The sequence below is a fragment of the Acomys minous genome (assembly GCF_964271855.1).
Source record: "Acomys minous genome assembly, chromosome: 5".
Lineage (NCBI taxonomy): Eukaryota > Metazoa > Chordata > Mammalia > Rodentia > Muridae > Acomys > Acomys minous.
This window is the reverse complement of record NC_140494.1, coordinates 123,144,446-123,266,341: the sequence shown is the minus strand read 5'-3', so window position 1 is coordinate 123,266,341 and position 121,896 is coordinate 123,144,446. Positions and strand designations below refer to the sequence as shown.

The window sequence follows — 121,896 nt, the reverse complement described above, 5'->3', positions numbered from 1 at the left end:
AGAGAGAGAGAGAGAGAGAGAGAGAGACAGAGAGACAGAGAGACAGAGAGACAGAGAGACAGAGAGAGAGAGAGAGAGAGAGAGACAGAGACAGAGACAGAGACAGAGAGACAGAGACAGAGACAGAGACAGAAAGAAACGAATCTAATATGAGTAACCCAAGTTAGTGTGTGACTTTTTTTTTTCCTGTACAGGTCTCTCTGTGTAGCCCTGGTTGTCCTGGAATTCACTCTGTAGTCTATGCTTGTCTCAAACTCAGAGATCTGTCTGCCTCTGCCGCCTGAGTTCTGAGAGGCAGCGCTAAAGGGATGTGCTACCTCACCTGGCTCTAGTGTGTGACTTTCCAGATGAGGCCACTCACTTGGTTTCCTTCTCTTCTCTCCACTAGAGGTCAGCGAGGCAGCTGATCCTGTCAGGATGAGCAGAGACAGGGTTGCATATTCAGAACTGAATCCCTTGGGCCTGGTGCCATCATAAGCGCTTGGTGTGTGTTAGTGTAAGCATCGTCACCTTTCACAGAAGAGCGCAAAGCTTGGTATATTAAAATCGTCCAGGTAGGAGGAGGGCTGAGCTGGGGCCTAGATGTCTAACTTCATGTCCTGGACGCTTACCAACCGTAGCAGTTTGCATTCTATTGCTATGACAAATATAAGCAACTGGGGAGAAAAGGGGTCATTTGACTGGACTTGAGTGTCACCGTCCATCTTTGAGGTAAGTCAGGAGAGGAACTTGAGGCACAGAAGAATGCTGCTTACTGGCTTGCTCTCTGTGGGTTGCTCCACCTGCGTTCTTATCCCTGCTCAGCACCAGCACTGACCACATCAATCATTAATAAAAAAATATTTTTAAAATCCTCACAGACTTGCCTACGGGCCAGTCTGCTGGGGGCATTTTCGTACTTGAGGGTCCCTCTTCCTAGATGACCGAAGCTTATGTCAATTTGACAAAAAAACAAAAACAAAAACAAAGATACCCAGCCAGCACATCTGCCCTGCGGTAGCCCCTGGCAACGGGGACAGTGCTGTCCCGCTAGGGGAACCTCTGCGGAGGCAGGTGGAACAGGCCCCGGTTCAGGTTTGCTACTTCCTAACTGTGAGACTCTAGGCAAGCTGGTTCAGTTCTCAACATGGTAAAGGTTCAATAAGTTAAAAAACAAAACAAAAAAAGCAACTTCAGCTGGGCAGTGGTGGTGCCACACCTTTAATCCCAGCACTTGGAAGGCAGAGGCTGGCAGATCGCTGTGAGTTCAAGGCCAGCCTGGCCTACAAAGCAAGTCCAGGATAGTCAAGGCTACACAGAGGAACCCTGTCTCAAAAAACCACAAAAAAACAAAACAAAAAGCAACACCCAACTTCAACCCAAAATTCTGGCCCTGAGAGGCAGTCTTCCAAAGGATGGCTTCTTCCCTCCTCCTGCCTTCTCTCCTTCTCACTCTCTCCTCCAGGGAGTGAAAGAGTCCTCACAGGTATCAGCGGAAAGCAAGCCATGAGAGGAAGAGTGTACCCTCCCCCCGCCCCCAGTGCAGACACTGGCGTCCAGGAGAAGCATGCATGTGTCACCACATTTGCCGCCTGAGTGTCGCAATGACTGAACAAATAAATGAAGCCAAGAAGGGGCAACACAGCTGGGAAGATGGGCGCCTCACACATAGAGAAGAAAGTGGAAAAAGGGCTTTGTAAAACTCTTGTCCAGGGAGCAGGTAGCCCTCAGTCAGGACAGACAAGCCCTTCCCAAATCGCCATGACTCTCAACCACCATCAAACATTTTTATCTATCTATCTATCTATCTATCTATCTATCTATCTATCTATCTATCCATCTATTTTGGTTTTTCAAGACAGGGTTTCTCTGTAGCCTTGCCTGTCCTGGACTCACTTTGTAGACCAGGCTGGCCTCGAACTCACAGAGCTCCACATGCTTCTGCCTCCCAAGTGCTGGGATTAAAGGCGTGTGCCACCGCGCCTAGCTCACATGCATTTATTTTAATCTTATTTTTTACATGTTTATTTATGTATGTGTATGAGTGCTCAGCCTGCATGTACACCCGCAGGCCAGAAGAGGGCATCAGATCACATTATAGATGGTTGTGAGCCACCACATGGTTGCTGGGAATTGAACTCAGGACCTGTGGAAAAGCAGCCAGCGCCCTTAACCTCTGAGCCATCTGTCCAGCCCCTTAAGAACATTTAAAAACATTTTTTGCTTGTGTGTGTGTGTGCGCACATGTGCACGTGTGTGAAAGAGCACAAGGAATACCTAGCAGGCCGCAGTGGTTTGGTGACAAGCACCTTTACTGGCTGAGCCATCTTGACACTGAGTCTGATCTCCTCCCGAGTCCTGGGACCACGGGCCTTCATCGCCATGCCTGTTCATGGAGGTCACCAGTGTTTTCCAAGTTTCAATCAATCACAGACCCTGCTGGGGGAAGCGCCAGGCCTGCATGCTTCCTCAGTGACAGCAGCAAGGAAAGGAGATGGTGACAACCCCTCGTTGCTTCTACACGGCCTGCCCAGAAAGTGCTTAGTTAGCTTCATTCTGCTTATATCCCATTGGCCTGAGCTTCCAGCCCGCGGCTGAACTCAGAGGGTGTTTCAGACTGGGAGGACTGGGGCAGATGCAGCTCATAGGCCCAGCCGGTTTAGGTGACCTTCTCAACTTCAACTATTTTCATGGTTCCTAGACTTTCGGATACCAAGGAAAAATAACAGAGAGGCTGAAGGGATGGTTCAGTGGTTAAGAATCCCTGCTCTGGGCTGGAGAGATGGCTCAGCGGTTAAGAGCACTGACTGTTCTTCCAGAGGTCTTGAGTTCAATTCCCAGCAACCACATGGTGGCTCACAGCCATCCACAATGGGATCTGGTGCCCTCTTCTGGCATGCAGTACATGCAGGCATAATACTGTATACATAATAAATAAATAAATATTTAAAAAAAAGAAGAATACTGCTCTAAGGCACTCACGTTCAGTTCCCAGAGCCCATGTTGAGTGGCCCATGATTTCCTGTAACTGTAATTCTGGGGAAAGAAACCAAAGCCTGGCCTTATGGCCTCCACGAGCCGTATCACATAATCACATACATTTGGCTTTTGAGAGTGAAAGTTTGCTTATTTTGACAGAGTCCCATATAGCTTACAGCAGGCCTCAAACTGTCTATGTAACCCAGACTGGCCTTGAGCTCTGGATCCCCCTGCCTCTGCATCCTAAGTGTTGCAACCATGGGCGTGAGCCAGGATGCTTAGATCTGAAGTTTTCATCAACAGGTGTGAGAGATTTTTCTAGAAGAAAACTGGGTTTGGAGATAGACTGCAAACCACAGGATTGTTTTGATGGAGCCTCTGAAGTTCAGGGTCTTTTTTATTTTTATTTTTTGAGACAGGGTTTCCTCTGTAGCCTTGGTTGTCCTAGACTTGCTTTGTAGACCAGGCTGGCCTCAAACTCACAGCAATCTGCCTGCCTCTGCCTCCTGAGTGCTGGGATTAAAGGTGAGCGCCACCACGCCCAGCTGAAGTTCAAGGTCAAAAGCACTATCAGACTTGGTGTCTGTGCGGAGCTGCTTGTTCAGTTTGCAGCTGGCCATATGTCCGCTGCGTCAGCACAAAGCAGAAGGAAGGGAGCCCTCGGGCCCGCCTTCAGAAGGTGACATAATCATTCTCTGTCCTCTAACGTGCTGTTGACCGAGTTTCAACATGAGTAGGGACACATGCAATCTGTCCAGTGCAGTAATCCTAGCTAATTAAAATGGATTCGGTTGGATAGACTATAACGGGAAAACTGAAAATAACAGCAATTAAGTGAGATGTTTCCTACCCGTACGGGAACAGGCAGGAGACGGAGAGGCAATCCGAGCCTCGTGAAGTTGTTCCAGAAGTTCAGGACCCGAACTCCTTTCTCTTTGCGCTCCGCCATCTCTAGTGTGTATGACTTCCTGCTGCAGTGCTGCTTCATGTTCTGCAGCGGTTTCCAGAGACCCCGTTATCACAAACACACTCTAGGCCCTGGGGTGGGGTGGAGTGGGGGAGTTGAAGGCACTGACCCCCCCCAAAAAAAAACCCCACAAACAAACAAAAAACCCATGTGCAGTGGCCCAGCACCAGGGAAACAAAGACAGAAACAGCCCTGGAGGCAATAGCCAGCCTAGCTTAAGTGAAGTTAGTGAGAGACCCTGTCTCAAAAACTAAGGTGAAGGCCTGGAGAGATGGCTCAGAGGTTAAGAGCACTGACTGCTCTTCCAGAGGTCCTGAGTTCAATTCCCAGCAACCACATAGTGGCTCATAACCATCTTTCTATACTGGAATCTGATGTTGCCTTCTGGCCTGCAGGCATACATAATAGATAGAGCAGTCATACATACAATAAATGAATAAAATATTACAAAAAAACTGAGGTGAAGAGCAACTGAGGAAGGCGCTCTATGACAGCCTCTGGTCATGACACATGGCATGTGCATCTGCACACGTATTTATATGTGTGCACACACAGAGATTTTCTTTAAAAGCAAGCCTATTTGTGTGGAGAAGAGGACTATGTCCTCAGCTGTGTGACATGCAATCAAGGTGTGCTGGAAAATCCGTCTTCCCTAAGCATGCCCGGCAGCTGCCTTAGCGCTCACCGCACAGGTCCAGCCTGAGCCTTTCTCCCAGGAAGTCAGCGTCCTCAACCTGGCTGGCTATGCGCAGCCCAGCCCTCTTTCTGGGAGGAGGCTAGTTGGGGTCATCCCACCCCACTTTTCCCGTCTTTGGAAAGGTCTTGCCCTTCTTTGTATTTGGGGCTTAATTTGAACAAGTTCAAAACCGCCTTGCAGAGTTCAAGATCATTATGACGGGCAAAAAACACAGTGAAATAGCACACCACCGCCAGTTAATTATGAAAAATCCCTTAATAGCCAACATTATTATAAATTATATACCCATTATGACAGGAACAATTGAACTCTCTGTTTTTCTTGCCCAGCACTGGAGCCCCAAACAATACTGTCTTGTTGGGGAGAGTGACCTGGGTGTACTTGGAAGCAAGTTGGTGGTTTCCGCGGGCTACCTTTGCTGACCACAGGGACTGTGGACCTCTGAGGATACTCTGCTTCTGGGAGACCTGAGGCAGTGGACTGGCCAGGCTAAGAACCAAGCTTATGTCATTCCCACCTTCTCCCCCACTGCTGTGGCGGCAGCATCTTCCCCACAAGGCCTCCCACCTACCTAAGCAGCCTTCCTGATTTATCTTTCCTACACCTCAGACCTGCGGCTTATGAATCTCCTTCTGCTTTTAGTTACTGTCAGATAAAGTAGGGAAAACTTTTTTTTTTTAAACATGTATACTATGGAATTCTTTCCGGACTGAGATGTGAGGTAGAGAACACAGATCCTCCCTTAATTCAGAAATGCTGCTATGAGCTGGCCATGGAGGCACATTCCTGTCATCCCAACACTTGGGCAGCAGAGGCAGAAAGAATAAAGAAAGGGGCTGGAGAGATGGCCCAGTGGTTGAGAGCACTGGCTGCTCTTCCAGAGGACCAGGGTTCAAGTCCTAGCACCCATGTGGCAGCTCACAACTGTCTATAAGTCCAGTTCCAGCAGAGCTAATGCCCTAACACAGACATACATGCAGGCAAAACACAAATGAACACAATTTAAAAAATAAATACACTTTTAAAAATTAAAGAGCTGGGTGTGGTGGCACACACCTTTAATCCAAGCACTTGGGAAGAGGGAAGCAGAGGCAGAGGCAGGCGGATCTCTGTGAGTTCCAGGCCAGCCTGGTCTACAAAGAGAGTTCCAGGACAGCCAGGACTATTACACAGAGAAACCTTGTCTCAAAACACACAAACAAACAAACAAAAAGAAAAGAAAAAGAATACAAGGGCGGGGAAAGCTAGAGAGATGGTTTAGTGATTAAGAAGTGTGGCAGCTTTTCCAGAGGACCCAGGTTCAGTTCTCAGCACCCACATGGTAGCTAATAGCTGTTTGTTACTCAAGGGTCAGGGGATCTGACATCCTTTGGCCCCTGAGGGAACCAGACATGCATGTGGTACACAGACATACATGCAGGCAAAACACATATGTGCATAAATGACCTCATCAATGCCCAGTACGGCATGATAACCCTTAGGGTACAGTAGAGACATGAATACCTTGGCAGTGACCAACATCTCTCTAGACTTAGGGCTCTCTCAACAGGAGAGAAACCAAGTCTGGTACTGGAGACCTACCTAACTTCTCAGTGTTAGTGAAGTCAGAGTTTTTGGAGGAGAAGCTACAACTAGCAATTTGTTGACCCAGCACAATCCCTAACAATAGTCTATAAACACTTGTCCTTATACTCAGAGAGGAGTGTAGTCTTTGCCCCGCGTCAAAGAACCTTCTTGCTGGGCGGTGGTGGCACACACCTTTAATTCCAGCACTCTGGAGGAGGAGGCAGGTGGATCGGTGTGAGTTCGAGGCCAGCCTGGTCTACAAAGCAAGTCCAAGGCTACACAGAGAAACCCTGTCTCAAAAAACCAAAGCAAAAACTTCGTTGTTGTTGTTGTTTAAAGAAGGGAATATGGTGTTAAGCACAGGCCTGCAGCAGGGCCCTAGGCAAGACATGCAGGCTCAGCTCTGCCTCTGGCAGCCCTGAGAGGCCTTATGGTCACAGAGCTTGCCCCTACCCAAGTTTACTCCTTCCAGCTACAGCTAGGATTTTGTAGTGTGGGGGTGGGGGGCTTAGCCTGTGTGTTTGAATGAGGAATGTCTCTGGTAGGCCCCATGGCATTTGGACACTTGGTCCCTGTTGATGGATCTGTCTGAGGAGGTTTAGGTGGTGTAGCCTTGCTGCTGAAGGAAGTGTGTCACTGGAGCAGGCTCTGAGAGTAAAACAAAGGCCTGCTTCCTTCCTATTTGCCCATCGTGTTTCCTGCTTGTGTTTAAGATGTGAGCTTTCGCTGGGCGTGGTGGTGCAGGCCTTTAATCCCAGCAGAGGCAGGAGGATTGCTGCAATTTTCAGGCCAGCCTGGTCTACAAAACGAGTCTAGGACAGCCAAGGCTACACAGAGAGATCCTGTCTCAGAAAATAAAACAAAGCAAAATAAAACAAAACAAAAAAACCAGTGCTCTGCCTGTATTACACCTGCATGCCAGAAGAGGGCATCAGGTCGCATTGTACATGGTTGTGAACCACTGTGTGGTTGCTGGGAATTGAACTTAGTGCTCTTAACCTCTGACCTATCTCTCTTCTGCCTGTTTTTTTTGTTTTTTGTTTTTTGTTTTTTTTGGTTGTTGTTTGTTTTGTTTTGTTTTTCAAGACAGAGTTTCTCTGTGTGGCCTTAGCTGTCCTGGACTCCCTTTGTAGACCAGGCTGGCCTTGAAATCACAGTGATCCACCTGCCTTTGCCTCCCGACTGCTGAGATTACAGGCATGCACCACTACTGCCCGGCTTAGACAATGATATTTATTTATTTATTTATTATGTATACAGTGCTCTCCCTGCATGTACACCTGCCCACCAGAAGAGGGCACCAGATCTCATTACAGATGGTTATGAGCCATCTTGGGGCTGCTGGGAATTGAACTCAGGACCTTTGGAAGAGCAGCCAGTGCTCATTTTTTTTTTTCCTGAGACAGGGTTTCTCTGTGTAGTCTGGGATGTCCTGGACTCTCTTTGTAGACTAGGCTGGTCTCAAATTTTCAGAGATCCACCTGCCTCTGCCTACCAAGTGCTGGGATTAAAGGTGTGAGCTTCCATGCCTGGCTGCAGCCTGTGCTCTTAACCTCTGAGCCATCTCTCCAGCCTGCCAATGGTTTTTCTTTCTTTCTTTCTTCCTTCCTTCCTTTCTTTCTTTCTTTCTTTCTGTTTTTGTTTTCGAGACAAGGTTTCTCTGTGCAGCCTTGGCTGGTCTGGAATCACTTTGCAGACCAGGCTGGCCTCGAACTCACAGTGATCCACCTGCCTCTGCCTCCCATGTGCTGGGATTAAAGGTTTGCACCACCACACCTGGCTCTCTGCCAATGGTTTTTAAAACACCCAGGTGACAGGGATACACAGGCAAGGCCCAGAGCCTGAGCAGAGTGAGAACCAAATGGTATCTTTCTTGTGCCTCCCACCACTGCCTTTTTCCTCTTTTTCTCAGGGGATCTAGACTTCTGACCACTTGAGGAGCTGACCAGTAGAGCATTTCTTCTTTTGTGGAGACAGCCCAGTCACCAGCAAAAGACATGTTAGCAGGGACTACTGAACTATGTAGCCTTAGCGGTAGCCTGACTGTGGCCCAGGAGGTAAATGCTTGGGCTAGAATCCAGCCTGGATCTTCATGGATACAAAGCCAATGTGATTTTCTCACACTCCAGTTGGTTTTTAGTTTTTTTTGTTTTGTTTTGTTTTTTTTTTTTTTTGAGACAGGGTTTTTCTGTGTAGCCCTGGCTTGCCTAGACTTGCTTTGTAGACCAGGCTAGCCTCGAACTCACTGAGATCTACCTGTCTCTGCCTCTGCTGGGATTAAAGGCGTAAACCACCATGCCTGGTTAACCCAGCTGCTTTTAAGAAGCAATTACTGGGCTGGAGAGATGGCTCAGAGGTTAAGAGCATGACTGCTCCTCCAGAGGACCCAGGTTCAATTCCCAGCACCCACATGGCAGCTCACAACTGTAACTCCAAGGTCTGACACCCTCACACAGACATACATGCAAGCAAAACACCAATGTACATTTAAAAAGAAGGAGGAGGAGGAGGAGCAATTACTGAGCCAGGCGTGGTGGCACACGCCTTTAATCCTAGCATTTGGGAGGCAGAGGCAGGTGGATCTGAGTTCAAGGCCAGCCTCATCTACAAAAGGAGTTCAGGACAGCCAAGGCTACACAGAGAAACCCTGTCTTGGGGGGGGGGGTGGAAGCAATTACTGGTTAGTAAATACAAGCCATGCTTGGGACACAGGCCCAGGCCAGGGCCTACTTACCCATTAGGGACCATGTATACAGTGCCCAGCACCCACAATCCTCCATGAAGTATTTTAGTTTAGTTTAAAATCAAAAGAAACAAGGATTAGGGATGTAACTCAGCAGCTAGAGTGTCAGCCTAGAGTACCAGAGGACCTGGGTTGGATCCCTAGGCTCCTATAAGGTAGAGTTGGTGCCTTACAAGGCACACAGGGCTGTAATCCCAGGTACTCCCAAGGCCAGAGCTGGAGGACCAGGACTCATCAGGCTAGCTCCAGGCCCACTGGGGTTAAATGGTGATAAAATAATAGATGCTGTCATGCCAGCCCTCAGGAGGCAGAGGCAGGTGGATCTCCATGAGTTTGAGGCCAGCCTGCTCTACAGGGTGATTCCAGGACATCCAGGGCTACATAGAGAAACTCTGCTTCAAAAACAAAAGTGAAACAAAACAAACAAACAAACAAGAAAGGGAAAAAAATAAAGGCCAACAAATCTAGCCTGTGGAGCATGGGTCTTATGTCAATACGTTTGTCAAATACGCTTTAAATTATTTATGGGAGTATGGGAAAATGGAAGTGTCCAGGGTCTGCAGGAGTCATAGCCACAGCGTCATCTTGTGTACAGCACTCAGCCCTGTGCTCTGTCTCTTCCCTGAATGTGGCCTGTGCCAGAGGGAATGAGGGCAGGGAGCCTCTCGGATGGCCTTCTGCACACCAGGTTCTGGAGCAAACAAAAGCATGAAGCCAGCCCTGGCCTGGCTGGAAAGGAAGACACAGGAAGTCTCGAGCAAGGCGAGACAGGATGTGCTGCTGTCCCACTGTCGTCAGCTCTTACCTCTGTCTCTGCTTGGTCTTGTCATTTTGTTTGTCACTTGAGTCATGTCCTGCTTTGCAGGCCAATGGGCTGTTTCAGAGATTAGAATCCTTTAATAAACAATTCTTTTTGTTGATTTTTCCTCCTTTCTGCCACCAGTGTTTACAACTGGGATGGCAAATTTGTCATTTCTGAGTGTCTGGTTTAACTGTTTCTAAGGATTAACCTTAGGGATGGAGGGAACACTCAGAGGGGACTGACAGGTGTCCACCTGGGATTGCATGCTGGGGGCAGGAGACAGAGAGTGGGATGTGGCTTTTGTACCGAACAGAACTGTCTAGATTTTGCACTAAGTGCAAGTCTTAGTGATTTACTACGGCATGACAGGCTTGATGTCCTAAATTGGCCTCCACAAGGGAGAAGGGAGGAACCAACTCCTGCAAGTTGTACTCTGGCTTCCACACTTGCTCCAGGGCACACATGCCCTCCAAAGATAATTAATTAATTAGAGCTAAAACGTAAAAATAAAAAAGTTGGGAGTGGTGGAGGACACTGCCTGTAATCCCAGCCCTTGGCAGTCTGAGGCAGGAGGATGGACAGTTTGAGACCAGCCTGGGCTACATAGTGAGACTATGTCTCAAAATACAACAACACAACACAACACAACACAACCAAACCAACTCATCAAGCGAAACAAGCTTCTGTGGTTCTGTGTTGAAGAGTGGCCCCAGCTTCTATCGTGTAAAAATGCATTTCCTGGTGCTGGGGTGTTAGCACAGTTGGTAGAGTGTTTTCCTAGCAGGTGTGGAGTCCTGGGGTTGATTCCTGGCACCTTATAAACCTGCCAGGGTGCACTCCTGCAATCCAAATACTTGGAAGGCAGAGGCAGGAGGCTCAGGAGTTCAAGTTCATTCTTGGTTGTACAAGTTCAAGGCCAGCTTGGGCTCCATGAGACACTTTTAAAAGTAGGAAAAATATTTCCCCAACACCTATGAGTCAAGTCATCTGTTCAGGAAAAAAAACCCTTGACTTCCCAAGGCCCCAGCCTGGCCTCACTGTAGGTGCTTGAACCCCTTGATCAACTTTGAGGTCCCCCTCTACAGCAGGCATCCCAGTCTCCCCTGGAGGTGACAGTGGTATGGGCATTGCTCTCTCCTTGGTGTACCCTAGGGGCAGCACAGCCGCACTTCCAACTGTACCTGTGACCTGTGACCTGTGACCTGGGGGCAGGTCCTGGGCATTCTGAGGCTCACTTATTGGCTTGTTAAGTGGGCAAGTCCTTCCTCCAGTCCTTCTGTGACTCCCTTTGTGAGTCCTGACTCAAAACTCCCACCGTCACCAACTCAGCCACTTTACAGTGAGAGATGCGCTGTCACTAATTTAGTGGTCCCTCTTGGCAATGACTGGCTCTATTCTCACTTCATTGGTATGGTTCATGGAGCCCTTATTCCATGTCAGACACTGTTTATCTGTGTGCATGTATGTGCGTGTATGTTGAAGCCAGAGTTCAACCTTGAGAGCTTGAATGTCCTTCCTCAGGCACTGTCCGTCTTTGTTTGTTGTTTGTGTTGGTATAGGATCACTCACTGGCCTGGAATGTGCCAATTAAAGCTAGGCTGGCTGGCCAGGGAACCCTAGGGCTCCACCTGTCTCTGTTTCCCCATTGTTAGCATTACAAGTATGCATCACTATACCTATGTCTTAATTTTTTAATTAATTTTAATTATGTATATGTGTGTATGTCTTTTATGTGAGTATATGCACATGAGTGCGGGTTCCTGAGGAGGTCACAGACACGGGATCCCCTGGAGATGGAGTTACAAGTGATTGTGAGCTACCTGATGTGGGTACTAAGAACTGAACTCAGGTCCTCTGGAAGAGCAACGGTCACTTTTGACCATTGAACCATCTGGGCAGCAACCCCCCACCTTTTTTTTAAATATATATATATACAGGATTCTTTTATGTAGTCTTGTCTGTCCTGGACTCACTTTGTAGACCAGGCTGGCCTCGAACTCACAGAGATCCTCCTGCCTCTGCCCCCTGAGTGCTGGTATTAAAGGCGTGTGTCACCATGCCTAGCTTATGCCTGCTTTTGTGTGTGTGTGTGTGTGTGTGTGTGTGTGTGTGTGTGTGTGTGTGTGTGTGTTTGTTTTTTTAGTGTGCATCTTGGGAACTGAACTCAGGTCATCATGCTTGCAAGGTAAGTATTTTTCAGACTGAGCAGTCTCTGTCCTCTAGACACTGGACTTTGATCTTCCAAACAGCCTTCTAATGCCACAACCACTGACGTTTTTATAAACTAGACATGGTAGCACAAGCCTGTAACCCCAGTGCTGGGGAGATAGAGGCAGGAGGATTGCAAGTTTTAGGATAACCTGGGCTACATACTGAGTTCCAGGCCAATCTGGGCTTTGTATTGAGACCCTTTCTCAGGGAAGAAAAAAGAAAAAGAAATGGAGAAGGAAAAGAAAAGAAAAGAAAAGAGATTTACGAGGTGCTGAAGAAACATCAGGAGGTAGCTCAGCTGTGAAGTGTTCACCCCAGAAGTGTTGAGGCCCTAGATTCAATCTCCATCGTCATAACTATCAACCCATTACAAAGCACCCGCCTCCGCCCCCTGGGGAGAATTAAGATGATCTGTCTGAGCCTGGTTATCTGGAGGGCAAATGGGATTCCAGTATAAGTCAGCTGGATCTGTGGCCCAGGCCCTAAACCATTAGGCTATCCTGCTTGAGGCTGTCCTCTGTGCAGGTGACCTGGGGTGGCTCAGATAACACCAGCAGCTGGTTCAGAGTGCTATGGAAACAGTCCCCCCCCCCCATATTGAACGACACCATCAGCAGAAATCATCCTTTATGAGAGACAATCGAAAGAAATGAAGCAAAACCAAAGAGGGCAAAGTTAGAAAGTGATTAAACCAATGTGCCTGGTATCACATATCCAGTGGTGATCCTGGGGTCCTTTGGGGGTGATATACAGGTTAATAGCCTGACTTGACACACAAGTCAACGCGTGTGGTTTTTTTTTAAAGTGATACATGTGATTAACATATTCATGCCTTTGTAGATTTTATTAATTACAACTGAATAGAGAGCTGGAACCATGGTTCAGGGGTTAAGAGCCCTTGCTCCTCTTGTAGAAGACCTGGGTTTGGACCCAGCACCCACATGGAGCCTACAACCATTTGAAACTCCAGTTCCAAGATATCAGACACCCTTTTCTGGCCTTTAGGGTACCAGGTATGTACATGATATACAGACATATATGCAAACACTCAGTTGATTTAAAACATCAAGCAATAAATATCTTTATCCCTAACACTTCATAAACAGAGCATAGTGGTGTACACTTATTTGGTTTTTTGGGTTTTTTTTTGTTTTTTAAGATTTACTATGTATACAGTATTTTGTCTGCATGTATGCCTGCATGCCAGAAGAGGACACCAGATCTCATTATAGATGGTTGTGAGCCACCATGTGGTTGCTGGGAATTGAACTCAGGACCTTTGGAGGAGCAGGCAGTACTCTTACCCTCTGAGCCATCTCTCTAGCCCCCAGTGGTGATCACTTGTAAGCCTAGCACTTAAGAGGTGAGAGAGGAGAATCAGAAGCTCACAGTCACCCTTGACTATGGATCGAGTTAGAGGCCAGCCTGGGTTACATGAGACGCTATCTGAAAGTATATGAATAAATGCCAAGTAACATGGGCTTCATCTTCAAACTTTACTGCATGCTCTTAAACATGTGACATCAGAGGCTGGATATATGTGTCTCAATCTCACCCAATGCTCCTCTTCTTCTGCTGTTTCACCCTATCCCAAACCACCTCTGACACTCTCGCTCCCTGCAAGGCCTCCTGCTCTTGCCTGGTCAGCAGGCTATTCTCTACATACAGTTAGGGGGAGCCTACGAAAGTAGAAAGCCAACCGGGTGTGGTGGCTGCACACTCATCCCGCACTCGGGAGGCAGAGGCAGGCGGATCACTGTGAGTTTCGAGGCCAGCCTGGTCTACAAAGCGAGTCCAGGACAGCCAAGGTTACACAGAGAAACCCTGTCTCGAAAAAAAACCAAAACAACAACAACAACAACAACAAAAACCAAAACAAAACAAAAACCAGAAAGCCAGCCTAGCATGCACACAGCCCAGGGTTTGGTCCCCAACAATGCAAATGAACGATATATCCTAGAAAGCAGGTTCTGCTTCTCTCTTGCTCAGAACCTTCAGGGGCTTCTTCTAACTGACTTAGAATGCAAGCCAAAGTCCCAGCAATGGCCTGCGTGAGGCCCACACCTGCCCCCAGTATTTCTCTAACCTCTTTACCTCTGTGAAGCTCTGGAATGTTCTAAGCACATGCGTCCCAGGCATGCTCCTGCCTCAGGGCTGGTTGCTGGCCGTTTCCTGCAGCTGTTTGCAAGCGGTGTAATAGGAATCCCCCTGCCCCAACTACCACTGTGACTTCAACTTGACCACCAAGATCTCAATCCAATTACATCACTGAATAAAACCTCATTCCATCACTCCAATGTCATTTTTCTCAGGGATGCCTTCCCTGACAGACCTCCTCTCTCTCAACATCCCTCTTTCCTCTTTGTTCTCTCATTGTTGGTTGGTAGGGTATTTTTGAGACAGGGTTTCTCTGTGTAATAGCCTTTGGCTGTCCTGGACTTGCTTTGTAAGACCAGACTGGCCTTGAACTCACAAAAATCTGCCTGCCTCTGCCTCCAGAGTGCTGGGTTAAAGGCGTGCGCCACCACGGCCCAGCTTCCTCATCTTTGTTTTGCTTTGACCTTGGTGTGTCACCCTGATCATCCTGTTGTAATCTGTCTCCTTCCTTCTGTCTATCACTTTCAAGTGCACCCCAACTCTTCCACTTGAGGTCATGTAGTTTTGTCATTCAAAGGAGTAGACAATACCACCTAGGCAGCTGGCCGTGTGGTTGCTCTATAACATTTCAGTGTATGATTGTTCTCCATAGAGTTAATAGGCAGGGCTTGGGCCTTTGCCCCAGTTCGTCACGGGAAGAGGTGGCCAGGCTTCCTATGTGACTTACTCATTTGCGAACAGTGCTGTTCCCTGATCCCTTCCCAGCCCTCAGGAGCAAGATCTGGTTTTGGTGATTTCTGCTGTCTCATGTCTCCTTCTTTACCGGTTAGCGTGGAAACTTCTCAAGGACAAAAGACCACTGGTTTTTTGTTTTGTGTTTTGTTTTTTGTTTTTTGAAAACTAGGTGCTCTCTAAGGAGATGCTCACTCACCTGGTCTCAACTCTGCCACCTACTGGCCTTATGAGCAGAAACAAATAGCCTAACCTCTGTTTTGGGCACTTTAACAAAGGGTCTAGGAAGAAAGTACAAGACCCTCCTTGCATTGCTAGGAGGGTTGGAGAAGATGGTGGCTAGGAGGGTTGCCTGGGGATGATGGGAGGACCAGTGAAGTGGGATTTTTTTTTTTCAAGACAGGGTCTCTCTGTGTAGGCTTGGTTGTCCTGGACTTGCTTTGTAGACCAGGCCGGCCTTGAACTCACAACAACCCACCTGCCTCTGCCTCCCGAGTGCTGGGATTAAAGGTGTGCACCACCACCATCCAGCGTGAAGTGAGAATTTTAACTCAGCCACTCCACAGACACTGAGCATCCTGGGGACAGAAGAAGCGGGACAAGTACTACCTCAGACAGGAGGATGTCCAGTAGCCTGACTCTGATTCACACTGATGTGTGTGGCCTCGCCTGACTGATTCCCCGTCTCTGCCCTCGTAGGCCTTTGTTTCACAGAACTGTGCTGTTGCAGGTGGGGCAGTGCTGAAATGAAAAAGCTCGGAGTCCACCAGGGAGCAAGAGGAAGAATGGAGTGGGACAGGTCACTTCTTCCTAGGTGACTTCCTGTGGCTGTAGGACCTTGAGGATGGCCAACTGGGATCCTGCCTTCATCTTTCCCTCTCCTCCCTGCAAGCCAGGGAATCTGAGCTTGGCTCCACAGGCCTCCCCAGCTGGGCACTGCTGCACACACCCTCTAGTGGCTCAAGGTGTGCCAAGCACTAAGTTGGATGGGCCTGAGAAGGAGCGGTCCTTCAGCACAGAGGACAGGTTCTTGTCATTTAGTGCTGGCAGCTGCTCCTAGTGTGATTCCTATCCCCGTTTCACAGTGGATAACCCACACTTGCCAAGTTGGAGAAGTGCTGTACTCAGGCCTACCAGACTCTTGCTGTAGTGCAGGGGGCACTCTTCCTAGGCCACATCCTACCCCACCTTACATCTCCCAGGGAGAAAAGGGCCAAGAGGCTAAATTTTGCTTAAGTTAACAACCCTCTCTATTTATTCCTTTATTTAATTATTTATTTAGTATATGTTTACGGCCTATGTTTTGTGGATGTGTGTGTGTGTGTGTGTGTGTGTGTGTGTGTGTGTGTGTGTGTGTGGCCAGCCAGAGGTTGACTTTGAGCACCCACTTGATCACTTTCCACCTTATTTTTCTCGAGATAGGGTCTTTCACTGAACCTAGAGTGTATCCATTCAGCCAGGCTGGCTGGTCAGAGAGCTTCAGGGATCTGCCTCTCTCTGCTCCTATCTCCCCAGTTCTGGGGTTGCAGACCAGCACTGACCTACACGGACCAGTGGACACTCAATTCAGGATACCATGGCAAGCACTTTATGTTATTACAGACAGTTGTGAGCTGCCACATGGGTGCTGGGAATTGAACCCGGGTCTTTTGGAAGAACAGCCAGTGTTCTTAACCTCTGAGCCATCTCTCCAGCCCCCAATGGCAAACACTTTTGTGACAAGCCATCTCTCCAGCCCCTAGCTTAAGGTAGCAGGCTTCTCAGGGGCCTGCTTTAGTCTCGCGTGGCCCCATATATTTCAGGAGCTCTGCCAGAAGAGACGCTTGAACTTGGCTAACACACTTAACCAGGACTACGGTGTGGGAACGCTTCTATAGCTATCCATCCTTACCATGAGGGGCACGGTCTTTGTTTCCCACGGCACTCACTTCTTTCTTGACCAACCTGGCTGGGTTCAAGTCCTACCCCTGCCAGTAATGGCAAGCTTGTGTAGGCAATCTGGCTATTGTGTCCAAGGCCCTATGTAAAAGTAACTTTTCTTCATCTCTATAATTGTTGTCTCAGAGGTTTGTAGCCTCCTTCTGCTAACCTAGGCCTAGTCCTGCAAGTTTCTAGCCTCTGTAAATCTAATTTAGGCCTAAAATGTTTTCAGCCTCTGAGACTTACGGATGAATAAGCTCAACCTTTCTAGCTTTTTATGAACCATGGCTGGCTGATTCAACTCAGTAATTCTGGCTCAAACTCCTCTCCAAGCTGACTGATTCAAACTGGCATCTCTCAGCTTCTGTCTGAATTGCTCTGCTTGGCCTCAAACTAACTCTAACAATCCGATCTAATCTTCTGGCTTCTTCTTATACTCTGGCTCCTTCTGTTTCCACCTGTGTCTAACTTGCTCTCTCTTCAGTCTCTCTGTAAAACTCTCCCAGTAAAACTGCTCTGAATTCCACAAACTAAACTGCCACAAACTACACTGCACTGCACTGCCTCTCAACCCACTGACTCAACTGAACTGCCGGAACAGAACTCAGAGATCTGTGTGCCTCTGTCTCCTGAGTGCTGGGATTAAAGGCACGTACCACTACATCTGGGCCGAAACTTTTCTTTTTTTTTTTTTTTTTTTTTTTTTTTTTTGGTTTTTCGAGACAGGGTCTCTCTGTGTGTAGCCTTGGCTGTCCTGGACTCACTTTGTAGACCAGGCTGGCCTCGAACTCACAGCGATCCGCCTGCCTCTGCCTCCCGAGTGCTGGGATTAAAGGCGTGCGCCACCACGCCCGGCTGGGCCGAAACTTTTCTATACCTGGAACTTGCTCTGCATCGGGCTGGCCTTGAACTCAGAGATCTGCTTGCCTCTGTCTCCTGAGGTTAAAGGCATGTATACCAGCCAGAACACACAGACCTGGAAGCCCTTTGAATGTGAACTCTTCTTGCCAGAGCAGCTATATATTCTGAATTTAAATTCCTCTACAGCCTTGTGCCTTAGTATCCCATATATAATGGTGGTTATTAGCCACGCTCAGCCCCAGAGCATTGTAATGGGGAACTGTGGCCTCTTTCTACCCCATGTTGAAGGAGGGCTAATAGAGGTAGTACCTGTATCACATTTTGGAAACTACTCCCCTAAAAAATATGTTGTGACAACACAAGGTATACACCTCTTTCAGCTGTTGGAGGTAAGAACATGGTTAGTACATGCCTCACTGGTTTTGGTGTCTCAAGTGCTTCCAATAGGTAAAAAAAAATTTTTTTTAAAGAGATTTATGTATTAGTTATACAGCATGTGTGCCTGCAGGCCAGAAGAGGGCACCAGATCTCACTATAAATGGTTGTGAGCCACCATGTGGTTGCTGGGAATTGAACTCCGGACCTTTGGAAGAACACCCAGTGCTCCTAACCTCTGAGCCGTCTCTCCACCCCCATCTACTAGGTTTCAATGTCAAATTAAACGGACAAGTTTCTGTGCCTCAGTTTCCTCATCTGTACACAGAGAAGAATAAAGCTGATTATGGTGAGAGACTTAAGTGAATACATGTTGTATAGGCTTGAAACTTCTACCGTGGTAAAGAGCTCAAAGCATCTGCTCTTATTATTGTAATGCAGAGGAAAGGCAACAGATATCTTCATAAACAACAATAACAATAACAACAACAACAACCCACAATTGGCTTCTCTTTGCATTTATTATTTTATTTTGGGAGAACTTTTGGAGATAGGATCTTTTGCAGCCCCAGGCTAGTGTAGCCAGGGAGAGCCTTGAACTGACCCCTCCTTCCTCCACCTCCCAAAGGCTGCAGTTAACAGGTGTGCACAACCCTGTAGAGCTCTCTTTGTATTTTAGGATCATCAACTTCTTTAGGGGTGAAGGCAGGGGCTAAAAAACTAGTTTATGTGGGTGCTGTTTGCCTACTTTCAATGTGAACATTTACTAGTAAGCACTATTTTTTTTTTAAAATATTCGTTCTGTGAGGTAGCCATCATCCCAGCATTTTTTTTTTTTGTTTTTCTTTCTTTCTTCCTTTTTGTTTTTGTTTGTTTTTCGAGACATGGTTTCTCAGTATAGCCTTGGCTGTTCTAGACTCGCTTTGTTGACCAGGCTGGCCTCAAACTCATAGCGATATGCCTGCCTCTGCCTCCTGAGTGCTGGGATTAAAGGTGTGCACCACTAAACCTGGCTCATCCCAGCATTTTAAAAGGAGAAACCGCGACCAAGACAGCTATTCATATTTCACCTTGGCCAAAATAGTAAGGGGTGGGTGTGACAATCGGTCCTAGCAGCACTGGAGTACCTGACTCCAGGTAAGGCTTAGGAAAGGGTTCTGGGTCTTTCCTGCACACACGGCCCTTCCCCCAGTGCACATGGAGCTTGCACTCCGCCTTCGCGACACAGCCGCACAGAGCACGGGTATCCTAACCGGGGAAGGGGGGCATCACAAGTCCGCGCCCCACCCTTCGCACTCCGCCTCTCGCGGGGGAGCGGCGTCCAGCCCCAGGCCAATGAGAGTAGCGGAATTTCTTTCATTGAGCTCGGGGCCCCGCTCCTGCCCGGAAGGGGGCGTGGCGCAGCGCCGGGGGTGGGGCTGCGGCGCGCCAGGGATGGGCGGGGCCGGCCCTGCGGCTGGGCCAATCGGCGCCACGCCCGGGAGGGGGAGGGGGAACCAGGCCTTTTTTCCTCTGCGAGTGGGACCAATCCCGACTTTACAAGCTTGAACTTTTGCCACCCTCGGACTAGCAAGCACGCCCGAGGAGGTACCCCGCCGCGCCGGCTCCAGGGCAGGAGCGGCCTTAACCCTTTCCGTGCCGGGTCCCCAAGTCTGTCCCCAATTTGCCCCGCTTTCACAGTGAAGCATAGTTGGGGAAATCACTCCCCTCCATCCTCATACCTCTCGGAGAGGCAGAAAGTAAATCCACGAAAGGAAAAGGAAAAGCCTGGCCTTGAGGGGGTCCCGGACGTCAGACAGCCTGGCGGGAGAGCCCACGCGTCCAAGAGGAGCCATCCAATAGTACTCCCGCCTCTACTCCACACGGTCCAAGTCCCCACCTCGGGCTATCCTGGAGCTCCCTTGACTGAAGTGTCTCACGCGCCCCCCCCCCCTCCCGGTAGCCCAGGCAGAGCGACCCCTAATTCTGGACAGGGGGTGCGTGGAGCCTTCGAGGGTCACGGAAGATCCCGCTACCCTAACTTCTCGACCGCCCTGTAATTCCCCAGAGACGCAAGGCAGGAAGGCGCGCACACACGCCCATTTTTATTAGCCCGCTCTGAGGCAAGGGGTTTGGACAGACTCTAAGTGCAATGCGCGTTTGCAAGTTTGTGCACAAGCCAGAGAGAGGCAAAGGGCTGCCTTGAAGTCCGGGTCGCGGTGGGTTCACCAAACAGAGCTGGGTAGCAGTGTGTGTGTGTGTGTGTGTGTAGCAGTGTGTGTAGCAGTGTGTATGTGTGTAGCAGTGTGTGTGTGTGTTCGCGCGTGTGCGGGATCGCTCTTATCCGTGTCCACGGCGCGACGTGAGTTAGAGAGTGAGTCTCGGGTGCTGTCAGCCTCGGGGCGGGGGTGCCGGGGCGGGCGAGGGGCGGGGGTTTGGGTTCGGTCCGCCCCAGGAACCAGCCCCCTTAGAGCTTCGGGCTCAGCAATGGGACGTGTTCTCCTTTAAGAGTTAAGAAACTTGAAACCTTGTTTGCGCAACAATCAGCGCCGCGGAGCCGCCAAAGTGTCTAGACTGGCATATGATGGGAGGCAGCCAATGACTCCGCGGCGCTCCTCCGGGGGCCCTCAGTGTGCGTTTGAGGAGAACAAAAAAGAGAGAGAGCGCCGAGCGGGGGAGCGAGCGAGGGAGCGGAGCCCAGAGAAAGAGCCGCCGGGCGCTGCCTCGCCAAACCTCGCTGGGACCGCGGGGCCACCGGGAGGCACTTTGGTGGAGGGGGGAGGGGGGGCGACCTCGGCAGCAGCGGCGCTCGAAGCGACCCAGCGTGGCGTGAGGCGGGCTGCGACCTCTGCCTCGGTGGATTGCATTTTTAATTAAGGATTCCCAGCAGCTCTTTGGGATTTTCTTTACGGCTTCCACTCATGTGTTGACACCCGCGTTCAGGAGAGACTTGCCCCAAATGCACCGAGCGCCCAGGACCTGAGACGGAGTTGCTTTTCGTGCGTGCAAATCCAAGCATTTTGGGTTTTGTTTGGGACCTTTTTCTTGCTTTGCTTTTATTTTTATTTTATTTTATTGCAGGGATCTGGGAGTTATCCACAAGCCTGAGTTTCGGATCCTGCAGAGAGAACTCCTGTAGCGTTAGCACTTGGCTTTTGAAGGCAGAGCTGTGCAGACATTTGGGGGTACGACGCAAGCGCTTTGTGCTGGTATACCAGCCGCGCAACTTTTGAAGGCTCGCCGGCCCATGCAGGGTGTTTCTAGCATCGCTTCGCCCGCGAGTCCCTCAAGGCTCCAGGGCAGCTGGAGTTGAGCAGTCCCGGCCTACCGTGGTCCATGTAGCCCGCTGGTCCCGCGCGGACTGCGACTCGGCGCGCTCGTGTTCCCGGCCCTGCCCGGCGCGAGCTCCCTCATGTTGCAGTCCTGCGGTGCCCCTTCGACGACAGGCTGTGCGCGGTCTGCACGGCGCCCCGTGGCAGAGCTTCATGTAGGGCTGCGGCCCGCGCAGCCGGCGCCTCGTTGAGGGAACGGACCCCCGGTAATCGGAGACCGCCTCCCCTCCCACCACCCCAGGCGCCAAAGGATATCGTATGTTCAGGTCTAAACGCTCGGGGCTGGTGCGGCGACTTTGGCGAAGTCGTGTGGTCCCTGATCGGGAGGAAGGTAGCGGTGGAGGCGGTGGTGGCGACGAGGATGGGAGCCTGGGCAGCCGAGCTGAGCCTGCCCCGCGGGCACGAGAAGGCGGAGGCTGCAGCCGCTCCGAAGTCCGCTCGGTAGCCCCGCGGCGGCCCCGGGACGGAGTAGGACCGCGAGGCGCCCCGATCGCAGGCAGGCGCCGGCGCACGGGGGGCCCCCCGAGCCTGGTGTCGGAGGCGGGGGCCGGAGCCGGGGGCTCCTCGCTGGATGTGGCGGAACCTGGAGGCCCGGGCTGGCTGCCTGAGAGTGACTGCGAGACGGTGACCTGCTGTCTCTTCTCTGAGCGGGACGCTACAGGCGCGCCCCGGGACTCAGGCGACCCCTCAGTGGGGCAGTCCCTGGAGCCGGAGGAGGGCAGCGGGCCTCGGAGTCGCGAAGCCCGTTCCCGGCTGCTGCTTCTGGAGCAGGAGCTCAAGACGGTCACGTACTCGCTGCTCAAGCGGCTCAAGGAGCGTTCGCTGGACACGCTGTTGGAGGCGGTGGAGTCCCGCGGCGGTGTGCCGGGAGGCTGCGTGCTGGTGCCGCGCGCCGACCTCCGCCTAGGCGGCCAGCCCGCGCCACCGCAGCTGCTGCTCGGCCGACTCTTCCGCTGGCCAGACCTGCAGCACGCAGTGGAGCTGAAACCCCTGTGCGGCTGCCACAGCTTCGCCGCCGCCGCCGACGGACCCACAGTGTGTTGCAACCCCTACCACTTCAGCCGACTCTGCGGGCCAGGTGAGTGCTCGCGGGGTCGCCTCGACTTCCGCCTACGTCTTCTGGTCCCCCTTCTGTGGCCACCTCTTTGTGGATGCTCTAGGGATGCTACTCGGCACTGGGAGCCTGCAGGGGGTTGAGGAAAGCTGAGGGGTAGGTGTCTGCAACTTCAAATGTTAACTTCATTTTGTGGGCGCCAGCGAATTTAGAAAGGGGCACGTCTGAGTTTTCTATATGCAGCTTCTGGGACTTAAAGTAGATTGCAGCGTTGTGGAACCCCCTAGTAAGCCAAGGAGTAAGTGTCACTTCTCCTTTGGGAATTCACTCCAGTTGGTACCCAGCTTGTAGCATTTGAGTGTGTATCCCTGTACCTCAGCTGTGCTCTTCTGCACCCAGGTAGGTAATGGCTGTGAAACTGTCTGTAGGCAAATGATGCCTGGCATCAAGCATGTTTGCAAGCGTTCCACGTGTTCCTATCTATGGTTTGAACCTAGTTTCTGCACGGCAATCCCTCTTGTTTGCAACACCCTTTGGAGTGGAACACCAGGCACCTCCGTCAGGCTCTTAATTCTGGCCTTCAGCTTACCTCTGAGGGACCTGAGGCATCTGGGAGTCAGAGGCTGCTGGCTCTTTTGTTACCCCAGAACTGGCCCCTTTGTTCTCCTGGGATCTTCTGCACACACCCTTACCTTGGCCTTGCTTACCTAGGCAGGCTCAGGTGCAGGAGTAGGGGTGAGGACAGATGAAGGCCTCTGGCAGGCATACAGGTGATACACAGACTGGCACACACACACACACACACACACACACACACACACACTTTCTGTACCACAAGGAACACTATAGGTGTAGGTGAATATGTCTGAGGCACTGGGGGCTTTGCAGGAAAGAATGGAACAGGCAGTTGGCTCTGGTCAGCTCTCAGTCAGGTCAAGTCAGTTTAGGAAGCCCGACTTCTCCCTGTGTGATGGATGAGGGCCTAGTGATATGAAGAGACAGAAAGTTTCTCTCTATTTAGTGTGGTTCCCACTGTGCTTTCCTCATGGTCCCTCTAGGCTCAATGGCAAGAGACTTTGGGTAGTCCCTGACCTGTGCCCACACTGGACTTTCTTTGCCTGGAGGCTGACAGCTTCCCCTGGAGGAAACGGTCTGTTCCCTGTCTCTGGGGAGGACTCTGTTTGTGGTTGTATTGTCTCGTGTGTGTGTGTGTGTGTGTGTGTGTGTGTGTGTGTGTGTGTGTGTGTGTTTTCCTACTGGGAGATGGGTGGTGAGGCCCATTGCACTCTTCCATAAGGCCCTAGTGAATGCTTTTTTTTTTTTTTTTACTGTCACCAAGTCACAGTATTAACAAGTTTAGCATTACTCTGTACCAGGTACTGTGCTTGTGGTGGTGGTGGTGGGGGGGGGGGGAGCGGGGAAGAAATGAGTAGGATTCATTCTGCCAAGAAATCTTCCTGGGAGGTGGGAATAAGTGAGGAAGGAGGTAAGGGGTGGGGCTAGGCCAGTGGTCTGAGCTACCGGGAGGGCCGTGGGTGTGCTTGTAACTGGATCACCTTTGGGAGTGTCATGCCTTAACCCGGAGCAGCTTGGGGTGTTGGGGGCAGGGGGAGCGGGCGGGCGTGGACCTAAAGAGGGCTTGCTCAGGTTGGTGGACCAGAAAAGGAGGGTGAAGAGCTGGAAGCTTTGGGACTCACTCAATTCCTACTCTTTGCACTCGGAATTGGCCCTCCTTGACTAGGGAGAAGTTGAGAGACCCGCTGAACTGTAGATTCTGGACCTAGGCTTAGTGACCTTGGAAGGCTGTGTGTGTGTGGGAGGGCCCTAAAAACATTTTCAACTGAACCAAGTATTGGAAGCTAATTCCCCTCATGAATCTATTCCCTGCCTCTGCTAGCGACAAACCTAGGGGGGCAGCCAACTGGGGACATCTCTGAGGACTGTAGTTGTGGGAAAGAAGCAAGACTTGCCAGTATGCCAGGTTGACACTCTTGCCTTCTCTGGGACTGGGGACCTGGGGAAACCCTTTGCTGCCGCCCCCCTCCCTGTTCCCTCCCCCCCCAGGGCTGGCCGTCAGCCTGGCTCCTCAAAATGGGCAGGCACATAGCTGGGGTTCAGCCGAGCGAGTCCTGATAAGGAGGCTGCCCCTCCCAACTTTCCAGCTCAGGGAAGAGGGCTGGGGTGGGCGAGCAGACAGACAGACAGACAGACAGACAGACAGACAGACTGACTGACTGGGCATACAACTACAGTAAAGTGCCTGGGAACACCCAGCACCAGTCATTTGTGCCTGGCCTCCACCCTCAAGGATTCCCAGTGTCAAGACATGAGGGAAGTGTGGTGCCCTTCTGTTCTGAGCCTGGCAAGTTGGTGGCCCTGGCCTCCTCCCATCTGTAAAGTTCTGGGTTGGCCTGAACGGCTGAGGTGAAGAGGTGACAGGCAGATTCCAGGCTCCATGGGCTTTGTCTTAGAATCTGGTATACTGCAAGGGCCTCACCCTAAGTAGCAGGCTCAGCGCATGACACAATCTGGGGGTCCCTGGGAGTTACCTTTCCTGGGCCTTTCTGTTTAGAACCATAGGCAACGCTGAGTTTGGTGGATGCCTATGTGGACGGAAACGTGGAGAAATACTTTAATCACAGCTCTGACCTGTTTATAGAGTTCCTTTCTCCTGCAAGTATCCATTAACTCTGGAACGAATCTCCTGCTCTTTGCTTCTCTACTTTTTTTTTCTGTAATTATATTCAGTAAATTACTATTATCCAAATTGTGCCCGGGAAAGAGAGAGAGAGAACGTCTAAAGGGCTGGAGGAGGCTGCCTAGGAAAACACAGGGTTCCCAGGCCAGGCCTGGAGGAATTAGAATGAGCTAGAAAGTTTTTCCTTTTATTTGGCCTGGCATTATCCCTTTGAAATGAGATCAATTTCAAGTTGGGCTTCCCGGGCCCGCCCCGCCCCCTCGCGGCCCCTCGGCCTGCTTGTCTGCTCTGCACTCCTCTCTTGGAGGTGAGGAAGCCGTGATAATGCCCAGTTTGCCTCTTGCTGGCGCCAGCCGGCTGCGCTGTTTATCTGGCTGCTGCGGGAATCTGGGCAGTTAGGCTCCTTTGGCCTTAAAGCGCCAGGAGCTCCTTTTCTGTCCACTGATCCTGGGACTTGGGGTTGGGAGCCGGTAGGTTCTGAGGGAAGAAGAAACAGGCACCCGGGAGGTCCCCTCCACTCCCAGCGGGCTGTCACCCACCGCGAGGATGAAAAGTCGGAGGCCCAGGTTAGCTCCTGTAGCAAAGAGCTGCCCCGCGAAGATGGGTGGAAAATGATGTCAGGTGGAAACTCCCACCAGGCTCAGAGAGTCTGTGAACTTTCTTTTGGCCTCAAATGTAGGTCTAGATCCCAGAAGGCTTAAGTAGCCCCTGAGGCCTGACCAGAGGGTTGGCTGGGATGGGCGGGTTGGGGGGGGGGATCAGGGAGGGCCAGTGCATGGGGGGGGGGGGAGCGCTGGGTTGACTCCTGATGCTTGGTGCTTCTGGTTGACTGCTCAGCTTCTGGAGGAAGATAGGGGAGAATGCTCTAGTTCATGGAGGTCTTGGAGTTTCTGATGCCGTTCTCTTTTTCTCGTGACCATGTCTAGTTCTCTCAGAGGGACCTGCAGAAACTGGGAGAGCTCTGTTAGAATTTAGAGTATGTAAATTGTTTCCAAATCGACATAGCTCTTAACAAGAAGTAGGACATCCTCTAGGCAGTGGACGGAGAGCTAGGGGTCAACTTGAAGATCGTCTTCTGATGCTGTGTCTCGCCTAGTGGAGGGCTCACCTAGCTTGCCTGAGTCAGGTGCCCTATGGCTCCCTTCTCCTAAATCCTGGAGGCTGTCTAGGAGGGGAGTGGGAACACAGGTAGAAAGAATTACTGGTATTGTTCGCGGCACATCATTCATAACAGCAAAATATGGAACCAGCCCAAATGTCCATTAGCTGACGAATGGATGAACAAAGCGTGATGTAGCCACACAATGGAATATCATCCAGCCATAAAAAAGGATGAAGTGCTCACACATGCCATGGCATGGACGAACCTGGAGATCACTGTGCTGAGTGAAAGAAACAGACACAAAAGGCCTGTATGATTTCATGCGCATCAAACTTTCAAAATAGGAAAATCCATAGAGACAAAAAGTAGATTAGTGGTTGCCTGGAGTTTGGGTTGGAATATAGGAAGTGACTGTTAGTAGGGACAGGGTTTCTTCTTGCGGTGATAAAAATGCCCTGTAATAAATCATTGTGATGGTCACACAATTCTTGAAATGTACCCCAAACCACTAAATTGTATACTTTAAGAGAGTGAATCCCACGACTCTGTGTGTGTGTGTGTGTGTGTGTGTGTGTGTGTTTTCTTGAGATAAGATTTCTCTGTTTAGCCTTGGCTGTCCTGGAACATGAATACACACACACACACACACACACACACACACACACACACACACACACGCTCTCTCTTTTTAAGATTTATTTATTTATTATGTATAGTGTTCTTGCCTGCATGTACACCTGCACACCAGAAGATGGCACCAGATTTCATTATAGATGGTTGTGAGCCACCACGTGGTTGCTGGGAATTGAACTCAGGATTGTTAGAAGAGCAGCCAGCGCTATTAACCTCTGAGCCATCTCTCCAGCCCCTGGAACTCTCTTTGTAGACCAGGCTGGCTTCCAGCTCAGAGATCTGCCTGCCTCTGCCATGCTGGAATTAAAGGTGTGTACCACCACCGCCACCTTTTTTTTTTTAATAGAAAAAGATTACCTGGTGTTGGTCTCCTACAGCAACAAGTTAACTTATACAGCAGTCTTCAAGCATGGCCTTAGGCAGGTCCTTTTCTGTTGGGATGTCAGATGCCCCATCAATAAAAAGGAGTTTGGAACCTTTGTTGGTGGTGCCTGCCAGCTTGAGCTATGCATTGAGATACTGTTTCAGAGCCAAAATAAACACAAATTAAGTAAAAAAGAGTTGAGTTTGGCGAAGCCCAGGTCTCTTTGATCTCTGATGTCCTAGAGCTCTGCATTCTGAGCTGCTGACTATAAGCTTTGTGATCTTTCTAGAAGGATCTGTGGTTAGATGAAGTCCCTCCCAGTCTCTGGCTGTGTGTCTACAATTCTCGCTTCTGGGTTTTCTTTCTGTCTCGTTGACGTGCTTAGGAACCGTGCCTCAGGTGTGACGTGGGTAGTGGGTGCTTCCGAGGGAGAATGTTGTGAACACTTTCTTTCCTCCATCTTTTCTGCTTTCAGGTAAAGTACCTATAAGAAGTACTAGGGATGGCCAGGGATATTCCTGGAATGTGTTCAGGAAGTGGAGACAGGAGGGTCAGTAGGTTGTATATTGAATTCAGGACCGGCCTGGGCTATAGGAAACACTGTTTCAAAAAACTGAAAGAAAGAGGGCTTGGATTGGGAAGGCTTGGATGCTTGCTACTCTCTAGCTACCGCCTCTTGCTGGAGACAGGTGTGGGGGCAGATGTCTAGCCATGCCCTGGGTTTCAGGGGTTGTAAAACAGGGTGTGCACACCAGACAGGGCTAGGTCCTGGCTCCACAGCCAGGCAGTTCCCTCGGAATCACTTCCACTCACCAGGCCTCAGTCTCCTCTCCACAGTCGGAACCCAGGCTCAGTCCTTTCTTCCTGAGAGCTCCAAGCCTTTGCATGCCTGGCGGCTGGACCTCTCTTAGGTCTGACCTCTGGGCTGGGCATGAAGGCAAGTAAAGTAGCTCTTACTGAAAGTAAGCACATAGTCTTCCTCCCTGGGTCTTGTTTGAGGTCACTAATGGGCCCCCTTTGGCTCCCAGGTCCTTCCTCTCACTTTTTTTTTTTTTTTGAGACTGGGTTTCTCTGTGTAGCCTTGGCTGTCCTGGACTCATTTTGTAGACCAGGCTAGCCTTGAACTCACAAGTCAGACCTGGGTGCAAATCCCACCTCTGCCATGATTGTCTTGGGTGGCAGAGCCAGGCAGTTTCTTCATATGCAAAATGAGAATGTGGATGGCATCTTACATGAAGATTACATTGAAACTGGTGCCTGATGCGTGTGATTAACCATCGTGTACTTGAGGTCCATAAGAATCAGAGACAACAGAGGTTAAGAGCACCTGAGGACCTGAGTTCAATTCCCAGTACGTACATGGCAGCACACAGCTGTCTGTAACCCCAGTCCCAAGAGATCTGACATGCTCACACGGACATGCATGTGCCAAACCCACATAAAACAACAAGTACATCATAAAAAAAAAATTTAAATTAAAAAAAAAAACACCTGCTGAAAGTACTTGGGAGGCAGAGGCAGGCAGATCTTTGTGAGTGTTTGGGAGGGGCGGGGGTAGGGCAGGGAGGAGGCAGAGTTCAAGGCCAGTCTGGTCTACAGAGCAAGTTCCAGGACAGCCAGGACTACACAGAGAAATCCTGGCTCAAAAATAAAATAAAGTATTAAAAAAAAAAAATAGAGACCATACATGAAGTGGAAGGGTCTGGCACAGACAGAGTGCATGTTCCTGTCTCTTCAGAGGCTTAGCTTTCTCCTCTCTGACCTCTGTCCACAGAGTCCCTGCTCTAGACCGAGAGCCTTGACTTTGAGGAAGCCACTTCTGGCTGCAGGGTTGGCAGGAGAGGGCAGCCTCCCTTGGGTGTATGGGGCACACATAACTAATGCTCCTGTACTAATGGTGCCTTATTATAATTGCGAAAACACTCATTACCCCTGTGTCATTCCTGATACCCCCCCTAATAATAGTTATTACCCCTTTATTACTGCCGAGTTTGCGCTAGCTTGTGATCTGATGGGGTTCAGTTTCATTTACAGAAAATGGAGGGTCATTTCATTCGCCCAGATTGTTACTTAGTTTAGCAAATTGTTGTTTCCCGGTAAAGCGAGAGCCTAAGAAATTCCTCTGGAGGCAAAGTATATGTTTTGAAGGAGGAGTATTTTAGGCAAATGAAAGGCATCCCGAAGGAAAACACCAGAGACAACCAGGAATCAGTCTGGGCTGGGGCCCGCCCCTGCCTGGCCTTTGCAAAATGAAAGATTGAGGCCAGAGGCTGAAAATGTAGAGGGTACCAGGGTCCCACCAGCCCTGCTCTCATCCCCACACCCAGGAGTGGTGGTTCTATCGTGGGTTAAAATAATTTTAAGAAATTACTCATTATTGTGTATGCAATGGGGGTCAGAGGACAACTTGAGACCGTCTGTTGTCCCCTTCCACCGTGTTCTGGGGATCGAACTCAGGTCCTTAATCTTGGCAGCAAGCTTCTTCACATGCTAAACCATCTCCCCGGCCCCCGCTTTTCCCCCCTCCCCCCTCTCTCCAACCACATTTCCACCTGTGGGCCTTCTGAACTCTGGTTTGACCTGTCGAGCTGTGCAAATAAGAATTTAGGACACCCCGTTCTGTTTTCATTTCACACAGGCAACATAAAATTTCAGCATAAGTGTATCCCACGTAGCGTAAGCCTGTGCTTATGCTAAGAGACTGTATGCCGTGTGTGGCCCAAACGCAAACAGAGCTGGGCTCCTGTATGTTATCTGGCAGCGCGAGCACTGACTTCTGCACTAGTGTTTTTCTAGTTGTAGTGATAATAAAGGAGCTGTTTATGGGAGTGTGACCAAAAGCTGTGCTAAGCATTTTGCATATGCTATCTTTTGCCCTTCTGGCAAAACCAAGAGGTCTATGATTAGCCCCCCCTGTTTTGTAGTTGAGGAAATCTACTTAGAGGAGTGAGGGAACTCCCTGGAGCTCTCAAAGCCTAGGTGGCACAGGTAGGGACTGAGCCCCCAGGCTGTCTGTGCCCATAGATTTGGGCAGCAGAGATGGTGGGAGACGTGGAAGACTTCCTGGGGTCAGAGGTTATTATTTGAGGAAACCGATAGTTAAAAAGCACATGGAACACCAGGTGTGACATGCTGTGTCCTGTCTTCTAGAATCACCGCCGCCCCCCTATTCTCGGCTGTCTCCTCGTGACCAGTACAAGCCACTGGGTAAGTGTGCCTTTCCCCAAGGGGTGGGCTGAGTTGGGTGCTTTCAAACAGGGTGAAGTTTTACAAACACTCCCACGGCTGGGCTGCTGCAGGGAGACTATTTACATCTTCAAATTCCAGGCTCCTCGTTAACCTCTGTGTGACCTTTAAACACGGGCCTGTGCGAGATGAATGGGTTCTGACTTAAGCCGTTCCTCGGAGGTGGGTTGGAAATTTGCTGGGTCTCTTTTCCTTCCTTCCTCCCTCAGCCTTGGGTTACTATCCACCAGTGTGTGAACGGAGAGTGTGACAGGAAGCCAGGGCATGGAGTCTTTATTGAGCTACATCTGTCCTTGAGCCTCACCTGGACAGTTGGACAGAAGGTTAGCTGTCTCCGAGGGAGGTTAGTGCAGACGGTATGCCATTTCAGGCAAACCCTGTGCAGTGGCAAGCTGTCTTCTCTGTATAACCTGGGAGCTAAGTGTCAGCTCACGTTTTGGGGTGCACACATACGCTTTTAAAAGCAGACGAGGGCCTGGAGAGATGGCTCATGGGTTGAGAACACTTTTTGCACACGCGGAGGATCTGGGTTCGGTTCCCAGCACCTACATCAGGTGGTTCCCAGTTGCCTGTAACCCCAGTTCCAGCAAATCCAGTGCCCTCTTCTGGCCTCCAAGGGCACTTGCAAGCACGTGGTGCACACACTCAGGTACACACATACTTATACATAATTAATTAAATACATATTTAAAAACAGAGATGCTATGGGCCTGGGCTCTCCTCTGTGGATTTAGAGCAGTGATGTTGTCTATGGAGTCTGAGTAGCAGGCGAGCTGGCCGTAAGAGTTCCAACCCAACAAGTGACCAGCAGACCCTAACCCTGAGTATATTAATTGGCCCAAACATTCCCAAGTGACCGCAAAGAATAAGTTTATGGTAGAAGCATCCTTTCTCAAAGTGCGTGAGCTCTAGCTGGAAGGTCACTTCCCCCGGTCATGGACTAATGGACTCACCCCAGGCTCCTTCCAGCCCTCCATCCCCAGTAAAGTCAGAGATACACTCACCCCAGAGTTGTTTGAGGAGTCTGATCCTCAGCAGATAGGGCAAAGGCTGTCCCTCTGGGGTGTGGGAGGCAGTGGCTGAGCTGTGGTGTTTGTTCCAGCTGTGTGCCTTGTACACAGGGAGATTTGTTTACTTCTCTGGCAACTAGGGGGGTCATGGTCTTATGGCAGATAAAGGGAGACAGCTGAGTGAGGACAGGGAAACCCCTAGTGAGGAGCTGCAGGGCTGAGAGACTAACGCAGAGCTGCCACAGCTCAGGCCATGGCTTCCCCATCTTCCTGCCAGAGGGCAGCCTCAGCATCTCCTGAGTCAACAAACACAAAGACATCCGTCCTATAGAAGATGCTTTGCTCCATTAGAAAAAGAAAAATTCAAAAGTTTGTAACCAATGGTGGCAGGCTCATTGCCAGAGGACCTGTCAATCAGCCTGGGGAAAAGCAGAAAAACCCTAGAGAGTGACCATTTAGAAACTAAGAGGATCAGGTGTGGTGGCGCACGCCTTTAATCCCAGCACTTGGGAGGCCGAGGCAGGCTGAGAGTTCAAGGCCAGCCTGGTCTACAAAGCGAGTCCAGGGCAGCCAGGGCTACACAGAGAAACCGTGTCTTAAAAAATAAAAATAAAAAAGCACAGAAGGTGTGGAAGGTTATGTTCTTTAAAATGTCAGCTATTGCTAGTACTGAGCCTTCTGTCACTCATCTTGAAGGAGCAACACCAAGTCACAGGTTGGGTCCTATTAATTTTAAAATTTTTTCACTTGTATTATTTTTAATTGTGTGTAAGTATGTCCCATAAACACTGGAGCTGGAGTTACAGACAGTTCTGAGTTCCCTGACTCTGAGTTCCCTGACGTGTGTGCTGGCAACCAAACTGCTACATCTATATAGGTAGCACCTGGAAGTTTCCAGAACGAGTAGGAAGGGCAAGCAGCTTCTACCTTTTGAAGCTCTGGAGCACCCCGTCACACCCTTGCCAAACCCACAGATCTAGACTTTCCACTGAGGCCCTCCAAGGCAGCCTTCCTGTGGAGGCTGCTGGGGAAAGAGCCCTCTCTCCCAGCTGCCATCACCATCTGAAGCCATGGAGGGATCCGGGACGGGCTCTGGATCCCGAGTTCAAGATGCACCCCCAGGAACGGCTGGAAGTATAGGGGTCACCACCTTTTTCTATAGAGTAAGCCCCCTCAACCGCAAGAGCCTGCCTCACAACCCGCCCTACCTGCTCAACTCAGCACCATAGGCAGAAGGAGCAGCCGTGGACACTGTGGAGGACACGGACCTCCTGGCACCTACATTCTGTTAGTTTTTCCTTTGCAGTTTGCAGGAGTGTCCTTTAAAAAAATAAAAATAGAGCAAGCCACAGTGGTGCATGTCTGTAATTCCAGCAAGTAGGACCCTGAGGCCAGAGGATAAAGAGTTTAAAGGGAACCCAGCCTAAACTACATAAGGAGATCCTGTCGCAATTAATCAAATAAGTAAAAATCATTCTTTTTTTTTTTCCCTTGAGACAAGGTTTCTCTGTGTAGCCTAGACTCACTTTGTAGACCAGGCTGGCCTTGAACTCACAGCAAATCTTCCTGCCTCTGCCTCCTGAGTGCTGGGATTAAAGGCGTGCACTACCACGCCAAAAAATCATTCTTCGTTCTTGTGTTAAGCTGAGGTTCTGTGAGCCACAGCAAGAATGTTTGCTTTCTGAGACTCAGTTGTCCCACCTGTGAAGTAATGGGGCACCTGTTAGTTTCTTTTCGTTTTTCAATTTTTGTTTTTTCGAGACAGGGTTTCTCTCGTAGCTCTGGCTGTCCTGGGCTTGCTTTGTAGACCAGGCTGGCCTCTAACTCACAGAGATCCACCTGCCTCTGTGTCCCGAGTGCTGGGATTAAAGGCGTGAGCTACCAGGCCCAGCTAGTTTCTTTTCTTTCCTTCCATGTATTTAATCTACTGACTTTTGACATGGAAGCTAGAGCTGGTGCACCAGCTTCCAGGCCGAGGCCCTCTCCGTCACCAAGGCTCCCTCACAGAGCCTCCATGAGGCTCCAGGCTGTCTGCACTGGGGACGTTAGCTGTTGATTTCAGACTCAAGGTGGGGGAGATAGCTCAGTCAGGAAACTGCTGGGACATAAGTTCAGTCCCCAGGTGTGGTGGTGTATGCCTGTCCATCACTGAAGAGGCCAAGACAGAGTTCCCCCTGGCACTCACTGGCCAGCCTAACCTGCTTAGTGGACTCTTAAACTCCAGGCTAGTGAGAGACCCTGCCTCAAAAAGCAAGGTGAGGAATGATATCCAAAGTTGGCCTCTGGTGTACAAACACACACACACACACACACACACACACACACACACACACACACACACCAAAATTCTAAATCTTCTACTTTAGCATTGAAGGGTTTTTTTTTTGTTGTTTGTTTGTTTGTTTTGTTTTTGAGACAACGTTTCTCTGTGTAGCCTTGGCTGTCCTGGACTCACTTTGTAGACCAGGCTGGCCTCGAACTCACAGCGATCCACCTGCCTCTGCCTTCCTGAGTGCTGGGATTAAAGGCGTGCGCCACCACCACCCAGCTTGTAAAGGGTTTTGTGTGTGTGTGAAGATTTTTTTCTTTCTTTTTAAAAAAAGGTTTATTTATTTATTTTGTATACAGTGTTCTGCCTGCATGTACATCTGCAGGCCAGAGGAGGGCATCAGATCACATTATAGATGGTTGTGAGTCACCATGTGGTTGCTGGAAATTGAACTTGGGACTTCTGGAAGAGCAGTTAGTGCTCTTAACCTCTGAACCATCTCTCCAGCCCTTTTGAAGATTTTCTTACATCTTATTTTCAATACTGTTACCAGCAGATAATTTTTTTTTGTGCCTTGAGATATAGTACAATATTTTTAAAAATAATTACTTTACTTTGCATTATTCCCTTTTTTCCTATATATGTGTATTTTTGTGTATAAATATATCTCTGCACACACACACACACACACACACACACAAAATCAGTTTACTTTTGCACCCCTCTGATTTCATGAGACCAGGAACCAAAGTAAAACTCAGCATCTGACAAGTGGGAAATGGGGGGGGGGGGGGAAATGCCAAATTGGTTAATGTTTCATCTTTCCTGCTCTTAAGCCATGCAGTGAAAGGAAGAAATTTTTGTAAGATGCAATGGAATCCTATCTAGTTAGAACCTACGCTGAGGGAATTGTCCCAGGAATCCATAGCCCCTCGAGGCTGCTGGGCCATCTGAGGCCAGCCTGAGCCAGATCTGTCTTGTGCTGGGTGAGCTGACGATGGAAAGGTTGTCGGCTTCCTGGTCCATGCCTCTCAACTCCTGGACAGGTCTGTCCCTTACAGGGGACAACCCCATACTGCTGGTAGCAGAGGCCCCAGACCTAGGGGCAAAAAATTCCCAAGTTCCCCAGAGCATCCGTTTATGAAACTTAGTGGGGCAGAAAAAGTTCTCTTCCATCTCAGCGCACTGCAGGCAGGGGATAGCCAGTGATGCCATATGAAGCGCTTAATTAATACTGTTTTAAAAAACACAACCATTAATGCAAAACCCGGCCCCAAAGCTCCACAGCCCGTTTGGCTGTTGGGGAGTGGGAGAGGTGAGAGAGCCGGCAAAAGTAAATCTTAATGAGAGGCATGTGGGAACAGAAGTGGCTGGCGACTAAGCTCCCCTCAGCTCCAGGAGGAAGAAAGGAAAGGGGAGAAGGAAGGAAGCAAGAACGAACAACTTCAAGAATTTTAATGGTTGTGATTAAGTTTAGCAGCTATGAATTGTTCAGGGACTTAATTTAATCTTGCCCAAACAGGCTTCAAGTTGGTGCTTGCTCAGTCCCCTGAATGCGGACTGTTTCTGTGGTCAGGGCCCCTGAGTGGCCTCCATGGGTCACAACCGGCTACATTTTTCCAGAAGGGTTCTGGGACTAGATGATGGGTCTGGTCTGGAGTGACATCAGAAACATGGGCGCTGGGGGTGTGGCTCGGCTGCTAGAGTGCTCGCCTAACGTGTGCAGAAAGCCCTGGGTTTGATTCCTGGCACTGCATGGTGGCTCAGGCCTGCAATCTCAGCATTTAAGGAGGTGTGAGCGAGAGGAACAGGAGTTCAGAGCCATCCTTCACTGGAGGTCAGCATGGGCTACAGGAATAAATAAATAAGAATTAAGTGGTCATTGGCCACATCTGCCCTTTGTGCTCGCACAGGTGACTTTCGGCTGACCGAGTTCTCTTTCTCCCCCTCCCTACCTCCCTTCCCAAACAGATCTGTCCGATTCCACATTGTCTTACACTGAAACCGAGGCCACCAACTCCCTCATCACTGCTCCGGGTGAATTCTCAGGTTAGCATATTTCTTTTCCTCACTTGTCACTGTGGGTGGCACCAATGGGCGTGCTGTGGGTGCACCGATGGAAGGAGTTTGCTTGCTTCTGATTTTTGTGCTCTTATCTGCCCACCCTGTGGATGGGAAGGTGGAACTGGATGTGGTGGCGTCGCATTGCTCGTCAGTCAGCCCAGGACTCAGGAGGCTGAGGCAAGAGGGGTTCAAGGACCACTTTGGCTCTAAAGCTGTGTGGTCTGTGTGGGTGGGAACTTCAACTAATAACTTGCCAGCTTTGCCATGGCTTACAAAGTCCCCTCTGTCAGCCAGGCGTGGTGGTCCATGCCTTTAATCCCAGTACATGGGAGGCAGAGGCAGGTGGATCTCTGTGAGTTCAAAGACAGCCTGGTCTACAAAGCGAGTCCAGGACAGCTAAGTCTATACAGAGAAACTTTGTCTCAAAAAACCAACAAAACACAAAAAACCACTATCATTGTAGCTTGGGATACTTCTCAGTAATAGGAGGCTCGCACGTAAGCCTTCTTCCCCCTGTGCTGAGGGGGAGGGTCCATGGGTAAGCAAAGGGGATAGTTGGGCAGACTGGCAAGGCAGCAGTTCGCTAAGAGCTAGCGGTGTCTGTGCACTGTACTTGGCAGTGGATGGCAGGCAGGAAGCAGGAGGAAGGAACCCTGGTTTTGGTGCTGTCTCCATAATTGGCTGAGATTCCCAGCTGCTGGACCTAAGGCTCCTCACGTTCAAGGGAATTCTTGTGAGAGGGTGGGTCTCTCACACTGGGACAGGAGGGCCAGAGAGGAGCCTTGAATGGTGAGGTCTGCGTGGCCTTGTGGGAGGGCTTTCGGTTATAGGGTGTGCTGTGTGGCACCTGGGCTTGTGGCCCAGGGGTTGGCTAGGTGGGCCTCTGCGTCTTTTCCTGATTCCACACCCAAGCCATAAAAGTGAGGTAGTGGGGAAAAAAACCCAAAACGATGGAGGTGAGTCAGGACCCGCCCCAGCACCTTAACATTGTCTCAGGGCGGCCAGTCTGTCTACCCATAGGTGGAGTGACTTCTTGTGTCCCTCAGGGCACACAGCAGCCTTCGTTGCCACAGGAACCTGAGCTCCTGGCTGCTACTGTGCTACTGTGCTGCCCGCTCCTCTGTTCTGTAACAGTTGAGTGTACACTGATGAATATATTCCCAGAGTTCCCTCTGTCATTCCTTGGGCTCCCGGTGACTCTAAAGCGACACAGTGCTGGCTGGCTACTCCCAGATGCTTGTCCATTTCCCTGTCCATTCGCTGGTCTCCCCAAAGCGCTGGGAAGAGACCACAGGGGCATGGGAATGGTGTGTACGTCTTTAAGTCCAGCACTCGAGGTGGAGGCAGGCAGGTGTCTGTGATATAGGCCAGCCGGTCTCTACTTCCAGCCAGCTGGGGGTACATAGACAGAAAGGATGCTGAAGATCCAGCCAGGCAGCACTGCGTTACACCACAGACCGGTTTCTCCACTGTCCATGCAGAAGCCACATGTGACTGGAGCAAGGGGCTGTGATAATTTTTGAATTTACAGACCTGGGTCCTTGCCAGCTCTCATGGCTGTTAAGTCAGGGGAATCACTGGGGTTGTCCTTGGATTGCAGGACAGGTGGGCGCTTTGACGTCTTCCTTCCTTGTTGATGAGCAGGCGTGTGTCTCTCACAGTGCGCTTGCATTTCTTGAGCTGCCTTGATTCCAGGGGAGCCTGCCACGTGGTTCCTGCTTGAAGGAATGGGCATCTGCACACTTGCAGGAGGTCTCCCCCCGACCTTGCTCCTGCAGAGAGCACCCCAACACATGTAGGGAATGTACTGGGCTGGGAATATCTGCCCAGACCTAAGAGCTGCATCTGTAGCACTAGGCAGTGAGGAGGCCACTGTTAGTCTTGATTGTCATGAAAATAAAATAAAATAGAATAAAATAAAATAAGTAGCTGGGTAGTTGTGGTTCACACCTTTAACCCCAGCACTCAGGGAAACAGAGGAAGGCGGGCATCTGAGTTCAAGGCCAGTCTGGTCTACAGAGTGAGTTCCAGAACAGCCAGAGCTGCACAGAGAAACCTCGTCGTCTTGGGGGGAAAAAATCTGGGTAAAAAGAAGAAAACTGTCTAGCAGTTGGCATTCTGAGAGGCTAAAAGACGTGGGAAGAAAGTTTGGGGTTTCCCATGTGGGAGGATGGAATGAGGTGGTAATGGGCTCCCGGCTGGGCTCTAGATGGGCCGAGGAGGCAAATGGAACATTTATGTGTCCTTCTGAGCTTTGGGCTGTGTTAGTATTGGCTAGAGGGGAGACTCAGGGAGGGGGTAGGGAAAGGGCCCAGGGGGCAACAGGCCTTGGTGGGTAGGAGAGTCATGACTACTTCATCCTGTGGGGGATAGAGTGATGTCACACAAGAGGGTACTGAGGGACCCCAAATCAGAAAGGCCAGGGGCGGAGTGGGCACAGTGTGTGGGTCAACTGGGACATTTGACGGACAAAGGAGCAATGAGTTAGTTGGTCGCTGGTTGAGGTACTGCAGATGATGTTGGTGGCTCTTTTTTGTTTTGTTTTTTGAGACAAGGGTTTCTCTGTGTAGCCTTGCCTATCCTGGACTCACTTTGTAGACCAGGCTGTCCTAGTACTCACAGAGATCCATCTGCCTCTGCCTCCCCAAGTACTGGGATTACAGGCGTCATCCTAGCTGGTGTCTCCTGACCCTCACTTTCAGATCAGTACTGGCTGTTTTTCATCTCCACCACACATCCACGGAGGCAGCTGGCATTCTCCCCACTGTACCCACAGGGTCCCTTCTGGACCATGATCCCCAAGACCACTCAGGTGGAAGAGGTAGATGTGGACCTTCAACCAGATCCCGTAGTCTCTCACATCCAATGTGTTCAGTGAAGTTAGGGTAAAATCATTGGCCTTGAGGTCTCTTTTGGGGTGTTCTTGGAGCTCTGGTGTTGAAGAGCCTTTGGTAGGCCTGTACCTATAAAAATGATGACACTAGACGTGGTGGCCTTTAATCCCAGCACTCAGGAGGCAGAGGCAAGTGGATTGCTGTGAGTTTGAGGCCAGCCTGGTTTGCAAAGCAAGTCTAGGTTAGCCAAGGCTACACAGAGACCCTGTCTTGAAAAAGAAAACAAAACAAAACAAAACAAAAAGGGGGTGGTGGTGGCTGGAGAGATGGCTCAGAGGTTAAGAGTACTGACTGCTCTTTCAGAGGTCATGAGTTCAATTCCCAGCAACCACATGGTGGCTCACAACCATCTATAATGTGATCTGATGCCGTCTTCTGGCCTGCAGGTGAGCATGCAGGCAGAGTACTGTATACATAAAAATAAATAATTCTTAAAAAAAAAAAAAAAGACACCAAAACCTTTTAATATTTCAAAGCTTAGCCCTTAGTTGGACAGATTCAACTAGCTCATCTAATTTAACCCATCCACCTAACTCCATCCAGCCTTGTGGCTAGTTATACCTTTCAGGACCGTAGTCATGTCTGTCTCCTTTCTTGTCTCCTGGACTAATAAAAACAAAAACAAACAAACAAAACCCCCAAACTTTCCTCTTCCCAGAATTCCTTTCTCTCTCCCAGGAAGTTGCACCTTCCCTTCTCTTTCTGCCCAACTATAGGCTGTTAGCAACTTTTATCATCCTATCAGGGATACTTTGGGAGGCTGACATGACGTCATCCTGAATACATGGGACCTGAATACAGGCCCCTAGGACAACAAGGATTCTGGGGGGGGAGGGGAACAGCAGCCAACACTTGAACACATAGTAGCCCCCGATCAACCCCAACACTTTGGGGCCATGGTTTTCTTGCTTCACTTGGGTCTGGGGTACTGTCTCCTGGCTACCCAAAGGCCCCTTGTCCCCTAGGGTGTCTTCTTTACAGCACTGACATTCCTCTCCTGTCCCTTTGACTTTATTAGCGTTTGAGGGTTAAGTATGTCAGCTAAAGAAGCTCACGCTAAGGTGTGAGTGGCTGCAGGTTATCCTCTTTTGGAAGGCAGACTATGTTCTAAGTCAAAGTACTGCAGAATGAGAAGGGCAAAAGGACCTGGTGGCTTGAGGGGAGCAGGAGAGATTCTCCCATGGCCCCCTACTCCAGCCTAGAAGAGGAGAGTACCCCGGGGTGGCTGAAAGAAAGGAAGGAGACTCTTGTCAGTCCAGGCTGGTGGCTGGTTGCCCTGTGAACTCTAGTCATTTAATGAGAACTCAAGGTGGTGGGCCTCTGAGCACTTAGACCTGCCCGATCTCATGCCGGGCACCCCCACAGTCACCCTTTAGTAAATAGGCAAGAGCCTATCAGATAACTGGCCAGGTGTTTATTTAGTCCAGCGTTGTCTGTATGCCATGAACGCTGCCTGTACCAAGGACTAGACAGTCCCTTCTGTTGGCCTTGGGTGTGTGTGTGTGATTGCCTCTCAGTCTGAGCTCTACCAGTTAGGGTGTACTTCCTCAGGAGAAGGCAGTGGGGGCATACCCTTCCTCAGGAGAAGGCAGTGGGGGCATACCCTTCCTCAGGAGAAGGAAGGCAGTGGAAGTGTACCCCTCCTCAGGAGAAGGAAGTGGGGGCAAGAGAAGGAAGGCAGTGGGGGATACCCCTCCTCAGGAGAAGGCAGTGGGGGGCGTGCCCCTTCTCAGGAGAAGGAAGGCAGTGGGGGATACCTCTCCTCAGGAGAAGGCAGTGGGGGCAAGAGAAGGAAGGCAGTGGGGGCGTGCCCCTTCTCAGGAGAAGGCAGTGCTGCTGTGGTGGTTGAGCTGAGCCAGACCTGTGTCTACCTAACCCAAAGCTCCTTAGTGACCCAAGCCTCCTATTCCTGCTTCCACTCTCCAGGCTAACAGTTCAGAGACAAGCTCAGAGAAATAGCGAGCCTGGCTGTGGGCCACACAGCAGGCACTGCTAGCTAGAGCTAAGTCAAGAAGTAGGTGGACAATGTCACCGTCGCTTTGATTGCCAGGATCACAGGTCTTGCCTAGCACAGGCTCTATGTTTCTGTGTCCCTCAGGGCAACATCAGCTTCAGCCAGCACATGGCTGGCCTTGCAGCAGAGGTTAAGTGACAGGCAGGGCCTTCATAATATTTAGCCTCCTGTTGAGAGGCAGCCAGGAGCCTCAGAAGAGTGAGCATCCAGGCACGGGTTTTAAAGGATGGCTACAAGTGTGCCATTGTTTGTTAGTTTAGATGTGAGCACACACGTGAGCTTGAGTGCCACAGCACGTGTAAGGATATTATATGACAACACGTGGCAGTTGGTTCTCTCCTTCCACTCATGTGGGTCCCGGGGATCCAACCCAGCTGTCAGGCTTGGCAGCAAGCACCTTTACCCAGAGAACCATCTCACCAGCCCTGGGTCAGATTTTAGCCAACGTCTTTACCAAATCTACAGCATGCATGGATACAGGGCCGGGTCAGTGAGTTCCAATAGCAGTCCCACCTGGTGGCCAGCGGGGCTGGATGCTACCATGACACTGAGTGATGTTCTTGGGATGAGCCAAGACACACTGGGTGGCTTGGAGAGAGGTGGAGACCTTGAGGATGACGTGCTAGCTGAGGAGATGGTTTTCCTTGGGTCTTGGAGTGAGGAGCAATGCGGGATATAATGGGGGGGGGCACTGCGGTCTCATACTTGTTCCTGGGGGCTCCCTCCATTAGAGAGGCACCTTGGAGGAGTGTGGGCCAGTGCTGTCCCCACATGAACACTGTCTGCTACTGGCAAGCCCCTTCCCTGTGTTCTTATTTTTAATCTCCATTTTCCCTCCTTTGTGCTCCTGGCACTTGACAAGAGGCTCCCCTCTTCCAGGCTGGTTGCTGGAGGTGCCGGGGCATGCCGAGTGACAGAAATGGCTGCAAGTGGCTGCTGTGTGGGCGTGGCGGGGGGTGGAGGGGGCGCACCTTCAGGCATATTCCGTGGAGCATCATGGGATAGGTTTGCCAGGGTAGGTTCTGAGTTAGCTTTGCACTTTCCTGCCAGGTGACCCCAAGCAAGCAAGATCCTTGCCTCCACCATCTGAGTTTGTGGTGCTGCACAGGAGCCCACTGGGTCAGAGATCGCAGGCTCCAATGGTGCTGGTGTGACCCTGGGTGTTGCTTCCGGCTCTTAGGCCTTCGAAGGTTGCAAAGCAGGCCTTCATGGCCTACACATCTAAGTGGCTCTTCCCTTTCTTGCCTTGCTCTAATGCACAGCAGTGGCTTGAGACAAAGCTATGACGCACAGGGAGAGGGCTGGTGTCCTGGATGCCAGGACTCTGTGGGGAATGTGGGTGTTAGGGAAAGCTTTACAGAGCGGGCCATTCTGGGTTGGGTCTTGTAGGCTGACTAAGCGCTTGCTAAGAACAGACTACAAGTGTTCTCCCAGCTAAAGGTAGACGTGGGAGGGATGGGAGAGTGTGGAAAGACGAATCCTGAGCCATTGTCCTGAATATTGGAGAGATGGTTAGAACGGAGGGATTATGGCCATTAGGGCCAGGAAAACCCTAGGACATCCTTGGTCCTAAAGGACATTGCCCGGCATTAGGCTAGCCCACAGCAGGGGGCTCCCTTCTGTGAGCAGAGAAATCCTGAGAGAGTTCATGGAGATCGAGACAGAGCAATCACCACACCGCATATTTAATGACCCTGGGAGCCCAGAGCTCTGTGCCAGGCGCTTTCTCAAGTGCCATACATCTGTGAGTTCATGGAATTTTCCAGCACCTCTATGAGGCAGCCACTTTATTAACCAAATTAAAGGAAGAGATGACGGAGGGAGGCTCGGAGAGGTTGAGTTGCTCAGCTAAGTTCACTGAGCTGGAAAGCTTGGCTGGCCCCTGTCGGGTCTCCCAGTTTCTCTGTCTGCCCCCTGGAAGGTTCAGGATTCGCATGTGGTCTTTGAGTTTCTGGGGTTTCTTTGCCCCAAGGGAACCAAGATTCATGTACACATGTCTGCTCACCCCAGGTAAGGCATGGGTGACTGACAGTAGGATTTTCATCAAAGTCCAGCTTGGAGAACTGGTGGGTTTGTTATCTTACTTAGAGAACACGGGTGAGGCATTACTCCTAGGAGCCTTGGTGGCTCCGGAGCACCCACACAACTGCCAAGTTCCACCCCATCATGAGTGGCGATGTCTCAGAAGCTGTCATGGAGTCCCCCTTTCTTTTTATACCCCAGCACCCTCCAAGAGCACTATGGCTAAGGAAAAGGTGGGTGGGGGAGTAATGGTTGGACTCCCAAGTGAAGACCTTAGCTTCCTCATTTCCTTCTCTCTAACTGGGGAGTGTCAACAGCTCCTGGACCATTACAATAGATCTAGCGGGCACTGTGTTGGTCTGCTGAATTAGTTGCCATGGCTACCAGGCCAAGGCGTATCTGCCCCAGGATGGCGATGGAGTGCTATCCCATGCAACAGGGCATCTCTGCTCCTTGGCTGGTGGTGAGTGAAGGAGTTGAGGAGTCAGAGAGGCAGTTGGGGAGCTGAGAGTCCGCTGCTGGGTGTCATTCTGAGGTGCTCTGACTCTGAGCCACATCCAGGACATCTTGGTGGTCCTGGTGGTCATCTCTGGCACTGTGAAAGCAACAGGTTTTCTGAGGAGCTTCCAGAAGGGGCCCTTAGCTACCTCCTGTCTACTTCCTGCCCTGGCCACCCTTGGCCCTCCCACACACTGTCCCTCTAGCCCAGTGTCTCCAGGCATCAGCAACACTCGGGAGCTGTACTCAAAAGCTTCTTTGGTTGGGTTGAATGGCATTTCTTCCATGCAGAAAAGATCTCCTTGACCAGACATTTTCATATGAAATATTTTTCCTCCCTGACCCTTGGCTACCTGTGGCCCCTTTGTGGAAAGACTACCTGAGATTCACGGCCTGTCCCCATGTCCCCCAGTCTGAGAGGGTAAAGCCTGAGGGACTGCCAAGCCACAGAATAGTCCATCACCCATCCTACCTTGAGCTTAATGTAGAAGGCCCCACTCACCTTATGGTAGAAGTTTCTGGATTTGGATAAACAGAGGTCTCATGTCTAGAGTTGGCCTCAAAGCCACCAGCTCAGATTGTGAGGCAAATCATTGCCAACACGTTAGTGACCTTTAGAAGAGGAGCAAGGGGCTGGTGATGTAGTTTAGTTAGCAGAGAGCTTGCTTAGCATGCACAAAGCCCTGGGTTCAATCCCCAGGACCACAGATACCAGGTATGGTGGCCATACTTGTAATGCCAGCACCTGAAAGGTGGAGGTGAGAGGATTGGATGTTCGAGATCATCGTCAGCTACATAGTGAGTTGGAGGCCAACCTGGGCTACATGAGACCCTGTCTTTAAAAACATGGCAGTGATTTCATTCTCTGAGTCATCTGGGATCAGGCTGAAGAAACCATACCACTGTCAGTGCCCGGTTGGGGTGGTGTCAGGTTGGTGAGGTGGTAGGGAAGTCACTCAGCATGGCATTGGGAAAGACTGGATTGGCTGGGCTATGTGCAAAGAGGACTGAAAAAAAAATCAGGGGCTGGAGAGATGGCTCAGAGGTTAAGAGCACTGACTGTTCTTCCACAGGTCATGAGTTCAATTCCCAGCAACCACATGGTGGCTCACAACTATCTATTAATGTGATCTGATGCCCTCCTCTGGCCTGCAGATGTACATGCAGGCAGAGCACTGTATACATAATAATAATAAATAAATATTTTTTTAAAAAATCAAAGACTTCCACTGGTGGACCCATTTTACAGAGCGAAAGGCCATGCGGTGGCAGCTTGAGATGACCAAAAAGTAGAAAGAAGGCTTGGGTCTCCTGGACCCCTGGCTGGGTGGTGCCACCTTTATGCTTCAGAAGCCGCCAGGGCTGTCTGTGTTCTCTGCTCAGTGAGGGAGAAGGTGGCAGCTAGCCCCAGATGGGCAGCCATGCAGATTTTGGGCAGAGCAGAGCCAGGCCCCTCTCCACTCTCCTCAGCATTTAAAAGCTCAGACTACAGTGGGGCCCAGTCCCCTGTCCCAGACCAGAGGCTACAGTTTCCTCAGCTAGACCAGAAGCTCCGGCAATCCTCCTGCCTCTATCCCACTCGGTCTGGGGTTACAGTCCTGTTCAGGGCCACACCCAGCTACTTATGTGGGTGCTGTGAACTTTGGTCCTCACGGCTGCAAGGCGATGGAGTTTTGTGGGGCCGGTGGAGGATCTGTGAGAACTGTGCTTCTAGATCATCTGTGTCACAGTCCCAAGGATCTGCATCCCCTAGTGTGGGACTCCTACCCATGATGCCACAGTAAACATTCCTGAGCTGGTCTTCTCATAGGCACAGGGACATATTTCTCTTGGGCACACATCCGTATCTGGGAGTGGAGATGCTGGCTAGCCATTGTTAGTCTGTCACCTTTTACTAAAGGATCTGGGAATTTTTCCTAAGGTCGTAGTTTTGGTGTATGTGTGTGTGCGCACAGGCGTATTTGAAGGCCAGAGGTCATTCCTTGAGGTGTCATCCACTTTGTGTTTTGAGACACTCTCTCCACTGGCCTGGAGCTCACCAGGTAGGCAAGGCTGGCCAGTCAGTGGCTAGCCGCCTGTCTCCCTCTCTGGTGCTGGGATTACAACATGTGCTACCATGTTTGGCTTCTCCCCCACCCCCTCCCCTCCCCACAGCGTTTCTTTCGGGGCAGTTGGAGGAGGTGTTGGTCATTCTAAGTGGCAGAGCTGGGCCTAGACCTGGGGGTCTCTTCCCTGGGTCCAGGACCCCTGTGCACATGGCATCAGTGCCCAACCTGTCACTCAAATAGACCTGAATCCTGGGCCTCAAGCCTCTCACCCAGAGCTCGGCCTCTGCTAGGGCCCTGGGCAGTGCACTCTGGGAAAAACAAAAAGGAGAGAGGAGTGGAAGGAAACTCAACCCTGGAAAAGAAGTGTGTCTCCAATAAGCCAGGCCTTTCACTGGTAGCCAAACATGACATTCCTGTACCCCAGGAACCGCAGCCAGCGGGGCCTCTGTGAGCTGTAAATCTTGCCAGGAGCTGGGTTGAGATCGTCCCTGGGACACAGAGGCAGGCAGTGTCCTCTGGCCTGGCTCTGGGGCTACCTCATCACCTTTTCAGTGTGTTTGCTGTGGCCCAGGTGCCAGGGGCTTCTTGTAGTCCCCAGGAGGGGTGGTGTGCTACTTACCCTAAGGGGCTTCTCTGCCTGCTCACCCTCCCTTTCTTGGGTGCTTTGATGGGTAAGAGGTGTTTATAGGCTTGATTCACGACCCAGTTACCAGGGTTTTCCACGGAAATAACTTATTAAAGGGGCCGTGCACACAGCAACACTCAAGTATAGAGGGTGGTGTGCATCAAAGGCAGTAGTGGGGCCAGCAGTCAGAGCTCCAAGGGGTCCAGGATTGGGGACAAGGGCCAGGCCTCTGAGGGACAGATAGGAGGTAGCTGGGCTGCAGAGAAAACAAAACAAAACAAAACAAAAACCAAAAACACTTAGGCTTAAGAAAACAACTCATGTAAACTGAAATTCAAGCTATTGGAAAGAACTAGTGGGTGGGGGTGGGGTGGGTAAGGCCCAAGGTCCCAGACTAACCCCACCCACCAGGAATGGGGACACACAGGCAGTGCCTAAACTCTGCTGTCATGCCCCTTGGCACAGGGCTGTTTGTGGAGGAAATACCAAAGATGCACAGTACTGGGCGCCAGCTCTGGGAGGGTGGGCAGAGCCATCTGGTGGAGAGGAGGGTCGTAGGGAAGGGATTTTTCAGGCTTTCCCTTCCCAGGCGATGGCTCCTTTGAGTCAATACTCTATATGGTTTTTCTTGTTTGTTTGTTTGTTTGTTTGAGACGGCCTCCTGTAGCCTAGGCTAGCTTTGAACTTGCTATGTAGCTGAGAGTGGCTTTGAACTTCTGATTCCCCTGCCCCTCTACATCCTGAGGACTAGGAATGTAGGTTTGTGCCTCTATGGCCAGTGCGTGCTAGGCCAGCACTCTGCTGACTGACCCATGCCCCAGACTCTATATTGTTTTATTATTATTATTTTTTAGCCTTTGTTATGTGCGCAGTGTTCGTGCCTGTGTGTGTGCACTGATGTACGTGGGGCCAGCCATGGGTGTTGGGTTGGGTGTCTTCCTCAGTTTCTTCACCGCCCATCTTAGCTTTTGAGACAGAGGCTCTCTGGAGCTCGCTGGTTTTGTTGGGCTGGCTCTCAGGCCTCTGGGATCTGCCTTCCCCTACTCCAGGTGGGGTTACAGACATGCACCACCCCCACATTGTACCCCAGTGTGAGGATTTGAACTGAGATCCTCACGCTTTCCTTGTACAGTCAGCACTTTACCTGCTGAGAGATTGCCACAGCCACTGATTTGTTTTTCAGGTCTACCAAAGCCTTCCTTTTCCAGGAAGCCTTCCGAGGCTGCAGCCCTCAGCGACTTCTCCTTTCTGTTCTTTTAGTGGCTGTTATCACGCTCCTCCTCCTCCCATGCAGGGGACTGACTTTGTATAGACCTTCTGTCCCCTGACAGACAATGCATGACTTGTGGGCAGGACCTGGGGCTGCTTCTGCCCTTTGGCAACACATGACAGCCTCAGCAGGTGTGTCACAGTGCCCAAGTACAGGACGAGGGGCGGACAGTGTGCCATGTTTCTTACTGCAGACACTTATTCCTTCATGATAAGGTAGGTCTGGTGGCTGCTTGTGCCCATTTTACAGATGAGAAAATGAAGGCTCGGGACGGAGAAGTAAAGTGCTCAAGGTTGACAATTGAGTAGGGTCTCTGGGCCCTGCACCCAGGTCAGCTTGACTCCAACCTGTAGCGCAGGAAAATTACCATACCTCTAGGCTGGCATGGCCGCAGGCTCTGTCAGTCAGCTCACCAGAAGCTAGAAAAATAAGACATACCCTCTAGGAGACAACAGAGTTTATTGTTTGGCCCAGATAAGATACAGTGTACCGCCAGGCATTGTGGCGCACGCCTTTAATCCCAGCACTTGGGAAGCAGAGGCTGACGGATTTCTGTGAGTTCAAGGCCAGCCTGGTCTACAAAGTGAGTTCAGGACAGCCAAGGCTACGCAGAGAAACCCTGTCTCAAACAAACAAACAAACAAACAAACAACAACAACAAAACCCAAAAAAAGATACAGTGTACCATCTTGAAACTTTGCTTTGAAATATCCTTTTGCATGAAGTTTGCCCCTTTGTAACTATTACCACACAGTTAGGATAGAAAATGTGGTGGGGGCAGCCCAGTGGTAGAGTGCTCCTATATATGCTTGCCTAGCATTTATGCTACCATGAGTTTGGTATCTAAGCATCTCAAAACACTGGGCATGCAAGGCCTGCCCGGAATCCCAGCTCTGGAGAGTCAGTTCCAGGTCAGCCTTTGTTGCCTCAAGTTTAGGCTAGCCTGGGCTGCCTGAGACTGTCTCACACAAGCAAAACAAACAATGTCTTTGGGTTTCCTCATGAATCCAGGCTTCATTTTGCTCGTGTAAGTGTCCAGTATGATTGCTGGGTGTTAATTCACATTTTCCTATTGCCAAAAGAAATTGAGCATTTTTCTGTCCAGCCTATTTCCTATCTGTGTTTCTTCTTGGGTGATGTATCTATTCAGATCTTTATAGGACTTTGTTGTTTTTCAAGACAGTGTGTAGCCCTGGCTGTCTTAGAACTCACTCTGTAGATCAGGCTGGTCTTGAACTCAGATATCTGCCTGCGTATGCCTCCCAAGCACTAGGATTAAACAGCATATGCCACCACTGCTGACTTTTATATTATGTTGAATGCTTATTGACTATAGGATTCTTTATATATTTGATCAGTCATGTAGAAGATATTTGCAAATATTTTCTCTCTGCTTATGTCTTGACTTTCCACTTTCTTCATGGAGTCTTTTGAAGAGCAGAAGGTTTTAATTTTGTTAAAGTTCACTTTATCAGTTGTTCCATTTCATGCTTTCCCTGCCTTCTGAAGGACTCTTCCAAACTCCAAGGTCACCAGATTTTCTTCTGGAAATGTTATTGCTTTAAGTTTAGGGTTTTTTAAAAAAATTGTTTAAATTTATTTCTATTTTACATGCATTGGTGCTTTGCCTGTATGCCTGTATAGTTACAGACGGTTGTGAGCTGCCATGTGGGTGCTGGGAATTGAACCCTGGGTCCTCTGGATGAGCAACCAGTGCTCTTAACCACTGAGCCATCTCTCCAGACCTGTGTTTAGGCTTATAATCTATGATGAATTACTTTTTGTAAACAATGAATATAAGCTGGGTGTGGTGGCACATGCCTTTAATCCTAGCACTTAGGAGGCAGAGGCAGGTGGATCAAGGCTAGCCTAGTCTACAAAGCGAGGCTAGGACAGCCAAGGCTATACTAGGACAGCCAAGGATATATAGAGAAAACCTGTCTTTAAAAAAAAAAAAAGAGTGAGTATATGTGTGTATGTGTGTGTGTGTGTGTGTGTGTAGCCCTGGCTGTCCTGGAACTCGCTCTGTAGACCTCAAACTTGGAGATTCGCCTGTCCCTGGCCCCTGAGTGCAGGCACCACCACCACTAGCTCTGATTTTTAAAATGGAGCTCTCCTACCATTGATTCAAAAGACACTCCCTTCTTGGGAATTACATTGGTTGGTCCTTTGTCAAAAGCCAGTTAATGAGACTGGGGATGTGGCTCAGTGCTTCCCTAGCCTACAGGAAGCCTTGGGTAAATCTGCAGCGCTGTATCCACCAGGTCTTCTCCCGTGTAGGTTTATGGATGGGGTTCATAGCATGTTAGGCCGGGAGGCAGGTGCCTTTTACCTGCTCAGGTCTGGAGGTTAGCTAAGGCCTTCTTTTGGGAGTTTTCTTCTTTTCTCATGGGTCAGAAACCGGCAGAGTCTTAGCTTAGGGTTGCATTGTGGCTGGTGGAAGGGGCCTGTCTCCTCCATCTCCCTCTGAACCCCTGCTTTGGACTTTTGTAGAGCCAGGAGGAGACTCCAAGGCCAGAGGCACCAGATGCAACCGTAGGCGCTGGCAGCCCAGGAGGCCTGAGGTTCTTCCAGGATTGCTGACACTCAGAGGCGGCCAGTTCATGTTTGACTGTTTTCAAAATCTAAAAGCCCCGGGCTTGGAAGAGCGGGTTTTGGCTGACCTCATCCTGAGGTGCCGAGTGTGGAGTTTTAAAGGCCTTTGTAACTCTTTGGTTTGGAATGGGGCTCTGGACAGGGCTGAGGAAAACACGGGAACCTGTTAGTACTGGCCTCAGTTGCTCCACCTCTGGAGAGGAGGTAACTGTCCCTTTCTTTGTTACCACAGAAGTCCCAGGGACCTGACAGACAGGATGCAGAGAGGGAGAGGGGGGCTAGAGGGGTCCTAGTAAAGCCTTCCACTCTAAGCACTTCCGCCCTGCCCATTTAGTCTTGATTTACATCGGAACCTCCGAGTTATCCCGTGTTACAGGTGAAGAAACAGAAACCTAGAAAGCTGTCAGTCACTCACCTGCCGATCACTCCCCAAGAGCAAATGAGGGAGCTGTGACTCAAACTCAGTTGTGTGTGTGTGTGTGTGTGTGTGTGTGTGTGTGTGTGTGTGTGTGTTCACATGTGTGTGGGAGGGCAAACGTGAGTGCACATGCATGTGGTGTTAGAGGCTAACGTCGCGGTTCCACTTTTTGTTCTAGGTTAGGTTGCTCCTTGGCCTGGAGCTTTGCCAAGTAGGTCAGGCCAGCTGGCTGGAGAGCTTCCTCGGATCCCCCTGCTTCCTTCTATCTCTGCCTGCCTCAGTCTCCCACCTTACACTGGGAATGCAAGCGTGTGCCATTGTCTTGGGCTTTTTGCATGGGTGCTAGAATCTTCACCCTTGCACAGCAAGCGTTTTACTCATGGACTGTCTCACAGTCCCCAGTTTTTTTTGTTTTTTTTTTTAATCAGATCTCCAGAACTATGCAATGTAGGGTGACTACTGCTTACAGGGCAGGGAGTTCTGGAGCCAGATAGTGGTGCTAGCTGTACAATTTTGTGACTATGCCTAGGGCCACAGGACCAAAACTCTAAAGTGGTATCAATGCTAAGCTTTGGCCCACGTGGATATTCTTTAGGTTACATTTATTAACTGTGTGTATGTGTGTGTGTGTGTGTGTGTGTGTGTGTGTGTGTGTGTGTGTGTGTGTGTGTGTGTTTATATATGTGTGTATACACGCCATGGCCTGTATGTGGGGGTCAGAAGACAGCTTTGAGGAGTCAGCTCTCCACCTTCTACCCTGTGGACCCCAGGGAGTGGCGTGGTGGCAAATGTCCTTACCCACTGAGTTAGTTATCTTGCCAGCTGCCTAGGGTGTGTTTTTCTTTTTCCAGATTTTTATGTTTCATGTGTGTGAGTGATGCCTGCATGCATGTGTACCGTGTGCATCCCTGGTGCTCACAGAGGTCAGAAGAAGGCGTCAGATCCTCTGGAACTGGAGTTACAGATGGTTGTGAGCTGCTGTGGGATGTGGGGAATCGAATCCTAGTCCTCTGCTAGAGCAACAAGTGTTCTTGACTTCAGAGCCATCTCTTCAGACCCTGGTGTGTGTGTGTGTGTGTGTGTGTGTGTGTGTGTGTGTGTGTGTGTGTGAGAGAGAGAGAGAGAGAGAGAAAGAGAGAGAGAGAGAGAGAGAGAGAGAGAGAGAGAGAGAGAGAGAGAGAGAGAGAGAATTGCCTGCCATGCCTCCTGATGTTTGAGGGTCACCGTGTGGCAGAAGGTAGATCCTCCTGCTTCGGGGTACAGGCTAAAGGCTACAGGCCACAAGGGGCTTTAACTAGTAGGCTAGCGTGCTGGTGCTACCACCCCAGAACAGAAAACTTGGGGAGAAAATCAGGACACTGCCCCAGAGCTCTTGATTCAATAAGAAAGGTGGGGCCTGGGGTGACTGCAGCCTGCTGGACAGCACAGCCGTGCTGTCATCCATGGACTGGAGCGAGAGTAGATGGCACGGAGCCTGCCTATTGACCCCTGCTATTTGTCCTTTGTCATTGCCGGGAGCTATGACCTCTTTCCCTGCTAGAGACAGGAGCAATATCAGGAAGGACAGCTAAACCTAATTCCCTCGGTGGGCTTGGTGTTCACACTGGTTAAACAAGCTCTTGGGGAGTTGAGGTGAGAGGATGTAAGTTCAAAGTCAGCCTCAGCTACAAGACACCCTGCCTCAAAACATGAAATTCTCTCCTGAAGCAAACTTCTAAGAGGAAGGAAGGAGGCCGTAGGGGAGCTCCACGGACCTTCCTTCCTCCTTCTTCCACTACAGGGAGCCTCAGATGACAGCCATGAAGTAACTATTCCTGGGCGTAGAATTAGCATAGCAGTACAGGCATTGTAGGTGTGTATTCACGTGTGGCGTGCTGGTGGGTGGGTGTGCTTGCACATTACAAAGTTGATAGCCAGGTATCAGCCTCAGTCGAACTCCAGTTTGTTTGATTATTTATTATAATTGAGTTTCTCACTGAACCTAAAGCTCACCACATTTGCCAGACTGGTCCTGCCAGCGCTGGCTGATCTGTGGTAGCCCAAGTCCCACGCTGGTGCCGTCTGGAGGCAGTACACAGAGCTTCCCCTTTGCCCTGCCTAAGCCCTGATCTTACTTAGATTATATCTCATTAGGGGCCTCTTAGAGCTCCAGGCCTCAGTTTCCCCATCTGTAGCATAAGGACGGAGGCCAGAACAGGAGGACCTGTTTTGGTCCTTGGGTTGTAAGGTTTCCTCCTGGCCAGGAAGCCCATGTTCCATGACGGTTTCCAGGCCCAGGCCTGTCAGAGCGTGCAGGTAGGGGCACTTTTAAAAACTAGCAGTTGGGCTAGAGAGATGGCTCAGCAGTTAAGAGCACTGACTGCTCTTCCAGAGGTCGTGAGTTCAATTCCCAGCAACCACATGGTGGCTCACAACCATCTATAATGTGATTTGATGGCCTCCTCTGGCCTGCAAATATATATGCAGGCAGAGCACTGTATACATAGTAATAAATAAATAAATCTTTAAAAAAATAAATAAAAGCTAGAAGTTAAGGGGTGGGCGAGACGGCTCCATGGGTTAAGTTCATCAGCGCAGGCCTGACAACTGGGTTCTATCCCAGGAACCCACATGAAGAGAGAAGAGAGCTGACTCCTCAGAGTCCTTCCGGTTCTGCAATTGATGCCTTCTGAACCAAGGCCTCTCTCCTCTGGGGACGTCTGTGTCCTTTTGGGGACCCCTGCGAGTGCCTCACTGTGAGATGCTGGGTACCAGGCCACTCTCCTAGTTGGATTCTCTTGCTGAGAAATCTGAATTTGAGAGTCCTCCTGAACAAAGATGACCTTGCAGGGCGGGGCCTGTGACTCAGTTGGCAGAATTCCTGCCTAACTTGACCTGGGTTCTGTCCCTTGCACTGCAGAAATGGGGTGTGTGGGTGTGTGCGTGCTATCTTGCACCTGTAATGGCAGCCCTTGAGAGGTGAAAGTAGAAGGCTACGCAGGAAGTTTGAGGCCAGTCTGGAAAAAAAAAAAGAAAAAAAAAAAGATAAACAATAAACAAACAAGTAACTTGCGTTCCTACCACTTTCTAGGGAGCTGGGGCCCCTAAGAGGTAAGTCTAACCCCAGCCTCCTCAGGCCCAAGCAGTTCACGGCAATGTCAGAGGCCATGGGAAAGCCCTTGTCCCCAAGCCGCCCCTCTCCCTTGCTGCGGGTCCCCACGTCAGTGTCTCCCTCACTGCCGTGACTAGGCATAAGGACCTAGGCTTTGCCTTCATAACCCCACCCATATCACAGCTCCTGAAACTGCCCCTCGGGACAGGACAGGGTGCCGAGTAGGTCCTATCTCCTCCACTCCACCCCCACCCCCACCCCTCTGCAGCCGGGCAGGGGTTGGGGGTGCTCCATGAAGATCACAGAATCTTGAAGTGGAGAAGACAAGTTAGTTACTTTGTTTTCTTTTTTTAAAAATATTTTTTATTAATTTATTCATATTACATCTCAATTGCTATCCCATCCCTTGTATCCTCCCATTCCTCCCTCCCTCCCTCCCTGCCATTTTCCCCTTTCTCCCCTCCCCTATGACTGTGACTGAGGGGGGACCTCCTCCCCCTGTATATGCTCATAGGGTATCAAGTCTCTTCTTGGACTTTGTTTTATTTTATGTGTTTGTTTTTCCAGATAGGATTTCTCTCTCTAGCCCTGACTAGAACTCTCTTTCTGTAGACCAGGCTGGCCTCGAACTCAGAGATTCACCTGCCTTTGCCTCCTGAGTGTAGCGCCACCACCACCCAGCTTTGTCAAGGAAAGGGACAAAGTCCTATCTAGTGCTCCCTCAACATCCAGCCAATGAAGCAGCCAGTCTTGTCCCATTTTAGGGTGTGTAGTGCTCTTGGCCAGGACAGTCCCTCTCAGGTCTCCTTGGTCCTCCTGAGCAGGGCCACCCACGTAAGGCTAGTAGTACTGTCATCCCTCTATAGCAAATGGCAGCTCCCAGAGTGGGATCTGGCTTGTTTTGCTCAATAGCCGACACTGCCTGTCCCAGGAGGGGCTGGAGGGTTGGCCTGGCCTCACAGCTCTGGGGTGCTCTTGGCGTCTCTTGCTCCCCCATCTGTAGTCAGACATTGCAGTGTTTTAGGGTGCTCTGTCAGCCTCTGGCTTCACCTGAATTCTATCCCCTGACTTCTGACCACAGCCTTGGTAAAGGCCTATACCTTGGGTGTGTGACCTTGTCCTATGTGGCTCTCAGTTGTCACAGCAGGATGGGCTGACAGGCTCTCTAGTTCACAGTATCTCCCACATCTTGAGAGTCCCCTCAACCTTCCGGAGGAGAATGGCAGCGGGCAGTTTTCATCCTAGAGCGTATTTTCTCCTAATATTCCCCTCCACCCCTATGACGTGCGCACACACACGAGCATGCACACACACACACACCATTGCCACAGGTCTCTTGTGCTGTGTTCTCTTGTGGCAACAGGTGTCAGGGCTCAGGTGGTGAACAGGTGGCCTCTGAGCCAGCAGTACCTAGTCAGGTGTTGCATCTGTTAAGTGGGTGTGCGAGTGGAAGGGCTTTAGAGAGTATAAAATGTGATGACGTAGGACAAGCCGCATGCAGGCGTTGCCTACTTGGCTGTCATCATCTCTGAGGCCCTTGTACTTCCAGTTAGCAAATGAACCAACAGAGTTCCCTTTTTTACTGTATGTGTGTATATGTATATTCACATACTTGGGTGCACACATGTGCGTACAGATGTATGTCCACGTGCATTCGTGTGTGTGGAGGCAGTTTGCTCCTGGGATCCCCTGTCTGTCTTCTGAGTCCCAGGAATATGGGCTACCCAGCTTTTAGGCCTCTTGTTGTTGCTGTTGGTCCTGGGGATCTGAACTCTCATCCTTATAGCAAGCATTTTTGAACACTGAGCCATCACCTTAACCCTATTTATTTTTACGGGTATGTTTGTGCATCCTAGGGTATATGTACCCTGTGCACACACTAACCCAAGGACGTCAGAAGAGGGCGTCTGATCCCCTCGAATTGGATTTACAGATGGTGGACGTGAATCCCCAGGTGGTTGCTGGGAATCCAATCTGAGTTCCCTGCCTGAGCAGGAAGCGCTCATAGCAGCTGAGCTCCCTGCAGCCTCTTTAACCCTTTATAAGAATATATAGGATATATGTGTGTGTGAGTATGTGTGTGACTGTATGTGTGTGACTGTATGTGTGAGTGTGTGTGTGTTCCTAAAAATAATATACATATATATGTATGTCTATTTAAAGGCAAGGTTACATGGAGCTCAGACTAGCTTCACATTAACTATGTAGCCGGATATGACCTTGAACTTTGCTCCTCTGGCCGCCTCCTAAGTGCTGGGGTTATGCATGTATGCCACCAAGCTCCATCCCTTGGTCCCCCCACCCCCCATCTTCTTTCTTTCTTTTCTTGTAACTCATGATTAATAGAGAACATTTAGAAAGCAAGAGAAGCCTAAGGGAAAAAACAAACCACCCCTCAGCTCCTGTTACTCTGGAAGCAAATAATCCTCTTGTTATGATAATCATTTGGAGTATTATTTTTTCTTGTCATCTTGTTTCTCAGTGAATAAAGGAGTTTTTTTGTTTGTTTTTGTTTTTAAAGGAAGTTAAGGCATGAGATGGGGAGGTATGTTATTTTCCATACATTGTTAACGCGGGAGAAGAAGCCCGTGCCGTCGATGCGCCTTTCCTTTCAGCCATATTGAGGATATTTCCTTAATTCAACACATATTCCCTGTGACCTTCAATGGCTGCTTAGTATTCTTATGGACACAGCATGTTTACTCAGCCAGTGCCCCCAGCTCTGGGCCTTTAGAGGTGGCAGAGATTTCTTCCTTCCTTCCTTCCTTCCTTCCTTCCTTCCTTCCTTCCTTCCTTTCTTTTTTCCTCCCTTCCTTCCCTTCTTTCTTCCTTCCCTTCTAACTTAACTTTTTTCCAGACCATGAACACAGCCGCTGGGGTGGCACTATTTTTTTTGCCCCAGCCACGAACACAGCCTCTGGTCAAGCATGCTTGCATGTAAGTCTAAATCACCAGCAATTCCTAGGAATGGGACTGCCCTGTCAAAGACCACGCACATTTAAGGTCAAAGTGCCCTCCCTCTGGAAAAGCCTCATCCTTTTTTTTTTTCCCTCCCAGCAGTGATGGAGGAGAGAACCCAGATCTCAATACCTTTGCGGTTTCCAAACCAGGAGCCCAGAAAGAGTTGGGGAAAAAAAATTAAAAAATAAAAACCAATGCTCTGGGAGCGACTTCCTGCCAGAGGAAGGGAGGCACTGGGTAGGTAGTCCAGTCTGCTCCCAGCTTTTGAGTGAATGCCCTGCAGCCTGCTTGGCCAGGCCCCTGGGGAGCATACCACAGGCTCAGGCCCAGCATCTGTCTTCAAGTGCCTTCCACCTGTCTGTAACAAGAGGGCCAAAGGCAGAGTGACAGACGTCCACCTTGCGACCAGCCTCCCGTCCCCAGCATCTGGCTAGGGCTGTACAGAGAGCCAGTGGCAAGCTCCTAGCCACAGAGGCTGTCTTGTTCATGGCTTCACCAAGCCAAAGTCCAGTCACCGGCCACAGTTGTTGGCTGAGTGAGTGAGCATCCGTAGTCCAAGCAAGGGGTGAACTGGTGTGGGCTGGGAAGGAACACAGGACGGACCACTGGTCGAGCTGCTTGCATGCTACAGTTTCCTGTCCTCATTTTAGGCCATCGTTGGGCCTGAGCACTGAGCCCAGGGCTAACTAAGCATTTGTTTGTTTGTTTGCTTGCTTGCTTGCTTTGTTTTTTAAGGGGATTATTCTTGCTTCTGGGGTAGGTAGAGGGGCTTTGCTTTTTGTTCTTATTTGCTTTTGGACCAAGAGTCTGGATGCCTGTGGTCAGGAGGTGGGAGGGAAGGAATTGATTTGGCAAGACTCCAGCTCCTCGGGTGACCTGGGTGCAGGTCGTTTGCTGTCCTGTCCTGGTTCCTTGCTGCCTCTACTCCCCACCTCCAGAGAGTGCGTGACAGCCAGCCCCTCCCCTGGCCCCTCGGTTTGGAATAAGATTGTGTGCTGTTTATTTTTGGGAAGAGAGGCCCCAGCCAAGCAGCCTGCTTTTGAAATCTAAGGCTTTAAACGGCTCTCTCCCCATCTCCCCCCTCCCCTTACACCACACACACACACACACACACACACACACACACACACACACACACACTCTGCAGCCTCCAGGCTGGTGTGCCTCAGCTCTTGACTCCACCAGATCTCCTGCACACCCACTTGGCCTCTCAGTGACTCCCTTCTCCCGGTGCCCTGCCCCCCTTTCCCCTAGGCATCACCCACCCTTACTCAGGTACTTGGCCCAGAGTGGCCTAGCACAGGATAAAGGCTGGGAAAGAATACTCTGCCTCCAGCTTCTTGTTGACCTTGGGTAAGTCCATTTCCTTTTCTGGGCACTAGATGCTCAAGCCCAGGGAGTAGTTGGCTCTCCGGAACATCTGCTTCTGTTTGTAGTGATGATCTCGTTGTATCTGGTGGGAAAACAACCCTCTTGCGTACCGCTTCCTGCAGCCATTTTTGGAGCCATAATCAAAGGGTCCACTCCAAGCAGGAGATGTGACCTTCGGGGGTTTTGCTGGTCCCTGGCTGGCAGCTCCTGCGGTCTGCTGGAGGCCATGGAGGCAGGCGCAGTGGAGCAGGCTGGGCTTGGTAAGAAGAGAAGGGTGCACGGCAGGCGTGCAGCCGGTGACGCTTGGTCTATTACATGTTTGCAAGGCTGGGGACTCTCTGTCCCCAGCAAACTTGGGACCTTCCAAAAGGCATATGGGGCTACACGTAGATGCAACCAGGTGTGACACGTGAGTTTATGGAATACTCCGGCCACTGGCTTATCCCAGGGATGGGGTGGTACATGTGCTGCGACAGGGTTCCGTACAGATCTATTTAGTAAAAGTCACCTGGGCAACAGCTCAGTGTGGTTAAGAACATAGCTTCCTCCAGGGGACCCAAGTTCCATTCCCAGCGCCTGCGTGTTTTCTCATTACTGTGATTCCAGGTCCACGTGATCAGATGCCCTCTTCTGGGCACCATAAGCACTGCATGGTGGGCACCAAAAAGCCACTGGGGTGGGGTTGAGGGTTGGGGATATGGCTCAGTTGGTAGAGTGCCTGCCTAGCATGCACGAAGTCCTAGGTCCTATCCCCTGATCACGTAAGGTGAGCATGGTGGTATATGGCTATAATCCCAGCACTGAACACAAGGAGGCAGGAGGATCAGAAGTTGGCTGTCATGCCCAGCCACATAACAAACCCAGGTTAGCCCACATGAGACCTTGTCTTTAAAAAAAAAAAAAAAAGGAAACAGAGCCAGATGTGTGAGTTCAGGCCAGCCTGGTCTACAGAGTGAGGTGGAGGATAGCCAGAGCTACATAGAGAGAACTTTCTTTGGGGAAGGGAGCCATTTTGGGATATCCTTTCAGCGTGGAAGAGGGGTGGGGGTTTACAGTAACGACCTTAGGTTTTGTCACAGGAGGCCTGGCCATATGACTAACTTGGGGCTCAGGGGTCAATTGGAGAAGAGTTTCAGTTTGACGACAGTAGCCCCGCGGAGGCTTGCTTGTGAATCTGATGGTCAAGGGTCCACCTCTGAGTGCAGCCCCAGCCCCTCCCCCACAGTTGGTTTTCCTAAACTTCAAGTCAGAATTGAATCCCTCAGGTTCCTCTGTGGACCCAGGGCTATAAAGAAACATGGGCTTTTCAGGGTCAACATTATTTCAAAGTCTAAGGAAGAGGCAGGCATATTTAAGCCCCTTCCCAGGCTGTTGTGCGTTGGAACATTAGCATGTCAATTATCGGGATAGCGGCACTAATACGTGAAATTCCTTCTGGCTGATTTTCATTTAACAGAGTAATCTAGTTAACATAACTGGTCCCATTGCTCTTCTGGGACAGCCCGCAGCCAAGAGGACAGAACAGAGATTCTTTTCTCTCTCTGGCAAGTGGGCAGAGGATGGCCTGGCCTGGGGCCGGGTTGCCTGGTTTGAGGGGTCACAGGCTGAGCCCTCTGGGGCTTGGGTGGCTACGTGCCTCTGGCTGACTAGGTACTCTGAGTGGGAGCCACTTGTTTAGACTGACCTTTGGGATCCCAGCCCATTTCTTCTCTAGGAATCACTGGGGCTTAGGTGGAGGGATCCTTAGGAGTTGGGAGGTGTTGCTAGCCACCTGGCGTGGGCACCTCCCCGTCCGTGTGCCAGCATTGTTGTTCATCTGAAGATCACTCATGGGGAGTCTGACTTTCCCAACCTCTCTGTTTCCCCCTTAGTTCACAGCTATTGATTAAAAACTGAAAAATGGGCTGGTGGGCTGGTTCATCAAGTAAAGGTGTGCCCGCTAAGGACACCAAGCCTGACGACCCGAATTCAGTCCCAGAAACACACATGGTAGGAGAGAACCAATTCTTGCAAGTTGTCCTCTGACCTTCATGCACATGCTATGGACCCCCCTCCCCCCACAAGCAAACAAATAAGCAAAATAAACAAATAAATAAATTTAAGGGGTTGGAAATTCAACAGAAATTGAGCTGAAGTTTTCAGCTCATAACATAAGAATGGTGGCTCCTTGGGGGAAGTGCTTGTCAGGCGTGCAAGAAGAGCAGCACCCCTAAAAGTAAGGCCAGGAATGCACGCGCCTGTGATCCCAGTACTGCTGGGCAGCGAACAGGGGGATCCCTGGGGCTGGGTAGCCAATCAGTGGGCTCCAGGGTGAGTGAGAGAGCATCATCTCAGAAATAAAGACAGCAATTGAGGAAGACACTAAATTGACCTCTGGTCTTCAATACACAAGCATGTGTGCACTCCTGTACAAAACTAGGTGACACACATATGCACAAACAAAATGGATGGCCTCTGAGGAAGGACAGTGAAGTTGATCTCTCGCTTCTATATACACACATGTACATGTGTGTGTCACACACACACACACACACATGCACACACACACACACACATGCACAATGCACAGTGCAAGCAAGCATGGTGACATCTGCCACCGATGTCAAGGCAGGTGTATGTCCAGTTTGAGGCCAGCCAAGGCTACTTAGTGAGACCTTGTCTCAAAGCAAAAATTGAACAAAGAAACATGGAATTGCTCGGTATCAGGGGCTGTCTGTGACGGTCACTTCTGCCTCAGCCGTCATTCCTTGGCTACTGATCACAGCCATCTGTCCCACTCAAACCTCCTGCCCCTCGCCCTGTTTGCCCTTGCAGAGGTGACCTGCCATCTCCCCTGAGAGCCTCCCTTCTCCTGACCCTGGCACCCAGCCAGCCCCACATCCTAACCCGGCCCCACTGCAGCCGGATCCCTCCCTGTAGTCCCAAGCCTCCCTGGGCACCATAAATCACCCTAAGAGCACATTCCTTAGGGGATTTATAAAATAATCAAAATATTTGGGGGAAAGACCTTCAGATTACTTATGGCTATTAGTGGGATCCATATATTTTGGCACCAAGCATGGCTTAATTGAAAAAATATGTGTGCGTGGTGATTTCTTTCTTTCCACCCCCATCCCCTGGCTCCTCTATAAGGGGTAGGCTTAGAGAGGAGTGGCGGCGGTGATGGTGGTGGCGGCGGTGATGGTGGTGGCGGCTGTGATGGTGGTGGTGGTGGTGGTGGTGGTGGTGGTGGTGGTAGGCGAGCCAGGGGGGAATTGAATATCAAAGCATTTGTGCAGCGGACCTGTTTACAGAAGGGCGGAAAATATAATGCTCACTGGGAAGCAAGCCCTGCCCATATAGTCGGGGATTATTAATAGAGCCGAGTTACCCTGCACATAATGAACCTTTTAAGAGACCTGGGACAGCTTTCCCCTTTGCAAAACAAGTTTCCCTCGAATAGCACCATTCACGCTGCTAAGGGCATTGGGTTACAACAATAAATAAAAATGAACAGTACCCTGAGATATTCAAGGAATGCGCCAACGCTTCAGTGATTTAGTATGAGAAAACACGGTTTCAACATTTAATTGAAGGGTATACTTTCATCTGAAGGTCAGAGTTGGAAACTGCCCCAACTCTCCGCCTTAGCTCTCAGGGACCTTTTCTGGGGGGGCGGGGCACTCTCCCACCCCTCCCCTGCTCTTTCCCCTCCCTGCTGCTCAGCTCCTTAACTTGCCTTTGCCCAGGATTAGCGGGAAAAGGAGACTCCACGGGAATTTCCTTGTAAAGCCACAGGGAGAGACTTGGAAGAGGTATGCTTTTCCAAATGTCCCCGGTGTTTTCCTTGCTGGGCATGAACCGCGCAGACCGGGCTAGTCCCTGGCCCTCTTTGAGACTCAGTTTCTTTCCCTCACCTCCCCCTTCCCTTATTTTCATCCTTTCCCTGCTTCGGGCTCAGACCAGCCTAAACTGGCTACCTAGCTAAGGATGACCTTGCACTTGTGATCTGCTCTTTCTGGTGCTGAGATCCTGCACACATACCTGGTTTATGCAGGACCGGGGAGTGAACCCATTGTACCAACTCCATTTCTAACTTTGTCAGTCCCCATGGCCGATGCCTACCAAGTCTGTGACTCTATCTGCTTCTGTTAGCTGGACTTGGTTTTAAAAAGAAGGAGGAGGAGGAGGAGGAGGAGGAGGAGGTGGAGGAGGAGGAGGTGGTGGAGCAGGAGGAGGAGGAGGAGGAGAGAACTCTGTCAGGTCCTCTGAAGACCTAGAAAAGGAAGGGTAGCCCTGGGCATCCACTGGCTTGCCCAAGCACTTGGCATTTAGTGGGAAGTGCCAGGTTACTGGGATGCGGAGCCGGTGAGGGCCTGTGTTTGCAGCAACGTGGCCAGCCTTGGCCCCCTTTTGTCTTTCAAGGTTACTGTGTGTACACCTGCGAGCACACATGGTGCCATGAGTGTGTCCCTTCTCAAAGGTGAACCAATGACCTTCATTGATACTGAGGTGGCCCGAGCCCCATCTTAGCTGCCAGGAGCACACAGAGGGGCATATCAACCTGACTCTGGAGGGAGCTACAGGCTAGCATTTTCTCTTTCTTTCTTCCTCCTTCTTCCCTTCCTTCCTTCCTTCCTTCCTTTTCTTTTTCTTTTGTGTATGTGTTTGCTTTTGCAAGACAAGGTTTCTTTGTATAGCCCAGGCTATCCTGGAACTCACTGTAGGCTGGCCTTGAATTTAGAGGTCCTCCTGCTTCTACTGGGATTAAAGTCATGTACCACTGGGCGTGGTGGCACATGCCTTTAATCCTAGCACTCGGGAGGCAGAGACAGGCGCATCGCTATGAGTTCAAGGCCAGCCTGGTCTACAAAGCAAGTTGAGGATAGCCAAGGCTACACAGAGAGACCCTGTCTCGAGAAACAAAAACAAAACAAAACAAAAGGCATGTGCCTAAACCACCACCACCACCACTGCCACCACCACCACCCAGCTTGAAGTCAGCTTTCAATAAAAGATAGTGTAGCTGTAGCCTTGGGCTAGTCGCCTCTCAGGGAGGCAGAAATCTGCCCTAGGCAGGCCCTCGGGTAGCACATGCCCCTTTCTCTGCAGGCATTTTCCTCACATCTCCCAGCTAGACTGGGGGTGCCCTGAGGACAAGTATGGGTGTTCTTCTGTATGCTCTGAAGATTAAGACATCCTCGTGGCCGGGCGTGGTGGCGCACGCCTGTAATCCCAGCACTTGGGAGGCAAAGGCAGGTGGATCACTGTGAGTTCGAGGCCAGCCTGGTCTACAAAGTGAGTCCAGGACAGCCAAGGCTAACACAGAGAGATCTTGTCTAAAAAAAAAAAAAAGACATCCTCGTGGCCAGTGGATGTTTGAGGATGACTCAGCAAACTCAACATGCTCCATGTGTGGGCACCTGCTAGAAGCAGCGGGGCTGAGCTGATAGATAGGCATCGATTCTTAGTCCTTCAACCCTCCCTAGCTCTCGAGGAACTAGGGCTTGGCTACCACTCAGTGTGCTCAACGCCAAGGGAGGTTTTCTTAATTTGGGTGTTACCAAGAGTAGGGTCTGAGACAGAGAAGGAGTCAACCCAGGAAAGGCCAGAGGGTAGGGATTAGCAGCCTGGGGGTGGAGCTAGTGACATCTTGAGCCCCTTGCCTCTGTGGGCAGCTGAAGCTGTGTTCTGCTGGGACTTTGGGAACCAGTAGAATGTGCACTCTGTCCTCCCTGGGGTGGTGGAAGTCGGTTGTTATCCTGCTGCTCCTTGGCATGCATTCCTGGCACCTGAGTGAGTGCCTAGCAGCCCAGGTGTGGTCATCTGCCCTGAGCTGGTGAAGGCTCAGCATTCAGTGGGAGTATTGGTTTAATTTGTTCAGCTCACATCGGCTTAGGCTCTTTGTGCTAGGCCCTGGTGCCTCAGAGAGACCTCATCATCCTGTGGGGAAGCCCCCTCCCCTCTCTCGTGTGTGTGTGTGTGTGTGTGTGTGTGTGTGTGTGTGTGTGTGTGTGTGTGTGTGTGTACAGGTCTGTGAGAGGTTCTTGGGGAGATGCTGGTGACTCAGATCTGCAGGCATTTATTTCTCTTAGGGCAGAATCAGAAAAAAGAGGACTAGTCTCCTCGCCTGCTGAATGTTAGCCTCAGATGGCAGCCTGCGTGGTACCCAGAATGGGCCCCCCTCTTCCCACCCTACCCTCCAAGCAGGCTGCACGGTTCCGCTTCCACAACAGGAAACCCAGTCCAGGCATCACCAGAGCGTCTACTTTTCTAGTGTCAAGGTCATGTGTTAAGGTCAAGGACAATACACCGTAAAGCTGATGGGTAGGGGAGGTGGAATTCCATGGAGGAGGCCACTTGACCACCCTGGCTGGGTGGTCTTTCCTTTCTTATCTTAGTGCGTCACAGATGCTTGGACTCATGGGACCTTGGCTTCTGACTACCACCCAGCACGCACAGCACTTGCCCAGGCCCAGGGAGAAGTCAGGAGGAGAGGGAAAAGTCCCAGAGACACTAGGGACTCCTCAGGTCATGTGGTGACTTGGTGAAACTGGGAGTTCGATGCCCAGCTTGCCTCTCTTCTGGCCTTCTGTAGGAGTGTGCTGTGAACAAAAGCCGTCTGCTAAATGGACTCTTAAACACTTGCCATAAGCTCTCACTCACCCACTCCTCTGGAAAACCACTGAAGGGATCGTTCATTTTTACACCTGATGTCACTGAGGCCCAAGAAGTTGATGTTGTCTCTGCCCCTCGGGAGACAATCTTTTCTGGTGATACTGGGATAGGTGTGGCACGGAGTGGCTAGACTGGTTGGTAGTGGATACTGTGGTCCAGAGGAACCCTCTCCTTTTTCTGGTGGCCACAGACCTGGCCATTGTCACTGCTTCTGGAAAGGAACCCCTGGCTGGAGCCCAGGATGCCAGGACAGATCCCAGCTTGCAGGGAACGTGGGGGACTTTGAGTCCTTTTCCTGAGACAGATGCTCTTCGTAGTACTGCAGCTCATTTCCCACCCCGCCTCCCCAAAATGCTCATAGCCTGACTAGAAATCCATACAGACCCCTGTATGTTGTAATGGGAGTGGTCCAGGTGGGTATGGAAAGGCTTTCTGGAGGAGGGGACCACTGGTCTGGAGAGGGCTTATATAGTGAGCGGCATCCAAGGGCCAGACACCCAGGATGCTACAGGGTTTTGCAAAGATGCTCAGTGGTCTTGACCATTAGATGTGGACAACATGATGGACATCACAGAGTTTGCCTTAATTGTTGCCAGTGTACTGATGAGCCCAGGTACCAAGAGATGCACATCCCTGGCTCTACTGCTCTTGGGTTTGGAACTCCAGAACCCCATGTGCAAAAGGATAGTGGGACTGCTTGTAATTCCAGTGCTAGGGAGGTGGAGACAGGAGGATTTCTGGATAGCCAGTCAATGAGTGAGTTCCTAGTTCAGCGAGAAGCCCTGTCTTAACCAAAAAAAAAAAAAAGTGAGGAAGACCACATGATGCTCTCTACAGGAACCCACACATACCTGCACACTTATAGAGGCACATACAGGAACACATATACAGACACGTACTCCCCCACACACGAAATAAAGATTAAAAGACTCTATTCCATAGCTAGGGAAACTGGGCTCTGAAAAAGGAAGAGACCTGTTGCTCCTCCCCCAACCCTTTCCCCTCCCCCCATCCCCATCCCCACCATGGTAGGATGGTTCCTGGGATCCACAACTTGGATGGTTCGAGCCTCCCCACCCCCACAGCCCTGGCTGAGTTAGAAGAGGATACTCCCAGACTTCCCACAAACTTACAGGGTTTGGGGGGTGGGGTGGGGGGGTGGGCTGGTAGGGATGCTGAGGAAGAGAGCGCCATTCTGTGGCTTAGGTCACTCTCCCTCTGGTGCTTCTCGGGAGTGCCACAGCTGCTTCCCTCAGGCTCCCCATCCTTGCCAGCCCCTTGCTGGCATGTCCTGAAGTTCCAGAGACAAAGGGGCAGCACCCGTCCCCTCAGCCCCCTGATTCTAAGGTTTCTAGTTCTCTGAGCGTGGACACAAGCCAGTGTCACTAGCAGGCTGTCCTTGGCCCGTGTCTCCTGATGTCTACCTCTGCAAGCAGGTGGCCATATCTGGGAAGCGATGGCTCATTTTGGGATGGAGGACTGTTGTAGTTTGGTCCACTCAGACACACTCCCTCTATCCACACAGTGTTCTCTCCAACTACCACACTTGTGTATGCCGGGGGTACGGCTCTGTTAAATCTCCTGGGTGGGAGGCCCTCCTTTAATTTAATTATGTGTGCATGGCTGGGAGGGGGGAAGTGGGGGAGGGGGACACGAAAGTGAGGGAGGAAGTGTGTCAGATCCTGGCCCCCCAGAGCTGGAGTTACATATAGGTGGTTGTGAGCTGCCAGGTACGAGAGCTAGGAACTGAACTCTTGCCTCGGGCTCTCGGATGCCCAGTGGAGGGGCTCATTTACCCTCATTGGTGAACTCACACTATATGGATTTCTCAGAGGGTCTCTGTGCTGGCAGGTGGGCCGTGTGTGATGAGAGCATGCCAGTTGACTGTCAGGGCTACTTCAGTACATCTCCCAGAGTGCCAAGTGCTGATACATGTCATGGAGGTGGGGTGTAATAAGTAACCATCCTGGTTCTACAAATGGGTTCTCTGATGCTCAGGGAAAAACCAGTTTGATGCTCGATCAGTGGTTCTCAACCTGTGGGTCGCAACCCCTTTGTGGCTGTTGAATGACCCTTTCACAGGGGTTACCTAAGACCATCGGAAAACATAGATATTCACATTATGGTTCATAACAGTAGAAAAAAATAATTTTATGGTTGGGGGTCACCATAGCATTAGGAACTGTATGTCGCAGGGTTAGGAAGGTTGAGAAGCACTGCTTTAGATCAGTTCACTGAAGACACCAGTGCAAGGGTCCCGAAGAGATGCTTGGCAGATTCAGGATGAGCTGGGATGAGGAGGAAAGTGGGGTCAGGCATGCAGGAATCTCTACTCACAGTCGGGCTTCTGTTGCTCATTCGCTGTGTGACCTTGGGTAAGTGTCTTTCCCTTTCTGGCCTTGTAAATCACTATACACACAGTTCATCTTTCTGTAGTAAGTCTTATTTGAAACTTCAACCGCGGGTCAGGCGCTTGAAGAAAGGAGCTGCTTCTTGCCTCCAGTGCTTTCTGTACCCTTCAAAGGCTTCCCAAAGGTGTTTGGGGGCAGGTCACAGCTCAGCTCAGCTCAAAGTCATCCAGCAGACACCTTGCCAGCCCACAGGAAGTCACAGGGAGGTCTTCCTGGCATTTCTGGCTCCATCAGCGTGGAAACAGGGCGGTATTCTCCGCTATGCGGCAGAGACCAGCTCACTACCCGTGGCTAGGCCTCAGTTTCCCGTGTGTACCAGGAGAGGATGCTCAGATTCCCTCAGGCAGGATGGGGAGGGGTGGGCAGCTGTCATTTTTCTCTTTTGGAAGGGTGACCGGAAGATTCCTCCAGAGGTTGTGATGGGGTGGGGGTGGAGGGCGGCGTGTATTTCACTGTTAGATGCTGAGATCCAGGAGCACTAGGGTAGCCCCCCTAGAACATGTGCTTGGCACAGACTAAAGCCCGTGTCTCATCCCTGGCACTGCAGAATCAAGTCCTGAGGCATGGCTTTACTGGTCACTTATCCCATCCCCGAAGCCTGGCAGCAGTGGCCTCCCCAGCCCTCCCTGGGCTCCGTGGGGCCCCTTGGCACATTACAGGGTGCTATCCTCTTTGTCACTCACGGACCCACCAGCACCCCAGGTCGTGGGCAGTAGTTGCTGTTTGTACTGCACTCTTAAGATAAATGAGAGAGGCTCCAGGCTGGGGAGCAGCAGGGGCCACCCCCATCCCCAGGCCTTTGGGCCCAGCCTCCACCTCACAAGAGTGGCTAGCCAGGGGAAGCCACAGTGGGGCTGGACTTCAAGGCCTGGGGAAGCAAGGAGAGTCCCAGGGGTCTGTGCTTCTAGCCACTTTGGTAAGGGGAAAAAAAACACACCCTAATTAGAGGTGACAGTGGTGACTCTGTCTGTGTGTTCACTTTTTCCTCCCTCTCCTCCACACCTCCCCCTCTGTCCCCCATTTGGTGTATCCGTGGGAAAACCGGGAAACTAGGTACCCAGTAATTACAGAAAATGCTGCCTGCTTGCTTGGAGGCTGGGGGAGGGGCGGTGTGCGGGAGGCCCTCCTGGAAAAAAAAAAAAAGAAACTTCTATTTTTTTTCCCTTAGATTTTATTTTATTTTATTTTTCCTTTCGTTTGGAAAAGGAACCCTTTTTGCAGTCATACTGTCACAGTTAAAATAAGGTTTAAATTACAGGCCAGCCCGTGGCTTTTCCCCTTTCTTTCAGAATTTTTGCCAACTTGCAATTTACTTAATGAAATCCTGCGATTCTGTTTAACGGGGATATTTTTTGCAGATGTTGGTTTCACTTAGCTTTGCAAAAATATGTGAACTGTGCCATTTCTTTTCCTATTTTTAACGGTTTCAGGATTCTGGTTCATCGGCTCGGCCTGTTCTGCCATGCCAACAGGCTTGTTTACTCCAGCTCTGAAATGCGTGTTTCCATTGTCCTGCCTGCTCTCCTTCCTCCCTCCCACGTACCCACAGAGGGGAGGGTCCCCTCTACCCAGCAGAACCTTCCACCCGAAAGCCATCCACCCCAATGGTGCCAGCAAGGACAGCAGAGTTACTGTTAGCCTGGCCCCTACGGTTTAAAGAAGTGAAGGCCCAAAGTGACTTGTCTGGAGTGACACAGTACGTCAGAGCACAGTGATCAGCAGCTACAGGGTGAAGTAGAGACAGGGCTGTTCCTTCTTCCCCTGCCGAGGCCAACCTGGTCTACATAGTGAGTTCCCGGACAGCCAGGGCAATATAGAGAGACCCTATCTAAAAACAAACAAACCAACCCTCCCCCCCCCCAAAAAAAAAAAACTGAGGGGAAAAAAGGGAGGAAGACCCACCCTTGTGTCTATTTGAGGCAGTTGTACTGTGGAGGCAAAAAAGGGCCCAACTGGGAATCCTTAGTTGTAGAAAGTGCCTGGGTTCCCTGCTGTTAACTGGTCTGGAAGTTTAGGTGATAGCCTTGTCTCTCCAATGGAGAGGCTGCTGAGACCCCAGAAGATGGCTAGGGAGTGCCTTTGTAAGCTCACAAACCCCGGAAGGAAGTGTGGAAGGAAGTGTGGAAGGAAGTGTGGCAGGAAGTGTGACGTGTACCTAGACCTGCCTGGGAAGTAGGAAGCCTGGGTCTGGGAGTACCCAGAAGTCCTGGTGCACGCAGTGGGAGATGCCCTGTCCTTGGGACTGACTAGTGACTCCTTTAGCTACCTCTGCTCTAGTTAGGAGCTGCCAGAAGGGCAGAGGGCCTTGGGCCCCAAGGGAGTGGACAGACTGGCCTGTGGAGCAGGCAGAAGCCCAGAGACAGGAGGTGGGGCCTTGCTGGAGCTGCTGTCTCCTTCCGGTTGCTCCTGGGAATTCCTGTCAAGACTCCCCGCTCCCCAAACCTGGGTCTCTGGCCTCTGGGCCATGCCCCTCACCTGTAGGAGGTCCTGCTCACGTGGCTGAAGAGCAAGCAAGGCAGTAGTAGTTGCCTGTCCTGCCCCTACCCCACCCCCCACCAAGCATAAATACTGCCATGAATGCTTAGGTGTCTATAGGCCAAGCAGGAAGTGCTGGCAGAGTGACAGAAAGGGAGAGGCCCAGTCCAGAGTCTGGATCTTAGGCGTCACATTCTCTACAAAGGTAGGACTAGAAAGGGACAGCCACACTGGTGTGACTGGTGTGACAACAGGGTGGGGACCCTCCTTGAAGCAAACTCCACACTGACTCCCTCTAATATTAAGTTGCTGTGTCTGCATGTCTGAGGGGTGAGGTGAGGCTTCTGCTGTTGTGCTAAAGCCCCTGGCCAATAACAATCTGGGAAGGAAAGGGTTACTTCCTCTTCCAGCTTTCAGGCCACACTCTATCACTGCTGGAGCCCAGGCTGGTGGGGAAGCTGAGGCCATTGAGGAGAGCTGCTTTCTGGCTTTCTCTCCTTGATCTGCTCAACTTCCTTTCTGTAGCACCCAGGACCACTTGCCCAGGGGTGGCACCATCCACAGCTGGGGGGAGGGGGGGTCGTTTTCTAAATAGTCTTCCCAAATGACTCTAGCTGCTGTCACATTGACATAAAACTATCCAGAACAGAGGCACTCTTTAGAAAAGGACTTGGGACTTTGATGATCAAAAGGGTTTTTTTGTTTTGTTTTGTTTTGTTTTTTTGTTTTGTTTTTGTTTTTGGTTGGTTTTTGCTTTTTCAAGACAGGGTTTCTCTCTGTGTAGTCTTGGCTGTCCTGGACTCACTTTGTAGACCAGGTTGGCCTGGAACTCAGAGATCCACCTGCCTCTGCCTCTTGAGTGCCAGGATTAAAGATAACCAACAGATCAAAAGTATTTAAAGACTGGAGCTCTTCCATGTAAAGCTGACTGGCCTCAAACTCATAGAAATCTGCTTGCCTCTGTTTCCCGAGTCCTGGGATTGAATAGGACAGCAAGCCTGGCTGTTTTCTTTTTCTTTCTTTTTTCTTCTTCTTCTTCTTCTTCTTCTTCTTCTTCTTCTTCTTCTTCTTCTTCTTCTTCTTCTTCTTCTTCTTCTTGGATACAGGGTCTCATAGGTAGTAGTAGCTCTGGCTGGCCTTGAACTTGAGGCAACCCCTGACTTTGTAATGATGAACTCACAGGGGTAGGCCACAATGAATAGTATTTTGGGGGAGCCTTGTGTATTATATCCCTCCCTCAGCCTCTTCTTCCTCCCCGTCCTCCTCCTCCTCTTCTTCTTCTTCCTCAGCCTCATGTGTTCCAGACTGACTTACAGCTCACTATACAGCCAAGGATGACCTTGAACTGCTGGCCCTTCTGTCAGTACATCCAGAATGCTGAAATTGTAGGTGTGTGCCACCACGGCCGGGTCATGCAGTGCTGGTGCGTGGTAGACAAGCACCCTGTGAAATGAACTACATCTCCACTCTCTTGGCTCTTCACAACTCCTGCTTTGTTATCAGATCTGCAGCAGGGTTATGTTATGCAAATAGCATAACTACATGGTCTTTGTAAAAAAAAAAAAAAAGATAAAACATGGATAAAGCAAGTATCTCGCCAAGCACACACCTTTAATCCCAGCACTTGGGAGACAGAGGCAGGTGGATCTCTGTGAGTTCGAGGCCAGCCTGGTCTACAAAGCGAGTCTAGGACAGCCAAGGCTACACAGAGAAACCCTGTCTCAAAAAACCAAAACAAACAAACAAACAAACAAGCAGGTGTCTCTTGCTCCTAAGAGTTAACTCCTGGGGCTGGAGAGCATGCTCAGTGGTTAAGAGCACTTTGCTCTCCCAGGTGACCCTGGTTGAGTTCCTAGCAAACAACGTCTGGCGGGTCACAAACACCTATAACCTGCCTCTGCCTCCCTGAGTGCTGGCATCACAGGTGTGCGCCACTGTGCCCAGCTTTGTTTGGTTTTCAGGACAGGGCTTCTCTGTATAGCCCTGGCAGTCCTGGAACTCCCTCTGTAGACCAAGCTGGTCTCAAACTCACAGAGATCCACCTGCCTCCGCCTCCCACGTGCTGGGATTACAGGCGTGGGCCACCACTGTCTGGCTACAGCTTTCATGCTGGTTCTGAGGCTCCAATCTCAGGTCCTCTTTTTGTGCAGTAGTGCTTCACCCACTGAGCCATCTCCCCAGTCCCTCCTCGGAGTTTTTAAACTCTAGTAGTGTGTCTTACCTCTGAGTTGGAACCTGGAACCAAGAAGAAGTTTCTTCAGTGCAGGCCGCTGTGTACACTCCTCTTCTCGGTCTTGGCCGAGACCCCACTTTAGAACCATTCGGTTGTTAGTTCTAGGATCCAGTAGAGGTAAGGGCCAGCGTCCCTGCCTTTCATGGTCTGCTGGATGTGCACACATGGACAGTGGGGACAGAGGAGGGATCCAGACACACCACCCTCACCTGCTGCTCAGCATCATGCTGTGGCTTGCTGTGCCCACACATGACGAGATCCCAGGTTCCATACGCTGGGTTCCCAGCCAGCCTCTGCAGCCACATCCTACCTGGACCTTTTGTGGTTCTGGGATCAGGTCAGAGAAACCCATCACCACAGCCTTGTCTTCCACCTATGTGCCCTGCTGTGTCTCGCTCCACCGTGTGTGTCGTCCCCCCGCCCCCTGCTCCCCCCCCCTCCCCGTACTTCACACCCTTGATGCTACACTTCCAAGTCTCTGCTCGCCCTCTCCCGAGAGCTGGCTTTGCTGTCTCTCCTTTGTAATGTTCAGGTCATGTCCTTACAGACAGAGGCGTGCTAGGCAAAGTCTTGTGTATTTCAGGGCAGAGGAAGGAAGGCAGTTCAGTGGGAAGCCTTCCTGCATGGAGAACAGCCTCAGACATGGACGTATGAATCCCCAGCCACCCTCTGGTCATGACCTTGAATGGATCAGGAGGCACTAGTTTCCTTCCATCAGTAAAGCAGTACAGTTAATAACCTCTAACTCTTGGGAGTCCTCCTGAGAAATGCCTGGCACACGTGGTGAGCTCACAGACCATGCTGACCGTTAGTTCTCTCATCCTCCGGCAGTCCTGTGACAGGCGTTGACTTATTACAAAGCTTCAGACACGGAGGTCCAGAGACGCTAAGACTATTCATCCCAGGTGCTCATCCAGACCACTGGTGGAGGCAGGATTTGAACCTTGGTTTGTTTTCAGAGACAGGGTTTCCCTGTGTGTAGCCTTGGCCTTCCTTGACTTGCTTTGTAGACCAGGCTGGCCTCGAACTCACAGAGATCCACCTGCCCCTGCCTCCCCGAGTGCTGGGACTAAAGGCGTGTGCCACCATGCCCGGCTGAAGCCTGATCCTGGATTCCGTATCCCCACAGGAAAGGTATACACTCTCCCAAGGGCCTGTCCTCAAATACACTCAGACCCACTGAGTCAGAGTCATCTGTGCTGGCTCCAGAGTGTCGCTTTCCCAGCCAGTCTCCCAGGCCTGGCACCAGAGCAGCTGCATCCGTCTCATGCTAGGACGTTGATTTGGTTTGGTCCCTTTTGCCCTTGTTGATATTGTATTGTATTGATATTGTAATCCTCTGAGGAAGGCGTCTCTCCCACCTCTGTGCAAGGCTGCTGCTGAACTCCACACTCCCGTGATCATGACCTGTGGGGCCAGCAGAGGGGCCTCCTAATCTTGTGCAAAACACACAGAATCTCAGACTCCACCCAGGACCCATGAATCAGAGTCTCCAGGGGTGGGGCCTGGGAATCTTGACTTGAGGGCCCAGAGTAAAAGAAACTGGGGACTCTTTTAAGCCTTTTCTTTTGTGGTTGGGAAAGTCAGGACTTGGAGAGGAGTCTCCGGGCTTTGCTACTGGGAGACCCAGTGAAGCTGTGGCCTGTTGTAAAGCCACTCTCTGGTCTCTTATCTGGGCGGTGGCTACTGTCATTCATGACACTGCCCCTGTCCTGTACAAAACGTATCCCCCTCCAAGCCTCAGATTGTCTTGTACAGTGGAGGTGGCTCTGAACGGTTGTGAATGGGTGAGCAGAGAGAGGCTTTCTGGAAATACAGGCCTTGCTCGCAGACTTCCTGTGTCTTACAATGTTATCTTTCAGAATAGGAAACTTTGCCCCATTTTTGCAACGCACATCCTCTGCCTGAGAGTCCATGGTGGTGCCTGGGCGGGTCAGTTTCTCAGGCATGGGGGGGGGGGAGGGGCTCACTCTCCCTGCTACCCACAAGAACAAACAAACAGACCACTTTATAAAAATAATCCATGTTGGCTGGACTCGTTGGTAGTGCTTGCCTCAGTTTCTCAGGTGCAGTGGTACCCAGGGCAGGGTCCCACCTGTCGGGTCAAGGGATTTCTGCCTTCATGCCTCAGTTTCCTATTCCCTATGTGGAGGAGGTTGACTTCAGTGACCTCCAGCCCTGAAGTTCAACAATTCTCCAAAAATCCACTGTCAGAGCCTCTAACTGCCCCCAGGTCCTCTCTGAGGCAGTGTGATGTTGCCTTTTGACAGTAGTTTGGAAGCCCCCTAGAGTTTTCAAAGCTCCACCAGTCTGAGATGAGCTGGCGTCCTTAAACCCTGAAGCCTTCACACGACCTCCCCAGTGGTGGCCAGTCTCCCACCCCACACACACAGAGGCAGAAGAAGCAGGATGGGCATGCTCAAAGCCTGGGAGTGGGACTGTCTGTGCATCTGCAGGCAACTCTGGAGCAACAGCTAGAATTATTCGTGTTGTTTTGGTTGGGAGAAGACAATAAAATGTGTATAAGCCCCTAAGTAACTCAGAGCTGAGCAGAAGGAATTAACAGGAGTCTCCCCAGTTTCTTTTGGCGATCCCGATACTTTCTCACTTCAGTCTCCTGCCCCAGCATGCAATGGGCACTTGTCGGGGGCAAGCGGAGCCCAACCTCCTCCTAAGCAAGCTCTCTCCTCACATCTCAGTGGCAATTCTGCTGGCTGGAACCCAAAGCCTCAGTGAGTGGTTCTTGAAAACACCCTACCCGCTCTTTCCCTTTAGGGAGTGTGCTTCCATGGTTTCCGAGTGGAGCTCCTCGTGTTCAAGGCCTGGTTAGGGTGGTTTTCTGTTGGCTGTGCTGTGAGCCAGCAGGAGGGGCTCTTTGCAAGGTAGAGGTGGCTGGGCTCTGGCAAGGATGACATGGTAATTGCATGTTTACAATGAAGTTAGTTGGTTTGAGAGTTTTAGTACCAGTGTCAGGGGAGGGGAGAGGCATTGAACCGCTTACCTTGCACTCAGACTGCTTGACTGATGACGGTCACAGTCCCAGTGGCATCCGTGGACATCATCCATTTTATAGCAGGGCATGGAAGCCAGGACTTGGTGCTTGCTAGGCAAGTGTTCTACACCAGCCCTATTGATAGAAATGTGTAAAGCTCACAAGAAAGGGGCAGAGGAGTTTGTGATGTAAGCAGGAGAAAAGGCATGCCCAATATGCCAGGTTTCCTACCCTTAAGGATGACTCCTCCCCAGAGGGCACAGAGAGGCCCTGGCCCGCCCTGTGACCCACTGCAAGGCCGGCTTTTTTACCCTTCATGTTGGTATTGGTGAGCTAGAAGATTCCAGAATGCCTACAAGGGAGGCAGCTACAGAGCCCACAGTGGGAGGTGGTCTCGGTGGGCTCTGGAAAGCCAGGAAGAGTGGTCCTGTGTACTATAGTCTGACCAGTGTCTCTAAGGAGGGTGCTGTGGGGTAGCGCCAGGACAGAGGTACCCTGGGAAGACTGGCGGCTCTGGGTCTCCCTGGCTGGACTCCAGCCCCCACGTGCCCTGAGACACAAGAGGTTGCTCCTGACTCTGTGCCCTCAGGGACCTGCTTGTCCGGAACCTGCCACTACACCCCACACACACACATACCATCCCCGTCAGCACTGCCTTCCTGACTTGGCAGGACCACCTCTCCAAGCTGGAACAGCCCTCGGTATTTCCAGCTTGGCCCCCTGCCCACATCTCTGGGGCCTTGCAGTCTGTCCTTCTCAAGCCAGGACCAAGGCACCCTACCAGCTGACTGCTTCCCAGGCTCACGGAGCCTCTTCCTGCCATCCCACACCCTGTTTGTCTGTGGGCCCCTGAGCTCCTTTGACTTCCTGCGTGGGGTGTGTGTGTGAGAGAGAGAGACAGGGTGGGGGCGGGGAGGGTAGTTGTGACTTTTTCCTCAGGAGCTTCCCACCCTGTTTTTTTTTTGAGGCAGAGTCTCTCACTGGCCCAGGCCTACTGGTTAGGCGAGGCTCTCTGTGATCCTCCTGTTTCTGCCTTCTCAGTGCTGTGCTTACAATCGCATACTACCACATCGGCTTTGTATGTGAGCGTTGAGGCCTGAACTCACGTCCTCATGCTTGCCCAGGGAGCACTTGCTCACTTGTACTGACAGAGCCTTCTCGCCAGCCCCTCTTCTGCCTTCTTACCACCTAGTCTACTCACAGCTTCCCTGGGGAGATCAGCAGATCTAATTTGTAAATCACCAGGGGGGAGGGGGAGGGGGAGGGGGGAGGGGGTGGCCACCAACAGGGCAGCTGCAGCTGATGCCTCAGTGGTGGCTTTTCCCACTCAGTGGGAATGCCTGAGCTGGCAAGGTCCCCTGGCCAAAGACCCTAGGAAGTGCTGCTTCTTGATGCTGGGCACAGAGAACTGGGTGGCATGCAGAGTCAAGGGTTCCCACTGTTCCCTGAGTGGCCACTGGCTACCAGAGGAGGGCCAGGGAAGTTTAGCCATCTCAGTGGCTTCTTTTCCAAATACAGAACTCTGGTAACTTTGGGAAGCTCTTAACCAGCTCAGGATGGCAAGATGAGGGGTGGCAGGAAAAAGACACCAAGAACCCAGGTTTTGTGGGGGGTTTTATTTTTATTTTTTCAACCGTCCTAGACTGCTGCTGGCTTCGAATGTTTCCTGGGAGAGATCCCTCAAGAACTGCGTAATGGGCAGATGAGCGCATCCTGTAACTGCACTGCACTGTTTATACAGTGCTAGTAAGATAAACAGTTGTCCTAAATCGTATTTACATTTTGCATTTGTTTATCAAAACTTCTTCTCAACCTCGACCCTGCTACTTTCAGAATTACTACAAAGCCCAGGTTTATGGGTCCTAATTACAGATGCCTTATCATATACTCGTAATAATTTATCTTGGCAAAATGTGTACTTTATATCCAGAAGCCTAAGTGCTTAGGGGGAAGGGAAGACAAAAGTCGTGAGTTACAGAAAGTTCAGTTATGAGCTGGGTGTAGGGACATAGGCCTTTACTTCCCAGCTGCTCTGGAGGTTGAGGCAGGAGGATCACAAGTTCAGGTCAGCCTGGGCTACTTAAGAGAGAAGCTGTCGGCCAGGCAGTCGGTGGTGGTGCACTCCTTTAATCCCAGCACTCGGGAGGCAAATCTCTGTGAGTTTGAGGCCAGCCTGGTCTACAAAGCGACTCCAGGACAGCCAAGGCTATACAGAGAAACCTCGTCTCAAAATACAAACAAACGAGAGAGAACTTGTCTCAAAATAAACACTAAAAGGAGGTCTGAGGATACAGCTCAGTGGTAGAGAGCACTGGGGGGTTCTAGGCTCACTCCCCAGTACATAAGGCATGCAGTAGGTGAAACGAGGGGTACAGAAACCTTCTCTACACTATCCACCCCCCCCAAGGTGCCGAATCTGTGGCGCCCACAGACTGACCATCTCTGAGATCAGGGCACCACTGCGGATGGGGCCTACAGGAGGGCTATGGCCACGAGCCTCCATTGCAGTTACTCTCACCAGTGACCCCATGTGTTGTGTCTGTGAGGTCTCTCTCTAACTGGCAGTCTCCCTGTCCTCCTGCCTCCGTCTCCTGAGGATCTGGGACCTGGATTCTGGCCTAATTTTGATAACATCCGACTAGCAGCAACCACTCCCCTCTCCTTTTGGCACAGAGTGCCCATTTGAACGTGTAGCTTACTGGAGGGGACGATCTCTCTAGTGATTAGGAATTAAAGATACTGTGTGGCCCTAGGTTTGTGCACCTGACCTCCCAATTGGATTTTACCCTCATTGGTTCAGATTTCATACCAAAGCTGGTTACCTGGTGTCCCCCTCCCCCATGCCACCCACCTCCCCCTTTTTTTTTTTAAACAGAGTATCACTGTGTATCCCTAACTTTCATGGAACTCACTATGTAGACTAGGCTGGCCTTGAACTCACAGACATCCACTTGCCTTTGCCTCCTGAGTGCTAGAATTAAAAGTATGTACTACCATTCCCAGCCTAGACATGGTTTCTTTTTATAGTGAACAGGGGTATGGGTCACACAGTGGTACAGTGTTTTGCCTCTGCATCCACCTTTTTGCCCTCTCTCCAATGTCTGTCCCTTCATCCTCGAGTAAAAGGTGAAGGGATCGAGTGAATTGAGAAGCGTTGCATAGCCCAGGCTACTTTTGAACTAACAGTGTAAAGGTGACCTTCAACATCTGAGCCTTCTGCCTCTGTGTCCAAAGTGCTGGGATTACAGGTGTGTGCTGCCTACCGTTGCTGGTTTGCACAGCATTAGGGATAGCACCCAGGGTGCCATGCCTGCTAGCCAAGCACTCTACCAGCATCTTCAGCAGGGCTTTACGTTTTTGATGTCACTGTTCCAGCCAGTAAGAAGAACCAGGTGTGAGGCCTTTGTCTTAACCCCCACCTCTCCAAACATGCCAACCCATTTCGCAGACTGAGAAACCGAGGCATCTCGCAGTGGCACCCAGGCAGGCTGAACAGCGATGCCAGGGTGTTTGGGTGTTCCTCTGTCTTCTTTATTTAGCTCTGGCTTTAAACACCATTTCCACAAGACATGGCTGGGATGTTATGAAAGGTTTGATGTCACTCAGAAGCCTGTGAGCTGCCAACCAAGGAGGAAGTGGTTAGGTGACCAGGAATGCAACCTACACCTCCCAGATTAATTAATAATTGAGAGCTGGCCTCCACCCAGGCAGAGGTGGAAATATTCAGAGAATCCAGGGGTAGCTAGTTAGCTGCAGAGGGGTAAGGAGAAGTTCCCTTTTGCCTGTGGCTAAGAAGGAAATACACAATGGCTGTGATTTATGGGCTGGATTATGTGGGGGCCTCTTCAGTGGATGGCTGACTGGGGCCTAGGCTCTTGGACTGTAGGTGCCAGAAGCCTGCAAGCCACTAGTGTCCGTGGAGAGGGAAGAGAAAGAGCTGGTGGTGGCTTGGCAGGCACCAGTCTTGTGGAGGGAGCGGGGTACAAATCACATCCATGGATGATGACCTTAGGGAGAGAGACCGTGTTGGCCTCCAGCTGGAACTGTAGTGGCTATGGGACTTGGGGTGGGGGTGGGGCAGTCAACTTCCCAGAGCCTCCATTTCTTCTATACATATGTACCCTACTCCTCATTTGTGCACCCCCTCCCTCTCTCTCTCACCTTCTGGGATCGTACTGGGTGTTAAGTTAGAAGGGTTGGAGCCATTAAGATGGTTCGGCAGTAAGGGTGCCTCCCCCTGCCAAGCCTGACGACCTGAGTTTCATGTCTGGAACCCACATGGTAGCAGAAGAAAACTGATTTCCGCAGGTTGTTCTCTCGCTCTTATATGTGTACCGTGGCCCATGCATGCTCACACATGTGTACAAGTAAGTAAACACATGTACTAAACTTAAAATTAAAAATTAGTTGGGCTGTGTGGACAGTGGCTATGTAGCCAAAGTGACCGAAGACAAGTCTGTAGGGAGGACAGAATCCACACTCAGTGGGGATCTAACTGGTGGGCTTTACCCACCGAGCCATCTTGAATTTTGAAATAGGTTTTTTTTTTTCCTGCCTCCGATACTTACATTTGGAGGTGTTTCTCCTTTCTCACAAAGTTCACTTTTAGCGACAACCAAGGTACAGGTGCAAAGGACACGTAAGGTCACACATAATGTCCAGTAAGAAAATCAGCTCTGCCACCCAAAGCCGCGTTCCAGAGAAATCAAAGCTCCGTTGCCAGGTCTGTGCCTGTGAGCCTTAGTGATGGCCCTCCTCCTGTGCCCTCCGAGCGCTGGGGTTCCAGGCAGAGTCCACCTTGCCCCGCTCTGCCTAGGAATAGGCCGTCCCCTGGAATAAGCCAACTCTCCCCAGGGCTAATGCACGTGTTCCATCGCAGAGCACCTCCGATGCACCCTTAGAAGGCTTCCACGCTCAATTAAATGTTTGCTTCACCTTTAAAGTTTTAATCATTTTCAGGCAGGTGGATCTCTGAGTTTGAGGCCAGCCTGGCCTAAAGAGCGAGTTCCAGGTCAGCCAAGGACCACACAGACAAACCCTGTCTCAACACCCGCCCCCCTCCCCCCCAAAAAAATTAATCATCTTGAAGAAAGGGCCCTGCGTTTTTTTATTCTGCGTTGCCCATCCTATATTAGATCGGTGGCTTTGGCCCTCAGAGATGCAGTCACTGGCTCAAAGAAACAGTATTCAGATTGACATATCTTCACCTTTTACCATCTGTGGCCTTGGGGCCATATGGACCAAGGTATGGGATGGGCAGAGGATGTACTTAGTGGTGGGCTCAAAATGCAGGGAGCCAAGCAGCCAGCAGAGGTCTGAAGCGTCTGTGAGCTTCAGCAGGTGACAGAGGCCAAGCTTTAGGTACTTGCTTTTGAGGATTTTATTGTGGGTCTAAGTCTGAGGTAGAAGGAAGTGTGCCAGTAAACCTTAGACTGCTTTGGAAAATGAGAGGAAATGGAGACAACCCCAGTTCTCTCTCTGGGGGAACCCCTGAAGGGTTGGAACTTGGAGCACAATGCCGACTGCCACGTGCCCTATCTGTCCCCACCTGAACCCCTAGAGGGGAGAGGGTGTTTGAATTGGTCTCAAGTTCACTAGGGAAGTGGAGACAGGAGGATCACAAGTTCAAGGTCATCCTGGGCTATAGGAAACTCTGTCTTTAAAAAAAAAAAAGGTCTGAGCTGATCGCTCAGGCCTAGCCTGATGGACCAGTCAACACCCTGATTTATGTGGGACTCCAGCATCTAGCAGACCCCTTGTGGATAGTGCATGCCCTGAAGAGCAACTGCCTTTTTCTGGAGAAGGAGGTCTTCAGCTTCCTTTTTTCTTAATTTTTTTAATTTTAATTTTTTATTTTTTGGTTTGTGGGTTTTTGTTTGTTTGTTTGTTTGTTTGTTTTGTTTGTTTGTTTGTTTTTTGAGACAGGGTTACTCTGTGTAGCCTTGGCTGTCCTGGACTCACTTTGTAGACCAGGCTGGCCTTGAACTCACAGAGATCCTCCTGCCTCTGCCTCCCTGAGCGCTGCATTAACCTGGCCCGGCTCAGCTTCCTATTCATTTTTTAAAAAAGATTTATTTATTTATCATTATTATGTATACAGTACTCTGTCTTCATGTACACCTGCAGGCCAGAAGAGGGCATCAGATCACATTATAGATGGTTGTGAGCCACCATGTGGTTGCTGGGAATTGAACTCAGGACCTCTGGAGGAGCAGTCAGTGCCCTTAACCTCTGAGCCATCTCCCCAGCCCCAGCTTCCCTCCTTTTTTTTTTTTTTTTTTTTTTTTTTTTTGGTTTTTCGAGACAGAATTTCTCTGTGTAGTCTTGGCTGTCCTGGACTCAGTTTGTAGACCAGGCTGGCCTCGAACTTACAGCAATCTGCCTATCTGCCTGCCTCTGCCTTCCGAGTGCTGGGGTTAAAGACGTGCGCCACCACACCCAGCCAGCTTCCCATTCTTAACCAGACTCTATGGGGCGGTAGGAAAAGTGAGGTTTTCCCACCCTAGGTTGTCCCTAGAGGTTCAGCATCTGACTTAAAACAAAAGAAGTCTTGGAATGGGAGCAAAGGTCAGAGCCTTCTGTGCAGAGAACTGGTGGATTCCATTCTCATGTTCATTCTCTCTCTCTCTCTCTCTCTCTCTCTCTCTCTCTCTCTCTCTTTCTCTCTCTCTCTCTCTCTCCCTCCCTCTCTCTCCCTCTCTCTCTCTCCCTCTCTCTCTCCACTTTCCTTTCTTCCTGCCCCCCTGCCCCTCCCTCTACCACACATTTTTTTCTTCATTCCTCCCTCCCTGCCCAATTCACCTTGGGGCTTGGTGGTCTTTTCTTACCCTGAAGTTGTTGGGGTTCACTCTGTGTCTGTCACATCTGCCCGCCCCCACTTGCCTTCATGGAAGAGCTGGCTCCTATACCCATTGCTCTCCCTGTAGCTCCTTGGAGTGGCTGACAGTGCTGTCAACGCTGGGGCCCAGGGAGAGACTCCCTGGGTGGGAGGTTGTCTCTGCCAGGAGAAGACTGGGATGCTGTAATGGAGGCATGACTGATGGATGTGGGCCCTCTGACTGGTCCCTCTGCCCGCTGCGGTTGAGTCCTGGGGCTCCTGGGAAGACTGCCCTGCAGGGAACAATCAGACCTGGAGGAAGCTTGTTCTGGGTCAGAATCTCTTTAAATACTGCAGGAGAAGGAACCCTTACCCAACACAGCCCAGGCTGCCACTCTCTTCCACCAGAGACCAGAGGCTGAGCAGCCAAGGTGACAGCACAGAGGCTGACATGAAGGCCTTTCTACAGGTCTGCTGGGCCTCTCAGAAGCTGGTCAGCACACTCCTGAGGGATCCAGCACTTTCCTGGATGTCACCTCTAAGGCTATCCCAGACCACCATACTGATGAGCTGCAGGAAGGTCCCAGCAGGGAGGGTCACTCGGGGGTGGGGGTGGGGCACAATCCCTGCATCTGTAATTGCTAAGGAGATTCAACTTGGGGCCTGCCCTGAGAATGGGGTGCTAGAGCTCATGGCAAGATGTAGGCTGGATGACAGCCCTCTCCCTTGGGCGGCACCCGCTGTTGTGTCCCACCTAAAAACACTCCGTACTGTGGTTTAGATTTGTGCGTGGAGCCTTTGGACGTGAGGGAGAAACAAAAGGGACATGTATTTTCTTCAGCGCAGCACTGGGCCCCCTATATAGTGCGCAGAGGCTGCATTCAGAAGCCTTTCTAGGCTCCCGGAAAGGTGGTCAGCGTGCAAGCACTCTATACCACTAAGCTGCATCCCAGGCTAGAGGACCCCTTTTAACATCCCATCTTTGCTCAGCCCAGCAAAACATCTTAGAGCCAGCAGAGCTAGAAGTTTGGGCATGGTGCCCGCGATGTTATCCGTGCTGCCGCTGGGGTTGGCAGCACGCATGGGAATAAGAGCAAGAGCCCCCCCCCCCCCATCTCTAAGCCTAGATAGACAGGAGATGAGATTGTAATCTTGGAACTTCCTGGCTGCTGACTTTGGACACACAGCCTTCTTAGGTTGACATGGCTTTTTCATCATAAAGTAGCAGGGCTGGGACTGGGGAGATGGCTCAGTTGGGAAAGTACCTGTTGCCCAGGCATTAGGACCCGAGTTCCTATACCATACCAGCACCCACATCAAGGCTGGTCAGGGTGGCTCACACCTGTAATCCCAGTGCAGAGGAGGCAGAGACAGGATCCCTGGGGTCAGCTAGTCTAGCCTGATTGGCAAGCCTCAGGTTCAGTGTGAGATCCTGTCTCCAAAAATAATAATAATAATAATAATAATAATAATAATAATAATAATAATAATAATAATAATAGGGATGGCTCCTGAGGGACAGCACCTGAGGTTGACCTCTGGCCTCCTCACACACATTCACATATACACACACAGATATCACACAACACCCCAAAACACAAGAGGAACTGACAGGTTTAGCAGTTTATCCACTGAGAGTACTTAGCCTGTTTCCTTCTACTTGGCATTCATAAAGGCTTTCTCTAGTGATAACTGAGTTGTTGTTGTTGTTGTTGTTGTCATTTTCCTCTTGAGTCTCCATTCCATCAGCACACCTTATCTTGGCCGTGGTCATTACCCAACATGAGTAGCTTTGTGATCTATGCATTGTAAAATTGATGTTAAAAATTTGCATAGCCTAGATTTTGAGATCTACTAACAGGGGTTGGTAATTCCTGTTCACTTCCAGGTTTCTCGTTTGCGGACAGGCATCGTCTGATGCAATTGCAGTTGACCTCAGTGCCCTAGGAAGTAACCACCTAGTGCACCCCTATTTTACAGTTTAGGACACTGAGGCCCAGGGGAGCAAAAAGTGCCTGCGATAGTGTTGCTGGCATTTTAGGGTACAAGCTGGGCTCCGCCATTCATCCTCAATAAGCCAGACAAGGAGTAGCAACAAGCAAAGAAAGGCGATTTATTCAGTGTGGCCACAGCGAGAAGAGGAGCAAGCCAATGGGTCCAGCGACAGCGCCCCCAAGGCCATCTTTAGGGTACTGACATGAGGTTCACATTTAAATAGATAGAAAGAGGTATGCATGGCCGAGCCATCCTGGTCCAAGGGGTGGGCCTGCCCATCACTGATCCATCTTCATCCAGGATCCAGTCCCTCCTGCAAGGTGGTCTGACAACTTGTCAAAACTGTGTAAAATCTCTGTTCCCCCTCTTGCTGACACCAGCCTTCAGCCTTTTCCTGCTCCCAGCATGAGATTCCTGGGGAAATTCCAATTCCTTGGGGACGATTGTCTGGTAGCCAAAGGGAGGGGCACACGTGTCTCTCTTTAGAATATTTTCTGTAGGGATGGTTCTGATTGCTGGCAGGGTGGCAGGGTTGGTGTTCGCATACAGGGCTCCTGATCCTGTGCTTAAAACCCAGCCCCCATAGAGGCCCCACTGGCCCTAGCTCCGTTGTTCATTTCTACTGTGGCCTTGGCAAGTCACTTTGGGCCTCCAGTTAAGCCCCTCAGACATCAGTCACGTGGACTGCATGTTCCTGGGCTCCTCTCTCCTTGCTGGCACGCTGCCTTTCCGTACCCATCACACCGCTGCCATCAGAGTAACCGGGGTGGCCATCTGGGGAGGGCGGATAGCACTGGCCCCAGACTGGAGACTCACAGTTAAAAAGAGCCCCTGCGGTGGGCCCTGTGCAGGCAGGCTGCAGCGGTGGCCAGCTCGCTTGTGATGTAATGACCGATTAGGAACTTCCTCTTGGAAGCCGGGCTTCCTCTGGGAGCCAGAGGTGCTGGCTCTGAGGTGGGGGCTGGGGAGGTGGGCGGGAGCTAGGAGGAGGAAACTCCTGTCAGCTGGGCCGGCTCCTGGACCTCGTTCAGCAGAGGCTCGGCTGGCTCTAAGCTGCTGACCATTAACGTGGCCCTGTGCACATTCTTTCCCTGCTTTGCCACAGCAGGCAGGGGCAAGGACAGGCCCTCCCTCCCCTGCGAGGAAAGGGGGCCGTTAATGAATGCTGCTTGCTGAACTTGCTGCAAAACCTGAAGCCATTTCTGCGGCTCCAAAAGACAAAGGAGAGTTCATTGGGAACTCGTTTCTTCCCCTAAGTTTGATAACAAAAACTACTTATCTAATGGGCAAACAAGGCTTTAAAAGGGGTGTTAGGTTAACCAGATGCAGGGCCTGCGTAATTGCTCCCAGGCCCGGAGCCACAGATGAAAAGCTGCCGGTTGGATGAAGGGAACTCGAAGCCACAGGCATGACACGGGACAGAAGAAAGTAGTTTTCCAGGAGGGCGGGACACCCCATGCAAAGGGCTGAGAGGAAGCCCTAGGCTTATTTCCAGTTCTGCCGCCAACTTGCTGTGTGACCCTGAGCTAGTTGCTTCACCTTTCAGTTTTGGGGGAGCTGGTCTCTCTTCTCAGCGCTCCGCAAGAACTGAATTTGTTGGTTCTTGCCTGAAGAGCTTACCGCTGAACAGTCTTTTGATTGACTGGTTGACGACTGATTGACGGCAGGGAAGGTGGGGTAACTCAGATTGATGTGATGTCCAGCAAAGATTAGGAATATGGTTGGCATCCTGAGAGTGCTAACTGGCTGGGGCATGTTTTGGCTCCCTCTTGGGATGGCCCACCCTGGGCGTCGTAGTCAAAAGATGACAGGAGGGCTTGAAAGAAGTTTCACTGTGGCTCTGGCTTTAGCTGGGTCCTGTTGGGGAGCACACAGGAATGCACTCCTGCCCTTAATTGCCGATTCGAAGAAGCTAAAGGCATTTCTTGGGATTTCAACCCTCCCCGCCTCCTCCAGATCCCAGCCAGGCACTTTGAGGTCCAGCACAGCACCCACCCCCACCCCCACCCCCACCCCGTCCCCAACATACACACACACACACACACACACACACACACACACTCACCCCACAAATTACATGTTCTGGCTGGGCGGAGAGGTCTGGGAAGGCATGCCAGCCTGTGGCTGGGCCCTGCTGTGCAAGGGAGACTGCCTTTGTTGGGGCTGCTGCCTAGTGCTTTGAGCAGGCAGCCACCACCCTCTGGTGGCAGGAATGTGGGCGTCTCTGGGAGACAACAGGGGGCTGTCCCATGGGTCACCTGGGGACCTTCCCTGAGACCACCATAGGTGTCATAACTAAACCTGCTTAGCCTAGTGCTTGGCTGATGATGACTCTCACCCCAATTCCAATTGTTTATGCCTCAGCAGTTCTGTCAGCCCCTTCCAATCACCCCACTCCCAGGGTTGTCTGCTGTCCTGATTACTTTTTTTTCTTTCTTTCTCTTTTATTTTTATTTATTTATTGCAGTGTTAAAGGCTGGGACCTGGGTCCTTGAACATGTAGGCAAGTGTTCCTCACTGGGAGCGACAGCCCTACTTTCCTCTTAGGCTTCCTGTCAGCTGTTCTGCCTGCCTCTGGCCTTCAGCAGGTTTTCTGTGTGCCTTCCCTCACCAAGCAGGTGCACCTGAGGGTGGTCCATGCTACTGAGTGTCTGTGGAGTTGGATCCTTTCATTGCTGAATGGATGTCCCTGAGGGGGCTACACCATGCTCTGTTGGAACACGGCTGAGCAGGACTCCCAGGGCAGGGGGAAGACTAGGGTTTGCTGGGAATAGGAAGTTTAGAGCCGGGCGCACATTAAAGAGGCTTCCTTGTTACTCAGATTGGAGGACTGAGGCTGAGAAAGGAGGCGGTTAACTGATCCTGGCTAGAAGGCAGGGCTCCTGGCGATTCCTCCTCCTCCCACCCGCCCCTCCCAGCGGGACCCATAGCTGGCTGGGAACTAGGCCAGGCCCTGAGCAGGCCAAGGGATTCAGAGGGGGGAAGTGGGGTTGATCTGGAGTTTCGGTCAGACCTCGGTCACCTTTGATGTTGCTCTGGTCTGACTCCCCCAGTATTTATTTGCAATTAAAGAGATGGTTCCTAATTAGGCTGGTGGCTGTGGGAGATGACAGGCGAGAGAGAGAGAGAGAGAGAGAGAGAGAGAGAGAGAGAGACAGAGAGAGAGAGACAGAGACAGAGAGGGAGAGAGAGAGAGAGAGGGAGAGAGCGCGTTAGAACCCCAAAGAGAAAAGGCTCTTTTCTATAAGACACTCTCCCTGACTGAGCAGAGCAGAGCCATGTGGCCCCATGGGTGCAGCCTGCCCGCTCACCATCACGGAGGCACAACAGCTTACGGCAGACGTGCCTCCACAAAACTGAGTTCTCGGAGGTTGTAAGAGTTGAGCACGGAGCCACAGCTGGGTTCGTTTTAGGCCTTCGGTGTTCGCTCCGTTCCTCCCCTTACAGGGCAGGTTGGTCACCACAGGTGCCAGGCCAGGAACTAGCCGAGGTGCTTCAGAGTGCGAAAAGGGCTCTCCTACCCACTCACCGCCATCTTGAAGCACCTCTAAGCTTGAGTCCCTTTGCTTGGCTTGTTCCCACAGGCCTGGAGCCAGTGGGCAAGATAGCTGTCTCTTTCTGCACCTGCTTGACTTACTGTTTGAGTTTCTAGCAAGTCCGCAGTGGCCTCCTGTGAGCAAAGCCTTCACTGACTGATAAGACTCTTACAAAGGGGGAGAAGTGAGGCTCCTGTCCTCGGTCCTCAGAGCAGCTTGCCAGTTGAGCGGCTGCAGCCTTTGCCCTATGTCGCTCAAAGTGTTTGACCCTTTCAAGGATTTTAAGTCCTCGTCCCAGCTTTGCCACTCTCGGCTTGGTGTCCTCAGGAGAGTCACTCCGTACCACCCCGCCAACCCAGGATGCCACCTCCCAGGTATAAGGCCACCAAACTGCATTCATGGAACCCACAGGCCCTCTCTAGACCAAGTTTCCCTTAGTTCATGGTGGGGAGGAAAAAAAAAAGCACCCGTACGACAAAGTAAAAGCAGAAATAGCTCTGTGGTGCCATCGCTACCCACCCCACTCTCATTTTAAAGTGTGGCTTGGACTTAAGTGTGGCTCAGTGGTAGATCTCTTACCTAGCCTGCCTAAGGGGCTGGGTTACCCCCTTCCACACACACACACACACACACACACACACACACACACACACACACACCTTGGTATCCCGGCCCACCTTGCCCACCACCCTTCCACTGCCCTGACACCTGAGGCTGAGCCCACCTTCAGCGCAGACTCAGTGTGTACAAAGTACTAGAACACTTAAGATGTGTCTTTCCTCTCTTTCGTGTGTTCACAGCATCCTGGGGATATCTTCCGCCATGGGGGAGGACCCAGAGGGGACTGAGATGCCTCTGTTCCTGGGTGGGGAGTAGACCATCCCTAGAGTCGCTGACCCACAGCAGCCACTGGTTTACACCCAGAGAGGATGTTGCAGTTAAGCAGCCCAAGAGGAGAGTCAAAGAGGTCCTTACAGGGCATCAGGCTGGCTACTGTCTGGAAGTAGCTTCATTGTTACAGCGGGTGGAGATGGGTCCAGCACCCAGAGCCTGAGGGCTAGAGCTGGTCATCCCAATCATAAGGGACCATCCCTGTGAAGGATCCTGTGGCCAGGGTAGGGATCAGACAGGGAGCTGAGAGAAACAGTAAGACCTAGCTGGACTTGAGTGGCAAAGCCTTCTAGAAGCTGGCAAGGAGAATATGGCTCCTCCCCATCTAAGGCCTCTCTAGGCTCATGCCCTGACTCGGAAGCTGCAACTTTGACCTGAAAAGCATGCTATTTTGTAGCCAGTAATCCCTTTCCTCAGTGAGAGAATGAAGTAAGCCACAACAGGACTCACCAGCCCTTACAGCGGTTGCCGTTACAGATAGGGAAACTGAGGCTTAGAGAAGGGAAGTGACTGGCTCAGTGAGCAGTTTTAAAAAGCTCAGCCTGCCTGACAGTCTGCCTAGAGAGTAGCAGTTCTCAGCTGGTGGGGTCGCGGCCCCTTTGGTAACCACTCTACCTCCAAATTGATTTATGTTATGATTCATAACAGTATCAAAATTACAGTTATGAATAAGCAGCAAAAGTTGGGGGGAGGGGGGTCATCACAACATGAGGAACTGTGTTAAAGGGTCGCAGCGTTAGGAAGGTTGAGAACCACTGGCCTAGTGGATAGAGAAGAGCGCCCTCTAGCGTGGCTGGCTTGGGGCCTGGGTGTAGCTCAGCGGGAGAGTTCTTGCTTGGCATGTGCAGGGCTACCCTGCATTTCATCACTGGCACCGTCCACACAAAGCCATGCCCCTCCCAGTGAGGCTGGCTCCAGAATTCTGAGGTGCACAGCCTGGGATCCAGTTTCCTTACCTATGAAGGCAGTGCCTAGCTCATAGGAGGTGCCCAGTGATGCGTGGTACTCAGCCTGGGTCTGCTTCTAGCATACCCAGGCTCCTGCACCCGGCTTCCTGACCTCACGTGGACTGGCTCACTAGAGGAAGTCTTGCTGGCTGTGATCAGTACCCGAAGCTCATGGCCAGTGGGCATGGGCGTTTTACTGGCCCTGGAGTTTTCCAGGCCTGTGCCAGACGGATGGGCACAGAGAGGAACAGTGGCTCAGCAGGATGGAGTTCAGGATCTTGTTGATCCTGGGCTCCTGCCGTGGGCTTGAGCCAAGGGTGTTTAGATAGCCAGGGTCTCCTTGACTCCTCTCCTCACTTTTAGCAAACTGTTGGCTGGTGTGAAGATTTGACTGAGGAACCTGCAGCTGGCTCCTGAGTGACAAATGGCATAGGGACCTTGGGCAGTTCTTACTAGGGGCCAGATAGCCTTCTCTGTGTGGAAAAGTGTCTCAGGGCCAGGGCTGAGACTTAGGACTTCAGTGGAAGCTTCAGAGCCGGCCTCATGGGCCCAGTAATGATTGCCACCTGGGTTTAGGTTGATTGTTGGTCAGTTCCCCTGGGAAGGCCTGGATGATCGCTTGGTTCAGTGTTCAGAGGGCCCAGCCAGAAGTGGGCATGACAGGTCATGTCACCTTGGTGGGCAGTCATGGTGCCCACTTGCCTCTCAGAGCTGTGAGCTCAGAGCAAAGACGGGATGCCAAAGGCTTCAGCATCCGTAAAGTGGGCCCTACCCAAGAGCGAGGAGTGTGGGACTGCCTGTATCCAAGTGAGACCTGCTGCCTGTATCGGGTCCCCGCATATGTGAAAACCCCCCAGAATTGAGTGGGGGCAGTGTTGCAAGGGCCAACGGGACAAAGTGCAAGTCGCTGCTTTGCCGTCCAGTGGGGAAACTGAGGCCCAGAGGAGCAGGACACATCTCAGAACCGGACAGCCACATCCTTTGGAGAGCAAAGCAACCATCAAGTGATGCTGCTGCTCGCCTGTGGTTGCAGGCCTCAGGGATCTACAAACTTAGCTTGATAGGAAGCAAGGAAGACTGAGGCAGGGAGGGTCAGCCGCAACGTTCTTTACTGCCCAGGCTGGTTTCGACCAGCCTGCATCTTCTGCTTCCTGAGTACGTAGGACAGCAAGTGAATGCCACCATGTCAGATAGCCTTATTTATCAAAGGCCAGCAAAGTATGAAACTATGCCTTACTTTAGGAGATCCCTACCTTAACCTGTCCTATGCTAGAGGATCCTTGAAGAACTCTGTGGGGGTGGAGTCTTGGATTAACGAGTGTCCACATCATATCCTGGTTTGGCTTCTGTGGAGCCTTGGGAGGCCATGGTGCACAGAAGCCAAGGTTTTATAAGATCGCTACACTTGCTTGGTAGATTGTAGGTTCTTTTTGTGGTTTGTGTGTGTGTGTGTGTGTGTGTGTGTGTGTGTGTGTGTGTGTGTGTGTGTTTATTTCTCCTAGATGTAAAGTTATAGTGGGCAGGAGCTGGATGTGGTTCACATCTGTGTATCCCAGGGTCTAGCACACAGTAGGCACCTTGGTTTGCACACTGTAGGTTCATCATCTTATATGGGGCGGGGTGAGATGTAAAGGTGCTTGCTGTCAATCTTGAAGACCTGAGTTTGATCGTCAGTGCACATACACCACACACACACACACACACACACACAGAGAGAGAGAGAGAGAGAGAGAGAGAGAGAGAGAGAGAGAGAGAGAGAGAGAGAGAGAGAGAAGGCACACGTGATTTTTTTTTTTCCTTTTGAGAGAGAGAGAGACATCCCCACTGTGTACTAAATTATTTGGCGGCCTGGCACACATACTGGTTGACCTTGGAAAACCTTGCCCAGCCTCCCCTCCCTTCCACCTCTCCAATAACTTTTCCATTTCCTGTGCTTGCCCTGCAGATGCCAGCATGTCTCCGGATGCCACCAAGCCGAGCCACTGGTGCAGCGTGGCGTACTGGGAGCACCGGACACGCGTGGGCCGCCTCTATGCGGTGTACGACCAGGCTGTCAGCATCTTCTACGACCTACCTCAGGGCAGCGGCTTCTGCCTGGGCCAGCTCAACCTGGATCAGCGCAGCGAGTCGGTGCGGCGCACGCGCAGCAAGATTGGCTTTGGCATCCTGCTCAGCAAGGAGCCTGACGGTGTGTGGGCCTACAACCGGGGCGAGCACCCCATCTTCGTCAACTCCCCGACTCTGGATGCGCCTGGAGGCCGTGCCTTGGTCGTGCGCAAGGTGCCACCGGGCTACTCCATCAAGGTGTTTGACTTTGAGCGCTCAGGGCTGCTGCAGCATGCGGACGCTGCCCATGGCCCCTACGACCCACACAGCGTGCGCATTAGCTTCGCCAAGGGCTGGGGACCCTGCTACTCGCGACAATTCATCACCTCTTGCCCCTGTTGGCTGGAGATTCTCCTCAACAACCACAGATAGCATCGCGGCTGCCACAGCGCTGCAGCATCCCCCAACCTCCGGGGGTCAGCGCCCAGAGACGCCACCCCAGGGACAACCTCGCCTTCTCCCCAGATATCATCTACCTAGATTTAATATAAAGTTTTATATATTATATGGAAATATATATTATACTTGTAATTATGGAGTCATTTTTACAACGTAATTATTTATATATGGTGCAATGTGTGTAAATGGAGAAACAAGACGCACTTTGGCTTGTAATTCTTTCAATACAGATATATTTTTTCTTTCTTTCCCTCTTTCCTTTTTTAAAGAGAATTATACAGCAGAACTAGGTGGAAAGCCTGGGTTTGGTGTATGGTTTTTTAAAAATATTAATGCCCAGACAAAAAAAACTAATACCAGTCACTCTTGATAATAAAGTGTTTGCATTATAGCTTTTTTTTTTTCCTTAAAGCTGTCTTTCTTACAAAGAGGAACCTTCAGGAGTTCAGTGGACTTTGGAGCCATCAAGGACTTGGTTTCAGTACTTGCTGATTTTGAAGCTGAGGGAGTCAATTGAAAAGGGAGCTACGTGCCCCCTGGTGGCACGTGCCTCTAGTTCCCGTACTTGGGAAGTAGACACAGGAGGATCAGGAGTTCAAGGCTGTCCCCAGCTATGTAGGAGGTCTGGGCTACAAAACAAAGAAAAGACGTGGAGGGCAAGGAGTGTTTATACATAAGAACCAGGCATGTCCACTGCGTGGGGGAGGGGTGGGAGGGTCCATGCCTGTCTGACGACGGAGGCTCCTGCCCGGTCCCAGTCTGATGGGAGAGGCTCAGGTCCCTGACTCTCCTCTCAGAGCTCTGAGCAAACTAGAAAATACCATGTCTTGTCACAGTCTGAGGAAGAAAGATGGAGGCCACTTCCTAATCTTGAGGCGTGGAGTGAGGTTTCCCTTAGGACCTTGATAGGAGACACACACACATACACACACACTCACACATACATACACACACAGAATCTGCCACTAGAGCTGTGTTAAAGGTGTATGAAAGGCAGAGAGTACATTTCTGATTCATAAGTGGGGCATGTTGTAGTTCTGGGTGGACGGATAGCTTGCTCATGGCAGATAGTGGTTGCATGGTCACCGTAGGACCAGAGTTATAGGAGAGCAGTTTTCTGGAAGATACCCTCACAGAAGAGTTTTTGTGTCTTCTCTTGGATACTCACCCGAGCATAAAGGGCTCTGAGAACTCTGTAAATTAGCCCACAGCAGCAGCTTTAAGTCACCGCTATTTCCCACTGCCCGCCATGGCTGTGGCAGGATTCAGGTGATTCTGTGGACTTATGGTCCAGCTAGGCTTCCAGCTGTGACTGCCTCTGGCTAACTGGGCTGAGTATCTGCTCCATGTCCGCTTGCAGGGCCAGTTCCTCACCAAAGGGTCCACCCCTCAGAGTCCTCTTGACAAAGCTTTCTCAGAGCAGATGATCTGAGGTACTGACCAAACAGGAAGCGATTGTCTTCCACAGTCACATGAATGGCCTCTGCCACCTTCTTCTACTGATCACACGAGCCCTTCCTATTAGCACGTGTGGTGGATACAAAAGGGTGCAGGTGGCACAAGGCGGGTGATCACTTAACTGTGTCTCCAAATGTTATTTACCCTCTGACTGTCCCCACCTCCTATGATCTTGTCCTTACTTCTGGTAATCCTGTTCCCATGCCAAAGGTCACTGGTGTCCCTGGGTCACGGGTGATTCTTCTCGAACCTCCCCCTGAGGCCCTGTCTTAAAGTTTCCAGCCTCCTTCTCATGCACTGCTAGGACCTGATTCTTAGTGTAGGCGTTAGTGAGTCCAGGAAGAAGTTCTGTGGGGTGTGGAGGAAAAATTGGACACTTTTGGGTGCTCTCTCTCTCTCTCTCTCTCTCTCTCTCTCTCTCTCTCTCTCTCTCTCTCTCTCTCCATCATGGGACAAGATGGAGAGCCAAGACAGCAATAGAGGACTAAAACCAATGTTTTAGGGGAGATAAGATCAGGACACAGGGAAGGGGCATTTTCATAGGCTTGTGCTGTGGAGAGAGGCTGCCAGCATAACTCAGACAGCCAACCTGGAAAGGAAGGCTGGGGACCCTCACCACTGAGATAAAGCACCAGACTCCATAGGCAGTGGGAAGGTGGACTGGGTTCCAAAGGGACCCATGAGATATCAGCACTGACTAGACTTTGCTTTTTTAAATGTGTTTATGTGATTTATTTATCTTCGTGTGTGTCTCTCTCTGGGTACCGTGGCATCCATGTATAAGTCAGGGGACAACTTGCAAAAGTAAGCTCTCTCCTTCCATCATGTGGATCCCAAAGATCGAACTCAAATCATCAGGCTTGGCTGCAAATGCCTTTACCCACTGAGCCTTCTTGTTGGCCCTGGGCTGGGCTTTCTTAAAGATCATTGGTAGGAGCCAGGCACGGTGGCACACACCTGTAATCCCGGCACTCTGGGAGGCGGAGGCAGGGATCTCTGTGAGTTCAAGGCCAGCCTGGTCTATAGAGTGAGTCCAGGACAGCCAAGGACACACAGAGTAGCACTGTCTCAAAACAAAACAACAACAAAACAAAAACAAAAATGAAACAAAACAAAACCAACCAACCAAAAAACCCCAAACAACAACAAAAAACCAAAAGCAAGAAAAGATCATTGGTAGGGATCCACCTGAACCCATCCAGGCCTTCAGAGAAAGCAGGGGTTGGTCCCTCTGCATGTCAGGAAATGGACATGGTAGTCACTGTTCTCCATCCTCGGGGAACAAAAGGGTCACTATCAACTCAGTACAATGGCTGAGGGAGCTAAGACACACTGAGCCTAAGTCCTTAGTGGTTTTAAGTGTTAAGAAGGGCCTATAGCTTTCTTGTCCCTTTTTTCTTTTAAATTACATCCATCATTTATTTGCTTGTTTATTTAGTGCATGTGCACACATGTGCCAGACTTTCCTTTCACTGTGTGGGTTCCCGGTCATCAGGTTGGCCGTTGTGCAGTTACCAGCTAAACTATCTCACCTGCTCTGTGACTGCCTTTCTTCCTGAGGGTCCAAGTTCTGCTCAAGCCCCTCAGGTTGCAGGTGAAGATGCTGGGTTCCTGGAGCTGGCTCAGTTGCTAAGTTGGCCATCCTGGGAAGCAACTGCTTCCAGCCCAGTGTCCAGCAGTGACATCCTGGTTAACCCCCAGACCACCCAGGATCTAGTGACTCATGCTCCAAGGAAACACTTCTAAACAAAGCCTGAGTCCTTGGAGAATGCTGGGAGCCTGGTCACTGTTGGTCCCAGGAAATGGGGTAGGCAGGATTTACTGTCCCCAAACAGAAGCTCAGGCAGCCTATGCCCCAAGGGGACACCCGAAATGGACTAGGTTTTTGAAGGTGGGGTAATACCATTGGGTTCTTTCCATGCAGCAAACTGCCCCCCATCTCTGGCTCTTCCTCTGCCTCTGTCTTTGGGTATATATGAGGGCTAGGGTTAGACCCCTGATCTGGGTGTGGGGAGAGGTGACAGCCATGAGTACTTTGTGATCTTGTTTCAAGTGAGTCAATGTGAGGTTCAGAGAGGGAGTGTGAGTGGCCTGAGGTCACACAGCATGTGCACCCTTTATTCATCTCTAGACAGTTGCTGGTGCTGCAAACCTCTTGGTCCCCAACCCAACCCTCCACATGGCAGGGGCTGCCTCTCGCTGTAACCGCCTGACTCTAAGTGGCCTTGGGGCAAGTGACTTAACGCCTCGGCTAAAGGTGGACTCGGCTAGAAACCACAAGAGGATGTAAATTTGTGCCAATGGCACTTGGAACCAGCATACATTGAGGGCTCAATGGCCTTACCAGGGGACCAGAACAGCAGCCCAAGGGGATAAGAAGAGGCAGGTTTGGATATCCAGCTTGAAGCTAGACCTGTCACTTTCTGGTGACCTTGGCCAGTCAACTATGACCTGATATGCCTAATCATGGACACCCAAGCACCTGTTTCTCCTCCAATCCATTCTCTATCTAGAAGGCCAGAGTTTCACCAACATGGGGGTGCCCCCCTTCCCTAAGGATGGAGGCCAGCCTTCAGAGTGGCTTGAGGAGGGGCCTCTCCCATCTCCCTATCCTCCAGCTGCTGCCTCCTCCTCAGGCCATGGCCAGTCCATCCTCCTCTCCTCAGCTAGCCTACCCCATCCGAGTTCTGGGCGTCGCGACTCCAAGCATCTCCCCTCCCCCATGGTTTAGGGCCAGCCCAGTGCTGGGCACAGAGGACAGATCTGGGATGTTTATAGAATGAAACAGTCACAGAGAGCATGGATGTGGTGTGTTTTATAAACTCTTAAGGGACCACGCAGCCCTCCAGAGTGATCTGTTTATTAGGATAGTGTGACAACCCCCAGCTGGCTTTTCCTATCGTCACTAAGACTACTAACCCTACCTCAGGCTCAGGGACTCAGGGTCACAGCCTTGTATCTTCCTTTTTTCTTTCTTTCTTTCTTTCATTCATTCATTCTTTCTTTCTTCTTGGGGTTTCCTTGTATAGCCCTGGCCATCCTGGACTCCCTTTGTAGACCAGGCTGGCCTCAAACTCATAGATATCTGCCTGCCTCTGCCCCTTGAGTGCTGGGGTTACAGGCATATGCTATCATGCCCAGCTACGCCTGATATCTTCTTGGAAGCCAATGGAGTTGGAGTCCGTTGATGATCTAGAATGCAGGTTGGAGCATGCTGGTGCTGGGAAGGTCCCCAGAGTGCCTCCAGTTTTAATCCCATGACAGAACTGAGGACCAGAGAGGGGGAAGTGCTCACCAGGGCCACATAGCAGTGGCAGGGCAGTGGCAGATGGAAGCCAAGCCTGAAGCACCTTCAGGTGAAGCCATCACCAATGTAAGAAGGGCCTTGGACCAGCAAGGAAGGCAGGTCAGGTGTTTGGGTTTTACTTTGGTAAAATACACGTAACCAAGCCAGGAGTGGTGGCGCACACCTTTAATCCCAGCACTCAGGGAGGCAGACGCAGGTGGATCTTTGTGAGTTCGAGGCCAGCCTCATCTACAAAGCGAATCCAGGACAGCCAAGGCTACACAGAGAAACCCTGTCTCAGAAAACCAAAAAAGAATTAAGACTCAGGTTATCAGGCTAGCTAGCATAGGGAGTGCTTTTACACGTTGAACTATCTCACCTGCATTGCTGATCTGGTTGGTTTGTTTGACCAACTTGGCACAAACTAGAGTCATCTGGAAAGAGGGAATTTCAGTTAAGAAATCTCTCCATCAGATTGGCCTGTGGAATACTCTCTTGATTGATGGTTGAAGTGGGAGGGCCCAGCACAGTGTGGGCAATGCAACCTATTGGCAGGTGGTCCTGGGTGGTATAAAAAAAAAGATATCCTGGCCTTGCTTTGTAGACCAAGCTGGCCTCAAACTCAGAGATCTCTCTGCCTCTGCCTCTGCCTCTGCCTCTGCCTCTGCCTCTGCCTCTGCCTCTGCCTCTGCCTCTGCCTCTGCCTCCTGAGTGCTGGGATTAAAGGCGTGCGCCACCATGCCCAGCTAAATTCTTTCCTCTTAAAGTTGCTTTTGGTCATGGTGTTTTATCAGCAATAGACAGCAAACTGGGAGACCAGCCCCATCTGGTTTTTTTGAGACAGGGTCTCTCACTGGGCCCTGGGGCTTGAAGACAAGACTAGACTGGCTGACTGGTGAGCCCCAAGGATCTACCTGGTTTTTGTCTCCCCAGACTTGGGATACAGGTGTGCACACCGCGCCCACTGGTTTACAGTGAGTGCTGAGGACCAAACTCCAGCCCTAGTGTTTACAAGAGAAGCACTTTAATAACTGAGCCGTCTCACCAGCTCCCTCACTCTTTCTCTCCATCTGTCTGTCTGTCTATCTATCTATCTGTTTTTTTTTTAATATGGAGGAAAAACAGGAAATATTTTAATGTCAGACTTTTTATCTGAGCAAAACCCATTTCCGAGGAAACCTCCGTGCCTCCTAATCCTGGGCCCCTGGGTCCTCCAAGCCCTCTAGCTGCACCGACCTCAGCAGCCATTTGGTGTTTTCCTCAGAACTGTTTTTTTGTTTTGTTTTGTTTTGTTTTGTTGGTTTTTCAAAACAAGGTTTCTCTGTGTAGCTTTGGCTGTCCTCGACTCGCTTTATAGACCAGGCTGGTCTCGAACTTGCAGTGATACACCTGCCTCTGCCTCTCGAGTGCTGGGATTAAAGGCATGCGCCACGACTGCCCAGCCAGGACTGTTTTTTTTGGAGACAGAGTTTTTCGGTCTAGCCCTGGGTGTCCCAAAACTCACTTTGTACACCAGGCTGGCCTTGAACTCACAGAGCTCTGCCTGCTTCTGCCTCCTGAGTGCTGGGATTAAAAGCATGCACCACCCTTGCCCATTTATTTATTTTAGACAAGTCCCAAACTCACTATGTAGCCAAGGACGACCTTGGATGTCTGATCTTCTTGCTTCTCCCTCCCAAGTACTGGGGCGGCTGTGCCCCACCACACCCAGCTTATGCCTTGCTGGGGCTTGAACCCAGGACTTCGTGCATACTAGGCAGGCACTCTACTGAATGATTGACATCTCAGCTTCCCTTATCTACTTTAAAAGATCTATTTTTCTTATTAGTTTTAATTGTGGTGTGTGTATGTGTGTGTGATGCTCTCAGAGGCCAGAGAGGGTATCAGACCGGATGAGGCTGGAGTAACAGGTGGTTGTGAGTCGCCGCACGTGGGTACTGGAAGCCAAACCCAGGTTCTCTGCAAGAGCAGCAGGTACTCTTAGTGCGGAGCCACCCCTCCAGCCCCGTTTCACTTGAGTGCACGTTCCAGCGGCATGTGTGTGCTTACGTCATCATACCTCCATCCCTACCAGCCTGTTCTCTTCCCCGTGCTGTTAAAGCCTCTGTGGTGCCAGGTCACCCAGTGGAACCGATGGCATCCCCAGCGGTACAGGGTTCTGAGCTGCTAGCGCATCTTTCCTGTTGGCTTCTCGAAGTCTGTTCAATGAAAGCCAAATGAAAAGAGTTCCTGAAGAGCTGAAGAGATGGCTCGGCGGATAAGAGCACTGCCTGCTCTTCCAGAGGCCCTGAGTTCAATTCCCAGCACCCACCTGGTGGCTCACAACCATCTATACTGAAATCTGATGCCCTCTTCTGGCATACAAGTACATTAAGTAGATAAATAAATAAAATCTTAAGAAGAAAGAAATAGTTCCTGAATTTTTTCACCTTTGAGGACCCCATGCAGCCCCCCAAGAGCCAGGGGAGGCCTGCTGTCACTTTAGTCTAGCCAATAATGGGGACGCTAATGCGGATGTACGGTGGTGTCAGGAAAGGCTGCCCAGGCTAGATGGGCCATTGCTAGGGCACAGGAGAAAGGACCCAGAAGCCTCTGTGACCATTGTCAAAGCAGACAGTGGTGGGCTCTGTGGAGCACAAATAAAGCACCCAGAATTCTCTAGCCTGTGGGGCTGAGAGGAAGGGCGGAGCTCCAGTCTGCTCATCTTAGGATGGATGATTGTACAACCAGAGATCCAGCAGAATGGCTCTGGGAGAGACCCCTGCCTGCCTCAGTTTCCCTTTTGGGTGAAAGGCTGAGCATGTGGTTTCATGGTAGCTTCCTTGGATCCCAGGGGCTCTAGAAAAATCTTTCTTCTTCTTCTTCTTCTTCTTCTTCTTCTTCTTCTTCTTCTTCTTCTTCTTCTTCTTTTTTCTTATCCCCAGATCTATTCCCTGGGAGAGGCTGGCAGTGGAGAATTCATGTTGAGCTTCTGAGAGAGAAAAAGCCCTAGAAATAGAACCCTCACCTGTTTAGCAATATTGATATGGAAGGTTTGTTAGCTGCTGTGCATTTTCTGTCAGCTCACTGAGTTCTGCATCCACCTGATAGACTGTCCCAGAGAGGTAAAGCAAGCTGTAGAAGGTCACACGACTCGGGAGAAGCTGGGACAGGAGTCACACCCGCATCGCTCTGGTCCCGGGGTTACTGTTCCTCCCTTATCCCTTTGCTGGAACACTCCATTTCTGAACTTCATATTCAGCTGTTGCTAAGGTGCAGGCCTCTGAGTCAGCCCCCGGGAGCTCCAGACTCAGCTCTGCCATCAGCCAAGCGACCTTCAGCAAGTCACTCAGGGTCCGCAGCCTCAGTTCCCTAATCTACTGAAGCCAGGAGAATAGGGCCCGTGCCCAGGACAGCTAGGAAGGCCCGCGCTTACCGGAGTGGGTGCTTGGGAGGAGCTGAGACGGGCCTGGCCACAGTGAACAGCATTTAGTAATTGTTTTTAAAACCTTGTTTATTGTCAGGGGTTTGTTGTTGTAAGCTCTGTTTAAATAGCATATTCATTGTAAATGTTTATTTTTTAGCAGTTTTGCTTTCGATTTCCCATCAATGAGCAACAAACAAAATGCAGCTTTTGGAATGTCAAGAAATATACACATGAGCGCACACACACACACACACACACACACACACACCCCATATGCCCTATCCCCACCATGTACGTACTTGTCAACAGCCCAAGATGTGCTTTCATTAACACTTTAATGGAAACACATTTGCTCATGAATTTGTATAGGAGAAAAAAACCAAAACCTTCCAAAAGAACCCATTCAGTGTGGACTGCGTAGATGGTCTAAATCAGTGGTTCTCAACCTATGGGTTGAGACCCTTTTAGGGCCTTTCCCAGGGGTGGCCTAAGATCATCAGAAAACACAGCTATTTACATAACGGTTCATAACAGTAGCGAAATTACAGTTGTGGAGTAGCAATGAAAATCACTTTATGGTTGAAGAAGTGCATTAAAGGGTCGCAGCATCAGGAAGGTTGAGAACCGCTGCTCTTTCTTGCGGTGTTGTACCCAGGCCCTTTACAGGGATTTTTCACCCTTCCCCCCTCTTCTCTAAAGGGGAGCAAAGAGTTCAGCGATTTCCAGCACGAAGGCAGTTATTTGTCCTGAGGGATCAGTTGATCTGTGCTCGGCCTTGAGCTGGGATCTGGACTGCACACTTGGTGGCGTAGAGGCTGAGGGAGCGAGCATACCGGTCTCCCCGAGGCTGCCTGCTTCAGCTGCAGGGCTGTGACGAGCAAATGAAAGTTAGCAGGGGCCAAGGCTGCCCAGGGGCCGTGAGGCTCTGGAGAGGCCTGAAACGAACAGCTTAGAAAGGGTCACGAGACCCAGGGCCTGGGCCCGGCTTCCCTGCCAGCTTCCCCTCTTGCAGTGAGCTTTGCACATACATTAGTTAACAGGAGCCGCACCCCCCCCCCCTCCGCCCCCAGACCACTCTCTAAGGGAGAACTGACACCAGACGCACATACTACAGATGTGGAGAAAGGAGGCTCAGTCGGGCTCACAAACTTGTCTAAGGAGATGAGGGGCAGAAGCTGTGTTTGGGCTGGGATCTCTCTTTGAGCTCCTGAGGACGTTATGCAATTGACCCTTGCCCCCAGAGAAGATGAGCCATTGAGGTTGGACCTGAGCGGAAGTGGCCCGGAATCTTCCCCGCAAGCTTAGAATACCGAACTGGCAGACAGTCAGGTGCCTACAGGTTTATCTCCTGCTGGCTGGCACAGCCCAGCTCTCCGTTGCTCCAGATACATTGCAATGACATATGGCATCGGACAGATGGAGGACGTTGCTGCTGCTGCCCCTCATAGGTAATTCAATTGACTCCAAAAGCTATTTCTGTCTATAAACCACCACGTGAAGGTCCCTAAACTACGGCCCAACCCAGGCATTACTCCCTCCGCCCTCCCCTCACCCGCTCCCTAAGTTGGACTGGCTGGCTTATGGCTCCAGTCCCCCTGCTTAAGAGGTCTCCTCTAGGGACTAGAGAGGATGGCTCAGAGGTTAAGAGCACTGTCTATTCTTCCAAAGGTCCTGAGTTCAGTTCCCAGCAATCATATGGTGGCTCACAGCCATCTATAATGTGATCTGGTGCCCCCTTCTGGCGGGCAGGCATACACGTGGGCAGAATGTGTATAAAAAAGTAAATAAATCTTAAAAAAAAAAAAAAAAAGATGTCCAACGTCCCCTGAACCTGGGACACTCTGCATCCACCTTGTTGTGTAAGTGTGATCCTGGGGCTGGGGTGTAGAACAATTGGAAGAGTACCCAGTTGCCTACATCGGTCCCCAGTCCTGCATAAACTGGATATGGTGGCACACACCTGTGATCCTAGCTCCCAGAAGAGAGAGAGACAGGAAGATCAGAGATCAGGAGTTCAAGGTCATCCTCAACTGCACAAGTTAGAGGCCAGCCTAAGCAACATGACATCCTGTCTCAAACTTTTATAAAAAAAATCATAGCCTTTAAAAATTATTATTATTAAGCCGGGCAAGGTGGTGCACGCCTTTAATCCCAGCACTTGGAAGGCAGAGGCAGGCGGATCTCTGTGAGAAACCCGTATTGAACCCCTCCCCCACAATTATTATTATTATTGTGAGCGTGACAGGGGATGGTACGATGTACCTGTGGGAGGTCAGAGAACAACATTGTGGAGTTAGTTCCTCCCATCTTTTTTTTTTTTAAGATTTATTTATTATGTATACAAGTTCTGCCTGCATGTACACCTGCAGGCCAGAAGAAGGCACCAGATCCGGTTATAGATGGTTGTGAGCCACCATGTGGTTGCTGGGACTTGAACTCAGGACCTTTGGAAGAGCAGCCAGTGCTCTTAACCTCTGAGCCATCTCTCCAGCCCCTCTCCTTCCATCTTTACATGGGCTCTGGGGATGGTACTGTGGCCCCAGGACTGTGAGGGAAGTAGCTGTTGTACATACTTAGGGAGGTCAGCTGTGCCTCTTTGTAAAAGAACCATCCCAGCTGGGCTTTTTTGACTATTTACATGCCCTGGTGGACCAGCGGAGAGGGTTGGAAGCCCCTCACTTGGACTTCCAGCCACTCCTTACCAGCTGCTGCCTATCGCAAGTGGCCTGGGGAGGGGCTAAAGTACATAGGCCAGGACCCTTGGCGAGGGGGAATCCATCGATGAGGGCTATGAGAAGCCCTTATCCCTGCTGAGTAAAGATTTCCCAGGTGTGGCCTTTTGGGAAGGAGCACCCACATTTCTGTAAGTAACCCCTCACTGTGTTCTGTCTTACAGAGCCCAGTAAAGTCATTGGTTCCCAGAGCGGACTTCGGTGGAGTCGTTCTGATTTGTTATGGGACAGTCGGGAGGAAGGCTAGACATTAGCAGCGATGCCTTTATCTGCTGGGTCATCTTGCCTGCCTCAAGTATTACCGTTATAGATAACAGAGTACAGAGGTGCACACTCATGGACGAAATGTCCCAGGGTGGGCACTGTCTCCTCACACCCAGAAACTGGGTCCTCTTGAGTGACTGTGTTTCTCTCCACAAAAACATCTCCACCGTACTGTTTATCTGTCCCTTCCTCTGGAACTTAGGTCCCAACACTCTCATCCACAACCGGCACACAAAGTGCCTCATGGGGCATAAGTTAGTTTGATAATCTGTTTGGGATCTGTTGTTTTCCTCAACTGAAGAGCTGCCTGAGGCATTAGCAGTGCTGTGATGGTTTCTGTGGCCCAGAAGCCACTCAGTAGCTCTCCACAGGAAGCAAGGCTGGTAGTGCTGAATACTCAGTAGCTCTCCACAAGAAGCAAGGCTGGCAGGGTCCTCTGTGGTAACAGTTCCTGAAGCTTCCAAGCCTCACAGAAATCCCTGGAAAAACTTGTTCTCTCCAGTGGTGCTGGAGAAACTGAGGCAGTGCAGGCAGGGGACAGCAGCTACATCTTCACCTCATTCTACAATACAGAATACAGTCTAGATGGACAAGACTGTGAATTCAAAAACAGCAAAACCAAGGGGGGAAAATGCACAAATGTTTGTAATTTTGATCTCTGGATGGGAAAGGCCTCTACAACCACAGAAGTAGAAGGAATTATGCTGGAAAAGATCTATTTGTTTGCTTAACATTGGAAACTTCTGTAACACCAAAGCACACTATAAATAGCAAGAAAATAAAAATGAATATGTGAAGAGCACTTGCAAATTAAAAAGAAAAAAGATTTTTAAATCTCAGTGGGAAAACAGCAACCTTTATTAACTTTTTTTTTTTTAAGACAAGATTTATCTGTCCTGGACTTGCTTCCCTCTAACTCACAGAGGTCCCACCTGCCTCTGGCTCCCCAAGTGCTGGAATTACAGGTGTGTGCTACCACACCTGGCTAAACAGCAACTTTTATAAAAATAAAAATCACCTGGACATGGTGGTGAATGCCTTTAAACCCAGAAGGCAGAAGGCAGAGACAGGTGGATGTTTGTGAGTTCAAGACCAACCTGGTCTACAAAGTGAGGTCCAGGCTAGCCATGGCTATATAGACCTTGCTTCAAAATTATATAAATGAATAAAATAAGAAAGATAGAAAGAAAGAAAGAAAAGAAGCAAGGAAAAAGAAAAATCAGCAAATGGGAAAAAATGTAAGTAGCTAAATGGAAAAAAATGTTTACTTTTGTTAGAAAATAAACATCCAATGAAGTGGAGATATTGTGGGTTTTTTTTTTAAAGATTTAATTTTTAATTGTGTGGGAGAGATTGTGCATGCGTGTGTGTGCGCTGGTGCCTATGGAAGCCAGAGACACGGACCTGGAGTTACAGCGGTTGTGAGCCACTAGACCTAGGCGCTGTGTACTGAACCCAGGTCCTCTGCAGGGGCAGCAAGTGTTTTAATGAGCTGTCCCTCCAGCCCTGCGACTGTGTATTTTTCTTACTTGCCATTTTTGTTAACTATTTTTAAAATGGTTTCATTACGTCAAGGCACGAGGATTGGACACAGCATGTAACTCGTGGGCTTGTCTTGGGTCTACAGTAAGGGAACATGCTCAGGTCCATTCCCTTTATACTTTCTCACTTCTTTCAAATTTTCCACACAAATCATACATTATCTTTATTACAATAAACTTTATTATACATCGTAATTATAAGCAGAGACTCTCTGTGATAAATGCCAACCAAGAAGCTCTAGTGTTAAGCCTCAGTTAAATGCTTCTAGAGGCCGCTGTTCTGCTTAATTGAAGTTTATCATATTAAGCGATGATAAACAGTCCTCACGTGAGCAACACTGATCACAGACACGCTGGTTCCCTGCAGCACTCCCACAAGGCTCTGAGACACCAGGCTATCAGCCAGACAGAGGGGACCACGCATGCACCAGCCTGCTGTGGCTTTAGGTGGGTCACAGTCCTCCAGGACTGCTTGAGGCAAGCTAGGAAGCACAGGCCGCGCAGCATGGCCCTCCACCTGGTCTTCTGCTCTGTGGCTCGGTGGACGCCAAGGTGATCTGACCAGGCTGCAGGACGGAGAGAAGCCCCCCACAGTCCTTGTGAGGTGGTAGGGAGCATTGCTAGGGAGCACTGCTTGTCTCCAGCTCTCTCAGGAAGCCCCCTAGCTGCTCTGCCTGGAACATGGTGTCCTGACAAATGAGGTGTTGTTTTTCCTGTGGCCCTTTTCAGCCAGCAGAGGGGCTGGCCATGACTTGACACCTCTTTGGAAGAAGTAAGAAGCCTTGTGTGTGCTTGTAGGTAACTGTTATCCACCCTTTTGTTACTGGATCCGCCCGTGGTCAGCTTCAGAGGCAGAAGGCAGAGAACCCAGTGTAGATTAAGGAGTTGTTGCGAGAGCCAGGAGGCTTCTCCCGGAAGAAGGTTTCCTGGATCTGAGGCTCTCAAAGCTGGTCCCTGAGCCAGCTACATCACTAGCACCTTACAAAGGATGAGAGGCACAGCTGCCCTGTGTCTACCCCAGACCTACTCAGTGGAAAACCGTGGGCTGGGCATAGATACTTTTAATACATACCTCTAGCTGGGTGTGGTGGTGCACATCTTTAATCATAGAACTCGGGAGGCAGAGGCTGGCGGGTCTCTGTGAGTTCCAGGCCAGCCTGGTCTACAAAGCGAGTCCAGGACAGATAGGGCTGTTACACAGAGAAACTCTATCTCAAAAGAGGCAGGAGGATCGATGTGAGTTCGAGGCTAGCCTGGTCTACAAAGTGAGTCCAGGACAGCCAAGGCTACACAGGGAAACCCTGTCTTGGGGAAAAAAACAAAAACAAAAAAACCAAACCAAATCAAACCACACCAAAACTCTAATCTTGGCACTTGGGAGGCAGATCTCTTGTGAGTTTGAGACCAGCCTGATCTACATAGTGAGTTCCAGGACAGCCAAGGCTACATAGTGATGAGACTGTCTCAAACAAAACAAAACACCAGCAACAGTCGTTTGGAGAGGGGAGCAGCACAAACAAGTGCATGAGGAAACTCTTGCACCGAGAATCTCATATATTGCCATAGCAGCTGAGGCCAAGCCCTGCAAAGGTGTTTCAAAAGAGCAATAACAGTGATGATGATGATGATGATGATGATGATGATGATGATGAAAGGACTGCTTGTTAAGCACCTGTTGTGTGCCATCTGTCACTTCATTTCACTGTTTTGCCAGCCCTGTTATACCCATTTTACAGATGGTAAAACTGAGATTCAGCCATAGAAGACAAAAATCCACTCCACCCAGATACCCAGTGAGCTAGTGGCAGACTAGAAGTTCAAATCTGAGATGCTCTGCCTCCAAGCTAGTGTCTAGACTTGCATTCTCAGCGAGGCTTCTTTTGTATGCATGTGTGGTGCTGGGAATTGAACTTTGGGCCTTGCACATAGTAGTAGCCTAGCCCTCAATAGAGGGTCTTTGAAATATTCAGGTTTAACCAGTGTCTATTGAATGCTAGGCCCCCTGGCTTATAGACTTTTGGTATGGGGTCTCATTTAGTCTTTAGGATGGTCTCTGAGTGTGTGTTGGAGGGATGGGTGGGTAATTATGCTCATTTTGAAAATGAGAAAACTGAAGCTCAAGGCTTGTTCAAGGTGACACTGAGCCACAGAACGGCCCTTTTCAGAAAGCCGCCAAAGGGGAAGGATGCACTGGGGTGCACGCTGGACCACAGCCCTGTAATCAGAGGAGCCAGTAGAAATGGGGTGGGGCCCCGATGCACAGGAGGTGAGGAGGGTCAAAATACATCTGTGATTTTAGACCACCACCGGACTCTGATTTCCACATCTAAAAGTAGGGTCCCTGATACCCACAGGACAGACTGTCACGAAGACTGCCTATGACACACGACTTGCTTGAAGCAGGAACACTTTCCTTTCTCGGTGCTATCTGTCAGTCCAGCCCAAGGAGATGTGGCTGTAAATCTAGCCTGGCATCCCATTCCCAACCCTCCCTGCCAGGGCAGTACCATCTTGCGACAGTTTCTGGAGTGAGGCAGGGAATATGGCTCAGCCAGCAGAGTGCTTGCCTAGCTAGAACGCAGGAAGCCTTGGATTTGATCCCCCAGAACTACGTGAAACTGGGCACAGTGGGGCACGCCTATAATCCTAACACTCAAGGGGGCTGGGGACAGAAAGACACTGAGTTTAAGGTCATCCTTGCCTACACAGCCTATCTGAGACACTGTTTCTAGAATGAAGCCCAGGCGAGACTCTCCCTTCCTCAGGGCTTCCACCCACGTGGCGGGGGCAGGTGAAGGCAGGGGTGCAGGCTTGAACCTTCATCAGAGGCCTCCTTAGATCACAGTGCATTCCCACCCCCCCACCCCCCCACTCCAGGCCTATGCTGCCTTCACTCTGAGCCAGGGCACAGAGGGCATAGGCCCTGCCTGTCCCCCACTGCACTCTTCCAAAGCCTCCAGAGGGACTCCTCTGTACAGGAGGTGACAGGACCAGCTTCTGCCAACACACCCCCACCCCAGCAGACAGGAAGGCCAGTCAGTCCCCACAGCCTAGCCCCCTCCTCAGACACCCAGCACAGACTCACTTGGGGAAAAGGGGGTGGTTTTTATTTCTCCCCTCCCCCCATACCAGCTTCAAGTGCTCTCACTGATCTCCAGGCTTTCTCTCCCATGAGCCTCTGTGGTCCTAGCCAGAGGTCTTAGACCATCCTGTCCCGGGGCAAGGTCCACTACCAGGACAGGCTATATGATTTACTAAGTCACCCCCAGAGGTGCCTGCCCCCTATTCTATTGGCTTCTTTTACATTGAAACACATAGCACATTGATTACACAATAGACCACAGCTATTTCATGGATCGAATTAAGTTTTATTTGGGCAAATTACAACCTTTCCTACAGTTGTGCCTTTGTGAAACCATTCCTTTTTAATAAAAGCGAGCATTTCTGGGGCCGGCCTTTCTGAACCAAAGCTCTATAGTGGGCTGGGGCTGGTATGAAGATGGGAGGGTGAGTGTAAATGTGCGTGTGTATGTGTGTGCATTGTGTGTGTGTGTGTGTGTGTGTACATTCTTGTGAAAGGAACCCTTGGGGGCCCCTCTAAGGAATAGAGCTGTCCATTCCTCCCTTTATCTTCCCTGTCCTTAGGTTGCCATGGAAATCTAGAGATAATTTTTCACTAAATAAGAGGAAAGTGGCAGTGGTGGTAGGAAGGCATTTCCCGGAATCTGGGAGGAAGCATGAGTCACTGGCCTGCTAAGGGAGTCCTGTGTGGCCACCTCCGCCAGGCCCAGGAGGCCTGGAGTGTAGAGCCAGCCATCAAGGCTGCACCAGGCCAGGCCCCACTAGACACGCCTGCTGTCCAGGCTGACACAGGCTCCAGGAATGCAAACTAAGCTGGGTGGAGGGGCCTTCTGAGGCTGGGGTGCTGGGCCAGGCAGAAGGCAGCAGGCCTGTGAGAGAGGCTTGCACAGGGGCCTTGGGCCATGGACAAACCCTCCTTCGGTGTCATTGGCATCCGGGCTGCAGATAAGACTCCTATCTCCTGAGATGATGAGACCCAGATTGCCAGTTCTGGCCTACGGGCTTCTCTGGGAAGAAGGTCCCCTGGGTTAGAGGCTCTCAAAGCTGGTCCCTGAACCAGCAACCTCAGTAGCACCTGAGAATGCATCAGAAGGACAGATGCCCTGAGTCCACTCTGAAACTACTCAGAGGAAAAGCTTGGGCTGGGCATAGATACCTCAGTGGTAGCACACCTGCCTGAATTGAAACCCTAAGGTGTAGCTTAGCAATGTGTATTTTAACAAGTCCTCCAGGCAGTGATGCTGAAAGTTCACTGCGGGCAGCAACAATGCTTACTAAGTCACCTTCGGTAGTCACCTTCCGACCCACGTCTGTTGGTGATATATTCAACAAGGTCAGATGTGAGACTTAAGTCATGCTGTTGTGTGCCAGGTCCCAGGTCCCCAGGTCCCCAGCTGCCTGCTTTATGTGCTTAAAGTCAGTCCACTGGTCTGAGCTTCTGGGTCAGCTTCTGTGACCATTTTTTTGTTGGCTAGGTGATACAAGTGCTTCTCACTCCTCAAAAGTGCTGGAGATATGTGGAACCTGAAGTCCCCTGGCAGCTTTTCCTTCTCTTTTTACTTTTAAAAAGTTACTCTTGGGGCTGGAGAGATGCCTCAGAGGTTAAGAGCACTCACTGCTCTTCCAAAGGTCCTGAGTTCAATTCCCAGCAACCACATGGTGGCTCATAACCATCTAGAAGGAAATCTGGCGCCCTCTCCTGGCAGGCAGGCACATATGCAGGCAGGACATTGTATACATAACAAATAAATCTTTTTTAAAAAGTTACTCTGTGTGTATGTGTGTGTGTGTGTGTGTGTGTGTGTGTGTGTGTGTGTGTGAGAGAGAGAGAGAGAGAGAGAGAGAGAGAGAGAGAGAGAGAGAGAGAGAGAGAGAGAGAGAGAGAGACAGAGACAGAGACAGAGACAGAGACAGAGACAGACAGAGACAGACAGAGACAGACAGAGACAGACAGAGACAGACAGAGACAGACAGAGACAGACAGAGACAGACAGAGACAGAGAGAGACAGAGAGAGAGAGAGACAGACAGAGACAGAGACAGAGACAGAGACAGAGACAGAGACAGAGACAGAGACAGAGAGAGACAGAGACAGAGAGAGACAGAGACAGAGAGAGACAGAGACAGAGAGAGACAGAGACAGAGAGAGACAGAGACAGAGAGAGACAGAGACAGAGAGAGACAGAGACAGAGACAGACAGAGACAGAGACAGACAGAGACAGAGAGAGACAGAGACAGAGACAGAGAGAGACAGAGACAGAGAGAGACAGAGACAGAGAGAGACAGAGACAGAGAGAGACAGAGACAGAGAGAGAGAGAGAGAGCGCGCATTTGTGGGAATAACATGTAGGGCCGTAACCTATCCAGTCTCTCCTCTACCATATGTAGTAGTCCAGGGATTGAAGTTAGGTCACCTGGCTTGGTGCCAAGCACCTTCAGCCACTAAACCATCTCATTGATCCTTAGGTAGCTTTCCTTAAAATGCCATTCAGAGGAGCTCCTGCCACTTCATAGGTCGCTGGAAGGCAGTTCTCTCTTAGAACTGGGGGACAAGAGGGACCAGGGTAGGTAGAGTAAGAGATGGAGCATTGCAAAGCCCAAGAGAAGGCATGTCCAGCCATTTGATACTGCAATATGGGGCTAATATCTACAAACTTCACTGAAGGCCTGCGCAATGGAGTTGCTTTAGTTTTTTCCCCAAAACCAAAACCCTCATACTGCTTTAAGTTTATGACTTTGTGTTGGGCTAGACTTTGTGTTGGACCAAAAGTTGGGCCCAACTGTGGGAGAGTCATTATTAATAGCATTAGTAAAGGTTAGGAGTGCACAGTCTTGGGCCCTCCCTCAAACTCAGTGAGCTGGAATCTGCATGTTAACGAGACACCTGGGAGATTCGTGTGCACACTGGAATTCAAGGAGTATGGAGTAAGCCTGGCATGGCACCACACCTGGGCTCCAGGCACTGCAGAGGCAGAAGCAGAAGGCTCAGAAGATGTTCAAGACTAGCTTGGCCTTTATATTGAGACTTTATGTGAAAGAGAAGGGCCGGGGAGATGGCTCAGGCAAGCACTAAGACCTGAGTTCAATTCCCCAGAACCGACATTGAACAATTAATAACAAATAACAACTAAAATAAAATAAATAAAATAAAAAGCAGTGCTAGGGTGATGGCAGCAAGTGAAGGTGCCTGCAGCAAACCTGACGACTTAAATATAATTCCTGGGGTTGACAGTGGAAGGGGAAAACCACATGTAGTAGGTTATCCTTTGAGTGCTACAGATATGTGTGTCACGAAGTGCTGCACACACACACATACATACACATCAAACCCACACATGGACACACACACATATAGTTACCATGGGCACACACAGATATCATACTTACACAGGGGCACACACACATCATAATGAATACAGTTAAAATAACTTTAAAAGGTAGATGTGGTTACAAACTCTTATAATCCAGAGCACAGCACTTACATATCTACATAAAGATAAAGACCGTGAAAACACGAGAACGGAAGACATCAAAGCTTTAAAGATGGAGCCGGGCTGTGAGGGCACACGCCTTCAAATCCCAGCACATGGGAGGCAGAGGCAGGCAGATCTCTGAGTTCCACGTCTACGAAGTGAGTTCCAGGACAACCAGAGCTACCCAAAGACATAGCTGGGCCTAGTAGGATAAGCCTGTATACAAGGCCAGCTTAAACACTTACCTGAGACCTTGCCACAAAATAAAAAGGAAAGGGAGGGGCTAGAGAGATGACTCAGAGGTTAAGAGCACTGGCTGCTCTTTCAAAGGTCCTAAATTCAATTCCCAGCAACCATGTGGCAGCTCACAACCATCTAGAATGTGATCTGATGCCCTCTTCTGGCTTGCAGGTGTACATGCAGGCACAGCACTTACACAAAATAATAAATAAATCTTCCCCCCCCCCCCAAAAAAAGTAAAGCGAAAGCCTGGGGTAGGACAGGAGGGTAGAGGTTTGCCTAGGGTGTTGGGAGGCCCTGGGTTCAGGGTCCAGGGACAACGGCATCAGGCCACCATGTGGTTGCTGGGGATTGAACTCAGGACCTCTGGAAAAGCAGCCAGTGCTCTTAACCTCTGAGCCATCTCTCCAGCCCAAAGCCTGAATTCTCCCCCCCCCCAAGGTGTTGGAGGATGAGCTGGCCCTGGATGCTCTCACCCAGCCCCCCCCCCTTGCTTCTAGCTCTTTGTGAAGCTGAGGGCCATAAAGGTGACTAATGAAGAAAAAGAGACAGCTTGAATGTCAAAGAATTCTAGTCAGCCCATCAGTGAGGCATGCTGGTGCCACAGAAAACTGACTCATGGGACAGCGGGAGCGTTCACCCATACCAGGAGGCGCCCATATTGCTGCCCATGTTGTCCCAAGCCTTGTACTTCCCTAACCTTCTTGCCTGCCAACCAGTTCATGTCCATATTCAGGACCTTCCAGGGGTCTGGGGAAGAGAGCCCAGCCGAACATGAACTGAGCTGAGGGTAAGCAGGTGGCTGGCAAGTTCAAACGAGAGCCCGTACTGCAGGAGGCCATCCAGAGAGAGCCTCTGAAGAGGGAGCTGTGAACACCCTCCCAATGGGAGAAGGTGCCCCTTGGGAGGCCAATCACCCACCTGCGGACAGAAGTGCCTGCTATGGTCTGTAAGGATGTCTGAAGGACCACACCCTCTGCAGCTCTGACGGAGGAAATGACCGAGGAGGAAGGGAACATCTTCAGTGATGCTACTGTGTTCTAAACAGAAGCGACAGAGTCCCTTACCATGGAGAAGGAGGAGGAGGAGGAGGAGGAGGAGGAAGAGGAGGAGGAAGAAGAGCTGCAGCTGAGGGGGACATGCAGGACTCACAGAAGCTTTGCAAGAGATCAAGAGGGAGCTTGCCAAGACTACACATGCAAGAATCCAACGCCAGCCAGAAGCTTACACAGACAGTGTGTATGTAAGTGGATGACTGGGCAAATAGACAGCCCGTGTTACCACTGGAAACATCCCAGAGGCAAACTGGGCTTAGCTGAAGGTTCACCTGCAGGGGACCAGGTCAGCAGTAACTCAGAGATCATCAGTGCCATGAAGCAAACCAAGCGTATTCCAGAAAAGCAGCTGATCATTTCGCCCCCTGCACAGGCAGAGATGCTAAGAGTAACATAGAGGGTTCCATCAGGGGCTCGGAAGCCCTAGGCTGCTGGTGGAGGCTGCAGCAACGCCAGGAAAGGGAGAGAGGGAGAAAGCTAAGGAAAGGGCTGAGGAGGCTTCAGGAACCAAGGCTTAGGGCTGGCCCCCATGCCCAGGCATGCTGATGACCCTGTGTGTGTCAGCCCCCATCTGCCATGCAGCTGCTGTGACAGTAACAAGGATAGAAGTGGCTTCGAGGTATTCTTAGCTGTAAATCTTAAATCTTAGCAAATGTCAAACTTTGATTAGGAAAAGTACATGTGAACTGCAGGAACACATATATGCATGAACACACACACACACACACACACACACACACACACACACACACCTACCTACAAGTTGTTCCAGGTTTTTCCACATTCACAGATAGGAACCTTCTGCCTTATTAGGACTTCGTTTTATTTTTTTTTTTATCTTTGAAACAGGATCTCATGTCTCTCAGGCTGGCCTCAAACTCCCTATGTAGCTGAGAGTGACCTTGAACTTGAGATCCTTCTCCTGCCTTCGCCTCCTGAGCGCGGGAGTTAAAGGTGTGCACTGCCGCACTCCGATCACATGGATCAGATCCAGGGCTTTATGCCATTGAGCTACATCTCAAATCTAAGATGCCGCTTCGTTTGGATTTGTTCCTTATGTTCAACACAACCCTGGTTAGACTCACTGAATTATTTTGCAGATATGGAAAGAAAAGCCAATAAAATCATAAAAGCAAAGAAGAAAGAGGACCGATGCTGTCAACTGTGGAGTAAACAATGAAGTAGCAGCCGCCAAAATTGTGTGATGCTGTTAAGAGAACAAACCAACAGACCAGGGAGAGAAAGGAGAGCCTAGAAGTAGACCCAGGTGACTGTCTCTGAGATTCTCAGTGGAGAAAAGACAACGCTTTACACAAATAGTACAAGGAAAATTGGACATCTGTGTTAGAAAAAAACATCTGTATCAACAAACAGATGTTACATGTTTGCTTGTTTGTTTTTAGTTTCTTTGAGTAGCCCTTGCTGTCTTGAAACTGACTCTATAGACCAGGCTGGCCTTGAACTCAGAGATCTGCCTGCCTTTCCCTCTCCAGCAGGGATTAAAGGCGTGTGCCACCAAAGCCTGGCAATGTCACAGCTTTTATAAAAAGCAAAACACATTTAAATGTAAAACAAAGCTATGAAGTTTCTAGGTGACCATACTAGAAAATCTAATAACCTTGGCTTAGCAAGTGAGTTTTAAGAAACAACAGAAGTTGTTCTCCATGAAGGAGGAATTAGATGAGGACTCAGTTACATATAAAATTTCTGTTCCTGCCAGGCACGGTGGCGCATGCCTTTAATCCCGGTACTTGGGAGGCAGAGGCAGGCAGCTTGCTGTGAGTTTGAGGCCAGCCTGGTCTACAAAAGTGAGTCCAGGACAGCCAGGGCTATTACACACAGGAACACTGTCTAAAAAAAAAACCCCAAAAACCAAACAAAAATAAAATTTCTGCTCTGAAAACAAATAAAGGTCTGAGAGATGGCTCAGTCAGGAAAACACTTGCCTTGCAAGTAGGAGCACATAAACTTTAATGCCTCAGATTTTAAATGCCAGGCGTGGGCCAGTGAGACAGCTCAGTTGGTAAAGACACTTGTCACGCAAGACTGAGAACTCTGAGTTCCAGCCTTGGAACCCACCGTGGAAGGAGAAGCCTGACACTTGGCCTTCACACAAGCCATTGCAGGAGAGGGATCACACCTACACGCACATATATGCCTGTGCACACTTGCACACAAGCCAGGTGTGGCAGCATGTGCTTGTGATCCCAGCACTCTGGAGATGGGTACAGGCTGGGTGACTGGTGCAGATGCCTGGGGTTGCCTAGGTTGTGTGAATCCCTGGGTCCTCTGACCTCTACCAGGGCCTGAGCCTAGTTCCTCGTGGTCCCCAGTAGGCTTGTAAGGCCTGCTCCTTGTTTTCTTCTTCCAGAGGAAGGGGAGAAGTGGTGCGTGGTCACCTACATCTGGTTTAGACGTGACTGGGTGCGTTCACGGTGGTGCCCTAACTTATGAAACACTCCTGTCACAAGAGGGACAAGCTAGCCGGGCCGTGGTGGTGCACACCTTTAATCCCAGCACTGGGGAGGCAGAGGCAGGTGAGTTCGAGGCCAGCCTGGTCTACAGAGTGAGTCTAGGACAGCCAAGGTTACAACAGAGAAACCCTGTCTCGAAAAACAAACAAAACAAAACAAAAAACAAAAAAAGAAGAAACCAAACCAACCAACCAACCAAACAAACAAACCAAAAGGGACAAGCTAACAGTACGGACTTGGGGGTCAGATTCAAGTCCTAATTCTGCCAAACCCCTGAAATCCTTGAGCCTCTGTGTGCCTCAGTTTCCTCATCTGTTCTTCAGAGAGCTGACCTACATGTTTTGTAGCCTGACAAAGAAGCTTCCGGCTTCGGTTCAGCTCTGAGGAAAACCAACAGTCACCAAGTCAAAAATATCAAACCCCAAAATTACAATAGCTTATTTGTGGCTGGCATAGAAACCTGGTCTCCAGGAGGCCCGGGGTTTGGGGCCTCAGGGATGCCACAGGGACAGGCACCCAGGCCTTTCCACTGTTTCTCCACTGTACATGGGCCTCCACTCCGTGTTCTCTTCATGGTACAGGTGGCTGCTGGTGCTCTAGCAACTGTCTCCCCTTAACGACACTCCACTGACGTGGTCTCGTCCTGTGGAAATACGTTTTTTTAATCTCCAGCAACTACGAGTCCTACAAGCTAAAACTTTAGTGTCTCCACCTTACAGGAGAGCTGAGAGCAGAGCCTGCAACAGTGGTCATGCTGAGGAAAGACGGTAGGAACAATGGGCCCCGGGGAAGAGACACTGCACGTATGGCAGTATCTCAAGCAGCATGGTGGTGGCTTCTCTCTTCAGTGCCTTTAGTGGCCTTCCCGCCTCTCCTGGGACCTCAGCTGGCTCTGGCCTCTCACTAGGTGGACTTCATTCTCAACTCTCCGAAGCCTCTGGAGTCTTCCCTCCCACCCACTGTCACCCACGGGGGAAGCAGGTACTTCCGAGCAGATGCTCTGGCTAGATTTTTGCCAGAGTCATCCGGGAAGAGGAAGCTCAGTTGAGAAAAAAGCCTCCGTCAGATTAGCCTGTAGGCAAGCTAGTGGTGCATTTCCTCGGTGAAGGATTGGTGTGGGAGGGCCCAACCTGTGGCGAGCAACGGCACCTCTGGTCCTGGGTGAAGAAAGCAGCCGAACAAGCCAGTATGCAGCATCCCTCTGGGGCCTCTGCATCAGTTCCCGCCTCCAGCCCCCCCCCCCCCCCCCCCCCCCCCCCCCCCCGGCAGACCTCTCTTCATCATAGTTATAAGCGATACACTGAAATAAACCCTTTCCTCCCCGAGTTGCTTTTGAGGGATGGTGTTTATCACCGCAATAGAAAGCAAACTAGAACGGAGGGAGGGCGTCCTCTGGAGAGCCTGCGCTCAACTCGGCACTCAGACCTGCTGGAGCTTTGGTACCCAGTGAGTAGACTGTCCAGGCTGGCGGTGGATCAGAAGGCCCTAGAATAAAGCCCAGTGAAAAAGAGCTCAGAGGAGCCTGCCTTATGTTTGGTCAGGGAAAGTGACTCTGTCACAGGCTTTGAGATCCAAGAAAGCTTCTGATAGGCTAAATTGTGCACGAGGGGTAGGGATACCTTTGGTGGGCCGGCAGTGCCAAGGTGTACCCCTGAGAAATTGCGCCACTCAACAGATCTGGTGTAAGAGGTTTACTGGGGGAGGGGAAGAAAGAAAGGCACCTTGGAGTAGGGACATGAGGGGGAGAGAGGCAGGCAGACACACACACACACACACACACACACACACACAGAGACAGACAGACAGACAGAGAGACAGAAACACAGAGAGAGACACAGAGAGAGAGGGGGAGCGGGGAGGAAAGGAGAGAGAGGGAGAGAGAGAGGGAGAGAACAAGCTAGGATGGCTGGGGCCCCTTTTATCTGAAGCACACACCTAGCACACCTGGTGGGGGTGATGACGCAAGCAGCCTTTAGGTTCCTAGGAGCAGGCCAGTGGGATCACCTATTTGCTAACAGTTTCTCTCGCTCTCTTTGGTTTTTCAAGACAGGGTTTCTCTGTATGGCCTTGGCTGTCCCGGACTTACTTTGTAGACCAGGCTGGCCTTGAACACACAGAGATCTACCTGCTTCTGCCTCCCTGAGTGCTGCGATTACAGGTGTGCGCCACTGTGCCTTGCTAACAGTTTCCCTTCCTAGCAGTAAAGAAGTGGAGCCTCATTTGAAGTCTGCCGGGGTACCCCTCACCTCATAAGGGCCAATCGATGGGTAAAATACCTCTGGAATTCAGTTACAACCTTATCACTGACTCGTGACTGTGTGACCCTGGTTGCCCACCCATGAGCCTGTCAATGTGGTCCAAAGCCATGAAATGAGGGCTGGGGGGGGGGGGTGGGGGAGAGGGTTGAGTGGGGGTTGGTGTCCCTGGGGCCAAGCCATGGGAACTCTGGGGAGCTGGGTGGTCCAGGCCTGGGACAGGCAAAGCACTAATTAGCTGAATGCCTGTGGAATGTTAAGTGCCAGTCGTGGAATGCAGGCCCTGCTGGCTGCAAACTCCCTGGCCATCAAACAGACACAGCAGCGATAAAGATAAAGACGGGGTGGACAGGCTTTGGACTTTGGCTTAGGAGCCCTCCATGGTCCTCTGTTCACCAACAGCATGGTGGTGGGTCCTCTCCCTATGGCATCCCTCCACATAGGAGGGCTGTTAGAGCAAAGCTTTATTGATGTACAAGAAACATCTAGGACAGATCCCAACAACCCCACTTCTGGTCCTAGTGCCTGGTGTAACCCCTTTTCTTTTGATATAGGCAGAACCTGGTACCTGCCCTACCTTTGACAACTAGAACACAGCAAAAGTGTGGGGTGCTTCTCCTGATAGAAGGTCGTTGGGAAGGTACCATGGCATTCACATTGGGTGCTTTCTTGTTCTCTCTGAGTGAAGCCAGTGCTGTGAGTGGCCCACTGAAGACCAGGTGGTAAGGGTCTGGGAGCGAGGAGGTCTCCAGCCAAGACCTTTTAGGCCAGTCAGGCCAGAGAGAAGCTCAGGTTTCCCAGGCCAGTGACATGTGAGGGCAAGCTGGAAAAGACCCCATTCCTAGCACAGCTGTCTCTGACTCTGATGGCAGCCTGAGTTTGGGGCAGAGGACCCTGCCGGGCAATGCCCAGACCCCTGATCCACAAAACCGTGGCATGATACTATTGGCTGCTGTGTGCTGTTGCCCTCTGGGGCAATGTGTTAAGCAATAGCTGACTGCTAATGCAGCACATGTCAGTCAAGTGTCTTCTCTGTGCCTTAGCCCCCTTTCTGTCATCCTATCCAACCTGTCCATGGGAGGTCTGCCCATGCAGAAACAAGGTAAAGGAAGCCGAGTTAGAAGGGATCCCAAGAGTAGGCTCTTTGACTAGACCCCCTGGCAAAACAGGAGGCACCTGCCTGGGACCTACCTGCTTTGCTTTCAGCTCCAAAGTCAGGCCGACGGCATGACTGCATTTTCCACGGAGGAAACTGAGGCCCAGGGACAGGATTGACAGGCAGCTGCAGAGCCATGGTTGGAGTCCAAGGCTCAAAGTCAAGTTTAGGGTTCAGAGTCTTCACGGCCACCCTCCCCTCCCCTCCTCCTGTCCCCAGTCCTGCTGGGACAGGAGGATCCATGGGAGGCAGACACACATGATCCCAAAGGCTACTGGCTGGCCTTTTTTGAGACTTGGGAAAGCACTGCCGGGAGTTGCTCAGCCAGCGAAAGCCTGCTCTTTTGGGGTACAGAGGTTTGAGCTTAGACTCTGAAATCTGAAAGGTCTTGGAAGAAGGTGGGGATTTTAGCTCCTGTTATTTCCTTGCCTTGACCCAGGGTCTCTTGTCCTCAGGACTGTACTGACACCCCCGCCCCATTGGAGAGACATTGGTCCCTGTCAGGACAAGCCAGGCAGATGGCTTCCACAAGAGGATGGCAGATCCCTCGGAGCGAGAGTCACAGACAGTTGTGTTTCCTGTACCTCCTGATGCAGTGCTGGGAACTGAACTCGGATCCTCTGTAAGAGCAGCAAATACCCTAAACCACTGGGCCATCTCTCTAGTCCCCGAAGTATGTAGTGTGTGTGTGTGTGTGTGTGTGTGTGTGTGTGTGTGTGTGTGTAGTTTGTTTTTTGAGACAGTGTCTCTCAGTGTAGACTTGGCTGTCCTGGACCTGCTTTCTAGACCAGGCTGGCCTCAGATTTACAGTGATCCACCTGCCTCTGCCTCCTCCCAAGTGCTGGGATTAAAGACAAGTGCTCTACCACACCCGGCTCCAAGTATATATATTTTTTGTTTGTTTGTTTGTTTTTGGTTTTTCTAGACAGGGTTTCTCTGTGTAGCCTTGGCTGTCCTGGACTAACTTTTGTAGACCAGGCTGGCCTCGAACTCATAGTGATCCGCCCGTCTCTGCCTCCTGAGTGCTAGGCTTAAAGGTGTGCATCACCACAACCTTGCTCAAAGTATATTTTTAAAAAATTTATTTAGATTACATCCCAATCCCAAAGTATATTTTAATTAGTTAATTTATTTAAGTTTTGCCTGCATGTATGTATACGAACCACATTTATGCAATATCAGTAGAAACCAGAAGAAAAAGATGGCCTTAGTCACTGGTCTGTTGCCATGACCAAGGCAACTATTATAAAAGAAAGCACTTCATTGGGAGCTTGGTTTTCAGAGGTTTGGTCCATTATCATCACGGCAGGGAGCGTGACCTCATGCATGACGTCATCGCATGGCAAGGCTAGCACTGAAGCAGTAGCTGGAAATGCCATCTTGACCACAGGTGGGGGTGGAGGAGCTCGCCTGCTCTCAAAGATCATCTCTATGATATCCTGGGCCCTGCTTCACCTGGGGAGCCCTGCTTCACCTGGGGGGCCCTGCTTCACCTGGGGGCTCCGGCAAACTTATCTGCTAGGGCTGGGGGAGAGACACACTCAGGATGCCCCCATGCCAGCTGTCTATCGTTTCCTGCTCTGTCCTGGATGTTATCTCCTAGTTGTATGTAGACTGCCTCACACTGAGATGGGGCACACTTACTTGGTGAGGTCATCAGGGCACCTAGGGCAGCTCTTGCCTTCTTGAGGTACTCACTGGACTCCGCTCCATGTGTAAGTTCTGGGCAGAGGAATGGGGAAGGAGAGGGTTTCTCTCTTTAGGGTATAACACTTCTGCCCACACTCGCTGGTTACGTGCATTCAGAGATGTATGAGCCTAAGGGGGCATTGTTACTCAAGCCAATGCACATCTCCTGGGTTATAGCTGCTTGTGCGCTACCATGTGCATAACAGAAAGTGAAGCCTGGGTCCTCTCCCAGGGGAAAGGGATGGGGGAGGGCACGCGTTGGCTTGATGTATGCTTCTGAAACTTTGAAAAGCCCCCCTCCAGTGATCCAGTGACCCACCCTTCCTCCACCAAGGCTACACTTCCTAATCCCTCTCCTTTTTCTCAAGTAGTTCCACTCCCTGATGGATAAGCATTGAAACGCAGGAGCCTGGGGACTGCAGTTACAGCTGGTTGTGCGCGATCGTGTGCTTGCAGGGAACTGAACCCTGGGTCCTCTGCAAGAGCGCTGAGCCATCTCTCCAGTCCCCAGTTATTTTAATTTTAGATATTTATTTATTTATTTATTTATTTGAGGCAGAGTTTTTCTATGTAGTCCTTGCTGGCCTGGACCTTGCTAGATAGATTGGAAAGGACCCACCCACCTCCGCCTTCTGGGAGCTGGGATTACAGGAATTGCTGTTGTCTATATTTTGTAAATGATTGGAAGCCATGGAAGAAATACATTTTGGGGGATCATGGTGATTGGACGGCATGCGTGTTTTGGTGTACATGAAGGGATGATTTTGGAGGGGCTGACACACTCACTTATTGCGTCATCACCTGTGAGAAAGCAGGCAAGGCTAAGAAAAGAGGATGACCCACAAAAACTGAAGGAATTACTCTCTGGCCTTTTAGAGAAAAAGTTTATCAACCTCTGTTCCATAGTGTCAAATGTTCTTGTTCCTTCCTTCCCTCCCAGGATGGGTGCCCAGAGCCTCAGGCATGGTAGGCCAGCCCTCTGTGTTCTGTGTTTTGTTTCTGTTGTGCATGCGTATTAGAAACTACATTGCCCAATGTCCTTTTCACCGGAAGTGTGATGCTGTGGTTAAATTGTACCACTGCTTGTGAGCAGAAGTGATATTCCCCAAGAAGAGAGATCCTATCCACTTCTTACCCATCCCTCCTCCCAGAACATAAACATGGAGGGGTGTCCACTGAGTACCCCAAGATAACAAAAGCTGCCTAGATGCCCTGATGACCTCACCAAGCAGAAGCACAATTCCAGCCTGGGACAATCTATATCTCAAGAGAGAACAGCCAACAATAGCTGGCATAGCCCCAGCAAATACCCAGGTGAGGCCCGACCCGGCCTGGGATATCAGAGATCTGGCTCTGACCTTTGGTGGCAGGTGAACTCCCCTGACCCAGCCTGCTTCCCCTTTATAGGATGAGACCTGGCACCACCCTTCTGGGATTGCCAGCCCCTCCAGTACAGGGTACCTGTACCAGTACCTGGCCAGCACCAGTTCTTAAGAGGAGCTAAAGAAATGGTAGCTAGGCCTGGAGAGATGGCTCAGAGATTAAGAGCACTGACTGCTCTTGCTGGAGAAGATCCTGAGTTCAGTTCCCAGCAACCACATGGTGGTTCACATCCACTGTCTGTAATGTGATCAGATGCCCTCTTCTGGCCTGCAGATATACATGCAGGTAGAACACTGTATACATAATAATAAATAAATCTTTTTTTAAAAAAAGAAGAAATGAAGCTATTATCCAGTTATGAACTTTCTGAAATCTGATCCTGTCCTCCACCCTGTTTTAAACCACTGCTCCCTCCTCTCCTCCTCAGCTGGAGGCTGAACTCGTTGCCCTAACCTGTAAGACCCCTCACGTCCCAGCCTGCCCACTTCTAGCCTTAGCTCAGGCTTTCCACTCCGACATCCCATCTAAGGGTCCTGAGTTCAGAGGGTGGCACACACAGTGGAGGACGCAACCAAGTGCACAGGCTCCCTCTTGACAGTTCTTCAGTGACTTACAGGTACACTGCTGAGACCAGCTCCCCATCCCCCACCCCCACCCCAGTCCACACTGCTTTCCTTTAGTGTGTGGCTCTCTTTAGTTGCGCACCAGAAAAGTATCTGGCGTGTATTGAAGGGACCCATAGCACCAAAAATCTATCTTTAGGCAGTGGAGCTACACTCAATTGTTCCCGCTGTGTGTCTCTGGTGGACATCCACCCTGCAGCACACCTGTACTTTCACCTCCACCTTGGTCCTTTTTCTTCTCATCTAAACACCGCCCCTCTTCCCCCCCCCCTCGCCCCCTCCTCCCCACCCCCTGCTTCTCTCTAGCCTTTCTGGTCTTCTCTAATGCCCCTGGACCATATCCACACTCCCAGGAAACTCCAATGGCCTGTCTACCCAAGGATGGCTACTGTTTGTCTCTGGCTCCCTCTCACCCCTTTCCTCTAACCTTTTCTTTCATCCCAGGGTAAGAGGTTGGTGCAGAAGGTACCAGGTCAAAGTGGTGGGAAGCATGGACCGAGTGCGGGGTGGGGGACAGGGGACGGCGGAGCTTCCTCCTGCATCTCTCTGTGCTGGAGTGGGTGAGGCAGCACCCTGGGGCCTCTCAGACCCTTTCCCGGCCCAACAGGGCGCCACTGGCCTGTCCCACACCCTCTCTGCCGCCTGCCCAGTGACCTAATTATTGTTTTTTCTTCCAACCCCGCGGAGGGGAAAACAGAAATTCCTGGTGGATGACACAGGCCAGGCTGCCGCCCGCGAAAGAAGCACGGGACCGGCTGGGCAGGCTGCGCCCGCCCTGAACCCAAGCCCGCCCGGCCATTAGGGCCGCGGAACCCTTCATCAGGATAAGTACAG

At 50.8% G+C, this 121,896-nt stretch overlaps 1 protein-coding gene across 2 annotated transcripts; it reads left to right on the top strand.

Annotated features, from left to right (window-relative positions):
• The first annotated feature begins 21,363 nt into the window (after positions 1-21,363).
• SMAD6 (SMAD family member 6) lies at positions 21,364-91,194 on the top strand. 2 transcript variants are annotated; one of them, XM_084783896.1, is made up of 4 exons: positions 21,364-22,318; positions 30,242-30,298; positions 35,588-35,665; positions 90,387-91,194. In XM_084783896.1, the coding sequence occupies exons 1-4, from the start codon at positions 21,499-21,501 to the stop codon at positions 90,917-90,919; spliced, it is 1,488 nt and encodes a 495-aa protein (XP_084640022.1). In that variant the 5' UTR covers positions 21,364-21,498; the 3' UTR covers positions 90,920-91,194. The 2 variants fall into 2 exon arrangements, with proteins under 2 accessions (XP_084640022.1, XP_084640023.1); XM_084783897.1 differs by lacking the exon at positions 35,588-35,665.
• The last annotated feature ends 30,702 nt before the right edge of the window (positions 91,195-121,896 follow it).

Excerpts from the sequence above, each read along its gene's own strand:
- SMAD6 (XM_084783896.1), top strand. The coding sequence starts at position 21,499 with ATGTTCAGGTCTAAACGCTCGGGGCTGGTGCGGCGACTTTGGCGAAGT. Across the intron at positions 22,319-30,241 it reads CAGCCGACTCTGCGGGCCAG|AATCACCGCCGCCCCCCTAT; the intron begins GTGAGTGCTCGC and ends CCTGTCTTCTAG. Across the intron at positions 35,666-90,386 it reads TGCTCCGGGTGAATTCTCAG|ATGCCAGCATGTCTCCGGAT; the intron begins GTTAGCATATTT and ends CTTGCCCTGCAG.